The sequence below is a fragment of the Schistocerca piceifrons genome, chromosome 9, assembly GCF_021461385.2.
Source record: "Schistocerca piceifrons isolate TAMUIC-IGC-003096 chromosome 9, iqSchPice1.1, whole genome shotgun sequence".
NCBI lineage: Eukaryota > Metazoa > Arthropoda > Insecta > Orthoptera > Acrididae > Schistocerca > Schistocerca piceifrons.
The window spans coordinates 27,513,472-27,657,650 of NC_060146.1; the positions used below are offsets into that span (position 1 = coordinate 27,513,472).

Sequence of the window (144,179 nt, forward strand, 5' to 3'; positions counted from 1 at the left end):
GCATGTGGAATATTTAAGTGTAGATAAACTAATAATTTCTCTTTTCAGAAACTTTTGCTGGGAGGCTCATGTAAATTGTTCGGAAAAAGATGGGCAGATAAAAAAAATTCATGGGGGACATAGAATTCTTCGGAAGTGACCAAGAAACCACGTGTTGTAATTATAAGACGAAATGCTAGCGTGTGGTAGTATTAAGATGAAATACTTGCGTGTGTAAATCTAAGTTGAAAATAATTAAGATTTCCGTGTGCAGAACTTGAATTAGAGACAAGCACTTCCACGTGGTGAGTACAGTGCGAGTCTCAACCTGTCTACGAGACAACGAAGAAAATCACAAGTGCTTGTCCTAGCATTCAGTTCAGGATCCGTATGTGAGGTAAATAGGACACCAAAACTTCCATTATGAGATACATTAGTGTGACGCCACCTTGATATTCAGATAGCAGCCGAGCGGTTCTAGGCGCTTCAGTCTGGAACCGCGCGACCGCTGCGGTCGCAGGTTCGAGTCCTGCCTCGGGCATGGATGTGTGTGATGTCCTTAGGTTAGTTAGGTTTACGTAGTTCTAAGTTCTAGGGGACTGATGACCTTAGAAGTTAAGTCTCATAGTGCTCAGAGCCATTTGAACCATTTGATACTCACATACTCTGAGAGTGAATTAATGTGAGTCAGCCATGAACCCGGCAACACCATGTGGGCTGCATTGCACTGGCAGATATGCATAAATCGTCCAGAGTTTGTGGTGGGAAAATTATCGCGTGCGTCAGTGACGTGTGAATCTGGGATGACTATTGTTTGACGGGGGAAAGCAGAACGAGTACGTAACCAAACATTTTGTTTTTGTGATGTGTTTTATACTGCCAGTGTGGTTTATTTTGTGTATTTAACCTGTGTGATTTGCATCAGACAGTAGCGAATTAGTTTCATATACGGTAGGTCAAGCAAGATTTTTCCTAGTACAGCACGAAAGTCAGTAAATTCGTTGTGTTGTTAATGAATGAGGTTAAGAGAGTGTGGGAGAGAATGAAGTAGCGAAAGGTTAATTACCAATCCAGAAAGTGTACAGCAGCAATAGACAGAAAGATTACGAGACCACAGAATAGTAAAACGCTTATGTCATGTCATGTCCACTGGGTGGAGAATCCCTTGTTTAACTGTTTTGTTTAAGTGTAATGCAAGAAATTTTGCAACATTAACGTGAAATAATTTATTGTAATAAAAGGGAGAAATATGAGACAAATAATGGCCTTGATTGTTGAGTTGTGGATAGCCATTTTGTTGAGGTATTTTACCATAACCTCCATTTTCTTGCTGGGATGTCCAAGCTTTGATTAAAATATATGCCAGAGTAAGGAAATGTGGTGTTGCCAGGGTGGAGTGGGTCCATCAGAAATGTGCACAAACTATTAGTCAGATGCGTTGTCCATTCCGTTGCGTTAAGAAATAAGGGCGAGAGTAAATTATAGCTTAACTGGCAGGCACTAGGGCTCATATTTCAAGCATAGTTGCAGTAGGTATGATAAATCGTGAAAATATTTCTGATGAACGAATAATAATTTCACTCGCTTGGCAGAGCACTCACCTGGTAGGCCTGACACCAGATGCCACAGAACGGGGTGGGAACCTCCCGACGTGATGAGAGGAAAGTGCGTGCCGGCTGTTGCTCGTCTCGAGATGAGTGCCCCCGGAGTTGTGACCCTGTAACTGCCTGATGGAGTGTTGTCGTGTTGTCTGTGTGATTGCCAACAGTAATTGTAGTAGTATTCAAAGGAACTACCGAATATGAGACACCTTCACGAAAGGTTGTAAAATGATCTGAAAGTCAGTTTTCTATTACTCATTGTACTACAACTGCCTTAATCTAATTGCATATTCCTTGCTAGAAATAAGTACCACATTTGAAGATGACCGTCTCTGCAGTGATCATTCGCGAGTCCACATTACCTCTGGGTCCGGATTTGTAACACAGCAGCTGATCAGTCCAAGTCGCACGCGTCTGTAAGTTGGCAGTACTGGGAGACAAAGACTGAACGAAACACTGCTCCTCTCACATCCTGCAATCCCACAGTGGCCCGCCCCTGAGGTAAGCAGTCAATTTTACTTAGATAACCGACGTCAGTTTAAATTAAACGTACCTTAAGGGGCAGTCATTTGGAGACAAGACAGATAGAGAAAAGTAAGCAAATTGTTTATTATTTCAGGACTAAGAGACGTAAGTGCTGAAACAGGTATCGCACAGTGAGACAGGTCGGTGAGTGCTTTCGTGGAGAAACGTTGTCGGGCGCCCCCTGAACAGTTGTCGTACCCGGGCACGCACCTCTTCGTCCGACGGCGTCGAACTGCACGTGCCTGTGGCGCCGCGTTCCAGCAAGACACTGACCGGCGGTCTCTCGCCGTCATCACTCTCCGGCAGCTGGCACGCCTGTTGTTTCGACTACACTGAGGAAGTTTCGCTGGAAAGCGCCGACAGATCCTCCGTGTAGCGCCGACCTCTTATTTCTGGCGCCGTGAAGGGACACATTTGTGGCCGTCGATTACATCTACATCTACATACACACTCCGCAATCCACCACACGGTGCGTGGCGGAGGGTTCCTCGTACCACAGCTAGCATCTTCTCTCCCTGTTCCACTCCCAAACAGAATGAGGGAAAAATGACTGCCTATATGTCTCTGTACGAGCCCTAATCTCTCTTATCTTATCTTTGTGGTCTTTCCGCGAAATGAAAGATGGCGGCAGTAAAATTGTACTGCAGTCAGCCTCAAATGCTGGTTCTCTAAATTTCCTCAGTAGCGATTCACGAAAAGAACGCCTCCTTTCCTCCAGAGACTCCCATCCGAGTTCCTGAAGCATTCCTGTAACACTCGCGTGATGGTCAAACCTACCAGTAACAAATGTAGCAGCCCGCCGCTGAATTGCTTCTATGTCCTCCCTCAATCCGACCTGATAGGGATCCCAAACGCTCGATCAGTACTCAAGAATAGGTCGCACCAGCGTTCTATAAGCGGTCTCCTTTGCAGATGAACCACATCTTCCCAAAATTCTACCAATGAACCGAAGACGACCATCCGCCTTCCCCACAACTGCCATTACATGCTTGTCCCACTTCATATCGCTCTGCAATGTTACGCCCAAATATTTAATCGACATGACTGTGACAAGCGCTACACTACTAATGGAGTATTCAAGCGTTACAGGATTCTTTTTCCTATTCATCTGTATTAATTTTCATTTTCTATATTTAGAGTTAGCTGCCATTCTTTATACCAATCACAAATCCTGTCCAAGTCATCTTGTATCCTCCTACAATCACTCAACGACGACACCTTCCCTTACACCACAGCATCATCAGCAAACAGCCGAACATTTCTATCCACCCTATCCAAAAGATCATTTATGTAGATAGAAGAGAATAGCGGACCTACCACACTTCCCTGGGGCACTCCAGATGATACCCTCACCTCCGATGAACACTCACCATCGAGGACAACGTACTGGGTTCTATTACCTAAGAAGTCTTCGAGCCACTCACATACTTGGGAACCAATCCCATATGCTCGTACCTTAGTTAGGAGTCTGCAGTGGGGCACCGAGTCAAACGCTTTCCGGAAGTCAAGGAATATGGCATCGTCTGATACCCTTCACCCACGGTTCGCAAGATATCATGTGACGGAGGGGCGCATGTTCGGCACAGCCGTGATCGCGTAGGGAACCGCGAACATTTTGAGTTGTCTCACAGTGGGATTAATGTTTAAACATTTATAGCGTTCACTATTGAAATAATAAACAATTTAACTACTTTTTTCATCCGTCTCGTTTGCATTATGTAACTCTTTCTGCAAGTATTTTTCGTTTTTTGCTGAGCAGGAAAACTACACTCTTAAAAAATTCTGAACGTTAGTTGACGTATTTTCATTCTGGTGTTAGTTACTGTATGCTTATTATTAGAACAGCGGTTCGCACAAGTAACTGACCCGGCCGTAGTTGGGCGACGACCGACATAAAGTGTTGTGAGGCGCACGTGGGAACACGGGCTAAGCGCCTGCCTCAGGGCTCTGCCGGCGCACGTGCTCGTTCACAGGGCGGCAGCTGAGAGGCGGCTGGACGTTCTCTCTTTCTCCGTGCGACGTCGTGCGTTCACGTGCGGCTTCACCCCTCTGCGAAACGGAGCGTCGACGTGTGTTTGGTAATGAGCCAACTGAGATACGAAACAGTCTGAATCGAATGTACTGAAGTATTTTACTGATCTGGCTAACAGTGAAGAATCCACAAATAATACAAATTTAGTGCAAGTTCCTGAAATGACAACAAAACCGACGTCGCCTGAATCTCTAGATATGAACATGTTTTTTGATTCTCCAAGAAAGGAATATAAATGAAAACGGAAATTTACGGAATGCCACAATTTTGACAAAAAGTTAGTGCACGGAACAGTACTTAGACGTCACGACCGACGGGACTGTCAGACGACTAGAAAAACACAGGGTGATCTCCGCGAAGCAGATTATTTTGCCTCAGAGACCTACGTTCCTTGTATTCTCCGCTCATTTGGTTTTTGATTCATAAAAATATAACGGAGGACGAAATGTTTTAATGGCGTGCAGAGACACTGCAGCTGCAAGAACCAAGTTTTGTGAACAATGCACTTATTGTAACCTGTGCACAATAACCTTGTAGTATACTTCGAATAAAACTTGGCTTTCACAGAACCATACCCGCAAATAAAATTATGCAGTTTCAACGGAATTAGTGGCCTGAAAGTACATACAGTCAATTTTCTATAGCGTATATCGCCGATTCGGGTGATCATTGAATGGCGAAGAGTCAATAAGAACAGCAAATTAAAAAAAAAGATTTGGGAGATAGGGAATATTCTCGGTAGTAAAACGTGAGTGGCGGCGGCGTCGGCGGCAAACAAACACACACGCGCTGTCGCGCACGGAGCCTGCGGTAAATACGAGTAAAATACTTTCGTACGTCACGCGATACAGTAGTGATGTCTCAGATGTTAGCAAAATTAATTTCATAGTTATATTAGAACAAATAAGCCCTCCATAACAAATATTAAGTCAAAATTGACCTGGTTTCGACGCTACTATGAGCGTCGTCTTCAGAATTAGACTGACTGTTCTAAAACATATTAGGTATATAATACATTAATAAAATTAAAGTTTGTACTGACTGGAAAAAGAAGCAGTACTTACAAGTCACATATTAAGCCGGAGAGGCGACGTCATGAATAGTTGCAAGTGAGATGGCGAGCCACTAAGGGCTGCTCGTACTGTGAACAAGAGTTGTATTTCCGGCTTAGATCTTTTTTTAATATGTGCTTCTTTTTCCAGTCAGTACAAACTTTAATTTTATTAATGTATTATATACCTAATATGTTTTAGAACAGTTAGTCTAATTCTGAAGACGACGCTCATAGTGGCGTCGAAACCAGGTCAATTTTGACTTAATATTTGTTATGGAGGGCTTATTTGTTCTAATATAATTCTGACACGGTCACTGAACCTTAGCAGCTATGTTCAAAGTTTTCATTTCATAGTTTTCCTAACAACTTTCTCGTTGGAAGTTTCTAGAATGTCCGACAGAACGAAAATTGGTTACACAGGCGGAACAGTTTCACACGTCTTACGGTATTTCATTTTTCTTTTGTTCTTTTTTTGTCTCGGGCTACTTTTATATATACAAATTTAAACCTTCAGAATGTTCATGTATTTTTTTTACAGTCCAAATAGGTCAGTTGTTCCGTTTCAGCAACAGTTTGAAGTAAAATAAAAAATACTTTTTTTTCCAAAATTTCTTGTTACGGTCATTTTCTTCTTTTTCTCGTAGCAGCTGGCAGTAATTGTCTTTTAGAAACTACTGCATCACATTCTAGACTAAAAACAGAGATGACCATTTTTTTTTATTTTTACTAACATTGGAAACTGTTACTAACTGGAAATGGTGAAGAAAGGTAAGACACCTCGATATGCCTTGCCTACTTCCGTGGTCAAAGTATTTCATACACACCCGAGGTGAACAACTGCAGTGCTTCACTTGTTTTGTGTTTCGCAGTATCGTAGATAATGTCCCGCGAGACGTTAGATTTTATTAATGTTTAATATTTTAAATTTAATATTTTTTTTGTGTATCTAAAATTTAAAAACCTCTCTCACACCGGCCTGATTTAGCTTCACTGATCAGGATAGTAAAAACATGCGTATGTTAAGGGAATTTTCATTCACAAAGCAGGCTTATCACATTCACACAGTTCAATACTGTTCTATCCTGATTAAATTGAGCTTAACTTAAATTCCATAAGGCAGTGAAGCAATTTCGAAGTCTCGGTGCGACGAAAATTGTCAGTCGATCTCTTGGAAACATTTGTAATGATTATTAACTTTCGGTGATCACATGGGGAAGACCGGAGATCTGCTGGTAAGACCGTGTTAGCCTATTTATTTGAAGTAACTGGATATCTTGAGTGTTGTGTCTAGACAAGACAGCCTAGACACAATGAGAGGAAGCCGAGAGGCACGCGCTTAAACTCACGCAGGCTGGCGTGAGGTCTGAAACAGGATACGTAATGAATGCTATAAAGAAAAGTACGTAGTTTCTGGAATACTTAACTTTAATCCACATTTGTAGAACATCGCTCTTGATGATACATTAATAGAATCTCAATATCAATTGAATACGGCGCCTTGCTAGGTCGTAGCAAATGTAGCTGAAGGCTATGCTAACTATCGTCTCGGCAAATGAGAGCGTAGTTGTCAGTGAACCCCTTCTGGCAAAGTCGGCTGTACAACTGGGGCGAGTGCTAGTACGTCTCTCTAGACCTGCCGTGTGGTGGCGCTCGGTCTGCGATCACTGACAGTGGCGACGCGCGGGTCCGGCGTATACTAATGGACCGCGGCCGATTTAAAGGCTACCACCTAGCAAGTGTGGTGTCTGGCGGTGACACCACATTGAGCATACAAAACGGCAGGTTCGTCCAGTGTAAATCAGACGTTCCCCACTGATCCCGTGCAACACAGCGTAGTAAGCAGACGCTGTCAATAATAATCAGTTAAATAATACGCGAACACACTTTAGTTTAGTTCATGTATTAAATTCCTTCTCATACAGAATCTCATCAAGATGGCGACTAGCTCAATAATACATACATATACATCCTCCGTCTTTCACGACTAATCGGCAAGTATTCCTTCATTCTTTTCATAAGAGAAAACATAGATAGCAGAGAAGCTATTCCATGGAGTAAATGGACGCTCCAAGGAATAATTGGGCTTGAAACTACTTTGCATTGATAATCGGTAAGATAAGAAGAGATATTTCGAGATATGTACTGAGTTATACAATTTATAAAATTTCTGAAAATATCGCGGAGAGACCGCTGCAAGAGACATTACAAATGGTTTATACTTCAACTTATTCTCGCACTTCTTTATTAATGCAAAACCGTCACTGTGTTGTGTAATTGATCCTTTCCAAACCAGATTACAATTTAAGATTTCCCCGCACCGAGAAACCTGTCGCCCTTGGCAGTGGTTCGCGTCTGCCTCCCTGGAGCCGACCTTGCTGAAGGCAAGACCTGAGGACGGGGACAGCGCTCTGCCGTGGCGTGGAGCCAGCTGGCGTGACGTCGTAGCGGGTGTGGCGTGTTGCGCTAGAGGAAGCGGGCTCGGCGCATGCGCGGAGCGCTGCGGTGACGCGGCCTCGGCCGGGGTCTTACTGCGCACGTGATCCCGCCGCCGCGCCGACGCTGCTGAAACCGGATTCTCCGCAAACGTAAGTTCGCTGCGCTGAGCGACGTGTTCACGTCCTTCCTACCTGCTTCTCTATTGTGTGTACATCGTGGAATCTACATCCACAGTCTGCAAATTACTGTCGAGCGCATGGCGAAGCGTACTTCCCGTTGTAACAGCTATTAGGGCTTCTTCCTGTTCAATACGCGAATGCAGCACAGGAAGATTAAACGCTCGAAAGCCTATGTGCGCCCCGTAATTAGTCGACTCTCGTCGTCGTGACCCCACGACAGCGATGTGTGGAAAATGTAGCGCACTGAGGTGACAGACGTCATCGGATAGCGATGTACACAAACAGAGACGGCGGTGGTCTCGCGTACACAACGTTTATAAGGGCAGTGCATTGGCGGAGCTGTCTTTTGTGCTCAGGTGATCCGCGTGGAAAGGTTTCCGACGTTATCGCCAGGGATTAACAGACCTTGAACGTAGCTGCAGCCAGACACATTCGACATTCCGTGTCGGAAATCGACGGGGAGCTCTGTATTCTGTCAAGAGTGTGCCAAGAACAGCATATTTGAGAATTTCAGGCACCACCTGTCACCACGGCAACTCAGTGGGCGACGGCCTTCACCTAATTCCCGATAGCAGCGGCTTTTGAGTAGAATTGTCAATGCTAACAGACAAGCAACACTGCGTCAAGTAATCGCAAAAATCGATGTGCAACTTACGAAGAATGTACCCGTTAGGGCAGTGTGGCGAAATCTGGCGACAATGGGCTACGGTAGCAGACGAACGACACGGGTGCCTTTGCTAGCGGCACAGCCTCTGGTGGGCTCGTGTCCATGTCGGGTGGATCCTAGACAACTGGAAAACCGCGGCCAGGTCGATTTCAGTCGATAAGAGCTGATGGCAGCGTTCGAGAGCGGCGCAGACCCCACAAAGCTGTGCACCCAAGTAGTCCAACGAGGCACACTCGTGTGGGACGAGCTTACATGGGATGGGCCACTGAAACTGTCACTCGCTGCAAATGGTTATGTTCGGCTACTTGGAGGCCATTTGCAGCCATTCGTTAAGCTCTCAAACAGCGATGCTATTTTTATGGATGAAAAAGTGCCATGTCACCAGGCTACAATAGTTCCTGATTGGTTTGAAGGGCATTCTGTGCAACTGGAGCGAATGATTTGGCTGTCCAGATCGCCCGAGATGAATATCATCGAATGTTTTTGCGAAGTAATCGACGGGTCAGTTCCTCTTGGACAAAGTCCTGCACCGAGGACGCTCGCATTATGGGAGGCAACGCGGCTCAGTGTTTCTCCCCACGTGAACTGCTGCGTTACACCCAGAAACTGAGGCCTCAGACGATAGTAGCAGGTATCCCACGACTTTGCAATAAACACGTTCAAGTGAGGAATACGGAAAATATGTAAGTAGGCTGCCACGGGGTATTTTGCGTCGTTTCAAGCGTCTGAAAGTTTACCTTATTTCAGCATTCCAGTTCACGTTGTCCTTCTTTTAGGCTGTGAAAAATCCATTAATGGTCTTATTCGGTTTGGATTCCATCCTCTTGATTAATACTCTCGGCTGGGTTGCGCAAGTAGTCTGTAATCGGTCTCATATTTAGGCTGATTCCATTTTCCTAGTAGTCTACCAATGAACTGCGGTACGTCACCTGCTTTAATTATACAACTCAGGGAATATAATATCCCCAGAAATTTTTGCACCCAGGCACTTGTAGGAGTTGATCGTTTCCAGCTGTGACCCATTTATGTTGTAATCATAGTTCGCTATGTTTTCTTCTCATTTCGTGAAGTGCAAAGTTTTACGTTTCTGAAAATCTAAAGCAACTTGCCAATTGTTTTACCACTTTGAAATGTTATCCAGATCTCACTGAACATTTACGCAACTTTTTTCTAGTCAAGAATTTATTATACATTACTGCATCATCTGCTAGCTATTAATGTTGCCAACGGCCTTGCTGCAGTAGTCATACCGTCTCCCATCACATCATCGAAGTTAAGCCTTGTCGGGCTGGGCTATCACTCGGATTGGTGACCATACAGTTTGCCAAGCGCCGTGGATAAGCGGTATGCACTCAGCCCTTGTGAGGCAAACTGAGAAGCTACTTCATTGTGAAGCAGCAGCTCCGGTCTCTTAAACTGACATACGGCCGGGAAAGCGGTGTGCTCACCACATATCCAGTGATACCTGTGCCTGAGGAGGACACGGCGGCCGGTCGGTCCCGTTGGGCCTTCATGGCCTGTTCGGACGTAGTTTAGTTATTTTTTTAGTTTCTACTGTTAATATTGACTGTAACATTGTTAGTATACGGCGTGAACAGGAAGGGACCAACCTCCGACCACAAAAAAGGTTCAAATGGCTCTCAGCACTATGGGACTTAACTTCTGAGGTCATCAGTCTCCTAGAGCTTAGAACTACTTAAACCTAACTAACCTAAGGACATCACACACATCCATGCCCGAGGCAGGATTCGAACCTGCGACCGTAGTGGTCGCGCGGTTCCAGACTGAAGCGCCTAGAACCGCTCGGCCACAACGGCCGGCTTCTCTCACCACTGATGTAAGTTGGGCAACCTTGGCATGGCGCCAATGTATGTCATTGGCATTCGAAATGAATACTTCTGTATTAGCAATTATCAGAAGCGTGCTCCATTAAGGATACGCGCTGCGCACGCTATACTGCCTACGTGCAAAGCCTTGGTCTGGGAATATGTTTCTTATAAATCTGTAACCAGTACTTAGATCTCATGGCCCCATTAATTGGAGTAAACGAAGAAAGCCCTAGTGTAAACACACCTGTTCTACATCTACATGGATACTCTGCAAATCACATTTAAGTGCCTGGCGGATGGTTCATCGAACCACCTTCATAATTCTCTATTATTCTAATCTCGTATAGCGCGCGGAAACAATGAACACCTATATCTGATTTCCATTATTATATCGTGGTGATCGTTCTTCCATATGTAGGTCAGTGTCAACAAAATATTTTTGCATTCGGAGAAGAAAGTTGGTGACTGGAATTTCGTGAGGAGATTCCTTCGCAACGGAAAACGCCTTTCTTTTAATGATGTCCAGCCCAAATCCTGTATCATTTCTGTGACACTCTCTCCCATATGTCGCGATAATACAAAACGCGCTGCCTTTCATTGAACTTTTTCGATGTACTCCGTCAGTCCTATCTGGTAAGGATCCCACACCGTGCAACAGTATTCTAAAAGAGGACGGACAAGTGTAGTGTGGGCAGTCTCCTTAGTAGATCTGTTACATTTTCTAAGTGTCCTGCCAATAACATCACTTTGGTTAGTCTTCCCTACAACATTTTCTGTGTGTTCCTTCCAACGTAAGTTTTCGTAATTGTAATACCTAGGTATTTAGTTGAATTTACGGCTTTTACATTATACTGATTTATCGTGTAACCGAAGTTTAACGAGTTCCTTTTAGCACTCATGTGGATGACCTCACACTTTTTGTTATTTAGGGCCAACTGCCACATTTCACACCATTCAGACATCTTTTCTAAATCGTTTTGCAGTTTTTTTTTGATCTTCTGATGACTTTATTAGTCGATAAACGACAGCGTCATCTGCAAACAACTGAAGACGGCTTCGCAGATTGTCTCCCAGATCGTTTGCGTGGATAAAGAACAGCAAAGGGCCTATAATGCTACCTTGGGGAACGCCAGAAATCACTTTTGCTCGATGACTTTCCATCAATTACTACGAACTGTGACCTCTCTGACAGGAAATCACAAATCCAGTCACATAACTGAGACGATTTCCATAAGCACGCAATTTCACTACGAGCCGCTTGTGTGGTACAGCGTCAAAAGCCTTCCGGAAATCCAAAAATAAGGAATCGATCTGAAATCCCTTGTCAATAGCACTCAACACTTCGTGTGAATAAAGAGCTAGTTGTGTTTCACAGGAACGATGTTTTCTAAACCCATGTTGACTGTGTGTCAATAGACCATTTCCTTCGAGGTAATTCATAATGTTTGAACACAATATATGTTCTAAAATCCTGCTGCATATCGAACATTAACGATATGGGCCTGTAATTTAGTGGATTACTCCTACTACCTTTCTTGAATATTGGTGTGACCTGTACAACTTTCCAGTCTTTGGGTACGGACCTTTCGTCCAGCGAACGATTGTATATGATTGTTAAGTATGGGGCTAATGAATCAGCATCCTCCTAAAGGAACCTAATTGGTGCACAGTCTGGACCAGAAGACTTGCTTTTATTAAGGGATTTAAGTTGCTTCACTACTCCGAGGATATTTTCTTGTAAGTTACTCATGTTGGCAGCAGTTCTCGATTCGAATTCTGGAACATTTACTTCGTCTTCTTTTGTGGAGGAGTTTCAGAAGGCTGTGTTTAATAACTCTGCTTTGGCAGCACTGTCTTCGATCGTATCTCCATTGCTATCGCGCAGAGAAGGCATTGATTGTTTCTTGCCGCTAACTTGCTTCACATACGACCAGAATCTCTTTGGATTTTCTGCCGAGTTTCGAGACAAAGTTTCGTTGTGAAAACTGTTATAAGCATCTCGCATTGAAGTCCTGGCTAAATTTCGAGCTTCTGTAAAAGATCGCCAATCTTGGGGATTTTGCGTCTGTTTAAATTTGGCATATTTGTTTCGTTGTTTCTGCAACAGTGTTCTGACCCATTGTCTGTACCAAGGAGGATCAGATCCGCTGTTTGTTAGTTTATTTGGTATCAATCTTTCAGTTGCTGCCGATACTAAAATTATTAATTTGGAATGAGTGGAGATTGTCTCCCAGGAAGGCGTCAAGTGAATTTTTATCTGTTTTTTTGAATAGGTATATTTTTCGCTTATTTTTCGAGGATTTTGGGATTACAGTATTCAATCTCGCAACGACAACCCTGTATCGGTTTTGATGCTCGTTATTAACTCAGGATTATTTGTTGCTAAGAGCTCAAGTGTGTTTTCACAACCGTTTACTATTCGCGTGGGCTCATGAACTAGCTGCTCGAACTAATTTTCAGATAATGCGTTTAGCACAATTTCGGATATTTTACGCGTACCTTTGGAATTAAACATGTATTTTCGCCAGCATATCGAGGGTAAATTAAAGTCCCTACGAGCTATTATCGTATGAGTCGGGTACGTGTTTGAAATCAATCTCATGTTTTCTTTGAACCTTTCAGCAACTGTATCATCTGAATTGGGTGGTCGGTAAAATGATCCAATTATTATTTTATTCCGGTTGCCTACAATGACCTCTGCTCACAGGAAGTATCTAGTTCAACTTCGCGACAAGTTGAACTATTTCTAACAGCAACAAACACGCCACCGCCAACCGTGTTTAGCCTATCCTTTCGGAACACCGTTAGGTTCTTCGCAAAAATTTCGGCTGAGCTTGTATCCGGCTTTAGCCAGCTTTCAGTGCCTGTAACGATTTGAGCATCAGTGCTTTCTATTAGTTCTTGGAGTTCCGGTACTTTCTCAACACAGCTACGACAATTTACAACTGTTATACCGATGGTTCCTGTATCTACGTTCTTCCCGTGTTCAGCCTGCACCCTTTGTGACTGAAGCCCTTCTTGTGTTTTCCCGAGACCCTCTAACCTAAAAAACCCTCCAGTCCACGCCACACAACCCCTGCTACCCGTGTAGCCGTCTCTTGCGTATAGTGGACACCTGATCTATTCAGCGAAACCCGAAACCCAACCACTCTTTGGCACAAGTCGATGAATCTGCAGCCCACATGGTCGCAGAACCGTCTGAGCCTATGATTCAGACCCTCCACTTGGCTCTGTACCAGAGGTCCGCAATCGGTCCTGTCGACTATATTCCAAATGGTCAGCTCTGCTTTCATCTTCCAAGCAAGACTGGCAGCCTTTACCACTTCTGTTAGCCGCTCGAAACCAGAGAGAATCTCTTCTGATCCAAAGTGACACACGTCATTGGTACCGACGTGAGCAACCACCTGCAATTGGCAGCACCCTGTGCTCTTGATGGCATCTGGGAGGACCCTTTCCACATCTGGAATGACTCCACCTGGTATGCACAAGGAGTGCACATTGGTTTTCTTATCCATCTTATCAGCCAAGTCCCTAAGGGGCCCCATAGCGCGCCTAACGTTGGAGCTCCCAACTACCAATAATCCCACCCTCTGCGATTGCCAGGATCTTGCAGGCTGAGTGGTTTCCTCTGAAACAGGACAGGCGACAGCATGTGGCTCAGCAACAGTGCCAGCCACAGACTGCGCCTGGAACCTGTTTGTCAGGCAAACCGGGGAGGCCTTACGTGCAGCCACCTGGAAAGTCTTTCGCCGCCTGCTTCGCCCCGGGGCGACCTCCCACTCGACCACAGGTGAGGGGTCAGCCTCAGTGCGAGCAGTGACTGGGTTGGCCACCGGTGAGGACCGATCGGAGGACTCTGACGTGCTGGACGTCCGTCGTATCCCCACGGCCGGCCCACAACAGTGGTGCCCATCCACTGCAGCCTCAAGCTGTGTAACCGAAGCCATCACAGCCTGGAGCTGAGAGCGAAGTGTCACCAAGTCGTCTCGCATCCGCATACAACAATCGCAGTCCCTAAAGACGGCGGAAAACTTAAATATGCATATAAACGGACTATCGACTCACGCTGCGGAAATCTGCTGTAGACCCTGACGAAAACGCACAAACTGTGTCTAGTAATACGCAGATATTCAAAAACCTAACTACCGAAGCACTCAGGTGAACCTAAATAATTCGCCCCTGATTAGGAACGTGTAATATGTCACGAAATCGGTTTACTTTCCGACGCAAACGAAAACGCGAGAACAGTGGCTATTAGATATTAAATTTACACGCAGAAACTCAACAAACTAAACTAAGGAAGCACACAGATGGTACAATAAAATTCGCTCCTGGTTAGGAACTCATAAATGTCACAAATGCGGTTATTTTCCTGCTGCTGCGTCTGTCTCGGTCGGCTAGTGCTGTTACATGCAAGGAATTCAACTAGTTCTTTCGCCCAATAATTTCTATCTGTGAATAATTTGTACTAAATGGTGTGAATTATGACTCGACAAAATTATTATAAAATCCCAGCTGTAACTATTCCTGAAATCCGTTTAATTGGAGCAGCCCAGAAAAAGGGCAAAGTGCTAAATATTTCACTCCTTCCTTCTCTTGCAAAATAATTGCCTAACGCAATATCTAAGCATATTAGGAATATTACATCTTGGATGGAAAATGCACGTACATAATATGTATGCATATAAAGTTTCATGAAAAACTGCATCTGGCAACACAATGTGGTATTTAAATTAAACTGATAAACTGAGTGAGCAATGCACAAGTATTTTATTAGTACATAATAAAAATTAAGCACAGCCCATTTTATGTCCCTTAAATAATACTGTTTTTATAAGCAATCTTCGTTTCTGCGATGATTACGTCATAGTCTTTACCGAATGACAATTTCTGACTTCCAAATACTGAAGTAAAATAGATTTCGTAAACGTTGTGTTTGACTTTTTAATGAAGAATTTACACATTCGGTACGGTATACGAGGCGGCTACACAGGTAGCGGGGGTCTGAGGTTTGGACTGTGAGAGTTTTTCCACTACTGGCCGTTAAAATTGCTACACCACGAAGATGACGTGCTACAGACGCGAAATACAACCGATAGGTGGTGGTGGTGGTTGGTGTTTAACGTCCCGTCGACATCGAGGTCATTAGAGACGGAGCGCAAGCTCGGGTTAGGGAAGGATGGGGAAGGAAATCGGCCGTGCCCTTTCAAAGGATCCATCCCGGCATTTGCCTGAAACGATTTAGGGAAATCACGGAAAACCTAAATCAGGATCGCCGGAGACGGGATTGAACCGTCGTCCTCCCGAATGCGAGTCCAGTGTGCTAACCACTGCGCCACCTCGCTCGGTACAACCGATAGGAAGAAGATGGTTCCACAATGAGATTTTCACTCTGCAGCGAAGTCTGCGCTGATATGAAACTTACTGGCAGATTAAAACTGTGTGCTGGACCGAGACTCGAACTCGGGACCTTTGCCTTTCGCGGTAGAGGTAGAGCAAGCCATCCAAGCTCTGTTTGACTCAATGCCCAGGAGTATCACGGCCGTTATTACGGCCAGAGGTGGTTGTTCTGGGTACTGATTTCTCAGGATCTGTGCACCCAAATTGCGTGAAAATGTAATCACATGTCAGTTCTAGTATAATATATTTGTCCAATGAATACCCGTTTATCATCTGCATTTCTTCTTGGTGAAGCAATTTTAATGGCCAGTAGTGTAGAGAGTCACAAAATGCGTTTCTGTCACAAAGAGTGCAGGTCGAACACAGGACAAGGACTGACAAAGGAAACACAGGTATTGTAACAGTAAATTGTTCCAGCAGTATTGGGACAGACCAGAGCTGCAGGCACTGATAGAAAACACTGAAGCACAAAGTTACAGGTACTGAAAGCGGTGTAAAGCCAGAGATAACTTCAATCGATTTTTTTTTTTCGGAAAGGATAGACTAAACGTAGTTGGTTGCCTCGTGTTTGTTGCCGTTAAGAAAGGTTTTCCCCAACATGAACCATGGACCTTGCCGTTGGTTGGCAGGCTTGCGTGCCTCAACGATACAGATAGCCGTACCGTAGGTGCAACCACAAAGGAGGGCTATCTGTTGAGAGGCCAGACAAACTTGTGGTTCCTGAAGAGGGGCAGCAGCCTTTTCAGTAGTTGCAGGGGCAACAGTCTGGATGATTGACTGATCTGGCCTTGTAACACTAACCAAAACGGCCTTGGTTTGCTGGTACTGCAAACGGCTGAAAGCAAGGGGAAACTACAGCCGTAATTTTTCCTGAGGGCATGCAGCTTTACTGTATGGATAAATGACGATGACGTCCTCTTGCGTAAAATATTCCGGAGGTATAATAGTCCCCCATTCGGATCTCCGGGCGGCGACTACTCAAGAGGACGTCGTTATCAGGAGAAAGAAAACTGGCGTTCTACGGATCGGAGCGTGGAATGTCAGATCCCTTATCGGGCAGGTAGGTTAGAAAATTTAAAAAGGGAAAGGGATAGGTTAAAGCTAGATATAGTGGGAATTAGTGAAGTTCGGTGGCGGGAGGAACAAGACTTTTGGTCAGGTGAATACAGGGTTATAAATACAAAATCAAATAGGGGTAATGCAGGAGTAGGTTTAATAATGAATAAAAAAATTGGAGTGCGGGTAAGCTACTACAATCAGCATAGTGAACGCATTATTACGGCCAGGACAGATACGAAGCCCATGCCTACTACAGTAGTACAAGTTTATATGCCAACTAGCTCTGCAGATGACGAAGAAATTGAAGAAATGTATGAGAAGATACAAGAAATTATTCAAATAGTAAAGGGAGACGAAAATTTAATAGTTATGGGTGACTGATAATTCAATAGTAGGAAAAGGAAGAGAAGAAAACGTAGAAGGTGAATATGGATTGGGGGTAAGAATGATAGAGGAAGATGCGTGGCAGAATTTTGCACAGAGCATAACTTAATCATAGCTAACACTTGGTTCAAGAATCATAAAAGAAGGTTGTATACATGGAAGAAGCCTGGAGATACTAGAAGGTATCAGGTAGGTTATATAATGGTAAGACAGAGATTTAGGAACCAGGTTTTAAATTGTAAGATATTTCCAGGGGCAGATGTGGACTCTGACCACAATCTATTGGTTATGAACTATAGATTAAAACTGAAGAAATTGCAAAAAGCTGGGAATTTAAGGACATGGGACCTCGATAAACTGACTAAAACAGAGGTTGTACAGAGTTTCAGGGAGAGCATAAGGGAACAATTGACAGGAATGGGGGAAAGAAATACAGTAGAAGAAGAATGGGTAGCTTTGAGGGCAGCAGTGCATCAAGTAGGTAAAAAGACAAGGGCTGGTAGAAATCCTTGGGTAACAGAAGAAATGTTGATGAAAGGAGAAAATATAAAAATGCAATAAATGAAGCAGGCAAAAAGGAATACAAACGTTTCAAAAATGAGATCGACAGGAAGTGCAAAATGGCTAAGCAGGGATGGCTAGAGGCTAATCTCACTAGGGGTAAGATAAATACTGCCTACAGGAAAATTAAAGAGACCTTTGGAGAAAAGAGAACCACATGTATGACTATCAAGAGCTCAGATGGAAACCCAGTTCTAAGCAAGGAATGGAAAGTAGAAAGATGGTAGGAGTATATAGAGGTTCTATACAACGGCGATGTACTTGAGCACAATATTATTGAAATGGAAGAGGATGTACATGAAGATGAAAGGGGGGATATGATACTGCGTGAAGAGTTTGACAGAGCACTGAAAGACCTGAGTCGAAACAAGGCCCCAGGAGTACACAACATTCCATTAGAACTAATGACTGCCTTGGGAGAGCCAGTCCTGACAAAACACTACCATCTGGTGAGCAAGATGTATGAGACAGGCGCAATACCCTCAGACTTCAAGAAGAATATAATAATTCCAATCCCAAAGAAAGCAGGTGTTGACAGATGTGAAAATTACTGAACAACTAGTTTAATAAGCCACAGCTGCAAAAAACTAACAAGAATTCTTTACAGACGAATAGAAAAACTAGTAGAAGCCGACCTCGGGGAAGATCAGTTTGGATTCCGTAGAAACACTGGAACACGTGAGGCAATACTGACCTTACGACTTATATTAGAAGAAAGATTAAGGAAAGGCAAACCTACGTTTCTAGCATTTGTAGACTTAGAGAAAGCTTTTGACAGTGTTGACTGGAATACTCTCTTTCAAATTCTAATGGTGGCAGGGGTAAAATACAGGGAGCGAAAGGCTATTTACAATTTGTACAGAAACCAGATGGCAGTTATAAGAGTCGTGGGACATGAAAGGGAAGCAGTGGTTGGGAAGGGAGCAAGACAGGGTTGTAGCCTCTCCCCGATGTTATTCAATCTGTATATTGAGCAAGCAGTAAAGGAAACAAAAGAAAAGTTCGGAGTAGGTATTAAAACCCATGGAGAAGAAATAAAAACTTTGAGGTTCGCCGATGACATTGTAATTCTGTCAGAGACAGCAAAGGACTTGGAAGAGCAGTTGAATGGAATGGACAGTGTCTTGAAAGGAGGATATAAGATGAACATCAACAAAAGCAAAACGAGGATAGTGGAATGTAGACGAATTAAGTCGGGTGATGCTGAGGGAATTAGATTAGGAAATGAGACACTTAAAGTAGTAAAGGAGTTTTGCTATTTGGGGAGGAAAATAACTGACGATGATCGAAGTAGAGAGGATATAAAATGTAGACTGGCAATGGCAAGGAAAGCGTTTCTGAAGAAGAGAAATTTGTTAACATCGAGTATGGATTTAAGTGTCACGAAGTCATTTCTGAAAGTATTTGTATGGAGTGTAGCCATGTATGGAAGTGAAACATGGACGATAAATAGTTTGGACAAGAAGAGAATAGAAGCTTTCGAAATGTGGTGCTACAGAAGAATGCTGAAGATTAGATGGGTAGATCACATAACTAATGAGGAAGTACTGAATAGGATTGGGGAGAAGAGCAGTTTGTGGCACAACTTGACCAGACGAAGGGATCGGTTGGCAGGACATGTTCTGAGGCATCAAGGGATCACCAATTTAGTATTGGAGGGCAGCGTGGAGGGTAAAAATCGTAGAGGGAGACCAAGAGATGAATACACTAAGCAGATTCAGAAGGATGTAGGTTGCAGTAGGTACTGGGAGATGAAGAAGCTTGCACAGGATAGAGTAGCATGGAGAGCTGCATCAAACCAGTCTCAGGACTGAAGACCACAACAACAACAACATTCAACAACAAGCTTAGATATAATAATAAACAAGTGTTTATGATTGCTAAGCAGAAATGCTAACCATTACACCACCACAGTACGATGGTCAACATTGCTTCTCGAACTATCTAAGCTGTGCGCCGTCCCCAACACAAATTTGAATTCATTTTTCCCTTACGTATTGTCACTACTGCCAGCGCTCTCCGATATAGGCAAGCACCCCAGCATTGGGCGTGATGGGACGTCCGCGCCTAGCAAGCAAGAAAACCCGGGTTCGAGTCCCAGCCACAGCACAGATTTTGATTCATTTCGTCTGCCTCGATCATTATCGTAGATAATAAAAAGAGAATTAAATGTCTCAGGGAAACATTTAAATATAAGATCTATAAGATCACCAATGGTACATGGACGTTCCATTACGTCCAGTGCATGCCTATAACGGAGAGCACTGGCAGTAGTGACATTACGTAAGGGTAAAGTAGATTGAAGTTTGTGTTGGGGAAGGCGCTCAGCGTAGGTAGTTCATGCAGCAATGTTGACCATTGTACTGAGGTGGTGTAATGGTTAGCACTTCCGCCTTGCTAGCAAGAAGTCCCGGGTTCGAGTCCCGACCGCAGTACAAATTTTAATTCATTTCGTCTGCTTCGATCATTATCTTATTTTGAGTGTTGTAAACGAGAATTACATGTAATTTACGTTTCATCAGTTCAAATGGCTCTGAGTACTATGGGACTTAACATCTGAGGTCATCAGTCCCCTGGAACTTAGAACTACTTAAACCTAACTAACCTAAGGACATCACACACATCCATGCCCGAGGCACGATTCGAACCTGCGACCGTAGCGGTCACGCGGTTCCAAACTGAAGCGCCTAGAACCGCTCGGCCACACCGGCCGGCTCTTCAAATAAAATAACGAAAATGTAAAGAAAATAATTTATTTACATCCAAAATAAATTAATGAAAACAGCATTTATATAATGTACTTTGTCACTCGAATACAAACTATATAGACAAACTGCGCTCGAAAACATTTGTTCCCGGAGTGCTCCAGGCTGGGAGTGGGCTGCTTCACATCTGCTGTGCAGCGAGCTACGTTAATTTAAGTATTAAGTGTATTTTTCTTACTTTTCACTTCTTCCGTGTGTTTTTGCTTTTAGGAATTTTCGAGTACTAGTAATGGTGTTTGTTTTGAATAGAGTCAGAGAGAGTCCCTTCAGTCAGCTACAGTGCCAGTAGTGCTAGTGTTTGTTTTCAATACAGTCCAGAGACAGGTAGCGCTTATTTTCATTGTTTTCAACAAGAAGTGTCTAGTAATCACAGTTTAGTCGGCTATCAGCCGTCTTTAGTGAATTAGCAGTCTAGTTAAAAGTTGATTAACTCTCTACAGTAAATTGTTGATTTCTCAGGATGGATAGGATGTGTGACTGCTGTGTACGGACGCAGGAGGAGCTGGCCACTGTTCGCGAACAGCTGAGCGTGTTGATGGCCGCGGTCAGCCGTCTTCAGGCTGCTGCCTCGGAGTGTAGCGGCAGTGGGGAGTCTGGTGCGTCGCATGGTACACCCCAGGTGTTACATGCTTCACCCACTGTCCCTGCTGTCGAGACATCTTCACGGGTACCGGGCGCGGTTGGGCCACCCTCTCCCCAAGGAGAGTGGCGGGTTCAGCGGCTTTCGCGGCGCACGACGCGGAGGGTCAATGTGGAGGCTGGCCGTGTGGCATCGCCCGCTCTGCCTGTGAGTGGACATGTGGCCGCTCCTTCAGCAAGGTCCGAACAGCCACGCGGGGGGAGGGGTTTACTAGTGAATGGGAGTTCCAACGTTCACTCTGTCTGCTTGCCAGGGGTCTCATCCGAGAAGTGGAGGAGGAAATGGTTCAAATGGCTCTGAGCACTATGGGACTTAACATCTGTTGTCATCAGTCCCCTAGAACTTAGAACTACTTAAACCTAACTAACCTAAGGACATCACACAGATCCATGCCCGAGGCAGGATTCGAACCTGCGACCGTAGCAGTCGCGCGAAGTGGAGGAGGCCCTCCCGGTGGCGATAGAGAGCACTGGGTTCACCCGACTGCAAATTGTTGCTCATGTCGGCACCAATGACTCCTGCCGTCTGGGTTCAGAGGTCATCCTCAGTTCGTACCGGCGGTTGGCGGAATTGGTGAAGGCGGAAAGCCTCGCTCGCGGGGTGGAATCAGAGCTAACTATTTGTAGTATCGTTCCCAGAACTGATCGCGGTCCTCTGGTTTGGAGCCGAGTGGAAGGCATAAACCAGAGGCTCAGACTATCCTGCGGAGATCTGGGGTGCAAATTTCTCGACTTCCGCTATCGGATGGAGAAATGTAGGGTCCCCCTGAATAGGTCAGGCTTGCACTACACGCCGGAACCGGCTACGAGGGTAGCGGAGTACGTGTGGAGTGCACATGTGGGTTTTTTAGGTTAGAGAATTTCCTCCCTAGGCCCGACAAGACGCCTCCTGAGACGCGGCAAGGTAGGAGTAGGCAAAATGCAACAGGGAATAACAATATTAATGTGCTAATAGTAAACTGCAGGAGCGTCTATAGAAAGGTCCCAGAACTGTTTTCATTAACAAACGGTCACAATGCCCACCTAGTACTAGGGACAGAAAGTTGGCTGAAACCAGATCTAAACAGTAATGAAATTCTAAACTCAGATTGGAATGTATACTGCAGAGACAGGCTGGGCAGTGACGGGGGAGACGTGTTTATAGCGATAAAAAGTGCAATAGTATCGAAGGAAATTGACGGAGATCCGAAATGTAAAATAATTTGGGTGAAGGTCACGGTTAAAGCAGGCTCAGACATGGTAATTGGATGTCTCTACAGGCCCCCTGGCTCAGCAGCTGTTGTGGCTGAGCACCTGAAGGATAATTTGGAAAATATTTCGAGTAGATTTCCCCACCATGTTATAGTTCTGGGTGGAGATTTTAATTTGCCGGATATAGACTGGGAGACTCAGACGTTTATAACGGGTGGGAGGGCCAAAGAATCCAGTGAATTTTTTTAAATGCATTATCTGAAAACTACCTTGAGCAGTTAAACAGAGAACCGACTCGTGGCGATAACATATTAGACCTTCTGGTGACAAACAGACCCGAACTATTTGAAATAGTTAACGCAGAACAGGGAATCAGCGATCATAAAGTGGTTACGGCATCGATGATTTCAGCCGTAAATAGGAATATTAAAAAGGGTAGGAAGATTTTTCTGTTTAGCAAAAGTGACAGAAAGCAGTTTTCAGGGTACTTGACGGCTGAACACAAAAGTTTTGTCTCAAGTACAGATAGTGTTGAGGATCAGTGGACAAACTTCAAAACCATCGTACAATATGCGTTAGATGAGTATGTGCCAAGCAAGATCGTAAGAGATGGAAAAGAGCCACCATGGTACAACCGAGCACTATGGGACTTAACATCTATGGTCATCAGTCCCCTAGAACTTAGAACTACTTAAACCTAACTAACCTAAGGACATCACACAACACCCAGTCATCACGAGGCAGAGAAAATCCCTGACCCCGCCGGGAATCGAACCCGGGAACCCGGGCGCGGGAAGCGAGAACGCTACCTCACGACCACGAGCTGCGGACGGAAGCAAAGGGAACTGCACAGGAAACATAAACATAGCCAAAGCCTTGCAGACAAACAAAAATTGCGCGAAGCGAAATGTAGTGTGAGGAGGGCTATGCGAGAGGCGTTCAATAAATTCGAAAGTAAAGTTCTATGTACTGACTTGGCAGAAAATCCTAAGAAATTTTGGTCTTTTGTCAAAGCGGTAGGTGGATCAAAACAAAATGTCCAGACACTCTGTGACCAAAATGGTACCGAAACAGAGGATGACAGACTAAAGGCCGAAATACTAAATGTCTTTTTCCAGAGCTGTTTCACAGAGGAAGACTGCACTGTAGTTCCTTCTCTAGATGACAAAATGGTAGATATCGAAATAGATGACAGAGGGACAGATAAACAATTAAAATCGTTCAAAAGAGGAAAGGCCGCTGGACCTGATGGGGTACCAGTTCGATTTTACACAGAGTACGCGAACGAACTTGACCCCCTTCTTGCAGCGGTGTACCGTAGGTCTCTAGAAGAGCGTAGCGTTCCAAAGGATTGGAAAAGGGCACAGGTCATCCCCGTTTTAAAGAAGGGACGTCGAACAGATGTGCAGAAGTATAGACCTATATCTCTAACGTCTATCACTTGTAGAATTTTGGAACACGTATTATGTTCGAGTATAATGGCTTTTCTGGAGACTAGAAACCTACTCTGTAGGAATCAGTGTGGGTTTCGAAAAAGACGGTCGTGTGAAGCCCAGCTCGCGCTATTCGCCCAAGAGACTCAGAGGGCCATAGACACGGGTTCCCAGGTAGATGCCGTGTTTCTTGACTTCCGCAAGGCGTTCGATACAGTTCCCCACAGTCGTTTAATGAACACAGTAAGAGCATATGGACTATCAGACCAATTGTGTGATTGGATTGAAGAGTTCCTAGATAACAGAACGCAGAATGTCATTCTCAATGAAGAGAAGTCTTCCGAAGTAAGAGTGATTTCAGGTGTGCCGCATGGGAGTGTCGTAGGACCGTTGCTGTTCACAATATACCTAAATGACCTTGTGGATGACATCGGAAGTTCACTGAGGCTTTTTGCGGATGATACTGTGGTATATCGAGAGGCTGTAACAATGGAAAATTGTACTGAAATGCAGGAGGATCTGCAGCGAATTGACGCGTGGTCCAGGCAATGGCAATTGAATCTCAATGTAGACAAGTGTAATGTGCTGCGAATACATAGAAAGAAAGCTCCCTTATCATATAGCTACAATGTAGCAGGTCAGCAACTGGAAGCAGTTAATTCCATAAATTATCTGGGAGTAGTGTTTAGGAGTGATTTAAAATGGAATGATCATATAAAGTTGATCCTCGGTAAAGCATATGCCAGACTGAGATTCAATGGAAGAATCCTAATGAAATGCAAATGGAAAACAAAGGAAGTAGGTTACAGTACACTTGTTCGCCCACTGCTTGAATATTGCTCACCAGTGTGGGTCCGTACCAGGTGGGGTTGATAGAGGAAATAGAGAAGATCCAACGGAGAGCAGCGCGCTTCGTTACAGTATCATTTAGTAATCGCGAAAGCGTTACGGAGATGATAGATAAACTCCAGTGGAAGACTCTGCAGGAGAGACGGTCAGTAGGTCGGTACGGTGTTTTGTTGAAGTTTCGAGAACATACCTTTACCGAGGAGTCAAGCAGTATATTGCTCCCTCTTACGTATATCTCGCGAAGAGACCATGAGGATAAAATCCTAGAGATTAGAGCCCATACAGAGGCATACCTACAATCTTTCTTTCCACGAACAATACGAGACTGGAATAGAAGGGAGAACCTGTCAGGCGTCGTGACGAGATCTCGGGACATCATTTGCGGCTGCTGCGAGGTGCTGTGGGCCCACACGTCGTGCTGATGGGCGATAATGCTCGACTTCATGTAGGGGCTGACATTTTCTTGGAAACGGAAGATACTGCACGCATGGCGTGGGCTGCTCGTTCTCCCAATTTAAACCCGGTAAAAGACGTGTGGGATGCACTGTGGAGGTGACTTGGATCGGGTGAGCATCCGCCAGCCACTCTCCAAGGCTGTGAACAGCAGTGGGTGTTGCTGCCTGAACACGAGACTGCTGACATCATTGACAGCATACCCCGCTGTTGGCAGGCCTGTATTTGCTGCCAGAGGTGGTCACATCCCGTACTCAGCACATTAACCTGTTGTCGGAATGTGTGTGCAAATCCATTAGATTGAAAAAAAAAACGAACATTTTTGTCTATCATTATGCACGATGCAGTTGTTTACGTTCTGTATTCTTTAATTTTTTCTACTTTACTATCGCGTGTTTATTCTGTTCTGCGGAAAAATAAACGTAACCTTGCAAAATGTCCGTTTGCTGCTTTAATGTTGGACCCCAGTGTACATAAATGGTCTAGCTGACAGGGTGAGCAGCCATCTTCGGTTCTTTGCTGCTGATGATGATGATGTGGTTTACGGGAATATGTCGCCGTTGAGTGATTGTATTTGGATACAAGGTAGCTTAGACAAAATTTCTAATCGGTGTACTGTACGGCAGCTGATGCAAATGTGGAAAGATGCAGGTTAGTGCAGGTGAGAAGGAGAAACAGTCCTTCCGTCTTCCAGCTGAGTGCTGCTTGACACAGGGACGTCGATCAAATGTCTGGGCGTAGCGTTGCGAAGTGACGTGCGATGGAACGAACACGTAAGGACTGCAGGAGGGAAGGCAAGTGCTCCACTTCGGCTTATTGGGACAATTTCAGGAGAGTGTACTTCGACCACTCATAGAACAGCAGTGCGACCTATTCTTGAGCACTGCTCGAGTGTTTAGAATCCGTACCAGGGTGAGTTAAAGGCAGACGTCGAAGTAATGCAGCGCCGTGCTGCTAGATTTGTTGCTGGAAGCTTCGATCAACACGTCATTATTATGGGAATGCTTCGTGAACTCAGACGGGAATCCTAGGAGGGAAGAGAAAGTTCTTTTCGGGGTGCACTATTGAGAAAGTTTAGAGAACCGGAATTTGCAGCTGACTGCAGAACGATATTACTGCCCCAAACGTATGAAGGTAATAGAATTTAGGGCTCATATGGAGGCATACATTTAGTCGATTTAGCCTCGCTCTATCTGCGAGTGAGACAGGAAAGGAAATGACTAGTAGCGGTACAGTGTACCCTCCGCCACGCACCGTACGGTAGCTTGCGGAGCATGTATGTAGGTGTATAAGTAGCAAATATCACTATTTTCATAAACATCTCTCAACTTACTTTGAATGCTATTTTTATCTGCAAAATATTAACTCTAATGAAAAAGTCTTTTGCTTTTGTGTTAAAAGCATCAGTTTCCAAGTAGTGAATAAAATTGTCTGCATTTAAATAATCTATTGCATTTTGTTTCATTTTGGTTTTAGCCAGACCAATACGAGAAGCTGTACATGGATAAACATAAAATAATTTTCTTCATTGTTACAGTATGGTTGATAGGCCTACTGTTGTAGGACAAATTGTATTTTACAATGTGATATGTTAAGTCTAGTTCAACTGCGATAACATTTTGTTGATCACTGGCAAAATGAACTTTAGATGTGTAAGCAGAAGTAGAGTTCATAAATTTCTCTAGATGTTTTTTTCATTTCTGATCAAGATTTATGATGTTTTGTTTCTAAGTGTTGCTTAACCTGATATAAGCACGAATACACTGTTCCACTCAACCTCTAACCGAAAGTCAAGCCAACCGTCATAATCGTAACAAAACATACACACACGTATAGGCATGCACAACGCATTCGTGTACAGAAGATGGTTCCACTCAGCTGTTCGCTCCATCCCAAGCAACTGTAGGTGCAATTCGACATAATACGCATTTTCGATTATACCGGTTTCGTGAATAATTAGTTGAAACTGCATGTTAGATTTCCCGTTGACTCATACTTCTGCAATCATTTTGTCTTCTGCACAGTCGGATTAACCACTTGACGCATTTTTCCGATATCTGTTTTATCCTTTTCACGATTACGTTTTGTAGGCCTAGAGGGAGTATTCGGTTTACTAAAGTTGCCTTTGTAAACCCTATAGTCAGTCTTTATTGCACTCAGCGTGCCTTTCGTGAAACAAAATGGTGGCACAACTGCCGGATCGCCGAGGCTGGTAGCAGTCATCTGTTGAGGTCACGGGAGGTGGCGCGACTCGTGGCGTGTCGCAGTGAACATTACTTTGGAGGCCGTCTACTGGTGTTTCTTCCTTTTCTTGTAATAAATAACCCACAGAGAGAGGTTTGCGTCACACGGTTTAGCACGCTCGTGTACGGCATTTAGTGCTGTAGTTGCAAAAAATATGAAATCAAAGAATTCTCACTTTTTTTCAATTGAAACTTTGACATTGACGTTCGTCTTGACGTTCGAGGTGAGGCTGCATTCACAAACGAGTACTCGTTTCATGGCTCAGTTACCCAACATACGTTATAAGCAAAATCACTATCAGCTTTTGTCGTTTTTAATGATTTGATAAAAATAGAGTCTACAAAGAATCAAACTGCGTGAAATAAAGTACTTTCAAGTACCTCATTCTTCTCATAAAATAGAGAGAACAGTTGCCGCAATAACATACAATACTCTGTTCCGTGGCAACCAACATGGATTCTGAAAACATCTGTCGTGTGAAACACAACACCAACTCTTCTCACATTATATACTGAAAGCTTTGGATCGAGGTAATCAGGTAGAGGCAGTATTTCTTGATTTACGGAAAGCATTTGACTCAGTAACATTCAGAGTGACGATTATTGAACTACATGAAATAAAATCGTCATAACTTTTGAACAGTTTGCGTTAGGACACTGAAACTACACGGTTGACTACGGGTATGATGAGAATTAGTATGCGCATGCATGGTTTGGCTTAGCAACGAAGCCCACTTTCATTTAAATCGGTTCGTCAATAAGCAAAACCGGCGCATTTAGGGGACTGAGAATCCACATTTCGTGATCGAGAAGTCTCTTCACCCTCAAAGGGTGACTGTGCGCTGTGCAATAGTCACTGAATATTCGGTGCGATATTCCCCGGTGACTAAAGAACGGTACGTGAAGGTAGTCCCCATTATCGAAAGTGACCCTGATTTCGACAAGACGTGGTTCATTCAGGACGGAGCTGGATTCTGCCGAAGCAGAAGAGTGTTTCATGTCCTGGAGGAGCACTCTGGGGACCGCATTCTGGCACGGTCCTCGATTGGCCGCCATATTCTCCGCGTCTCAGTACATGCGACTGCTCATTGTGGGGCTATGTTAAAGACAATGTGTTCAGCAGTAACCCCAAAACCACTGCTGCGCTGAAAACAGCCGTTCAGGAGGCCATCGACAGCGTCTATGTTCAGACACCTCAGCGGGTCCTGCAGAATTTCGCTATTAGTCTGCACCACATCATTACCAATGATCGCAGGCATATCGAACATATCATAACGTAAATACGAATACCTATAGTGACGTTCACATGTTGAATAAAGTGTGTGCACACCGTAGTTTGTAACTAATTTACTTTTTTCATATAGATTAATAATTATCACCCTGTACCTACACTTATTGTCAAATGTTCAGCCACATGGGGTGTCGAAATATTAGTAGGGAGGACACAGCATGTTATCTTGGACGGTGAGTCATCATCAGATGTAGAATTACCATCAGGTGTGCCCCAGGGAAGAGTGCTTGAACCGTTGCTGTTCGTGTTGTGGAATGCGGACGGTAGTAGTAGTAACACCAGGCTTTTTGCAGACGATGCAGTTAATGGTAACGAAGTACTATCTGAGAAATCTGCGTAAATATCCAGTCAGGTCTTCAGAAGATTTTTAAGTGGAGCAAAGATTGCCAGTTTGCTTTAAATGTTCAGAAATGTAAAACTGTGCACTTCACAAAGCGAAGAAACGTAGTATCCTATGACAACAATATCAGCGAGTCACTTTTGGAATGGGCCAACTCATACAATTATCTGGGTCTGACACTTTGTTGGGCTATGAAATGGAATGATCACATACGCTCAGTCGTGGATAAAGCAGATTGTAGAGTTCGGTTGACTGGTAGAATACTGAGAAAGTGCGGGTCAGCCTGCAAAGGAGATTGCTTGCAAATCACTCATGCGGTCGGTTCTATAATGTTGCACAGTTTTGTGAGACGCTTATCAGATAGGTCTAACAGGGCATATTGAACAAATACAGAGAAGGGCAGCTCGAATTTGTTTGATCCGTGGGAGAGTGTGACTTAGATACCGAAGGAAATGAACCGGGAGACTCTTGAAGATAGACGTAAACTATCCCGAGGAAGTCTATTAACAAAGTTTCAGCCGCGCGGGATTAGCAGAGCGGTCTTAGGCGCTGCAGTCATGGACTGTGCGGCTGGTCCCGGCGGAGGTTCGAGTCCTGCCTCGGGCATGGGTGTGTGTCTTTGTCCTTAGGATAATTTAGGTTAAGCAGTGTGTAAGCTTAGGGACTGATGACCTAAGCAGTTAAGTCCCATAAGATTTCACACACATTTGAACATTTGATTTGAACAAAGTTTCAAGAACTGGCTTTAAATGATAACTCTAGGAATATACTACGATCCCCTACTACCGCTCACATAGGGATCGTGAAGATAGGATCAGAATAATTACTGCACGTACGGAGACATTCAAACAATCATTCTTCCTGCGCTCCATACGTGAATGGAACGTGATCAAACGCTAATAACTGTTACAGTGGGACGTATCTCTGCCATGCACTTCACACTTCTTTGCACAGTATCGATATAGACAGATAGATACAGTTACAGTGCCTCATCTGGTACGTTAAATAATGCAGGTACTGTAGCCGATAGCAGTTTCCTATTTTGTGTGTTCATAAAACGGTTTATTACGATGTAGTGAACAAAACTTCACCTTATTTTAGATATACCCGAAGTATTTCTGGAGGTTACCAAGTCTTCTTCAGTTTGCTATGTATTTGATTTTCTTAAAAAGGTATGTTATTGTTTCGGAAATATCTATGAGTGACAAGAAAATCGTAAGTAAACAGCCACGTTTAGCAGGCCCACTCTGTCCTTGTCGGATATGTAGTTATTCGTGGTGTTCCGCTGCGCCCGCTGAGACAAAACAAACGGAGTATTGCACTAGATTAATTTCGGACCGCTCTATCGATTTGACATATAAAATTCCAGGTCAAGAAACATTTTGTTTGCAACGAGACAGAATCGAAATTTTGCAGTTGACACAGGGGGTTGTATGAAACCAGCATTTACAGCGAGGTGACAAAAGTCGTGGGGTAGCGATGCGCACATGTACAGATGGAGGTAGTATAGCGTTCAAAAGGTATAAAAGGGAAACGCACTGACGGAACTACCATTTGTACTCCAGTGATTCATTTTAAAAGGTTTCCGACGTGATACTGGCCACTCGACGGGAGTTAACAGACCTTGTACACGGTACGGTAATTGGAGCTGGAAGTATGGGAGACTCCATTTCGGAAATCATTAGGGAATTCAGTATTCCGAGGTCCACAGTGTCCAGAGTGGTTTTTTTTGTGTTTAGGGCGCTCAACTACTAAAGTCGTTAGCGCCCAGTCACAAACGTTAGTGCACTAATGGCGTAGATAAACGCAAGGGGGCAACATCAGAAAGTATTTACAAAGACACAGAGAAACAAAAGAGATAGATCTTTTTGGACAAGTCAATCAGTGTAATAAAAACGAAGAACACGAGCAGCTGCACGAGCGTCATCATTTAAAATTTCCTTTGATGTATACGGCAGACATAGGACAACACGAGAGTGAATAAAACGGCGACATGACAATAAAACGTGGCGCACCGTCAATGGATGACCACAGGCGCACTGTGGGGCGGGGTCGCCGGACAACAGGTAGCGGTGGCTAAATCGGCAATGCCCAATCCGCAACCTGGCCAAAGTGTGCCGAGAGTAGCAGAGTTCAGGCGCTACCTCCCACCACTGAGAAGGCAGAGGACGACTGCCTTCACGTAACGACCGAGAGCAGCAACACCGAACCTGTCGAACATTTATGGGACATAATGGAGAGGTCAGTTCGTACACAAATTACTGCACCGGCAACACTTTCGCGATTATGGACAGCTATAGAGGGAGCACGGCTCAGTATTTCTGCACTACGCCGGGAAAAAGGAGCTCCGACAAATTATTAGGAGGTGCTCCATGAGTTCTGTCCTCTCATAGTATTTAGGCTTACTCCATACACATTTGGGCTTTCCCTTTCGAGAGAAGGTAACAGTCGTATGAGTGACAATGATTTCGTCGTCAGTTTGTTTTCTCGGTTATTACTCCCACGAAATAACTGCAAGCAAAGTTTCATGTGTTAAAGCTTCCTTCTACAATTGGGTGGTCTGTAAACTAATTGTACTTCAAACTGACACACTGGTGGTGCTGGATATTATGTTTCATTGGGAAATAGCGCGAGTTACGACCCAGGACTTAAGAAACTGTGTTTCATGTTCAAAATATTGTCAACAGTTTTGACATAACGCATACTACTGCTTTAACACTAGAACCACCGTCAGGACATTTTTGTCCCATAGCAAAATTTGAACATCCCTCCATCCCTCTTATTGTTTCGTAACTTAATTTTTCCTAGTCCATTTTGAATTAAAAGTCAACGCTTTCAGATGCATAGCTTTCGAGGGAAAAAAAAACTAAAATGCTGAGTGACGTTTTAGGCTCACTGAAGAAACTAATCGCTGCACATTGTTAGTATTTCTTACTTGTGTCTGCTGCTGCAACGCAGGCACGAAACTGTACGTGCGGCATCTTTGACAGCTGTAAACATGCTAAAAGCGGTAAGTCCCGCGGAATTCAGGTAATAGATTCTTTCGCCTTCGCTCGGCTGTCAGTACAAGGGCAGAAGCTCCTGATGCAAAACAGTGGGAAGCAATGCTTACTAATACACTACAATTTCAGAAAAATTACATGATTTTTTGAAGGGAAACAACTTGCCAAATCGAGCTAGTCACTAACGCACTGGAGCACTTCTGATCCAAACACATATTTTACTTGGCATAGATTGATAGCGTCGTTCCTAACGGATCTCGTCTCAATTTCCGTCCAACTGGACAGCTCTCCCGAGCTGACTGCAGGACCCTGCCCATTACGTTCAAAACATTCACGATTGGGGAGAGATCAGGCGACCTTGGTGGACGAGGTAGGGCTTGGCGGGGACGAAGACAAGCAGCTGATGGGCATTATCTTGCTGAACATTTACATCTACATTTATACTCCGCAAGCCACCCAACGGTGTGTGGCAGAGGGCACTTTACGTGCCACTGTCATTACCTCCCTTTCCAGTTCCAGCTGTTCCAGTCGCGTATTGGTTCGCGGGAAGAACGACTGCCGGAAAGCCACCGTGCGCGCTCGAATCTCTCTAATTTTACATTCGTGATCTTCTCGGGAGGTATAAGTAGGGGAAGCAATATATTCGATACCTCATCCAGAAACGCACCCTCTCGAAACCTGGACAGCCATCTACACCGCGTTGCAGAGCGCCTCTCTTGCAGAGTCTGCCACTTGAGTTTGCTGAACATCTCCGTAGCACTATCACGCTTACCAAATAACCCTGTGACTAAACGCGCCGCTCTTCTTTGGATCTTCTCTATCTCCTTCCGTCAACCCGACCTGGTACGGATCCCACACTGATGAGCAATAAGTATAGGTCGAACGAGTATTTTGTAAGTCACCTCCTTTGTTGCTGGACTACATTTTCTAAGGACTCTCCCAATGAATCTCAACCTGGTGCCCGCCTCACCAACAATTAATTTTATATGATCATTCCACTTCAAATCGTTCCGGACGCACACTCCCAGATATTTTACAGTAGTAACTGCTACCAGTGTTTGTTCCGCTATCATATAATCATACAATAAAGTATCCTTCTTTCTATGTATTCGCAATACATTACATTTGTCTATGTTAAGGGTCAGTTGCCACTCCCTGCACCAAGTGCCTATCCGCTGCAGATCTTCCTGCATTTCGCTGCAATTTTCTAATGCTGCAACTTCTCTGTATACTACAGCATCATCCGCGAAATGTAAGTCCAGGAAGTTTTGGCATACAGGGCAACAAAACAGGGCATAGACGTACCTTTATGCCGTAAGGGCGCAGCGGATAACCAATGGGGTCGTGCTGCGGCACCCCAGACCGCCTCTGCTCGCCGTCGGCGGCAGTCGGGGTGGAACCCCACGGCTGTCCGTTGCGCCTCCAGAGAACTCTTCGCCCCTTATCGGGACTCAGTTTCAAAGCGAGACTGAAGACACTTCTTGTCCAGTCCATTCCATTCCAACTCCTGATGATTGGCAAAGACATTGCCTGCAGACGCCCCACAAATAGCCCACCCAGTGGTGATGGGCTGCAGTCCCGTTCCATTTCATAGCAGCATCCCCTTGGCTGTGATCCGCGGCACTCCAACGGCACGGCGGTACGTCGACGATATTCACGACGTTCTGCCCTTCATGGCAAGGCGTCCTGCGATTACATTTCAGCAAGATAATGCCCGCTCACACACAGTGAGAGTTTCTACTATTTCTCTTTGTGCTTCCCAAACCCTACCTTGGCCAGCATGGTCGCCAAATCTCTCCCAAGTTGGGAATGTTTGGAAAACTCCTTTGTGGTGTAGAAGGGGAGAGAAAAAGACAGAGAGAGAGAGAGAGAGAGAGAGAGAGAGAGAAAGGGAGGGAGGGAGGGAGGGAGAGGGAGAGGGAGTGACTATTAGGACTCCTGGATGAAGTGGACAACAGATTGTTCTTCGGTAGTATTCTGACCGTAATCCACACATGAAAAGGTGTGTTATCAAACACATTGAAAAGTTCACTGAAACAGCGGCCCATAGAGTATTGTAAGCTGAACGCTATTGCTGGACTACCTTCATGCTGGGACCGATGACCATAGTAGTCTGGTCCCTTTAATCCCCCAACCAACCAACCAACCTACCTTCATGCTTTTTTGTTTACTGTTCTCTCTGTTAGGGGTGATACTGAAACCAAAAGAGTAGAAGTGGAGATTCCTTGGTCAGAGAAACGGAGAATGCATTCTTACAAATCTGTGTTGCCACGTCATCGTTTCATGAAAACCATGAGGTTCCTCAGGTTTGATTTGAGGTCGACATCGTCGGACTGGCAAGTTTGCTCCCACGTCAGATATGTGGGAGGGGTACACAGCAAACTGTGAAAGCATGTATGTTCTTTGTCCATATATTTGTGTCGATGAGCACTCTAGTCCAAGTGTATATATCGATTCATTCAGTTCATGGCTCGAAAACCTGACAAGTATTACGCAGAAATAGTGGATTGGTATCGATAAAAATTCCAAATAAACGCCAAATGATTCGACATATATTAGTAAAGATGATATTTATTGAGCAATCCGTGGAATTCTAGTCTCCTTTGTACCTGGCTTTTGTTAACTTTGAAAAAGCCTTTGATAAGGGTGTAGCGTGAAGCCATCTGGAATACAATGCAGATGTACGGAGGACCTCCAAATGTCATCAGTATCGTGAAGATGATGTACCAGGCGAAACATGATGGAAATCTCTCACATCCATTCATTTTAAATTCTGAAGTAAGGCAGCGCTGTTTGCTTTCACCACTGCTGTTTTTGCTGACATCAGATGGTGTCATGAAGAACGCAACCCGAGAGAAAAGGAGAGGTACGGAGAGGAGCCTATAAGGTCGCCTGGAGGACCTACACTTTGCGGACGACATCTGCCTTCTGTCCCACACTTTCAAGGATTTGAGCGAGAAGCTTAAGAAATTGGAAACAGAAGCTCAGAGAGTTGCATTAAAAATAAACACAGCTAAGACTAAAGAACTTACGATGAACAGTAAGAACAAGAATGCTCTAGCCGTGAAGGAAGAGGAGATTGACCAGGTGGAGAGCTTTTTTTATCTGGGAAGTATTGTTTCCAAAAACGGAGGGGCCACAGAAGACGTCGGAAGTCGGATCAAAAAGGCAAAAGGGGGCTTTGCCCAGCTGCGACCAGTTTAGACATCTCGTGAAATATTGTTGAAAGTAGCGTAAAGCTTAAAATCTTTGACTCAAATGTAAAATCTGTTCTCTTTTACGGTTGTGAGACGTGGAAGGTGAGAGCACAAATGAAAACAAGAGTACAAAACTCGATCAATAAATGTTTTGCCGGCCGGAGTGGGCAAGCGGTTCTAGGCGCTTCAGTCTGGAACCGCACGACCGCTACGGTCACAGGTTCGAATCCTGCTTCGGGCATGGATGTTTTTGATGTCCTTAGGTTAGTTAGGTTTAAGTAGTTCTAAGCTCTGGGGGACTAATGACCTCAGATGTTAAGTCCCATAGTGCTCAGAGCCATTTGAACCAATAGATGTTTGCGGACTATACTGGGAGTACGCTTGCCAAAGTTATCTCAAGTCAAGAACTATGGCAACGCACCCAACAATGGAAAGCCGAGATAACCGTAAAGGAAAGGAAATGGAGATGGATTGGACACACCCAGAGAAGAGGCCCGCAGCATATTCCAAAGAATGGAATCCACAAGGAGCAAGGAGGAGAGGCAGACCGAGGTGGACCTGGCACAGGAGTGTTGGAGCTGAGGTGGCAGCCGTTGGCCACCCCTGGAATAACGTCAAGAAGGTGGCAAGAACAGGGTCAGACGGAACGCTCTAATGTGTGCCCCATGCTCCACATCGGAGTGAAAGAAAGTAAGTCAAGTAACTAAAGATGAACCTCTTAGTAATGGTTAACGTTTTAGTGAATTTGTAGAAAAAGCTTTCAGGTTGGAAGAAATGTTAGGTGTGAGAACCTCTTCACCCCACTTTCAAATCGAGCAACCATGCGTGGTACCATAAACAAAGTTATGAGGAAAGTGAGTGAGTGCATGAGGAGCGTTCACAAACACCTATACAAGAATGTAACATTCAGAGACGACGATATCATCTGCGCAATGTATGAAAGAAAGCCAGGAAAGAAGATGTTAATTCCGTTCCTTGATGCCTGATGTACAAATGGCTCAGCACTATGGGACTTAACAGCTGTGGTCATCAGTCCCCCAGAACTTAGAACTACTTAAACCTAACCAACCTAAGGACATCACACACATCCATGCCCGAGGCAGGATTCGAACCTGCGACCGTATCAGTCGCGCGGTTCCGGACTGCGCGCCTAGAACCGCGAGACCACCGCGGCCCCTGATGTACAATTGGCAATGACATTAAGTCAAAGCCTCACGCAGTGACAGGTTACAGTCCAATTAATTAGGGCCGCTAGATGTTGTTGACCAGATGGTCCGCAAGTACTCAGTGAAAGCTGATGCAAGAAGGTGGCCTGTTGATGCTTTCTATAATACTCTAGATTTATCGGCCATCAATGCTTGGCTTATCTACAGAGAAGTAGCAAATATCGAAATAAGAAATGAGATTTCCTTCTCGAGATCGCAGATGAACTTACCAGAGATTATACAGAAACGTTTGTCAGAACTCTAGCTATTCACAATCAGTGCTCTTAATTTTATTCACATTTAGATCGTTTTAATGCTACCACACTCGTCACTTTTTCTTGGACCAACTTCCTGAACTGGTAACGTCAAGTTTCAGCAGCGCTGAATCAGAGTAACTTGATTTCGGGTATCTCCAGGAACAGTAACTGATAACACGGTCTCAAAATTTTCATCGCCAGATGTAAAAAGGGCGAAGGTCACGCAGTAATGACTTTCAAATGTATTTCCCTGTTTCAGGGGCTGTGCGTCATTCGAGGTGGATAACGAAACCCGTTTATCGATTGAAAGTATTCACGTTCCGTGATGAATTTCAATTACACCACAAGAAAGGATGGAATTTGTAATATCTACATTTTTCTTGTTAGGGTGTATGTGCAGGCACCGTCCATGGATTTCAGCACTGGCAGAGAGTGACACGGCGGTCAGTCGCTACCGATGGGTCTGCGGACGGAGTTGACGTGTTCCCATTGTGACACGTATTTACACAAACTGAAAAATCATTTAGGTACCCCCTTTGGATTCTTTGATCCTAATTTTTCTTATTAAAAATTCAAAATATTCACTGCACTGGATCAAGGGCTAGAACCGTCTGACAAGTATATTAAAAGGGACCAAGAAGAAATTCACAAAATCTTAGGAATTCACAATAAGAGGATCGTAAAGTTTGTTTTGAATAGAATAAGACTATTTTCTACCACGCTGAACTTGAGTACGCCGAGTTCGTCAAGACAGGTTCTTCGTAGTGGCATGGATTCCATGGACGCTTTAGAAATAATGAGTAAACTGAAAGTTGCAAATGAAAAGAGGCGTCAAGCTCATGCTGGACTGCAGTAAATTATTACAAGAAACGAGAAACAAAAGTAGTATGCGCTTGAGGTTGTTTACAGAGCATGGAGAAGAAACTTGAGCAAAGAATTCAGCTTTACAAAAGAAAATTTGATGTTCTCATCTTATTTGCCTCACAAACATTGCACTTACCAATTGTATAAGTTAAATTAGTACAACAAATTTAGTAATTTAGTTGAAAGTAATTGGTTAATGAACTATTGCAGTGTAATATTTTTTGAGATAAGAAGTACATGAGATGCTTACGTGTTCATTTATTTATTTTCTTCAAATGTACGGGCTGGTGGGAACAGATTTCCCTTTTCCTGTGTACCGCAAATTACACACAACTAATCTTTTTATTTGACAGAACCAAACAAAGCGATAGCACAACGAAAAGTATCAAAGTGGAGAAATAAGAGCTACCCTAACATATATAGTGCCAAAAGCCTTCCGTGGTGCTTGAAGTCAAGCACCGCCGGACGTGGCTGTCACGTGGATGAGTGAGCATCCGGGTGTGCAGTGGGCTGTGGGGTCCACTCAGCTCTTGCGTGGTCTGTTGAGAAGCTGTCTGATAAACAAGTAGCGGCTCCGGTCACGAAAACAGAGAACGGCTAGAGAGCGATGTGGCCACGTCACGCCCTCCATACCCGCATCCGATGACTCCTTTTGGCCAAGGATGACGCGGCTATCGGTCGGGAAGTTCACGAAATCCGAGGCTGGTTCGGACGGAGTTCGGGGTATTATAGATATTGCGAAAACAAAATTGAAAATCACCGATGAAACACCAGAGGGAATACGCCTGGCAGCTGTGTGCCAACGCTGATGAGCCAAAACACTGGGAACACAGCCCGTCGCGAGAGTGAATGCCGCCTGATGTGGTCACGGCCACGCGGCGCGTAACAACAAGCGGGGAGCGACAGAGGCGAATGGAGACTCAGGCTGGTGGGGAAGTGCAGTGACGTAACTGAGTCTGGTACAGGGCAGGCGACGCTCTTCTAGAAGAACATAACTGAGAAAATTTAGGGGATCGGCATTTGAAGGTGACTGCAGGGCGATTCTGCTGCCGCCAGCATACACATCGCTTAAAGACAACTTACGTTAAGAGAAATTGGGGCTCATACGGAGACACATAGACAATCCCTCTACTAGCGAATGCAACTGTAAACGAAATGACTTCTACGAGTCATGACTCTTGACGCTGGATCAAAAACGCAAGAGAATGGACATATCGGAAAAATGTTTGACCCGTTTTGGGAGAAACGAAGAAGATTTTTTGCGCTGCTTTGTGGCCACAGATGAAACTTGGCTGCACTACCGTACCCCAGAGACAAAACAACAGTCAAAGCAGTGGAAACATGCTGATTCTCCGCCATCAAAGAAAGCAAAGACAAATCATTCGGCGGGAAAGGTCGTGGGATCACTGTGGGATGCAAAGAGAATTTTGTTCTTAGATTATCTTCCCGCTGGGCAAACAATTACTGAAGAATACTATGTTAACCTCCTGGACAAATTGCAACAAAAGATACGTGAAAAAAGGCCAAATTTAGCAAGGAAGAAATTCATCTTTCATCAAGACAATGCGCGCCCGCACACATGTGCCGTCGCCATGGCAAAATTAGATGAACTAAGGTATCAATTGACGCCACACCCACCTTATTAACCTGATATGGTTCCGTCGGACTTCCATACATTCCAGAACTGAAAGGTTTTCTTCGTGAACGAAAATTCCATTCAAACGAAGAACTGATAGCCAGAGCTGACAACTATTTTGCGGGCCTGGAGGAGACTTATTTTCAAAATAGGATCAAGGCACAAGAACATCGTTGGACCAAGTTCATTAATCTACAAGGAGACTACACTAATAAATGATAAATGATTCAGTGATGTAAGTACTTTTTTTCTATTCCGTTCCGAGAACTTCTCGAACAACCCTCGTAGTGACGAAGTGTACCCTCCGCCATCCACCGTACAGAGGCTTGTCTAGTGTGTATAGAGACTAGGAGTAGGCCAAAAGGTGTCGGACGCCCATGTATCACCAGAGAACGTGGAGCTCGGGGCCTCACCAACTCTGAAAAGCAGGACATCCAGTGATGACAGAGCAAACACGGTTGAAGATTGTGACCAGCAGCAGGTGATTCCCAACTGCTTCGATCAGAATCCACCGCTTGGCACACACTGTTGAAGATTGTGACAAGCAGCAGGTGATCCTCACCTGTTCCAATCACAGCCCCCTGCTCGCCACACACGATTGACCATTGTGAACAGCAGCAGGTGATCCCCAACTACTCTGATCAGAGCCCACCCCTCGGCACACACAGTTGAACATTGTGACCAGCAGAAGGTGATCCCCACCTACTCCGATCAGAGCCCACCGCTCCGCACACACGGTTGAACATTATGACAAGCAGCAGACGATCCCCACCTGTTCTGATCAGATCCCACTGCTCGGCACACACGGTTGAACATTATGACAAGCAGCAGACGATCCCCACCTACTCCGATCACAGCCCACCACTTGGCACACACGGTTGAGGATTGTGACCAGCAGAGGGGACTCCCAACTGCTCCGATCAGAGCCCACCGCTTGGCACACACAGTTGAAGATTGTGACCAGCAGCAGGTGATTCCCACCTACATAGACCAGAGTACAACGCTCCGCACACACGGTTGAACATTGTGACCAGCAGGTGACTCCCACCTGCGCTGATCAGAGTCCACAGCTCAGCACACATGGTTGACAATTATGACATGCACAAGGTTATCCCCACCTGTTCTAATCAGAGCCCACCGCTCGGCCCACAGGGTTGACCATTGTGACCAGCAGGAGGTGACCCACACCTGTTCCGATCTGAGAAGACTCTTCGGCACACATGGTTAACTGTTGTGTCGAGCACTAGGTAATCCCCACCTGTTACGATCAGAGGACGCCGCTTGGCACACACGGTTCACCATTGTGACCAGCAGCCGGTGATCCCCACCTACTCAGATCAGAGCCCACCACTCGGCACACAGCAGGTGATTCCCACCTGCTCCTATCAGTGTTGTCCGCTCAGCACACACGGTTGTAGATTGTGACCAGCAGCAGGTGATTCCCACCTGCTCTGACCAGAGTCCACAGCTCTGCACACACGGTTGAACGTTGTGGCCAGTAGGAGCTGATTCCCAGCTGCTCTGATCATAGCCCACTGCTCGGCACACACCGTTGAATTTTGTGACCAGCAGCAAGTGATTCCCACCTGCTCCGATAGAGCCCACCACTTGGCACACACTGTTGAACATTGTGACTAGCAGGAGGTGATCCCCTCCTGTTCCGATCGGAGAAAACCGCTTGGCACACATGGTTGAACATTTTGTCCAGCACTAGGTGATCCCCAAATGTTCCGATCAGAGCCCACCTCTCAACACACACGATTGACTATTCTGATAAGCAGCTGATCCCCAACTACGCCGATCAGAGCCCACCACTCGGCACACACGGTTGACTATTGTGGCCAGCTGCAGGTGATCCCCACCTACTCAGATCAGAGCCCACCACTCAGCACACACGGTTGAAGATTGTGACCAGCAGCAGGTGATTGATACCTGCTCTGATCAGAGTCCACTGCTCGGCACACACGGTTGAACATTGTGACCAGCAGCAGGTGATTCCCACCTGCTCCGATCAGAGTCTGCTGCTCAGCCCACATGTTTGACCATTGTGACTAGCAACAGGTGATCCCCACTGTTACAATCACAACCCAACGCTCGGCACCAAGGATTGACCATTGTGAACATCAACAGGTGACCCAAACTACTCTGATTAGAGCACACCTCTTGGCACTCACAGTTGTTCATTGATACCAGCAGCAGGTAATCCCCACCTGTTCTGATCAGCGCCCACCACTCGGCACACATGGTTGAACATTGTGACCTGAAGCAGGGGATCCCACCTACTCCGATCAGAGCCCACCGCTCGGCACACACGGTTGAATATTTTGACGAGCAGCAGGTGATTCCCACCTGCTACAATCAGAATCCACTGCTCGGCACACACAGTTGAACATTGTGACCAGAAGCAGGTGATCCCCACCTGTTCCGATTAGATCCCACCACTCGGCACCAACAATTGACCGTTCTGACCAGCAGCAGGTGATCCCAACCTACTCCAATCAGAGCCCATTGCTCGGCACACACGGTTGAAGATTGTGACCAGGTGATTCTACCTGCTCCGACCAGAGTCCACTGCTCTGCATACACGGTTAAACATTGTGGCCAGCAGGAGGTGATTCCCACCTGCTCCGATCATAGCCCACCGCTCGGCACACACGGTTTAATATTGTGACCAGCAGCAGTTGATTCCCACATGTACCTATCACAGGAGACCACTCGGCGCACATGGTTGACCATTGTGTCCAGCACTTGGTGATCGCAAAATGTTCCGATCAGAGTCCATATCTCGGCACATACGATTGACCATTCTGACATGCAGCAGGTGATCCCCCCTACCCCGACCAGAGGTCACCGCTTGGCACAACCGGTTGAACATTGTGTCCAGCAGCTGGTGATTCCCATCTTGTCTGATCAGAGCCCACCACTCGGCACGCACGGTTCACCATTTTGACAAGCAGCAGTTTATCACCACCTACTCCGATCTGCCCCCACACCTCAGCACACATTGTTCAGCATTGTAACCAGCAGCAGTTTATTCCCACATGTTCTGATCAGACTCCACTGCTCGGCACACACGGTTGTCCATTCTGACCAGCAGCAGGTGTTCCCCACCTACTCCGATCAGAGCCCACTTCTTGGCACACACGGTTGGTCATTGTGACCAGAAGCAGGTGATCCCCACCTACTCCGATCAGATACCACACCTCGGCACACACTGTTCAACATTGTAACCAGCAACAGGTGATTCCCAGCTGCTCCGATCAGAGAAGACCGCTCGGCACACATGGTTGACCATTGTGTCCAGCACTAGGTGACCCCCAAATGTTCCAATCAGAGCCCACCTCTCGGCACTTACAATTGACCATTCTGACCAGTCACAGGTGATCTCCATCTACCCTAATCAGATCCCACCACTCGGCACACACGGTTGAATATTGTGACCAGCAGCTGGTGATTCCCACCTGGTCTGATCAGAGTCCACAGCTCGGTACACACCGTTGAGCATTATGACATGCCGCTGGTGATCCCCACCTGTTCTGATCAGAGCCCACCGCTCGGCACGCATGGTTGACCATTTTGACCAGCAGCAGGTGATCCCCACCTACTCCGGTCCAATACCACACCTCAGCACACACTGTCCAATATAGTAACCAGCAGCAGGTGATTCCCACCTTCTCTGATCAGACTCCACCACTCAGCACACACGGTTGACCATTGTGACCAGCAGCAGGTGATTGCCATCTGCTGCGATCAGAGCCCACCGCTCTTCACACACAGTTGTAAATTGTGACTAGCAGCAGGTGATTCCCTCCTGCTCTGATCAGAGTCCACTGATCGGCACACACGGTTCAACATTCTGATCAGCAGTAGGTGATCTCTACCTGCTCTGATCAGAGCCCACCGCTCAGCACACACGGTTGACCACAGTGACCTGCGGCTGGTGATCACAACCTACTCTGAACAGAGCCCATCCCTCGGCTCACACAGTTCAAGATTGCGACTAGCAGTTGGTGATTCCCACCTGCTCCGATCTGAGTCCATGCTTCGGCACACACAGTTGACCATTGTGACCAGCAGCTGGTGATCTCCAGCTACTCCAATCAGAGTCCACCACTCGGCACACACGATTGACCATTCTAACCAGCAGCAGGTGATTCCCTCCTGCTCCAATCTGAGCCCATCCTTCGGCTTACACAGTTGAACATTGTGACCTGCAACAGGTGATCCCCAACTACTCTGAACAGAGTCCACAGCTTGGCACACATGGTTGGACACTGTGACCAGCAGAAGGTGATTCCCATCTGCTCCGATCAGAGTCCACCACAAGGAACAAATGGTTGAACATTGTGTCTAGCAGCAGGTGATCCCCACCCCCTCTGATCAGAACCCACTGCTCGGCACACACAGTTGAACATTGTGACAAGCAGCAGGTGATCCCCACCTACTAGGATCAGAGTTTACAGCTCGGCACACACGATTGACCATTGTGACAAGCAGCAGGTGATCGCCACCTGTTCCGATCAGAGCCCTCGGATTGGCAGACACAGTTGCCCATTGTGACCAGCAGCAGGTGGTCACTACATGTTCTGATCAGAGCCCACCGTTCGGCACACATGGATGATCATTTTGACCTGCGGCAGGTGATCCCAACCTACTCCGATCAGAGCCCACCCTCGGCACACACAGTTCAAGATTGTGACTAGCAGCTGGTGATTCCCACCTGCTCCGATCTGAGGTCATCCTTCGGCACACACAGTTGAACATTGTAACCAGCAGCAGGTGATCCCCAAATACTCCGAACAGAGTCCACAGTTTGGCACTCATTGTTGACCACTGTGACCAGCAGCAAGTGATCCCCACCTGTTCTGATCAGAGCCCACCACTCAGCATACACGATTGACCATTGTGGCCAGCAGCAGGTGATTCCAGCTACTCCGATCGGAGTCCACCTCTGGCCACACAGGGTTTAAGATTGTGACCAGCTGCAGGTGATCTCCACCTGCACTGATTAGAGTCCACCACTCAGCACACACGGTTGAACATTGTGACCAGCAGCATGTGATTCCCTCCTGCTCCGATCAGTGCCCACTGCTTGGGACATACTCTTGACCTTTGTGACCAGCAGCTGGTGATCCCAAACTACTCAGATCAGAGCCCAGTCCCCGGCACTCACGGTTGTAGATTGTGACCAGCAGCAGGAGATTGACACCTGCTCCAATCTGAGTACACTGCTCAGTATACATGGTTGAACATTGTGACCAGCAGCAGGTGATTCACACCTGCTCCAATCTGAGTCCACCAATTGGCACACACTGTTGACCATTGTGACTAGCAGCATGTGATCCCCACCTACTCCGATCAGAGCCCATCCTTTAGCACCCACGGTTTAAGACTGTGACCAGCAGCAGGTGATCCCCACCTGTTCTGATCAGAGCATAGAAGTTTGGTACACACGGTTGAACATTATGACCAGTAGCAGGTGATACCCACCTACTCCGATCAGAGCCCACTGTTCGGCAACACGGTTGAAGATTTTGACCAGCAGCAGGTGATTCCCACATGCTCCAATCAGAGTTTACCACCTGGCACACACAGTTGAAGATTGTGACCAGCAGCAGGTGATTCACACCTGCTCCAATCAGAGTCCTCCGCTCGGCACACTCGGTAGAACATTGTGACCAGCAGCAGGTGATCTCCACCTACTACGATCAGAGTCCATAGCTCGGCACACATGGTTGACCATTGTGACCAGCAGCAGGTGATCCCCACCCACTCTGATCATAGCCCACCGCTCGGGACACACGGTTGAGGATTGTGACCAGCAGCAGGTGATTCCCATCGGCTCCGATCAGAGGCCATCGCTCGGCACACATGGTTGTCTATTGTGACAAGTGGCAGGTCATCCCCACCTGTTCCGATCAGAGTGTAAAAGTTTGGTACACACGGTTGAACATCGTGACCAGTGGCAGGTGATTCCCACCTGCTCTGATCAGAGCCAACCACTCGGCACACATGGTTAAAGATTGTGACCAGCACCAGGTGATTCCCACCTTCTCCAATCAGTGTCCTCAGCTCGGCTTACCCGGTAGAACATTGTGACCAGCAGCAGATGATCTCCACCTACTACAATCAGAGTCCATAGCTCAGCACACATGGTTAACCATTGTGACCAGCAGCACATGATCCCCACCTCTTCCAATCAGAGCCCACCGCTCAGCACACTTGGTTGGCCATTGTGACAAGCAGCAGGTGATCCCCACCTACTACAATCAGAGCCTACCGCTCGGCATTCATGGTTGAAGATTGTGGCGAGCATCAGGTGATTCCCACCTGCTCTGTTCAGCATACACCGCTCGGCATACACGGTTGACCATTGTGACCAGAAGCAGGTGATTCCCAACTGCTCAGATCAGAGCCCAGCGCTCGGCACACACGGTGCAAGATTGCGACCAGCAGCAGGAGATTGACACTTGCTCTGATTAGAGTCGACTGCTCGGCATACACGGTTGAACATTGTGACCAGCAGCAGGTGATGCCCACCTGTTCTGATCAGAGAATACTGCTCGGCACACATGGTTGACCATTATGTCCAGCTTTAGGTGATTCCCACCTGTTCCGATCAGAGCCCACCGCTCGGCATACACAATTGACCATTGTGGCCAGCAGCAGCTGATCTCCAGCTAGTCTGATCAGAGTCCACCTCTGGCCACACAGGGTTTAAGATTGTGACCAGCTGCAGGTGATCCGCACCTGCACTGGTTAGAGTCCACCACTCGGCACACCTGGTTGAACATTGTGTCCAGCAGCTGGTGATTCCTACCTGCTCCTATCAGAGCCCAACACTCGACCCAACTACTCCGATCAGTGTCCACAGTTTGGCACACACAGTTGACCATTGTGACCAGCTGCAGGTGATCCCCACCTACTCTGATCAGAGCCCAACGCTCGGCCCAACTACTCCGATCAGAGTCCACAGTTTGGCACACACAGTTGACCATTGTGTTCAGCTGTAGGTGATCCCCACCTACTCTGATCAGAGCCCTCCGCTCGGCACACACGGTGCAAGATTGTGACCAGCAGCAAGTCATTCCCATCTGCTCCGATCAGAGTCTACCGCTTGGCACACACATTTGATCATTGTGACCAACAGCATGTGATACCTACCTGCTCGGATGTCAGCCCAGTGACACAATCATTTACGATTGCGCTGGACACAGCATTATCAATATTAGACAGTGGATCAACGTGACCTCTTCGACAGGTTGGATGAATCATGTTTCCCAGTGGTCGTGTCTGGGTAAGGCATCAACCAGACGAAGAGCTGCTAGGAACGTCCACTGCATGTGGGCCTGTGGAGAAAGTATTATGCTAAAGGGGCCTTCGCTTGGACCTCATGGGGCCTACGATAGACTGGAAAGCTCCTTAGCACTTTTGAGCCTCCTGAATATTATTACAGACCACACGCGTCCCTTCATGCTTCATGTTTTTCCCAGTGCGAAGGCTTCTTCCAGTAGGATAACTAACCGTGACTCGAGGCCAGGATCATGTTACAGTGGTCGGGCGAGCGAAGTGGTTCGACGAGCGTGAAATTTGGCTGATTCGAACCCCACAGGACACATCTGGGACGCTACCGGTTGTCAGTTCCGGGATCCCAAACCACCAGCCGCTAACTTACGGGAGTCGAGTGACCTGCGCGTGCACATCTGTTTACCTCGCTTCTCCAGAAACCAACCAAAGACTTGCCGAATAGCTGCTATATTGTACGCTATTAACGTTCGGCTCATTAATGTCCGTGTGCATGTGTGTGCGTTTGTGTGTGTGTGTGTGTGTGTGTGTGTGTGTGTGTATGTGTGGATATTTCCGTGCATGAGCTTGTGATGAAACTGGAAGTGGTATCCAGAGTTGAAATCATAAAAAATTGTAATTCAGTAATGTAACTGGGCATTCATGTGTTGACATATCCTATTTTTTGTTTTCTTTTCCAGCATGTCCGCTCTTCAGGATATTCTAACTGCAGTGACGTCTGCTGATGATTGGTGAGTTTTTCTTTGTTTCTGAAACGTTTACAAAGCTCCGTTGTTGTGCACGTGCTAGTAGGAATTGAATGACACACAACTACCTAGTTGCATGTCCGTTGACCGTTTGACATTCTCTAAGTAGGTTACCCCTCAGACTGGCCTACTACATGGGCTGCGTCTACGTCTATGCAAAACATACAGCAAGAAAAACATATTCTAAACATATCCTTTTATCGTTTCTCAGAGTACTTGCCTTTACACCTAAACTTTCTAATGCGTTCAAACCAATTATGGAATCGGAACCTGGAAAATAATCGTTTTATATGACCTGTGGCAACTAAATTGTAGCATGCTATTCAGCGTTAATTGTTCTCAGATCCCCTAAAGCAGTGGTCTCGCCAACGACTGTTTTATAAAGAGGTCTCATCGTTCGGAATTACTTTAGTTTCGCAATAAATCTGAAATGCGAGTGACTCTGCCGACCGATCCAAGTAAACGGCTTACGGTGTATGCACGGCGCGCGACCAAACTAATAACTGCTTCGAATCTCACTAAGTTTCAGAGTTTTTTTGTTTGACGCGTTGAGTTCACAAGGCTTAACAGCATGTTCGCAACACAATAACACTTCCGTTACTGCAGCCTTTACTCCGGATTATAAGCTTAGTAACTATCATACATCGCTTAAAATTTTTCTTAAAAGTCACTGGAAGAAAATAGAATGCTTAAAAATGCATGTATATATTTATACTTATTTATTAATTGTGAATGAAAACCAAGTGCTTAATAAATCAAAACACTATTGCTGTTCATACGAATATGACCTGGAACGACAGGACGACAGCGATCATAAAGTGAAGTTTGAATGTCTTGTGGGTGATTGGTGAAAAAATAAAATTAACGCACTACAGTCTCCTTTAAAAAGCTAACAGAATGTTTTTAAGCTTAAAGTTCAAAGTAACGAGTGAGTGTAAGTGCGACTTTAAATGCAACCGAAATACTTGCCAAGTATGGCCGATCGTTGCTGACAGCGAAGTAGTGAAACAGCGTGCTTAACGGCAAAAAAGATAGAAAAAACTGGAAATATCTGTCTGTCAGCCAGAGCGTGCTGCCAGAGTACGGAACATCTGGGCACTAATTTGTTTCAACAACTTCAGCAAAAGGCGCGATTATTTGAACGGTTCTCTCAATCTATCTATGGAAATTATGATATTTCAGATACTGCGGAGCTACTAATATTTGTTTCCGGTACTGATTACAACTTAAATTATTTCAGGAATTTTTTCACATACACAGTTTGGAAAGAATGACTGCAGGGGAAAATTTATTTTGCCACTCAGAACAAGTGTTAGTGTCAATGCAGGTATTACGTTTAAAACTGATTTGCGTTACAGCTGATGGAAGCAGAAATAAAACTAAAGTGACAGACACAGGTTGAGGTATCCCCTTATTTTTCAATTGTACTCTCCACGGAGAAACATTATTCAGTAAAATTTTTGCATCCAAAGAAATAACGAACATCGTTATACCAACTGCAAACTTCCTCAGAAAAAACTGGGTTGATACACCGCCAGTTGACCTCAGAAAAGAAATCAGGACATTTATGACAAAAAAAGGCAAATGTGTTCCAGAACTTACACGCCTCTAGTGTTTGATTGTCTTTGGATTTTTGACAGATTTAACTGATGAGTTAAATATGCTGAATATGGGGCTTCAACTAAAACACAAATTAATATCTGATATGCATACAAGTGCAGAGGCATTCCGAATAAAAAAACAAGCTCTGCATAAAACATTTTGACGACGGAAAGTTGGGACAATTCCCAAATCTTAAAAATAATGTTTAGCGACTTGGAATAAATTCCCTATGGAAAAACAGTAAAATGAAATGCATTTTAATGCAGCTACAAAACCAGTTCAACGAGAGATTTTGTGAGTTCGAGAACATTTCTGGCAACCTCAAGAATTTTGCACGCCCTTTTTCATGTGTACTGAGAACTTACCGAGTAATCTACAAATGGATGTGACTGATCTTCAGTCTAGTGACACTCTGAAAAACTCCGTCTGTGAAGTCGGTGATCCTGTTCAATTTCGTGACAGTCTGCCATCTAACTTTGAAGAGTTGAAACGGTTTTCTGAGCAAATAATTTCTATTAATGGCAGCACTTAGTGAATAAAATTTAAAAGTAAGTTATGTTTTTGCATTTTTAATATCATAGAGATAGTTACAGCCAAACAAAGTTATTAACGAATACCGCCCGTCTTTATTTCATTTTCGAGCTATATGGTCCTTACCAGTTAAAATGTTGCTGACCATTCCTTTAGAGCAAGTCCAGTGTAACCTAAGGAACAAGCCATCACGTTCACTAAAGCGCATTGCAGTCACACCACTTTCATTGGTTTGGGTTAATCTTCGAACCCTAAACACTTGACTGTTGCATACGTTCTGGCTCTTACATATGAAGGCAACTTTCGTCGTCTGTTATACGAATTTTGCTTTTCCTTAGGCAAATTTCTGAACCCCTGTTTGTGCATCACAGTACGTCCGGCTCACGCCACGTTGTGTTGACGATGGTGTCGGGAGGAGATTTAAAAGTTTAACCTGTTCCCGGGTGGAGAACTGTAGCATCTACCTTAGTACGTCAGGCGTGCACTACATGCAGGAGACAGCTACTAGAGTAGTGGAATACACGCGACATGCACGTGGGCTTTCTTTTAGGATAGAGAAAGCCCTCTACAGGCTCGACAAGATGCGTTCTGATTTCAGTCAGGGAAGAATGCCACTCATACTAAATAAACAGAGCAGCATTCATCACGGCAGATCATAGAAGTAATTAATACAGTAATACACTCCTGGAAATGGAAAAAAGAACACATTGACACCGGTGTGTCAGACCCACCATACTTGCTCCGGACACTGCGAGAGGGCTGTACAAGCAATGATCACACGCACGGCACAGCGGACACACCAGGAACCGCGGTGTTGGCCGTCGAATGGCGCTAGCCGCCGTCAGTGTCAGCCAGTTTGCCGTGGCATACGGAGCTCCATCGCAGTCTTTAACACTGGTAGCATGCCGCGACAGCGTGGACGTGAACCGTATGTGCAGTTGACGGACTTTGAGCGAGGGCGTATAGTGGGCATGCGGGAGGCCGGGTGGACGTACCGCCGAATTGCTCAACACGTGGGGCGTGAGTTCTCCACAGTACATCGATGTTGTCGCCAGTGGTCGGCGGAAGGTGCACGTGCCCGTCGACCTGGGACCGGACCGCAGCGACGCACGCCAAGACCGTAGGATCCTACGCAGTGCCGTAGGGGACCGCACCGCCACTTCCCAGCAAATTAGGGACACTGTTGCTCCTGGGGTATCGGCGAGGACCATTCGCAACCGTCTCCATGAAGCTGGGCTACGGTCCCGCACACCGTTAGGCCGTCTTCCGCTCACGCCCCAACATCGTGCAGCCCGCCTCCAGTGGTGTCGCGACAGGCGTGAATGGAGGGACGAATGGAGACGTGTCGTCTTCAGCGATGAGAGTCGCTTCTGCCTTGGTGCCAATGATGGTCGTATGCGTGTTTGGCGCCGTGCAGGTGAGCGCCACAATCAGGACTGCATACGACCGAGGCACACAGGGCCAACACCCGGCATCATGGTGTGGGGAGCGATCTCCTACACTGGCCGTACACCACTGGTGATCGTCGAGGGGACACTGAATAGTGCACGGTACATCCAAACCGTCATCGAACCCATCGTTCTACCATTCCTAGACTGGCAAGGGAACTTGCTGTTCCAACAGGACAATGCACATCCGCATGTATCCCGTGCCACCCAACGTGCTCTAGAAGGTGTAAGTCAACTACCCTGACCAGCAAGATCTCCGGATCTGTCCCCCATTGAGCATGTTTGGGACTGGATGAAGCGTCGTCTCATGCGGTCTGCACGTCCAGCACGAACGCTGGTCCAACTGAGGCGCCAGGTGGAAATGGCATGGCAAGCCGTTCCACAGGACTACATCCAGCATCTCTACGATCGTCTCCATGGGAGAATAGCAGCCTGCATTGCTGCGAAAGGTGGATATACACTGTACTAGTGCCGACATTGTGCATGCTCTGTTGCCTGTGTCTATGTGCCTGTGGTTCTGTCAGTGTGATCATGTGATGTATCTGACCCCAGGAATGTGTCAATAAAGTTTCCCCTTCCTGAGACAATGAATTCACGGTGTTCTTATTTCAATTTCCAGGAGTGTAGTTAAGCACAGTAGGGTTGATCCCTGTGTGGCTCGTGTTCCCGCCATCACGTATTTACACCCTGTTTTTCCACCTCACTACGTTAATTTAAATTACTACTGTCACTGAGTTGCTGATTTGCCTGACCGTGAGGGGCGCTAGCAGCGCGTATCGATGTCTTCCCTCTCGTAGTATCTTTGCTCGACTGCTATTACTTACCGGTTGTCGGCCGTCGTCCAGTCAGCTGGAAGGTGCCAGCAGGGCAGTTCGGGTTGCGAGTTGGGGTCGGGAGCCAGGGTCTGCCAGTCAGTTGCGACGCGTATGGAGCGCAGTCCGGTCCTGCCAGTCGGGGAGCTGTAATGGGGCACTGGTGCAGTCGGGTTGGAGCAGCCGATAACTTGTTTGAAATGTTGTCGGCATACTGGCAGTGAGTCGGTCAGTTGCTGTGGACCAGGGAGGATATCTCCACGCGGTGCAGTCAGCTGGGTCCGCTGGCGGTCCCTGAGCAGTGTCGGAGCGTGTGTGGAGCTGTCCGATCGCTACGAGCTTCGTGGCTCACCGACCCAGGACGTCAACGTTGAGTAGGGGTTTCAACTACCCAAGCCACGTCTATTTGTGTTGTGTGGCTCGTTTCGGTGGTTCGCTGTTGGGAAGGTTTTCCTGTGAGCAACAACGAGTGAAGTGTTTGAGATAGCGGCCGTCAGGTGGAACTGATGAAATTAATTTATCCATAGTCAAATGCACCAGCGGAATTTTCTGCTTTGTGGCCGTTAGTGTTCTGGTTACCTGCCCTGGCCGCTAACGTAGTTTTTAGGCAGTGTCATTTCCTCGCCTATTGTTGCTGCCCAACATGGTGTGTAGTTTTGGCATTTCAGTTCACATACGCGTTGGTTTGGGGAGAGTAATACTTGTAAATTTTTTGGGGGGGCCTTGAATTCTCGTGTACTCCGTCGTGGCAAACAAGCGGTTGGTCGGTCGGTCCATGACTGTCCCTTGGTTGGGTTCGCACGAATTAAGTGTAGATGGACTCACCACCTGTCCTGCCTAAGTGGACGAGGCCAGACCGACCCACTGGACACTCCTGAGTGCCGTTCCCTTAATCGTCCTTTTGGCAGTCTTAATGTTGTTCTAATTTTACTGTATTCTATATTTTTAATATGGCAAGGTTAGTTGTGGGCCTTCAGCCCTGGAAACATGTTCTCGGAGTTTCCTTCAAGTCCAAACATTATCGCCTTCTGCTCTTGAAAGGTTATTGTAATTTTCTCTGAAAGATTTTACAAGTTTTTCTGGGCCTTCCGCCGTCGGTGTCGCAAAAGGAAATTTTTCAACTTAATGCATTGTTCTAAAGATTGTTGCAATACATATTTCCTTAATTTGCAGAATTTAACTTTGCGGCCTTCAGCCACCTTATTGCGATTGTTTGTCTCTTTCTGTGCACCTTGTGGGCCATCAGCCCTGTTAGCATCTTAAAACATTGTGGCCTTCTGCCTTCAGTAATCATCATAGCATATTTGGAATTTTGAAGATTAAATCCGGCAGCGTTCAACCACTCCGCATTCTCATCTCATATATGTATACGATTTATCTTATTCATAAATTTAACTGTGTGTCATGTCTTTTCGAAATTGAACTTATTCTAAAGCATCTGTTTGGAGCCCTTCTTTAAAATGTGTATTTGTGAACTAAATGATGATAAATTACAATTGTGAAATGAATCCGACCGCAACTCCCTTGGCCCTTTCCACAATCCTGATTACATGTTAGCCCTGCGTGATTTATCAGGCGTTTCAAGGGTCTACGGAAGGGTTCAGAACTAGTCTAGCTCATAAATGGTTACAATGGCCACATAGAACTATGGACAGAAATCTTGTTGAGCCAGATGATAACAGCAATAAAATTCTAAATTGGTATGTATACTGCAAAGATAGGTTAACGACTAATGAGGTTGCAACAGATTTGTAATGTAAATCGATTTGGGAGAAGATTAGTGTTAAAGGCGTATCAAACATGGTCATGTTATGCTTTTATAGACCCGTGCCTGAGCAGCTGTGCTGGTGGGAGATTTGAAAGGGAACCGGCAAAAAATTTCGCGTAAATGTCCTGGTCTGTGCAGTAGTCAACTTACCAACTACATACTGAGAGAGACACAAGAGGTTAGGGCGGGTAGAAAGAACGGTGAAATTGTTCTAAATGTCTTGTAGAAACATTACTTTTAGCAGCTAATCAGAGAACGTAAAAATTACATATTATCTGCAGGTCATCAATACGTCAGATACAGAGTGAATGACCCAAATGTTGGTAATCAGGGCCTGACATTGTTAGCCAACCATCAGTTTGTGTTAATATGAGGGTCGTTCAGTACGTAATGCCCCACATTTTTTAAAAAGCCATTAATATGCATAGACAAACGTCCTTGTTGGTGCTTCACGTATGATATTTGATCTGTGCGCCGGTGAAGTTTCGAACCGTTCTGGCAGATGGCAGAGCCGTAGTTCAGTGTCAAAATGGTGTCTAATACGACTCACGTTACAAGCAGCATGCTGTTACTGAATTCTTGCGTGCAAAAAAACAAACCGTAGTGAACATCCATAAACGTTTGTGCGCACTGTATGGCAGTGTTGCAGTGGACAGGTGTACAGTTGGGCGATGGGTAAAGAAAGTTTCAGCCTCAGGGAGTGCAGAAACAGAGCTCCACGGTCATCCGCCCTACAGTCCAGGCCTGGCACCTTCGGACTTCCGTTTCTTTGGGCCGCTTAAGGTTTCTCTATGGGGAACACACTTTGTAGGTGACGAGAGTGTCAGTCATTCAGTGAAAACAGGACAAGACCTGCAGCCAGCAGGGAACAGATGCCCTTCCACAAAACTGGCGTACGGCCATAGAACGTGATGGAGACTACGTAGAAAACTAGGACTTAGACCAGACATGGTGAAGTATATTGTCGTCAAATTCTAACATCAAATATGTCCCGAGAAAAAAAATGTGGTGCAATACTTATTGAACGACCCTCGTTGTTAGAAAGTGTGATAACAGTTTTTTTGCGTAAACATACACTTTTAAATGGAACATTGCCTATTGACATTAATAAACTGAAAGTAGGATAAATCAGAAGGTGGGCGGCGTTTGTTGCAGGGCTCTACTGCGAGTCGCTTACGAGGTATCGTATTTTGAGAAATTCCCTCACTGACGCTTGGAAAATACCAGTGGTAGGTCACACTAAAGAAGTGCATACACTAGTTACGTGGATACTGACTAATAACGAGACAACTGACCATCACAGGTTGTAGTTTCCCCTTGCTTTCAGCCGTTCGCAGTACCAGCACAGCAAGGCCGTTTTGGTTAGTGTTACAAGGCCAGATCAGTCAATCATCCAGACTGTTGCCCCTGCAACCACTCAAAAGGCTGCTGCCCCTCTTCAGGAACCACACGTTTGTCTGGCCTCTCAACAGATACCCCTCCGTTGCGTTTGCACCTATGCTATGGCTATCTGTATCGCTGAGGCACGCAAGCCTCCCCACCAACGGCAGTGTCCATGGTTCACGGGGGGAGGCATGAACAGTTAACATTCTTTAAAAGAAACATGAGATCGGACTGTTAGTGATGACGTTAGCCCAACAATCTCTAATGTTCAACCACGTGGTCTGCTCCCCACGGACGAAAGATATATAAAGGAAGGAAAATTTACGAGAAGGCAAAGCTATTAATATTTAGAAAAATAAAAGCTTATACAGGCACAGCTGAAGGCGAGTGCTCACGTCTTATCGACACCTTTGTGTGGCGTTCTTCTGGCGGATCCAAGCCTACTATAGAAATTTACTAAAAGAAAAATCTGCCAAAGTTTTGCATTCCTTGCTGCGACAAGGCAAAGAAATCTTTCAGAGTTGAAAATCGAGAGCAAAAGCTAACAACTCTCCTCTCGCCAAGTAACAACGCGCCACGCGGTCAGTCTAACTCACCCTTCTTCGACTGGAGCACAGCTGTGGACGCTTCCCGTACCGGCGGCAGACTGCCTCCCTTTTTCTTCTCCACCTCCTCCACGCTCCGCGTGGCCCGGAAAATCCAACAAAGATGCTATTTCCGCGACCAACCTAACGCAGGTGGATTTCTCACAAGTAGCGCAAACCTCTTTGCCTATTTGACCACTACGAGAGTTGGCTATTCTGTACAGCTGAATCTGTATGACTATAGCACACTTTCTGCAGCAGACTACGCCACCCTCTAGCAAAATGGCACACAACATTCATTCAATCACACCACTATGAGAGTTTTGAGAAAAGAGAAACAAGGAAAAGAAAGTGAAATGCTAGTGAAAATGGGCTACCGGACTAATGAATGGTGGCTACAGGACCCTTTCAACTGGTCCCGACAATCTGGTATTGTCAGTATAAGGTGTAAAACAGGACATATTGTACTTGTTTTGGCATACCATTGGAGACCTCATTATTGTAATTATCTAGCGCATACACTATAAATTGGAATAACAAAATTTACGATAGTTTAGTAACAATGGAACACTTTTCCCCAGTTAGTGTTCTTTGGTTAAAGAAAATAAATACAGGATGTCCCAGTGGGAACGACAAGTACTCAGCGATATGACAGGAACGATGATTCTAAGCAAAAACAAACCTAGTAAACAAGGGCTCTAGGCTTACTTTAACAGCTAAGAGCACTTGTTCATCTTCGCTACTGTGTAACATTTCTCTCCTATTGCGCAGGAGCTCATACACTATGTGATCAAAAGTATCTGGACTCCCCCGAAAACATACGTTTTTCATATTAGCTGCATTGTGCTGCCATCTACTGCCAGGTACTCCATATCAGCGACCTCAGTAGTCCTTAGACATCGTAAGAGAGCAGAATGGGGCGCTCCGCGGAACTCACGGACTTCGAACGTGGTCAGGTGATTGGATGTCACTTGGGTCATACGTCTGTACGCGAAATTTCCACACTCCTGAACATCCCTAGGTCCACTGTTTCCGATGTGACAGTGAAGTGGAAACGTGAAGGGACACGTACAGCACAAAAGCGTACAGGCCGACCTCGCCTGTTGACTGACAGAGACCGCCGACAGTTGAAAAGGGTCCTAAAGTGTAATAGGCAGACATCTATCTAGCCCGTCGCACAGAAATCCCAAACTGCATCGGGATCCACTGCAAATACTATGACAGTTAGATGGGAGGTGAGAAAACTTGGGTTTCATAGTCGATCGGCTGCTCATAAGCCACACATCACGGCGGTAGATACCAAACGACGCCTCGCTTGGTGTAAGGAGCGTAAACATTGTGGAAAAACGTTCTGTGGAGTGACGAATCACGGTACACAATGTGGCGAGTGCCCGGTGAACGTCATCTGCCAGCGTGTGTAGAGACAACGGTAAAATTCGGAGGTGGTGGTGTTATGGTGTTGTCGTGTTTTTGATGGAGGGGGCTTGCACCCCTTGTTGTTTTGCGCGCCACTATCACAACACAGGCCTACATTGATGTTTTAAGCACCTTCCTGCTTCCCGCTATTGAAGAGCAATTCGGGGATGATGATTGCATCTTTCAGCACGATCGAGCATCTGTTCATAATACACGGCCTGTGGCGGAGTGGTTACACGACAATAACATCCCTGTAATGGACTGGCCTGCACAGTCCTGATCGCTACAGAACACCTTTGGGATGTTTTGGAAAGCTGACTTCGTGCCAGGCCTCGCCGACCGACATCGATACCTCTCCTCAGTGCAGCACTCCGTGAAGAATGGGCTGCCATTCCCCAAGAAACCTTCCAGCACCTGACTGAACGTATGCCTGCGAGATCGGAAGTTGTCATCAAGGCTTAGGGTGGACCAACACGATATTGAATTCCAGTATTACCGATGGAGTGTGCCACGAACTTGTAAGTCATTTTCAGTCATGTGTCCGCATACTTTTGATCACATAGTGTAGCTCTTAAGGTGTGCATTTCAGAGCCCAGGTTTATCGAGCTTTTTTGCTTCGAATGATCGTTCCGGCATAGCCCTGAGTATTTGTCGTTCATCCTGGGACACCCTCTATTCAGAGAACAATTCACAATTTGCACCACCTTCCGCTCGTACCTTCCGTTGCCGAGCCAGAGGCATCGTTTGCGAATGGGCAGGGTTATCCCAGAATATGATGCCGTGTGTCATAAGGGTTCAAAGTGGTTCGAATGGATCTGAGCACATGTGAGGTCATCAGTACCATAGACTTAGAACTACTTAAATGTAACTAATCTAATGACGTCACAGACGTCCATGCGCGAGGCAGGATTCGAACCTGCGACCGTAGCAGCAGCGCAGTTCCGGACTAATGCGCCTAGAACCGCTCGGCCACAACGGCCGGCTGGCATAAGGGAATTATAATAAAACAAACTAGACCTCTTTTCATGTTGCATTATCACTTAGTGCAGATATTACTGTAGTGGTACATACAGCAGTTCCTGAGTGCGACTCTCCATGAGAGCTTACCGCCTGTCTGAACACCTAATTATTTCTAATGTTTAGTCTCATTAATCGTATGCCCGATCTGCCTCATGAAAATGACAGTTTTAGCTAAATAATGTGCTAAAATTCTTAAAACGGTGTCTTACTGTGATTTAGCATCCATTTATTTTGGTGCAAATGGCTCTGAGCCCTATGCGACTCAACTTCTGAGTCGCCTAGGACGTAGAACTAATTAAACCTAACTGCCCCTCGTCGGTGGACATGAAACCGAGGAGCGCAGACCCGCCTTCCGTCTGCCACAGTTTAAATGAGAAACCGCGGCGCCATCTCCCTCAGTGACGCGCTCTGTTTCAGCGCCGCAGTGTGTCTCGATAGAAGGCTGTAATGTCCACTGATCTCTCGAACTTTCTCCATTGATGCTCAACATCGTCAGTGCTGGAGATGAAATTTTCTGGATGACAGCTCAGTTAATATGAAGCGTATATGAAATAGAGGAATGGGAAGCAAAGTGAAAGGGTGGGTGAGAAACTGCTGACTTCCAGCCGCCCAGGGCATTGTGGTAATGCAACGGCGAAAGTTGGAAATTTGTGCCGGACGGGACTCGACCCAGGATTTACCGCTTCTCGTGGACGGCTGCCATAGCTGCTTCGCCCATCCGGACACGGCCCCTAACTTCCGAGATTTCCAACACACCGCAGGCTGCAACGCGGCGTCCCTCGTCCATTAACCCTTTGCTCGCAAATCATTGATTCCCGTAGGAGTCTGGACGATATTAGTGCATCCGCATTGAACCAGACGTCATGGAGCCATCACGCGGTCACAAGAAAATATATATACAGATTGAATCACCTAAACCTTGCATCGCATATATTGCGGAAATGGAAAATGCTGTTTATGTGCGGTTTTCACTGAATGGTACTCAGTGGCTCGTATTGTTGGCCAATAAACAGATTGTAATAATACTTAGAAAGTGTAGTTTTGTGCAAAAATGCACTTTTTTAAATGAAACAATGCCTATTCACATTAACAGACTGAAAGTAGGGTAAATTAAAATGTCGATGATGTCTGTTGCAGGGTTCTAGTGTGAGTCGTTTGCGAGATATCGTATTTTGAAAAGTTTCCAAATCGACACTTGTTTGTGCCATTCTACATAGGTAGTTGCTAGGTATTGTGTTGTTATGTTTGTTTACAGTGCAGCTGCGCGTCCCTCGAGTGCATTGCGGCTTGCTAGCCAGTTAGAGTGTGACAATCCGAGGAATACGTCGTGAGTGGGCAATGCGATTTACGAATGCAGAAGAAGCCAACGTGCTCAAGGTGTACAGAGGGTGTAGGAAGAACGCATTTCGTTCTTGTACGGTGCAAGCTGCAAGATATCTCAATAGGGGTCAACAATAACGGCAGTTATTTTTCAACCTCTTCAACCAGTTATGTGGCAGCAGTAGTGGAACACCTAGATAGCGTAACAGAGGGAAACAAGTGACGACAGAAGAGATACAAATTAATGTTCTCGCTGCTGTTGCAGCTGATCGACACGTTATCTCCCTCACAGTCGCGTCAGGAAGTGGCATGAGTGAGGCAGTCCGTCTGCACAGGCTCCATCACCACTCCATCACCACTCCATCGAGAGCTGCATGGAAACGATTTTGAGAATTGTGTTAGCTGCTGCGCACGGGCATTAAGACGGATACTCCAGATGTATCATGTAACTTGTTTAGTGATGAAGCCACACGATGGCCAAGTAAACCACCGAAACGTCCACCACTGGTCAGTTGATAGACCCCGTTGACTTCGTCAGGTGGATCGTCCGCGTCCATGAAGTATAAATTTGTAGTGTGGGTTAGTGAGCCATCGGCTCATAGGCTATTTTTTTTCATAGACGGAACACTGAACGCACGAGGTATCGCAGCGTCCTAACAGACCATCTTCCACGGATGCTAGCAGACTAGTAGGAATCTCTGATCATGGCTGTCCTGCCCATAGTGCACGAATTACTGCATGACGTCTTTACGAATTGTTTTCAAATCATTGGATTCAATGCAGAGGAGTTGTACCTTGGCCGGCCCATTCCTCGGATTTGAAGCCCGTAGACTGTTTTCTGCGGGGAAAGCCGAAAGTCGCTCCTATAAGGACATGCCAACTACACCCGATGATATGCAACGATGTACTCGTATTACTGCAACCTGCTCGAACGTCTCCGCTAAAATGCTGGGACGCGTGCAGCGGTCGTTCCATACCAGACTGGAAGCAATTATCGCCGATGCAGGTGGTAATTTTTCCCGAGGACATGCAGCTTTACTGTATGGTTAAATGATGATGGCGTCCTCTCGGGTAAAATATTCCGGAGGTAAAATAGTCCCCCATTCGGATCTCCGGGCGGGGACTACTCAGGAGGACGTCGTTATCAGGAGAAAGAAAACTGGCGTTCTACGGATCGGAGCGTGGAATGTCAGATCCCTTAATCGGGCAGGTAGGTTAGAAAATTTAAAAACGGAAATGGATAGTTTAAAGTTAGATATAGTGGGAATTAGTGAAGTTCGGAGGCAGGAGGAACAAGACTTTTGGTCAGGCGAATACATGATTATAAATACGAAATCAGATAGGGGCAATGCAGAAGTAGGTTTAATAATGAATAAAAAAATAGGAGTGTGGGTAAGCTACTACAAACAGCATAGTGAACGCATTATTGTGGCCAATACAGACTCGAAGCCCACGCCTACTACAGTAGTACAAGTTTATATGCCAACTAGCTCTGCAGATGACGAAGAAATTGAAGAAATGTATGATGAAATCAAAGAAATTATTCAGATAGTGAAGGGACACGAAAATTTAATAGCCATGGGTGACAGGAATTAGGTAATAGGAAAGGGGAGAGAAGAAAACGTAATAGGTAAATATGGATTGGGGCTAAGAAATGAAAGAGGAAGCCGCCTGGTAGAATTTTGCACAGAGCACAACTTAATCATAGCTAACACTTGGTTCAAGAATCATAAAAGAAGGTTGTATACATGGAAGAAGCCTGGAGATACTGACAGGTTTCAGGTAGATTATACACTCCTGGAAATGGAAAAAAGAACACATTGACACCGGTGTGTCAGACCCACCATACTTGCTCCGGACACTGCGAGAGGGCTGTACAAGCAATGATCACACGCACGGCACAGCGGACACACCAGGAACCGCGGTGTTGGCCGTCGAATGGCGCTAGCTGCGCAGCATTTGTGCACCGCCGCCGTCAGTGTCAGCCAGTTTGCCGTGGCATACGGAGCTCCATCGCAGTCTTTAACACTGGTAGCATGCCGCGACAGCGTGGACGTGAACCGTATGTGCAGTTGACGGACTTTGAGCGAGGGCGTATAGTGGGCATGCGGGAGGCCGGGTGGACGTACCGCCGAATTGCTCAACACGTGGGGCGTGAGGTCTCCACATCGATGTTGTCGCCAGTGGTCGGCGGAAGGTGCACGTGCCCGTCGACCTGGGACCGGACCGCAGCGACGCACGGATGCACGCCAAGACCGTAGGATCCTACGCAGTGCTGTAGGGGACCGCACCGCCACTTCCCAGCAAATTAGGGACACTGTTGCTCCTGGGGTATCGGCGAGGACCATTCGCAACCGTCTCCATGAAGCTGGCTACGGTCCCGCACACCGTTAGGCCGTCTTCCGCTCACGCCCCAACATCGTGCAGCCCGCCTCCAGTGGCGTCGCGACAGCCGTGAATGGAGGGACGAATGGAGACGTGTCGTCTTCAGCGATGAGAGTCGCTTCTGCCTTGGTGCCAATGATGGTCGTATGCGTGTTTGGCGCCGTGCAGGTGAGCGCCACAATCAGGACTGCATACGACCGAGGCACACAGGGCCAACACCCGGCATCATGGTGTGGGGAGCGATCTCCTACACTGGCCGTACACCACTGGTGATCGTCGAGGGGACACTGAATAGTGCACGGTACATCCAAACCGTCATCGAACCCATCGTTCTACCATTCCTAGACCGGCAAGGGAACTTGCTGTTCCAACAGGACAATGCACGTCCGCATGTATCCCGTGCCACCCAACGTGCTCTAGAAGGTGTAAGTCAACTACCCTGGCCACCAAGATCTCCGGATCTGTCCCCCATTGAGCATGTTTGGGACTGGATGAAGCGTCGTCTCACGCGGTCTGCACGTCCAGCACGAACGCTGGTCCAACTGAGGCGCCAGGTGGAAATGGCATGGCAAGCCGTTCCACAGGACTACATTCAGCATCTCTACGATCGTCTCCATGGGAGAATAGCAGCCTGCATTGCTGCGAAAGGTGGATATACACTGTACTAGTGCCGACATTGTGCATGCTCTGTTGCCTGTGTCTATGTGCCTGTGGTTCTGTCAGTGTGATCATGTGATGTATCTGACCCCAGGAATGGGTCAATAAAGTTTCCCCTTCCTGGGACAATGAATTCACGGTGTTCTTATTTCAATTTCCAGGACTGTATAATGGTAAGACAGAGATTTAGGAACCAGGTTTTTAATTGTAAGACATTTCCAGAGGCAGATGTGGACTCTGACCACAATCTATTGGTTATGAACTGTAGATTAAAACTGAAGATACTGCAAAAAGGTGGAAATTTAAGGAGATGGGACCTGGATAAACTAACTAAGCCTGAGGGTGTACAGAGTTTCAGGGGAAGCATAACGGAACAATTGACAGGAATGGGGGAAAGAAATACAGTAGAAGAAGAATGGGTAGCTTTGAGGGATGAAGTAGTGAAGGCAGCAGAGGACCAAGTAGGTAAAAAGATGAGGGCTAGTAGAACTCCATGGGTAACAGAAGAAATATTGAATTTAATTGTTGAAAGGAGAAAATATAAAAATGCAGTAAATGAAGCAGGCAAAAAGGAATACAACCGTCTCAAAAATGAGGTCGACAGGAAGTGCAAAATGGCTAAGCAGGAATGGCTAGAGGAGAAATGTAAGGATGTAGAGGCTTATCTCACTAGGGGTAAGATAGATACAGCCTACAGGAAAATTAAAGAGACCTTTGGAGGAAAGAGAACCACTTGTATGAATATCAAGAGCGCAGATGGAAACCCAGTTCTAAGCAAAGAAGGGAAAGCAGAAGGGTGGAAGGAGTATATAGAGGGTCTATACAAGGGCGATGTACTTGAGGACAATATTATGGAAATGGAAGAGGGTGTAGATGAAGATGAAATGGGAGATATGATACTGCGTGAAGAGTTTGACAGAGCACTGGAAGACCTGACTTGAAACAAGGCCCCGGGAGTAGACAACATTCCATTAGAACTACTGACAGCCTTGGGAGAGCCAGTCCTGACAAAACTCTAACATGTGGTGAGCACGATGTATGAGACAGGCGAAATACCCTCAGACTTCAAGAAGAATATAATAATTCCAATCCCAAAGAAAGCAGGTGTTGACAGATGTAAAAATTACCGAACAATCAGTTTAATAAGCCACAGCTGCAAAATACTAACGCGAACACGTGAGGCAATACTGACCCTACGACTTATCTTAGAAGCTAGATTATGGAAAGGCAAACCTACGTTTCTAGCATTTGTAGACTTAGAGAAAGCTTTTGACAATGTTGAGTGGAATACACTCCTTCGAATTCTGAAGGTGACGGGGGTAAAATACAGGGAGCGAAAGGCTATTTACAATTTGTACAGGAACCAGATGGCAGTTAAAAAGGGTCGAGGGACATGAAAGGGAAACAGTGGTTGGGAAAGGAGAGAGACAGGGTTGTAGCCTCTCCCCGATGTTATTCAATCTGTATATTGAGCAAAGAGTGAAGGAAACAAAAGAAAAATTTAGAGTAGGTATTAAAATCCATGGAGAAGAAATAAAAACTTTGAGGTTTGCCGATGACATTGTAATTCTGTCAGAGACAGCAAAGGACTTGGAAGAGCAGTTGAACGGAATGGACAGTGTCTTGAAAGGAGGATATAAGATGAACATCAACAAAAGCAAAACGAGGATAATGGAGTATATTCGAATTAAGTCAGCTGATGCTGAGGGAATTAGATTAGGAAATGAGACACTTAAAGTAGTAAAGGAGTTTTGCCATTTGGGGAGCAAAATAACTGATGATGGTCGAAGTAGGGAGGATATAAAATGTAGACTGGCAATGGCAAGGAAAGCGTTTCTGAAGAAGAGAAATTTGTTAACATCGAGTATAGATTTAAGTGTCAGGAAGTCGTTTCTGAAGGTATTTGTATGGAGTGTAGCCATGTATGGAAGTGAAACGTGGACAATAAATAGTTTAGACAAGAAGGGAATAGAAGTTTTCGAAATGTGGTGCTACAGAAGAATGTTAAAGTTTAGATGGGTAGATCACATAACTAATGAGGAGGTATTGAATAGGGTTGGGGAGAAGAGAAATTTGTGGCACAACTTGACTAGAAGAAGGGATCGGTTGACAGGACATGTTGGAAGGCATCAAGGAATCACCAATTTACTATTGGAGGGCAGTGTGGAGGGTAGAAATCGTAGAGGGAGACCAAGAGATGAATACACTAAGCAGATTCAAAAGGATGTAGGTTGCAATAGGTACTGGGAGATGAAGAAGCTTGCACAGGATTGAGTAGCATGGAGAACTGCATCAAACCAGTCTCAGGACCGAAGACCACAACAACAACAACTGTTATGATTGTGAGATGTGATATTGTTGCAACTTGGCCACGATACCTAGAAATTGCGTCGCCACAAACCACGTGGGCACGCGGGTTTACTGCGAAACGTGTACCTTTTCAGGAGTTATTGCGATCAGTTATCAGGCAACAGCAGTTGTATGAATGATTCACACCAATGATTTTAGGTGTAGATTATAACGGTGAATGTATCGATGCTTTTCTTTAATGTTTTAGGAATTAATGTTATGAGGAATTGTGTACATGTCTCTCATCCATAGCTTAGGAACAAATGATTTTATCCACAATTTTCTCTTGTATTCCGAGGTTACGTTTTTGCACCTAAGCCACTCACCTCATAGCTTTCCCGTTAGCACATACAACGCGGTTCCTTACGCACAGGTCCAGTGATTAGTTTCCCCTTTTATTTTAAAACAAATGCTTTAGATTAAGTCTTATTTTCAGATGCGTTGCTGGGAGCTGATCTTATGCACAGTGTTCATGCATTTTCTATTTTATTTTAAATGTTTGATTCTCGTCAACAGTGCACGGGCAATACTATTAATTACATCGCATCCCCTATGAGTGACATCACAACGTATGCATTTTTATGAGTTTTTGGTCTGTGAACAAATTAATTTATTTTCCGACTCGGCCAAACCTTTGATTAGTTGTATGGTTAAATCCTTTGGCGATCCTAATCTCAACGTAATAACCCGTAGAAACAGCTTAGTTACACAGTGAACTAGTATCAACTGAAATCGTGTATTTTCCGAGAGTTTAGTAATCTAGGATTAATAACGTTTGTTATTAACAATGTGAACTTATTTCCAAGAATTTGCAGTTTTCGCTCTATTAAGACTGGGCAGAATCGCGACCTGCCTTTGGACCGCACTTCCTCCAGTCCTGTGCAGAAAGTCGTGCAGTATTCCGCTGCATCTGTTTTCAGTAACCCGCCGGAAGAATAAACAATTTTTTCTAGTCTAAATTGAAGAATTCCTTCATGTCTCACTCATTCTGTTCTGTCATGAAGTCCATTGCTGATAATGGTAATACATATTCAGCAGTTAGTCGTCTGCATACGATTGATGTAAATTTTATTTAATATATATTTATTTATCGTATAACGAATATATATATATATATATATATATATATATATATATATATATATATATATAAATGTGCACATCCATAACCTTGTTCAATGTTGCATCTCCAGATCTAATTCACTGACCCACTACATCGGTTCATCCAATTCGTAGTGAATGTGCATTATCGTTCCTCTATATGGTTCAAGAGGACACTCAATAACAATATAGTGGACTGACTGTAAGGAGGCACCGCGCTCACAATTTGCAGAACTAGTCATCTCCCACTTGTACAATACGTAACCTCACGTGTCTGGTGCAGTTTGAATTCTGCTCATTATCCCCCACTGACGCCTGGTGAGATCGAATTCTCGTATCCAGAGGGAAGGATTCTCAACAAGACGTTTGGTCACTATTGATGACTGCTCCCACTGTATTGTGGTTGAATGTTGTGCGTGACCTTCAGGAGAGTTTCTGATCCCCTTGGAGCTGGAGATGGAATATTGGTGAGTACAGGATGCCATGGAGTATTCCGAATACATGCTATAATTATTCACATTGCCTGACTGAGTAACACATCTATCTTCTTAGCATGAGCTCTATTGATCCAGGTCGAACAGGATTAATCAGAAACACAGTATGACAGGAGCAAGGCGTAAAACTTGAGCAGTAACTTCCCACGGGGCCTCAGAAAGTTTTTGAAGGATGTTGTTTCTCGGTTTAACTGTGGAGCTAGATCTGCAACATGCCACTTGTAAGTTAGAGCTCTGTCAAATGTTATTCCTAGGTTTATTGGTGTAATGCAGTATGGCAGGACTGTCTTCTGAATCTGACTTCTGGTCTGTAATTTGCCTGTCCGCTGCACCACTTCTTGAAGCCGACCAGAGTGGACGAGCGGTTCTAGGCGCTACAGTCTGCAACCGCGCGACCGCTACGGTCGCAGGTTCGAATTCTGCCTCGGGCATGGATGTGTGTGCTGTCCTTAGGTTAGTTAGGTTTAAGTAGTTCTAAGTTCTAGGGGACTGATGATCTTAGAAGTTAAGTCCCATAGTGCTCAGAGCCATTTGAACCATTTCTTGAAGTGTACTTCCAGTACTTTTGTACCAGCAGATAACATTGGACTACCAGATGAACTTCATCAGCACAAATGAATTGTCTTGTAGATGTTTTTGATAAGTCGCGCGCGCGCGCGCGCGCGCGCGCGCGCGTGTGTGTGTGTGTGTGTGTGTGTGTGTGTGTGTGTGTGTGTGTGTGTGTATGTGTGTGTGTGTGTGCGTGCGTGCGTGCGCACGCGTAGACTAAAAAGAAATTGAGCCAAAACATCCTTGAGGTAAACCCCCTATTAATTTTCCAATGTAATCTCATGTACTGACTCGTCCCATGACCACGGAGTTTTTTGGTTTCTCGATCTGATCCTGTGGAACTAGGAGAGTAAGAAACATGAAATCGTCTGTTGCAGGTCCGGTGGCCTGGAGTACTGCAAGGGCGCCCACTCCACGGGAGAGGGGGACCGGTACGAGGAGCGCGTGCTGGCCCTGGTGTTCCTCCGCTGCCTGAAGCACCGACTGCACTTCCAGTTGTCCTCCAACAACGACGATGCGGGGAAGTTCGACGACCTGGTCCTGGTGTGGCGTCCCCAGGGGCACCCCGAGGCGCGAGGTCTGCTCGTCCAGCTCAAGCACAAGACTTCCGAGCGGGCCAAGGTCGTCCACCGGAACACGTGGCTGTCCGAGGCCCCCAACTGCGACTTTGGGCTCGCCAAGTACCACGCCTCCTACAGGAAGATAAGCGGCTCGCTGAAGATGGAGGGGCTCGCACTCGTGTTGCTGACGAACGCGCGTCTGGCCGACAGCTGCGACGGCATGTTCGTGAGGCAGGCCGAGGCCGGCGTCCCGGGGGCGGAGCTGCTGCGGACTGGCGGCTGTCTCTACAGGCTCGACCCGGCCGACGAGCAGGTGTGGAGGGCGGTGCGCGGGGACGCCGGCTTCGCGGAGCGCTTCTACGTGCTGTGCGGGCAGAGGAACAGCGAGGAGATCGCCGGCGACATTTACGGGGAACTGGAGGAGCTGCTGGGAGCCGGAGACCTGTGCGGCCGCATCTGCGACAGTCTGTGCAGGAGCGTCAGGGAGTGGATGAACGGGCAGAGCGTGTGCCTGACGAGCGACTGGAGCGAGTGGCGGGCACTCGTCGACGACTACGTCAGGGACGAAGTGACTGGCTGCGGGGCGGTGACCACCGGGCTCAAGTTCGACAGCGTGGAAGATGTTCGGAATTACGTGACCGCCTGTAACCCGGCGTGGGTGAGACCACCAGACAAGAAAACGGTAGCCCTGACTGCTACCAAGATCCACCAGGCACTGGCTCACGAAACACACATCGTGGTCGGTATGGAACATTTCAGAGCGCGCCGACAGAGGATCCTGTGCTGTTGGGGGCCGTTCTGCCGATGGCTGGTACGTGTTAGTGTGATGGAAACATCAAAAAGATTTTAACTGTGCACCTTATTTTTAAGGACTATTGTGAATAGGGTAATTCACTTTCGCTGTTTACTTCCTGAGTGTTTAAGATATCCTAATTCTGCTTTCACCCAAATAAACTGTGAGAAATTAATTACAGAAATATTAATAGCAACGTGTAATTTCTTTGAAAATACTAATCGGATTTTGAACAATGAAACACCATTCAATTTGCCTCTTTTAGAAATATCGACAGTAGAAAAAAATGAAAGAAATAACTATAGAGGGAGATTCAGCTGCAATACCACTGTCGTTTTATGCAACCTGCGATGTTATAGCTGGCCTTCATAAACCACGCCCAAGATTTTTATGTTCTCTCGCTCTCTATGCACCCTGCAGAAAAAAATAACTGGGATCTTTTTTTAGGCAATTTAATGCAGTAACGTTTTGTACTGGGGTACGTTTTCGCTACGCCGTTTTCGAGTGACTCGAGTGGCCTTCCAACACAGCCGGACTCCCCCATTGGGCCCTACCAGTCAGGATTTCTAAAGTGCGCGTCATTTACGACGGCGGACGAGTTTAGGTTCGTTCTGCGCATCGGACGTCACAAAACACAGTCAGCCAATGAACAGAGAACGACGTTGCCAGAGCTCGGCTGCAGTGGAGAGCACGGACGAGTGTCTTTAGTTTTAGAAACGTTCAATCATAAATAAAGTAACTGAACAAAAGCAATCTCTTGATAGCAGAATTTCTTTTATAGAAAGTTTGGAAAAAGCATTCTTTATACCAATTGCTTCATATTTTATTAATTAATTAAACCAAACAAGCAATAAGCATCCTAATTCATGTGATAGCAAGCAAAGGTGTTTGTATCATTCTCACTAACCGCTTTTTCACATATAAAGAACAGCAATAATAGTTTATTTCCTATTGTACGTCGACGAAACGTAATTCATAGTCATACCAACAGTGTTTGTCGGTATTTTGCGTGCTATTTTAATTCCTCCGGTAGGTCAATTGAATGACGAGCTGCGTTAGCATAATGGTTAAAGTGTTTGGATGCTAAGTGAAAAGTTTTGAGTTCAAACCTTATATGGTGCTTAATATTTTCTTTGTTTGAAAACAATATCGAAGTGTCTTACTTCATGAATTTTATTCGTTTGAATGTAATTTTTTGAAATTTCTAGTGGCAACTAAAATCGACCATACGGAAAGTTTACGCTATGGACTTTTACCTCTGCAAACTCTTCAAAATTTCGTACAATGGTTTACTACATTTAATGCTGCAGAATGACTGCGTTGTAAATCGAAACAAAATTAAGTCATTTAAGGGGGGAAGGTATCAGTCAAGAAGATGTGTAAAAATCAAATTTTTGGGCCAAATAGTTTTTGTGAAATCGAATGATACGTGTGTCAAAGCAGTCGGAACACCATGTGTCTGCACAGGCGAGCAGTGCAGTGACGACAAAATCGCGCACAGCGCGGAATGCGGGGAGCACGTCTCTGTAGCAGCGAATGGGTTAATGCGGCTGTAGTGGCTTTATTTCACAAACTGCGCGCAGCCCCCTAAACGTAAGTTTGCGAACTATGCTATACTATGGCGCTGCTTCTCTTGGCGCGTGCAACTGGCAACGTAGCAATATCCCGCGTCTGGGCGGGCATGCGCGAGCCGCCAAGATAAAAGAATTGAACTATAGTACGTTGTTCATGGTACTCTCTCCTACCATTGTACAAATATTGACGTGTTGTGAATTTTAACAGCATAAAACACACAATTATGCCGTTGTATTCGTCAAGGCTTCTGACTACGAAAGTACTGTGCTTACAGGGTTAAGGTTGGATCGAACTGCCACCGTAATTAGTTTTAACGTAATGTTTACAAAAGTCGTTTTCCGTTCTTTACCCTCTCGGGCATGTTTAAATTAATAATGTGAACGAAGTAGCCCACTATGCTGGAGGCGTAGTAGCCTAACCAGTAGAGACCAAAAAACGTCGAATATTGGGAATAATTCGGAGATTTTTGTTCAGTGGTAGGAGGGAGTGCCACGAACAACATACTCGAAATCATGACTCGTGAGGAATGCGTGTGAGAGCAGAAATGCGTTTGAGGGTCACTTTTCTACGTTTTTCTTGAATAACTAGCGAAAACGTAACCTGGTATAAAATTTAACTAAATTAAATTCGCTAGAAAAATATCCTGCTCATTTTTTTTCTGTAAGACTAATAGTTTGTGCGTGCCGAGTGACAGAATATGAAAATCTCGCGCATGGTCTATGAAGGCCAGCTACAGCACTGCGAGTTGCATAAAACGACATCAGTAGGGGCAGCTGACGCACCCTGAATATCTGTAATTAAAATAGTGATCAATAGTGGCTGTAAGTCACTTACTGAGGACTTTTTCACAAACAGTTTGGGTGAAAACAGAAATACGATATCTGAAACGGTTAAGGAAAAACTGATATTAGCAACTTACCTGAATCACCCTCCACGTATATATCTTTGCCTTGTGGCTTATTTCCTGTTGCTTTTATGCCGAGCTCTTCAACTCTGTAAACGTTTTGCTCTGCTTTGGCTTCTTCCTGCACTGTCTTCCTTCGTGATGTCCTTGGTCTTCCTAGTTTCCTTTCACACTGTGGGTTCGAGCAGAGAGTCTGTCTGTCTACAGTATCCTACCTTTTTCGGAGCGTGCGTCCGATCCAGCTACACTTGCTTCCCTTGATTTGGATGGCGACAGGTTCTTCTATCGTTCGATTCCAAAGGTCTTCATTGGATAAAAAATTTGACCAAAAGATTTAAAGAAGTTTCCAGAAACATCTATCCGGGAAGACTTCCAAAGACTTGCGCTGGTCGAGGTAGCGTTCCGTCTTTCACATCTGTGTAGCAGCACAGCTTTCACGTCCGTGGCAAATATTCCAAGTCTGGTTGTTATGGAAATCTCTCTTGTTCTCCGTAATGGATACAACTGCATGATGGCCCCATTCGCCTTTCGGATTCTTGCTCTAACATCAGCAGCTGCTCCTCGTCTTCAATAGCTACACTTCCAACGTACTTTACTTTTTTTAATGTGGTCTCAGCTTACTCGTATCTCTTGTATTGATTTTCATAACCTCCGTCTTGACGGCATTCACTTCTGCGAGAAGAGGCAGATATCGTCAGAAAGTCAAGATCTTCCAATCGCTTAGTCAGTTCCCTTTATATCCTACTCTTCTTCACCACCACTTCATCTGGCACCAATAAAGGAAAGGTCCGAGCTAAAACTCATCCTTGGCGAACTCCAGGCTTAACTTAGAAAGATTTTATAACTTTAACCTCTTGGATGAGTCAGCAATGTAGTTACTGTAGACCTCTACGATAACCTTTACTATCTTCTCTGGTATCGCGTACTTTTCAAAGATTTCCGCATATGAGTTCTTTCAATGGAGTCGAGGGTCGTTTCAAAGTCTACAAAAAGCATATAAAGCCTAGTAATAAATTCATGTGTTTATTCGAGAATGATTCTAAGCGTTTTCATTTGATCTGCAAAAGAACGGTTACATCTAAAATAAAACTGGCACCATCCTTTCTTGCCTGCATTTCAACTTGCACATTGAGTCTATAAAGGATCATCTGTTGCAACACTTCGCTTCGAATCGTAAGCAAGTTGATCCCCTCCGATTACGGCAGCTGGTGATGTCCCCATCTTCTTTTTTGGCAATTTGATGAGAAGTAATTCTCTACACTGCTGTGGCACGCTCTGCAAGTACGAGTCCTTATCAAAAGATAGTGAGCAATATCACTGGCTGTGCCTGGGTCAGTGGTCAGAAGCTCCGGTGCAATGTTATAGGCCTTTGGGGACCTTCTATTTTTTAGCTACTTGGTTGTTCTCTTCCTCTAAAGGTGACTCTGAGTTAATCATATTTTCTACAATTTTGAGATCGTGTTCATCTTCAGAGTCTCTTCCTTGTTCGGACTGTCTCTCTTCATCTCTGTTCAGCACCTGCATAAAGGGCTCACGCCAGACTACATATATACACCGATCAGTCAGAACATTATGACTACCTAGCTAATAGCTGGTATGTCCACCTTTGGCTTGGATGACAGCATTGACACGTCATGGTATGGAAACAATGAGGCCTTCGCAGGTCCCTGGAGGGAGTTGGCACCTCATCTGCACAGACAGCTCACCTAATTTCCTTAAATTCCGGGGATGGGGCTATGAACTCTGACGCCATGTTCAGTCACACACCCAATTGTGTACGATTGGGTTTAAGTCTGGCTAGCTGGGAAGTCAGCACAACTGGAACTCTCACCACTGGGTTCCTCGAACCACTCCCTCACACTCCCGGCCTTGTGAGATGGCCATTCTCTTCTTTGAAAATGATGCTACCGTCGGGAAACATGGACGTCGAGCGAAGAGTACATGATCTGGAACCAGTGTAGGATACGACTTGGCCACCACGGTGCCTTGCAAGAGCCCCACTGGACCCACGGGTGCCACATGAATGTTCCTCAGAGGGTAATGGAACTGTCGCCAGCTTCCCTCCGTCCTCGGCACCGATGTCGAGGAGCTGTTTCCCTGGAAGGCTACAGATTCGCGTCCTCCCTTCGGCGTGATGAAGAAGCTATCAGGATTCATCAGATCATGCAACGCTTTGCCACTGCAACGTCCAGTGCCGATGGTCAGGTGGCTATTTCAGTCGTAGTTGCCGATGTCACGCACTAACATTGGCACATGCACAGGCCGTCAGCTATGGAGACCCATAGTTAGGAGTGTTCAGTGCACTGTGTGTTTAGACACACTTGTGCTCTGCCCAGTATAATTTTAGTTCGTCACCCGTGCTTTTTTACCGGTGTGCCCAGCCTACAATATCTGACATCTGTGATGAGCGCTTGCCACCCAATCCCACTGAGCTGAGCGTGGCTGTTGTTCCCACCATCGTGTATTTTACCCCCCTGTTTCTAACCTACTTCCACCTCACTGCGTTAACTTAAATGACTGGTGCCACTGAGTTGCTGCTTTGCCTGACTGCGAGCGGCGCTAGCAGCGCGTACCAATATAACCCCTCTCGAAGTATCTTTGCTCGACTGCTATTACTTCTCGGTTGTTGTCTGTCGTAAACCAGTTCGGGTCGCGAGTTCGGGTCTGCCAGTCAGTTGGAACGTGTCTGCAGCGCAGTCCGGACCTGCCTGTCGGGGAGTTGCAATGCGGCACTGGTGCAGTCGGGGAGTTGGAGCAGCAGTGAGGTCTGCGTCCACATGGCTCGCCAGACCATTGCCGCCACGCATCACTTGAGCCGGGCCACGGTCTTGGTGGATCGTCGGTCGGTCGTCCCACTGGAAGACGAGTCTTGGTTCGCCGATCGTTCATGAGTCGGGTGTGTGTGTGAGTGTGTGTGTGTGTGTGTGTGTGTGCGTGCGCGTCGACTCCCGATTTGTCTTCGTGTGTGCTTAGTTATTGTCGGGTATCGTTCAGGTCTTCGTGCAAGTTTTTGTCAGGGTGTGTCCGTAGTTGGCGTTACTTCCACTATTTTAGATGTTGTCCGCATTCTGAGGGTAGTCGGTCGGTTGGTGGGGACCAGGGAGGATCTCCATGCGGTGCAGTCTGCTGGGTCCGCTGGCTGTCCCTGCGCAGTGTCGGAGCGTGTGTGGAGCTGTCCGATCGCTACGAGCTTCTTGGCTCACCGACCCAGGACGTCAACGTTGAGTGGTGTGTTAAGTACCCGAGCCACGTCCGTTAATGTTGTGTCGTTCGTTTCGGTGGTTCGCTGTCGGGGAGCTTCTCCTGTGAGCAACACCGAGCGTTTGTAGTGGTGAAATCGAGCCGCCGTGCTGTGTAGTCAACGACTCGAACACCCGGCAAGTCGCACAGTTCTCGAAATACTCACGGCCATCGTGTGGGCCATCACAACCTGCGCTCAGTCAAACACACAGGCTGCGCGCCTCCCCCATTCTACATAGAGACGACATGCTCACTGGCACTACGTGTGTGCCGTGTGTCTGCCTGACCAGCATTCATTCCTCGCCAGGAGACGGCGCCATGAGCCTGCACGGGATTATATCGACGGTAGGTCGGGGGTCATAATGCTCTGGCTGACCTGCGTACAGCACTTGAGCACCCCAAATAATTGTCCGGAAACTAAATAAAAAAAGTGTCAAAAGAAAAAGTGGTTTAGCTACCTGGGAGACATTAACCGCATGATTGTCTTTCTTTAACTTCGTTTCGAAGATATGAACAGCTGTACATCTTTTTAAATAGCGCCCCATATATTTTGTGTTCCGTAATCCACTTCCTTTCCTCAAGCCCTGTTCACAAACGTATTATATTATTCATTCAAGTAAACACGACGTTACTAAAAGATGTTAAAAACGTAGCGTAAAACTGATTTGACTCTCCTGGACTAGCGCATAGTTCGCAATATAACTCGTCCACTTGCTGGAGCTGACAGTAAACAAACGAAAACACCGGGGTCATTCACTCAGCCGTCTTTAGTTGAAGATTTGTGGGTGCAGTGTACACCGACGTGGAGCAGCAGGTTTGTGCAGAACCGAAGCCAGTAGAGCAGTAGTGACGGGTGTGCGTTCTCCTCGTGTTTACATTTGTTTGCTGTCAACTCCAGCAGGTTCATGACTTACTTTACCCTGCACTTTGCGCTACTACAGGAGAGTCATAGTCAGTTTTGTGTCACGTTTGCAACACTTTGCCGTCCGCACGTCTCGTACCAGTTTATTCGCTTAGCGGCGGCAGCGCTAATTCGGATTACTTGGCTTGTCGCCGGCTTCCCGTTGATGGCAAGCGTCAAACAAATTCTCTTTTGCGCGCTTTAATTTCTCCGGAAATCCTCTATTGTGCCATACCGTTCCACAAACTCGAATTTTCTTTTGAACTAACGTCTGTGCAGGTTCTACACCGTTATAATAATTATTCATGTAGAGGCGATGCCACTTTCCATAAGAAGGAGTCAGTAGTTCCATCACTGTTTGTGCTAAAGGTTGTCCAGCGCCGGAATATATATATTTAATGAGGAAATGTGTCCCGTACTCCAATCGCACAGCATCCGAATGCGTATCCCATATTTCGTAATTTTCGACGGATTGTAAACTTTAAAATTTAACTGTCCACGCCACGGTATCATTCCTTCATCGACTGAGATGTTTTGACGTAGATTAAACGTTTCTTCAAACTTTTTGGGAAAATAATGAATTACAAATTGCACTTTGAAAAGCCGATTTATTGTTGGTGTCGGAAAAATGTAAAAATGATAATATTGTCTGAATCAGTTGCGGGACATCGTTTTGCGAAATATTGGTATCAACGGATTCGTTGACCAGTCATCATCGATCCTTGCTTTTTTTTACATTTCCCATAAGGATAGCAACCTCAAACCATATTCTAAGTTCGGGTCCCGTAACGTTGACAAATTTGGCATTTTTTTAATCCAGTTTTCTTCTATTGCAATTTTGACTCTAATACTTCTTGGTTTCGTTGCTAATACACTCCTGGAAATTGAAATAAGAACACCGTGAATTCATTGTCCCAGGAAGGGGAAACTTTGTTGACACATTCCTGGGGTCAGATACATCACATGATCACACTGACAGAACCACAGGCACATAGACACAGGCAACAGAGCATGCACAATGTCGGCACTAGTACAGTGTATATCCACCTTTCGCAGCAATGCAGGCTGCTATTCTCCCATGGAGACGATCGTAGAGATGCTGAATGTAGTCCTGTGGAACGGCTTGCCATGCCATTTCCACCTGGCGCCTCAGTTGGACCAGCGTTCGTGCTGGACGTGCAGACCGCGTGAGACGACGCTTCATCCAGTCCCAAACATGCTCAATGGGGGACAGATCCGGAGATCTTGCTGGCCAGGGTAGTTGACTTACACCTTCTAGAGCACGTTGGGTGGCACGGGATACATGCGGACGTGCATTGTCCTGTTGGAACAGCAAGTTCCCTTGCCGGTCTAGGAATGGTAGAACGATGGGTTCGATGACGGTTTGGATGTACCGTGCACTATTCAGTGTCCCCTCGACGATCACCAGTGGTGTACGGCCAGTGTAGGAGATCGCTCCCCACACCATGATGCCGGGTGTTGGCCCTGTGTGCCTCGGTCGTATGCAGTCCTGATTGTGGCGCTCACCTGCACGGCGCCAAACACGCATACGACCATCATTGGCACCAAGGCAGAAGCGACTCTCATCGCTGAAGACGACACGTCTCCATTCGTCCCTCCATTCACGCCTGTCGCGACACCACTGGAGGCGGGCTGCACGATGTTGGGGCGTGAGCAGAAGACGGCCTAACGGTGTGCGGGACCGTAGCCCAGCTTCATGGAGACGGTTGCGAATGGTCCTCGCCGATACCCCAGGAGCAACAGTGTCCCTAATTTGCTGGGAAGTGGCGGTGCGGTCCCCTACGGCACTGCGTAGGATCCTACGGTCTTGGCGTGCATCCGTGCGTCGCTGCGGTCCGGTCCCAGGTCGACGGGCACGTGCACCTTCCGCCGACCACTGGCGACAACATCGATGTACTGTGGAGACCTCACGCCCCACGTGTTGAGCAATTCGGCGGTACGTCCATCCGGCCTCCCGCATGCCCACTATACGCCCCCGCTCAAAGTCCGTCAACTGCACATACGGTTCACGTCCACGCTGTCGCGGCATGCTACCAGTGTTAAAGACTGCGATGGAGCTCCGTATGCCACGGCAAACTGGCTGACACTGACGGCGGCGGTGCACAAATGCTGCGCAGCTAGCGCCATTCGACGGCCAACACCGCGGTTCCTGGCGTGTCCGCTGTGCCGTGCGTGTGATCATTGCTTGTACAGCCCTCTCGCAGTGTCCGGAGCAAGTATGGTGGGTCTGACACACCGGTGTCAATGTGTTCTTTTTTCCATTTCCAGGAGTGTATATTCAAATAGATCGTTCCCAATATATAATTCTACGGTACCCAAGACGCTCTGTGTATCTTTGGGAAATATGTGTGGACCCGGAGATCCTTCAAATTTATTATTGGTCCTCAGTAAATCATAGTCTGCGTTCTTCGTTTGATTCATCAGAATCAGTTAGCAACCGTAGCGTTCGCCGAATTCTTCTTGGACGTATTTCACTATCATCCGACGATTCTGCTTCACTTTCATTTTTTTGATATCCAATGTCTTCTTCCCAATCGGCCAATTCGTCCGGAACGTCAGACAAGACGTCCACGCATTCATCGTAAATAATAGTATCGTCTCTTTCGTCTGTTGTAAACATCAAAGTTGCAAGAAAAGAGACCATGCTGCTTAATGTTCCTTTGGTAGCTAAACAACATTTGCTAGACATTTTGTTATTTTGATTCCGGCCAAAACGTTACTTGTGGTGCTCAAGACAAAGTGGGCACCGATATATATAAGGAACATTGAAAAATTGTCCGTTTGATGGCGTTGGCGTAGCGCTTATGCAACGTAGCACGACTCCGATGGGGCATACAAGCACCGACGTGTAGGCAAAGGACTAGTACAGCCCTCGTGTCTTTCTGACGTGTGTGCGGTAAATGTGGAAACGTAAACTACTGTAACGTTATTACCAAACGCTACCAAACAGGAACAACGTGCTGTTTTCTTTTCTTGGCTGACGATGGATAAACGCCGGTAGACATCAACCGGAGAAAGAAGAATGCGTTTCGTGCATAACTTACGCCAGATCCGTTGTCAGACACTTGAGCTCCCATCCTCTAGTCCTGATCTCTTCCCGTGCTATTATCACACCTTCGGTCCCTTAAGAGAGGCTTTGGAGGGTCGACGATTCCTGTCGAACGAGGGTGTGGGACAGGAGGTGGTCACGGACTTCTTCATGCAGCAGGACATGGTTGGTGTTTTAACAAACAGGTATCTTCAGCTTGGTGGGACGATGGGCTGATTGCTTCAGTTTCACAGTGATTTTGCGCGATTGGCGTACTGATTTTGGACTCTAAGCCCTTCGAATGGAACCTTTTTGATCACTTGTTGTACATATGTGGGGTCATTTGTGAAACGCCCTTTTTATTTTGTGAAAGTTGCACTGATTCTGGACTGTAAGCCCTTCGAATAGAAACTTTTTGATCACTCGTTGTACATATATGGGGTCATTTGTGAAACACCCTTTTTATTTTGTGAAAGTTTCACTAATTCTGGCCTGTAAGCGCTTCGAATGGAAACTTTTTGATCACTCGTTATACATATATGGGGTCCTTTGTGAAACACAGTTTTCATTTTGTGAAAGTTTCACTGATTCTGGACTGTAAGCCCTTCGAATGGAAACTTTTTGATCACTCGTTATACATATATGGGGTCATTTGTGAAACAGCCTTTTTATTTTGTGCAAGTTTCATGATCATGAAAAAGGTTTCTACAGTATCATTCAACACGTTAAAGCAAGTATGATTTTTTCGAGAGGTTTCTAAACTCATTGTGAAGTATATAGTTCCATTAAAAAAATGTGCAGTGATCTTACACTAATTAACATTGGTATTCAAATACTTTGCAGTGGTACCTGAGAAATGAGCTACAATTTAAAAATAAAGAATCAGCTATTTGGTTGTAAACACTGCTAAATGGGACTGTTAGTGCATTAAATTGGAGGCCAATTAATTGGTATCTTAATCGATAAGTTTATATCAAACACTTTTTTACTAACTAGGACCATACTTCACACTGAAGTCGGTGATAGGTGGTAAACACCCATTTGCAATTAATTCCCAAATGGCTACTTTGTGGACCCCCATTTACAGGAAAATTTCTGCTTCTATTATTGGATACTTTCACTTGTACCAGTTTTTATAGTTAATTATGATATCAACCAAATTTTATACACACACTACTTGCTATCTGAGAAGCAGCACTGCAGAAGCTAGAACCTCGTAGCTCCCAGAGGAGCAGACATACAGGTGTAAAGAGTTTTTGAATCCCTGAGATGTAGGCTGTCAAGCATAACAAGAATGTTCTGCAGTTAGTATCGTCATACATTGCAGGAGCTACACTTACAGATGGACAAGGCTTAGGAAAGAGATGGGGATGAGATGGACAGAGAAACTGGGGGTTGGGAGCGGGGGGGGGGGGGGGGGATTCACAGAGAGACGGTAGTAGCTGATGGACATAAGGAGAGGGGTACGAGGGTATGGAGAAGCAAGGAGAGTAGGGAGTAGGAGATGGACAGGTTAAGGTGAGAGGATGAGGAGGACAGAGAGTGGGTAGGGAGAAGGAGATGGACAGATTAAAGTGGGAGGAAGACGTGGATAGAGAGAGGGGAAGGACGAAATGTGTGGAATACATGTGCACAACACATACTTGGGTGACGTTATGGATAAAAAGCTAGAATACATTTACAGTGTCCTACCCTAGCCAAAGCTTCACTCAGGAGCTCTAAGTATGTATGGTGAATGACTTGTCTCACTAGTGATAATAATTTATATATGCAAACTTTTCTCGTGAATCAGTCTACCTATTAGTGGAAACCACGTTAAAATCCCTGTCATAGTATTGGCAGTACTAGCAGTGGAGAGTATATAAAGTATGCTGGGGGGGGGGGGCGGGGGGGCAATGCAGTCGTTGTCGTAGTGCAGAACTCGAAAAGGGCGCAATCACTGTTTTCAGGCCAAGGGTGGAAGCATTTCCGAAACGGCTAAATTAGTGAACTGTTCACATGCTGCTGTGGATAAGTACATGGTGCATGGAAAAATGGTGCTATCCATATTGGGTACTCTGACAACTGTGGTGCACCAAGGGCCACAGATGATGGAGCTGAATGATGACTGTGGAGACATGTATGGGGGAACAGGCGTTCAACTGTTGAGCAGCTGACCACCAGATCAACCAAGGATTTGCCAAAAGTGCCTGCTCAAGGGCTGTTCAGTGAACTTTGCTGTGTATGGACCTCAGCAGCGTGCACCTGGCTCACGCACCAATGCTGACTGCTGTTCACTGGAGATGGAGGCTGGAATTTGCACGCCAGTGCCGCAAATGAACGGCCGCTGAGTGGCGACAGGCGGCTTTTCCAGATAAATTACGTTTAATTTTCCATTGGATATATGGCCATTGTATGTAAGACGTGAAATCTGAAAGAAAACAAGGAGGGAGCATTATGATCTGGAAAATTTTTTCGTTACATTCTTTGAGTGACATCGTCATTCTGAAAGACACAATGAGTCAACAGAAGAATGCCTCCATCATTGGGGACCATATCCACCGATACATACTATTTGTTTTTTTTCGACACGATGGCACTACCGGCAGGACAATGCTAAGTGTCACACAGCTCGCAGTGTACATGTGTGATTCGAAGAGTTCCAGGATGAATTTGTCGTACTTACGTGTTCACCATACTTCCCAAGCACAGTTGAGAATCTTTGGGACCACCTCAGTGGGGCTGTTCGCGCTACGGATCGCAACTGAGAAACCTACCGCAAATAACCACGGCACTTGAGTCTGCATGGCTCCGCATCCCTGTCGGTGCGTCCCACAACCACACTGGCTCTCCTCCTACCGTGTCTCACGACAGTCCATTCTGAAAAATGCTGCTTTTCGGACTTTCGATGGGTGGTCATATTAACGTGGTGGACAGTGTTTAATAGGTTGTGGAAACAATAATTTTGTGTTGCACATTGACTTGGTGCATGTATTTTAATAGGATGCCATTTTGGCGACCTGTGTGTCCTCGAACGTCCACAGTTATCTAATCAGGAAAAGGGGACTTGCATGTTAAGTGGAATCTTAACCATATATTGATCCTGGCAAATCTTCACATTATTGAGAGGTGAATGCTAGGTTAAAGGCAGACTGAAGAGTCGATGCTTCTGACAGGTCTAAATGCCCCAACCTTTTGGAAAGTGCTATACTACAAAACTACCCCGCCCAAAACAGATTCTGGTTAAGATTTGGTGCTCTCCCAGAGTTGTGGTGGCTGTTTACTTTGCTACTTTTCCTGACAGATGCCGCCCCCTCTTTCGCTGACCATCTGTAGCTCCCATCATTGAATTGAGAAGTCATTCCAAACGCCAAATAAATATGGAACAGATAAAAATACATATACACACACTTATCATTTAACATACGTAAATCACATCAGCAAAGCCTTCTCATAATTGTATCTATTAGTGAAAATCGATTCCTGAGATTAGCCCAAAAATAAAGACAGAAAAACACAGCACAGCACTTTAATATATCATAATAGAAACGTACTGTTTCTGCATTTATCGCTAAAGCGCTAAAGTAATTGTTGTGTTTGGTCGAGGGGACAATGAGTTTATGTAGTGGCTATTTCAAAGTAGTTTTCAAATCTATCGTTGTTAAATATGTTGGAAGGGTCAGAGCTATCAGCACGTACACAATGTAACAATTTCTTTCACCAAATGCCACTTCTCTATGCACGCAATTCATGTTTATATTTATTCAACTTGGCTGACTTGAGTACAATAGTGCTAGAAGTGAAAACACTGCTTTAATATTAACGGAATAATTGAATTCTGTCTTATAGATAAACAAAGCAAATGGTGAAGTTTGATCAAGGGAATGTGAATATTTAGGATTTTGCCTAATACTCGTCTGTGAAAAGTAATTTATGTTGTAATTTATGCATATTAATTAAAATATGGTGTTGTAAGGGAAATTAGATATCTCAGTCGAGTTATTTCGACCTTCTACTTTGACTGAGGTAAACTATTTCAATAAACTCTTTCTGAAAGCGTCTGATCCAAATAGTGCAGTACTATCGAATCATAGGTTTGGTGCAGTCATGCCAACTAACTTGTTGTGCATAGAATTATTACTGCTATCACTTTGTGGATAAGTTGTATTTCTATTAATAGATGATAGCAACTTTGTCTACTTTCTAGAAGACAATTAAAATCGAAATTCTGGATCACATGTTGATAACCTCATGTGCATGTATAGTGTAGGCAAACTTAAACTGGCCCAGAAAATATTTCATGCACTTTATATAGATGACACAACGTACATTGTCTGCCCCAGATACGAATGATGGGAGCTGAGTTGTGTATCTCAAGGTGCACGAAATATTTTATGTCCCACTTTTAGTTTTCCCATACGTTATATATAAAAATATTTGTACATAAGGAACAGGAAATTGGAAGCAATTTTGTTTTGATGTCAGAAGTTTATGTTATATTACGTCAGAACCAGATTGTAATATTTACAAAGTTCAGTATCTTGATTTTATAGTTTCTTGAATAATCGAAATGCCGCATTAAAAAGAATTTAAACTTTTGAAAATGTCTGAAATTAACTTATTAATTTTAATCATCTACAGGTACTTGTAGACGACGATAACCGTGATAACTCCGACATTTTCTTTGAGCTGATGGAACAGATGCACACTGACCGCCGCCTGGTGATTGCCTCAATGACAGAAAATAGCTGCTTCATTGACACTTGCCAATCTTCGAACATCAGTGACGACAGCTGGAATGAAAGCTTGAATATGAAGGTCAGACTGAATGGGGACCACTACGAATGCCACCTGAGGGACCTTATGGGAGATGCTGACACCCTCAAAGCAGTGGTGGATGGGAATCCGGCACTGTTGTTGGCCCTGGCACAGTTGACTCAGCCTCTGCGGATGGGCCAGGAGTTGGAGCCACTGCTGTCAGACTATTCTCCAACGAAACTGGTGGAGCGGCGTCTTGTGGCGACCGAGTTCTTCTCGTCTGTGGGGCAACAGGATGTGTGCATCACCGACAGTGCATCCTACAGACTGCTATCGCACGAAATTGGTGGACATACAGTGTCGAGTGTGGCACATGTGGGCAGTGTGTTCACTTCATCAGAAATAGAGTGGCCCCTGTTTGCGTTAACTGACAACCTGGAGATGTCTGTTATTCGAGAAATCTGTAGAAAACATACCAACTGGAGTATTTATGTGTTACAATTTGCTGATGATGGGTGGGAGATTCTTTACTTTCAAGGGAACCCTCGTAAGATTCGAGACTATGTAAGAGAGAAGGAGAGAGATCAGCTTGAAGTATTAGATGCCGCTAGTAATACAGTAATTGTGGAGGGGAGGCCTGGTGTGGGAAAGTCGACGATGCTGTCCCATGTGGGGAAGCAGTTAAAAGATAGGGATTCTGCCTGCTGGTTATTGAGAGTTAATTTGTTGGACTTTTACACAGTTTTTGATCACTGTGACAGTGGTACAATAGCCCTAGAAGACATCTTACAGCAATCTGTCTTTAATAAGGGCGATGAGGGCAGGCTGGAGTACGCACTGCTTCACCACAGCCTGCTGGAGTCACCGCGAGTCGTCTGTCTCGTGGACGGCTTCGACGAGGTGTGCCCAGATTACGCCGACAAATGCCTCGAGGTGTTGTCTCTGCTGACGCCACATCGGGGGAAGCTCCTGGTGACGACGAGACCAGCGCCAGTGACACAATTGGAGACACAGATGGGTGTGCTGGCCCACACACTGCGGCCTTTCAGTGATCCAGAGCTACAGGAGTTCTTCACTCTTCACAGTTGGAGGCGAAACGTCCCATCCATTAACGGTCTCAAAAAGAGTGTGAGGGATCTCCTGAGAATTCCACTCTTCGCCAAAATGTATGTGAATCTGTCAGGGGAAAGAGCAGCAATATACGATATTGTGACGCTGTACGAGGATTTCTTCCGAAATAAATTCAGGAGGCTTTACGAGGAAAAGTGGGGTGACAACATGTCTGCTCCCGGCAAGAGGAAAGAGATCGAGGCGGCGAGGAAGAGGCACGAAGATCAGCTGATGCTCCTCGCAGTGTCGGCTCTGGTGCACAGTGCGGACGAACCACTGGGTCCGTCACTCGACAGTGACATCTTCGTAAAAGCTGGAATCGTGTACGAGTTCACTGACAGTAAACCCGTGTTCCTGCACAGGACGTTCGCCGAACACTTCCTCGCTAAGTGGTGCTTCGTCGGGTTTCGAGAGCCGAGCTGTGCGACGGTGTACCGAGAAGCGTACGTGGACGGGAGCCTCGAGTTCTTCCTGGAATCCTTCGACCGCAGGGCAGCGAGAGGGCGGCCGCTGCTGCTGGCCGTGCTGGACGGTGACGAAGGGGAGGTCGGGGCGCTGCTGGCGGCGGGCGCCGACACACCCGGGGAGGCGGACGCGTGCGGGCGCGGCGCGCTGCACCTGGCGGCGGCCCACGGGGCGGGCTCCTCGCTGCTGCTGCTGCGGCTGTGCAGGCGTCCGCAGGAGGGGGCCATGTCTGCCGAGGACGCCCTGCTGCGGTGGACGCCGCTGCGGTACGCCGCGGAGGGCCGCCGCTGGGCTGCGGTGAAGGCGCTGCTGGAGGCCGGCGACGACGTCAGCCACCTCGGCGACTTCCGAGGGGGCTCGCAGGACCCCGCGCTGCTGCGGTCAGTGTTCGACCGGGGCGGCTACCGAGCGCTGTTCAGGCACGTCCTCCGGGAGTGTCAGGGAGCTCGGGTAACTCAGTGGTTCACTGCTGGAGAAGGCCGCATTTCTGCACAAATACAGGTAAATTAAAACAGCGTTATAGTTACATTATAGTTGCAACATTAACATACACTACTGGCCATTAAAATTGCTACACCAAGAAGAAATGCAGATGATAAACGGGTATTCATTGGACAAATATATTATACTAGAACTGACATGTGATTACATTTTCACGCAATCTGGGTACATAGATCCTGAGAAATCAGTACCCAGAACAACCACCTCTGGCCGTAATAACGACCTTGATATGCCTGGGCATTGAGTCAAACGGAACTTGGATGGCGTGTTCAGGTACAGCTACCCATGCAGCTTCAACACGATACCACAGTTCATCAAGAGCAGTGACTGGCGTATTGTGACGAGCCAGTTGCTCGGCCACCAGACGTTTTCAGTTGGTGAGAGATCTGGGTGATGTACCTGTGGTCTAGGGGTAGCGTCTTTGATTCATAATCAAAACGTCTTCGGTCCCGGGTTCGATCCCTGACACTGCCTAAATTTTGATAAATAATCAGCATTGGCAGCCAAAGACTTCCGGCATAAGAAGTCAGCCTCATTCTGCCAACGGCCTTGTCAAAGAGGGTGGAGGAGCGGATAGAGGTTCAGGGCACTCTCTTGTCCTAGGGGTGGGAAATTGCCCCTAAAGGCGGAAGAATCAGCAGAAGGCAATGGAAACCACTGCATTAAAGACACGTAACGTGTATCCACAGGACATGTGGCCTGTAATTGAAGAAGTGTCATGATGATCTCTCCATTGGCAAAAGATTCCGGAATATTCACCCATTCGGATCTCCGGGAGGGGACTGCCAAGGGGGAGGTTACCATGAGAAAAAGATTGAATAATCAACGGAAGGATAACGTTCTACGAGTCGGGGCGTGGAATGTCAGAAGCTTGAATGTGGTAGGGAAACTAGTAAATCTGAAAAGGGAAATGCAAAGGCTCAATTTAGATATAGTAGGGGTCAGTGAAGTGAAGTGGAAGGAAGACTAGGATTTCTGGTCAGATGAGTATCGGGTAATATCAACAGCAGCAGAAAATGATATAGCAGGTGTAGGATTCGTTAGGAATAGGAAGGTAGGGCAGAGGGTGTGTTACTGTGAACAGTTCAGTGATCGGGTTGTTGTAATCAGAATCGACAGCAGACCAACACCGACAACGATAGTTCAGGTATACATGCCGACGTCGCAAGCTGAAGTGAAAATCTCATTCTGGAAACATCCCCCAGGCTGTGGCTAAGCCATGTCTCCGCAATATCCTTTCTTTCAGGAATGCTAGTTCTGCAAGGTTCGCAGGAGAGCTTATGTAAAGTTCGGAAGGTAGGAGACGAGGTACTGGCAGAAGTAAAGCTGTGAGTACCGGACGTGAGTCGTGCTTCGATAGCTCAGTTGCAGAGCACTTGCCTGCAAAAGGCAAAGGTCCCGAGTTCGAGTCTCGGTCGGGCACACAGTTTTAATCTGCCAGGAAGTTTCATATCAGCGCACACTCCGCTGCAGAGTGAAAATCTCATTCTGGAAACATCCCCCAGGCTGTGGCTAAACCCTGTCTCCGCAATATCCTTTCTTTCAGGAGTGCTAGTTCTGCAAGGTTCGCGGGAGAGCTTCTGTAAAGTTTGGAAGGTAGGTGACGAGGTACTGGCAGAAGTAAAGCTGTGAGTACTGGGCGTGAGTCGTGCTTCGGTAGCTCAGTTGGTAGAGCACTTGCCCGCGTAAGGCAAAGGTCCCGAGTTTGAGTCTCGGTCGGGCACACAGTTTCAATCTGCCAGGAAGTTTCATATCAGCGCACACTCCGCTGCAGAGTGAAAATCTCCTTCTGGAAACATCCCCCAGGCTGTGACTAAGCCATGTCTCCGCAATATCCTTTCTTTCAGGAGTGCTAGTTCTGCAAAGTTCGCAGGAGAGTTTCTGTAAAGTTTTGAATGTAGGAGACGAGGTACTGGCAGAAGTAAAGCTGTGAGTACTGGGCGTGAGTCGTGCTTCGGTAGCTCAGTTGGTAGAGCACTTGCCCTCGTAAGGCAAAGGTCCCGAGTTTGAGTCTCGGTCGGGCACACAGCTTTAATCTGCCGGGAAGTTTCATATCAGCGCACACTCCGCTGCAGAGTGAAAATCTCATTCTGAAGATGAACAGATAGAGAAAGTGTATGAGGATATTGAAAGGGTAATGCAGTATGTAAAGGGGGACGAAAATCTAATAGTCATGGGCGACTGGAATGCAGTTGTAGAGGAAGGAGTAGAAGAAAAGGTTACAGGAGAATATGGGCTTGGGACAAGGAATGAAAGAGGAGAAAGACTAATTGAGTTCTGTAACAAATTTCAGCTAGTAATAGCGAATACCCTGTTCAAGAATCACAAGAGGAGTAGGTATAATTGGAAAAGGCCGGGAGATACGGGAAGATTTCAATTAGATTACATCATGGTCAGACAGAGATTCCGAAATCAGATAGTGGACTGTAAGGCATACCCAGGAGCAGATATAGACTCAGATCACAATATAGTAGTGATGAAGAGTAGGCTGAAGTTCAAGACATTAGTCAGGAAGAATCAATACGCAAAGAAGTGGGATACGGAAGTACTAAGGAATGACGAGATACGTTTGAAGTTCTCTAACGCTATAGATACAGCAATAAGGAATAGCGCAGTAGGCAGTACAGTTGAAGAGGAATGGACATCTCTTAAAAGGGCCATCACAGCAGTTGGGAAGGAAAACATAGGTACAAAGAAGGTAGCTGCGAAGAAACCATGGGTAACAGAAGAAATACTTCAGTTGATTGATGAATGGAGGAAGTACAAACATGTTCCGGGAAAATCAGGAATACAGAAATACAAGTCGCTGAGGAATGAAATAAATAGGAAGTGCAGGGAAGCTAAGACGAAATGGCTGCAGGAAAAATGTGAAGACATAGAAAAAGATATGATTGTCGGAAGGACAGACTCAGCATACAGGAAAGTCAAAACAACCTTTGGTGACATTATAAGAAACGGTGGTAACATTAAGAGCGCAACGGGAATTCCACTCTTAAATGCAGAGGAGAGAGCAGATAGGTGGAAAGAATACATTGAAAGCCTCTATGAGGGTGAAGATTTGTCTGATGTGATAGAAGAAGAAACAGAATTTTCGCACAATCAGCTTAACAGCTCATGCATCGAAGCTGGTTACAAGAATAATATACAGAAGAATGGAAAAGAAAATTGAGAATGCGCTAGGTGTCGATCAGTTTGGCTTTAGTAAAAGTAAAGGGACGAGAGAGGCAATTCTGACGTTACGGCTAATAATGGAAGCAAGGCTAAAGAAAAATCAAGACACTTTCATAGGATTTGTCGACCTGGAAAAAGCGTTCGACAATATAAAATGGTGCAAGCTGTTCGAGATTCTGAAAAAAGTAGGGGTAAGCTGTAGGGAGAGACGGGTCATATACAATATGTACAACAACCAAGAGGGAATAATAAGAGTGGACGATCAAGAACGAAGTGCTCGTATTAAGAAGGGTGTAAGACAAGGCTGTAGCCTTTCGCCCCTACTCTTCAATCTGTACATCAAGGAAGCAATGATGGAAATAAAAGAAAGGTTCAGGAGTGGAATTAAAATACAAGGTGAAAGGATATCAATGATACGATTCGCTGATGACATTGCTATCATGAGTGAAAGTGAAAAAGAATTAAATGATCTGCTGAACGGAATGAACAGTCTAATGAGTACACAGTATGGTTTGAGAGTAAATCGGAGAAAGACGAAGGTAATGAGAAGTAGTAGAAATGAGAACAGCGAGAAACTTAACATCAGGATTGATGGTCACGAAGTCAATGAAGTTAAGGAATTCTGCTACCTAGGCAGTAAAATAACCAATGACGGACGGAGCAAGGACATCAAAAGCAGACTCGCTATGGCAAAAAAGGCATTTCTGGCCATGAGAAGTCTACTAATATCAAATACCGGCCTTAATTTAAGGAAGAAACTTCTGAGGATGTACGTCTGGAGTACAGCATTGTATGGTAGTGAAACATGGACTGTGGGAAAACCGGAACAGAAGAGAATCTAAGCATTTGAGATGTGGTGCTATAGACGAATGTTGAAAATTAGGTGGACTGATAAGGTAAGGAATGAGGAGGTTCTACGCAGAATCGGAGAGGAAAGGAATATGTGGAAAACACTGATAAGGAGAAGGGACAGGATGATAGGACATCTGCTAAGACATGAGGGAATGACTTTCATGGTACTAGAGGGAGCTTTAGAGGCCAAAAACTGTAGAGGAAGACAGAGATTGGAATACGTCAAGCAAATAATTGAGGACGTAGGTTGCAAGTGCGACTCTGAGATGAAGAGGTTAGCATTAGCACAGGAAAGGAATTCGTGGCGGGCCGCATCAAACCAGTCAGTAGACTGATGACCAAAAAAAAAAAAAAGAGAGATCTGGAGAATGTGCTGGCCAGGGCAGCAGTCGAATATTTTCTGTACCCAGAGAGGTCCGTACAGGACCTGCAACATGCGGTCGTGCATTATCCTGCTGAAATGTAGGGTTTCGCAGGGATCGAATGAAGGGTAGAGCCACGGGTCGTAACACATCTGAAATGTAACGTCCACTGTTCAAAGTGCCGTCAATGCCAACAAGAGGTGACCGAGACGTGTAACCAATGGCACCCGACACCATCACGCCGGGTGATACGCCAGTATGGCGATGACGAATACACGCTTCCAATGTGCGTTCACCGCGATGTCGCCAAACACGGATGCGACCATCATGATTCTGGAAACAGAACCTGGATTCATCCGAAAAAATGACGTGTTGTCATTCATGCACTCAAGTTCGTTGTTGAGTACACCATTACACGCGCTCCTGTCTGTTATGCAGCGTCAAGGGTAACCGCAGCCACGGTCTCCGAGCTGATAGTCCATGCTGCTGCAAACGTCGTCGAATTGATCGTGCAGATGGTTGTTGTCTTGCAAACGTCCCCATCTGTTGACTCAGGGATCGAGACGTGGCTGCACGATCCGTTACAGCCATGCGGATAAGATGCCTGTCATCTCGACTGCTAGTGATAAGAGGCCGTTGCGATCTAGCAGTACTTTCCATATTACCCTCCTGAACCCACCGATTCCATATTCTGCTAACAGTCATCGGATCTCGACCGACGCGAGCAGCAATGTCGCGATACGATAACCCGCAATCGCGATAGGCTTCAATCCGACCTTTATCAAAGTCGGAAACCTGATGGTACCCGTTTCTCCTCCTTACACGAGGCATCACAACAACGTTTCACCAGGCAACGCCGGTCAATCGCTGTTTGTGTATGAGAAATCGGTTGGAAACGTTGCTCATGTCAGCACGTTGTTGGTGTCAGCACTGGTGCCAAGCTTGTGTGAATGCTCTGAAAAGCTAATCATTTGCATATCACAGTATCTTTTTCCTCACGGTTAAATTTCGCGTCTGTAGCACGTCATCTTCGTGGTGTAGCAATTTTAATGGCCAGTAGTGTATTTTTAGGTGATATACGATTATTTTCTTTCCCTTAGGGAGTGGATAACCATTGTTTAAGCTTATCTTGATGGTACTGGGCCCTGCAGAAACTATTACAATTTTGTTATAGGCCCAACAGTAACACTACAGAGAGAATGTGAAAGATGAGAGTAGTAATTGATGAGTAACAGAATGTCATTTTATGACACAATAACTGAAGTCAGTTTTTTTTATCTATTTATTTTAAAATTACATACGTTAGACGGCCACCATATCCTGTGACGCAGTGACAGACGCGATGAGTGGAGCTATGCACTACTTTCAGCAGGTTTTCCTGTAGAACTGCCTGAACCTCTTCAAGGTGGATTCCCCTCAGAATCTCTAATTTGGAGGCTTGTGATGCTTACATTTGGCACTCGATGTGCCCCGACAGAAAGAAATTGCAAGCGCCCAGATCGGGAGACCTGGCTGGCCACGGTATATCCCCGAAACGCGAGACGGCCCTGCCTGCGAACGCCGTGTACACCGGTCCCATCACATCTGCCGCCGTCGTCGCAGTTTCCACGTCTTGCTAGAAATAAACTGATACCAAATCAACGCCTGCCTCTGCATTTCAGCAGTCAAAAAAGTCGTCAGGACGCATCTGCAACGTTCCGAATTGATTGTCATTAAAAAAAGACTTTTTCGTGGAGTTCCTGTGGACGGACATTACTCCATTACCGCTCGGTGTGGTTGTTGATATGGCCTGTCATTTCAAAGTGTGCCTCATCCGACATAATCAGGTTGGGGAGAAAGTCCCTATTCTCGTCCAAGATCCGTACTGTGTGACGCGCAAGCACCTTGCACCTTATGTTGCAATTCGGCAACGGTGGATGCTGCCTCAGGAGATCGAGCAAGTTCTCAGTTGTCCATGTCCCAATTTGCTGGCAAGCGCTGCTGTTCCACACTATGAAGGCCACACTGCGTCGCATTAGCCGTGTCTCGATGTGCGTCGTCGTGCTGACGAAGCTCGTCAGCTGCCTGTGGGAAGGCATGACGGTAAGGCTGACATAACAGCCTGCGCACTGCGGCGCGGACGGGTTGCTTCGTCCTGCAGGAACGCCAAATGTGACTACGATTTCTGTCTGATGACACGAAGTCTGTAATGCGACATTTGTGTAGTGGGCGAATGCACTCCGCAATGGGCCGCTCAACATGTCAGAGGTCTATATGGTGTCACACCAGAACAAACTTTTAATATGTGAAGATGCAAGTTTGCGAGACAAAACGCTGTGAGCCAGATGTGTTTTCTATGAATCTATGGATGTGGGGACATCAGCATTTTGCCACACGTTCTCTCTGCCAATGCGTCACATATTAGTTAAAGGTTCCATTCGGTTGCTGCATAAGTTCGTACCGTTTTTCCATAAGTTCTATAAACATCACAAGCATTAAAAATACACATAACTGACACTTTATTCATCAATGATATATTCTCCCTCATTATTTACAGCAGTCTACCAGTGCTGGAGTAACTTTTCGATTCCGCGACCGTAGAAACCACGTAGTTTTGAGCCGAAGAACTCGTCCAGCCATGTTCTTAGTGTATTTTCATCCGGAAAAGAAGTTCCTTAAAGGTTGTTCTATAGAGAGCGGAGAAACTGAAAATCTGAGAGGGTAAGATGTGGTGAATAGCGCGGCTGCAACCCGACTCCTCTACAGTGTTTTTCGTCAGTCTAGCAAAATGTGGACGGGCGTTATCGCGGAACAGCATCACTTGAGGCAGTCTTCCTGATCGTTGTTCTCGGAGTGCGTCTGCAAGGCGTCTCAGCTGTTGACAAGTAAACGTCAGCAGTGGTGGTTACAGCTGCGGGAAGCAATTCACAGTGTGTACCACTGAGTCACTGTTCCACCAGATCCATAGCATCATCTCTTGTACGGGGAGTTGCCGCTTTGTTTCCACTCAGCCAGTTAATCTCTCCCCTACGTTAGCATAGAGACATCACGTATCGTCACCACTAACGATTCGGGATAGGAACAGTCGGTGTTGTTCACGAGCCAATAGGTGATCAGCAAGTAGAGATGCGCATATCGCCATCCGCTGAGTTTTGTGATTCTGCCTTAGATCATGCGGTACCCATATACCCAGTTTTTGAACACTTCTCATTGCATTCAAACGTCGCACGATCGCGGGATGATCTCAGTTCGTCTCATTTGCCTATTCTCGAGTACGCTGACGCGGATCATTGTGGATTTTAACGACCATCATCAAACTCCAGAGATCTTCCTGAAAGTGGAGAACAAGTAATACTAAGAGAATCCTTGTTGAAACGAGAAAACCATTTTCTTGCCGTGATCTGCCCAATGGCGTTATCCTCATACACGGCGCAAATGTTTCTGTCTGCCTCCGCTGCTGTCGCCCCTCCATTGAACTCAAACAGTAAAATACGTCGCAATGTTCCCATTTCTACAACTTGCACTGGAGTTCTTAGCGTCCACAGCTCCACTCGAATGACCAAATGACAATATGCAAACTTAAATAGCAATAGCCATCTACAAATAAAAAATGCCAATCAATAAATAAATCCATAGCAACCGGAATACCAATATGCAAAACAAAAACGCCACGATCTTATGCATCAACCTAATACATCTACATCTACATACATAATACACACACAACCAGGTGGCGAGTAGCGGAGGGTGCCTTGTACCACTACATGTCAGCTTCTTTCCTGTTACACTCGCAAATAAAGCGAGGGAAAAACGAGTGTCTACATGCCTCCTTACAAGCCCTAATCTCTTTTATCTCCTCTTCGTGGTCCTTACGCCATGCGGAACATAGGTTGGTGGCAGTAGTACTGCTCTGCAGTCAGCCTTAGATGCCGATTCTCTGAATTTTCGCAGCAGCGCTCCTCGAACAGAACGTCGCCCACCATTCCCATTTGAGTTTCCGACGCATCTTTGCAATACTTTCGCGTTGTTAGAACCTTCCGGTAAGAAATCCAGCAGCCCCCCTGTGAATTGCTCCGATGACTTCCTTATGTGCGCGTTCCAAACACTGGAACAGTAGTCTACCCAAACGTGGGTCGCACCAGCGTCTTATACGTGCTCTTCTTTACTGATGAACCACACTTTCCTAAAATTCTCCCAATAAACCGAAGTCGACCATCCGCCTTCCCTACTACAATCCTTGCGTTCTCATTTCATTTCATGTTCTTTTGCAGCGTTATACGTGTGTCAAGTACCGCACTGCTGTTGCTGTGCTGGAACGCTGTTGATTTCTTTTCCTTCTCACGTGGCTCAGCTTACATTTTTCTACACTCAGAGCTAGCTGTCGTTCATCACACTACCTACAGATTTTCTCCAATTCACGTTGTATGCTCCTACAGTCACTCAGCGACGACGTGTTACAGCGTCTTCAGCAAACAGCCGCAGATTCCTGCTTATTCTGTCTACCGGATCATTTACATTATGTGATGACAGCTGAAGAGGATCGTAATGTGCAATAGGCAGACATCTATCCAGACCATCACACAGGAATTCCAAAATGCATCTGGGTCCACTGCAAGTACTATGAGAGTTAGGCGGGAGGTGAGAAAACTTGGATTTCACGGCCACCGGCTGCTCATAAGCCACTTACGTGTCAAACGCGGCCTCACTTGGTGTAAGGAGCGTAAGAATTGGACGATTGAACAGTGGAAAAACATTGTGTGCAGTGACGAATCACGGTACACCACGTGGCGATCCTATGGCAGGGTGTGGCTATGGCGAATGCTCGGTGAACGTCATCTGCCAGCGTATGTAGTGCCAAAAGTCAAATTCGGAGACGGTGGTGTTATGGTGTAGTCGTGTTTTTCATGGAGGGGGCTTGCACCCCTTGTTGTTTTGCGTGACACTATCGCATCACAGGCCTACATTGATGTTTTAAGCACCTTCTTGCTTCTCACTGTTGAAGAGCCATTCGGGGGTGGCGATTGCATCTTTCAACACGATCGAGCACCTGTTCATAATGCACGGCCTGTGGCGGTGTGGTTATACGATAATAACATCCCTGTAATGGACTGGCCTGCACGGAGTCCTGACCTGAATCAAATAGAACACATTTGGGATGTTTTGGTACGCCGACTTCGTGCCAGGACTCACCGGCCGACATCGATACTTGTCCTTAGTGCAGCACTCCGTGAAGAATAGGCTGTCATTTCCCAAGAAACCTTGCAGGATCTGATTGATCGCATTACTGCGAGATTGGAAACTGTCATCAAGGCTAAGGGGTGGACCAACACCATACTGAATTCCAGCATTACCGATGGAGTACGCCGAAAATACCAACGGTCCCGTTACACTTCCCTGGGCACTCCTGGCAACCCCCTTGTCTCGGATGAACATTCGCCGTCGAGGACAATACGCTGGGCTCTATTACTTACGACGTCTCCGAGCTACTCATAAATCTGGGAACCTCTTCCGCATGCCCGTAACTTCGTTAACAGGCGGCAGCGCGCCACCATGTCAAATACTTGTCGGAAATCTGTTGCCCTACATCCATGGTTCACAGGACATGTGACAATAGGGCAAGCTGAGTTTCGGACGAGCGATACTTTCTAAAACCGTGCTAGTTTGTGGACAGAAGGATTTTCCTCTCGAGAAAATTTATTATATTCGAACTCAGAATATGTTCAAGGATTCTGCAGCAAGCCGATGTTAAAGATATTGATCTGTAATTTAGCAGGTCTGTTCTAACGTTTTATGTACAGGAGTCACGTGCGCTTTTTTCCAATCGCTTGGGACTTGGAGCTGGGTGAGAGGCTCGTAATAAATGCAGGGCTCTGTCAGGACCTGGCGACCCATTTGCTTTCAACTCTTTCAGTTATTTCTCTACACCAGGGATGCTGGTTTCTATGTTGTACACACGGGATCTGTGCGATCATCAAACGACGGTACGTTTGCGTGATTTTCCTACACGAACGATTTCTTAAATGCGAAATTTAAAACTTAAGCTTTACTTTTGGTATCTTCTACTGCCGCACCAAACTGGTCAACCAGTGACTGGCTAGAAGCCTTAGACCCACTTAAGGATTTTGTGTAAGACCAGAATTTTGCTGGCCGGAGTGGCCGTGCGGTTCTAGGTACTACAGTCTGGAGCCGAGCGACCGCTACGGTCGCAGGTTTGAATCCTGCCTCGGGCATGGATGTGTGTGATGTCCTTAGGTTAGTTAGATTTAATTAGTTGTAAGTTCTAGGCGAGTAATGACCTCAGAAGTTAAGTCGCATAGTGCTCAGAGCCATTTGAACCATTTTGAACCAGAATTTTCTCCAGATCTCGGGGTGATCTTTTGCTAAGGCATGTCGGTGGTAGTTGTAAATTTCGCGCATCGATCTTTCTATAGACGAAGTAACTTTTGCCTGTCGTCATCTTGGCGCTCTCTTTTGAACGGAGAGTGCAACAGTCTTTGCTTCCTCATCATTTTTCGAATTTCGTTATTAAACTACGGTGGGTATTTTCCGTCCTTAATCCACTTTCTCGGCACATAGTGCTCCAGAGCACGTCCATCGCACTGGAACTGAATGACGTTAATGCATTGTCTAAGTGGTATGCTAAGAACTGTGTACCTACCCTTCCTAGCAAAAATATTCTCCTAGCCTTGTTGATTAATTTACAAACTTTAGTAACCGAAATCGCTATGATGACATCATGGTCAACTATCCGTGTATCTGTAGTGATGCTGTCGATTAGATCAAGCCGCTTCTTTGCAGATGCAACGTCTGAAATGTTTCCACTGGATGTGAGGTGTTGAAAGAGTTGCTCAAGACAGTATTCCGAAAACGTGTTCAAAAGGATATCGGTAGTCTGTCTGTATCCGTGGAATGAATCCGTAGACATTCCGGTCTACACTCGGTAGCTGAAAGTCGCCCTGGGCGATCTGGTTATCTCCGTGTTACTGCTCGTGCGCTTTCTGTCAATGGCTTTAAAAGCGTCACAGCGGAATCAGATGGCCGGTAAAAACGTACAACAAGGAGCCTGATTTCACCTAGACCTGTTGTACGCGAGCTGATAGCTCCACTGTCACAAATTCGACCTCAGTAGAGACAGTATTTTTGTCAACTGCAGTGAACACACCCCCTCCTACGGTGTATAATCCGTATAAAGATTGCGTGTAGAGCAAACAACCAAGGAAAATTATGTGAAAAAGCATGTAGTCGCAAATTGTTGTACAGGGGAAGGAGGAAGTGTCACGAACAACGGCGTTTAAAGGTAACTTTTTTACATCCTTATTGAATATCTCGAAAACCGCGGATTATAGAGAAAAAATTTCCTTGTTCAAAATTAAACTATATTAAATTTTCTGCAAAAAAGTCTTCTTTATTTTTTCTGTATACCTTTATTGTTTGCAGGGGATGGCAAAATCGCATATTAATAAGAATTGTGTTTCAGTGGTGTAAAATTATTGTTATCTGTTAAATGAAGTAGGTTAACAACAAATGTTAAATGTGTGTAACGCGTCTGACCGCAGTAGATCAGTGTTAAGTAATAAATTGCTTTCCGGGGGTGTAGAAGTGGGAGAGAAGGCAGGTGGAGATCTGGAGGGACGATGGTCCAGAGTGAGCAGGGGGCGGGTGACGGCCACAGCGTCGCGAGGAGCGGCTGCAGGCCGTCTGTCGCGCCGGCCCTGACCAGGTGTCTGTTTCCCACAGGGTGCATTAACACCTTATGAGGTACGAACAATACCAACACGAGAGGCGCATATGGACGGTACGTACGTAAATGTGTGCGCACTGCTCGGGCTCTGAGCCGTCCCGCGCGGCGGCAGCTTCTCCACCGCGAGAGCTGCCCTCTCTTCATTTCGTAGACGGACCCTGCCTCCGCAGCGTTTCCCGCCCACATCTCGTGCGTGAGCAGACAAAATAACTTCAATGATCTCGTGTCTGTATATTGGGTTTAATTTCACTTTACTACACCAGTAATTATTTGCATGGGACGGAAATCGGTAGATGTGATGTACATGTGCAGTCGAGGAAAATGTAGCGGCGCTACCGCGTAAGGTAGTTTTACAGGCGTGTTCCAATTATTAGATTTTTCTGGTGTAAATATAGGAGAGAGAAAGTGTAATAATTCATTTGTTTTAATGGTTTGATTGATGCCACGAAATTTCCCTTCCGAGCAACTCACAGATCACTGAATTTTTCACAGTTGGTAACATTTGTCATTTTCCCACCAAATCGTGTTGGTGTTAGTTGTCTGTGTTCATACTTTGAAACTGTGTTTACAGTAATGTTTTATGTTTCTGTGGTGTACTTCGTCTTGTTATTTATTCTATCAACTTCTTGCTACATTAACAAGACATTATATATCGTACCTTGTGAACTTGCATGTTTTTTAGCTCTAGGAATAAATCGTGGAGTTTCCAAAGAAAGTGAGGTTATGCGGACGACAAAAGATGTTTCACCTCAGATAGTTTCGGCTCTGGTACCTCTTCTTGCTGAAATCGTTATACACATCAAGAGATTGCTGACAAAACTAGAATATCACAGAAAACTGTCAGCACAACCAAACTTTCAGTGCAGAAAGGTGGTGAATACAAGCTATACAGGTAAGGAAAATATCGACGTAAAATAAAAATCACTCCTACTTCAATACTTACAAACATGGCAACAGTGAACGGTAACCTTACCTCTACAGACATGAGCAGTCAGCTGACAGGTTTGGGTGTTGAACTTTCACGTGTGGCAGTGAGGATGACGCTCTTTGACTGTCGTTTAAAGGCATGCCGACCGAGGAAAAAACAGAAAACCAAAAGATTGACGTGGGCTAAACTATTTTAGGAGTGCACAAGTGACAACTGGGCTAAGGTACGTGCAATGATGTTGTAAATTAAGTGGGTCTGATATCTAAAGTTAGGAGTTTTGACTTGAAATTGTGATGTTTCATTGATACTGAAAAAATGCACATTTGAATTCTGGGACTGTTCAGGTCTCCTATGCTACTATTCCCAACTTTCCCAACTAGCAATTTCGTACACGTACTTCAGGTATACTTCAGTGATGAATCTGTATTCACTGTGATGGAAGAAAGCAGCCAGTATGTTCCTCCCAGACCTGGAGAACAGTTCAAAGCTGAGTGTGTGCAGCAATGTGAGAGGCATCCAACTTCCGTTATAGTCTGGAGTGTGATGTTCGTGAAAGGTCATGGCAGATTACACATTGTTAACAATGAGGCAAGAACAATATAAAGAAATCCTTGAAAACAAACTTTTCCCCAAATAAAGGAGTGATTTCCTAATAAAGACGCCATTTTTATGCTTGATGGGGCACCTTGCCACATAGCCAAAAGTGTTTCCAAGTACTTGGAAGAAAAGCAACTCGAAGTGTTGCCCTGGCAAGGGAATAGCCCTGATATGAACCCAACTGAAAATTTTTGGGGCTATTGTGAAACGGAGGATAAGGAAACTTGCAATAATCACCAAACAGATTTCATGGAGAAACTAGAGGAAATCTGGTACCGTGACAATGATATTAGAATGTCATGTGAAAAGTTAATAAAAACTGTGCCAGACAGGATAAAAATGTTGATGGCATGCATACAAAGTATTGAATCTACGAATATAATATGTAGATGTAAATCTGTAATAAATGTAAAGCTTTGGAAGAAATTTCTGTATTCTCATAATTTGAACACGTCTGTAGTGTGAATTTGCGTCAGTGGATTCAAGCTGTACAGTAACTCAGGCGCGGGCTTGTCGATAGTAACTTTGTGCAACGTGAAGTAGCAGAGTTTGTCAGGACGATGTGAGCGCAAGAGTTGCTCAGCGCGACGGCGAGTAATCCTTGCCGCAAAACGCTATCGATACCAGCGCAATGACGCTAATCTAATGTGTGTCAGTACGTGACTCGAAATTCGTGACTCGAAACGTACTGACACTGCCGAGTATAAAGAGGGGGCAGTGACGTGATACCAGTGCCCTTAGTGCCACAGCTCTCACAGACGGGGGTGCTGCGCTACACGGGCGCGGCCTCTGCTACAATGGGATGTGTAGTAAGAGCAGTAGTGGCTTACTAGCTGCGATAGTTCGTGCAAGGTTGGGTCTGTCAGTGTGGGTATCATGCATCAATACCGTGGCAGGCGATGGCCGTGTATCCCGGTCTGCCGCTGCATTCCTGGAACAGTCGAGATCGTTATATATTAGTGAGAGATCGGCCATAGATGTGTGTGGGGTGGGTATAGCTTGTCTGCATGTAGTGTACGGTACGGGTCCCCTGCTTGGTGCCGGTTTTTCGGCAGGTTTATTCCAACTGGGTGTCCAGTGTGTGTGTGAAATCTTATGGGACTCAACTGCTAAGGTCATCAGTCCCTAAGCTAGCCTAAATTATCCTAAGGACAAACACACACACCCATGCCCGAGGGAGGACTCGACATATTCTATAGAATACGTTGCATTGCGCCAGGCCTCTCCTCAGTGCAGCACTCCGTGAAGAATGGCCCGTCATTCCCCAAGAATCCTTCCAGCACCTGATTGATCGTACGCCTGGGAGAGTGAAGCTGTTATCGAGGCTAAGGCTGGAGCAACACCATATTGAATTCAAGCATTGCCGATGGGGGGCGCCAAGAACTTGTAAATTATTTTTAGGCAGCTGTCCGGGTACTTTTCATCAGATATTGTAAGTCTCGTTTAGAACGAGCACGTGTCTGGAGGTACCCCAGCCGACGGTGGGACACCAGCCTGACTGCCCCACGGCATGCGGCCCCACAGCCAGGAGTGGTGGTGCCGAGTGCCCAGAGTCGAGCCAATACGCTACTGACTTACTCAATTTGTGAAGCGCTTTCTCTTGAACAGATCACCCAATTTTTGTTGAATTTGTAATCATTTTGAAGTCACCAGAGGTACGTGGGTGCTGCAGTGGAGGGCGTGGGGCGGGCCACAGGGCAGCTCACGGCTGCAGAGTGGCTGAGCCTCGGTTAGAGAAATGGCGCGCTAGAGTGAACGTCGACAAGTGCGAAGCACCTGCACAAACACCGAGACTGCAGACCAATAACACTACATCCACGCCCAATACGTTTCCGTGAGAAAGTCAAATACCTCGGTGTGTGGCTGGACCGGAAATTACTCTGGGGGGGGGGGGGGGGACCACATACAACACGTGACCAACAGAGCAAGCGCGAGGCTGAAACATCTCTACCCTATACTCGACAGGCATAGCACACTGAACAGAAGGGTGTCGAGGTCCATGTACATGACACTTATCCGACCCCTGATGACGTACGCAGCTCCTGTCTGGGGATACGCTGCGCCCACACGCCTGCGCCGTCTGCAGATCGTACAAAACAAAGTACTCAAAATCATAAGCAGCGCTCCACGATACACACGTATCGCGGATCTTCACCGGGAATACCGACTTGAGACTCTCACGGAGGAAATCCACAAACTCACCACAAGACTATACTGAAACTCCAGACATTCGCAGAACCCGTTCATTCTGAATCTGGGGAACTACGATCACAGCCATAGATGGAAACATAATAGACCAAAAAACATACTTGTAAGGACCTAACATCTATGGCCAAGTACACGCAAACACAACGGTACAGGTGAGCCCCTGTTTATCAGCCACCATTACTGGACACCCCCGAGCGGTCTAGGGCGCTGCAGTTATGGACTGTGCGGCTGGTCCCGGCGGAGGTTCGAGTCCTCCCTCGGGCATCGGTGTGTGTGTTTGTCCTTAGGATAATTTAGGTTAGCTTAGGGACTGATGACCTTAGCAGTTAAGTCCCACAAGATTTCACACACACACTGGACACCCAGTTGGAATAAATCTGCCGAAAAACCGGCACCAAGCAGGGGACCCGTACCGTACACTACATGCAGACAAGCTATACCCACCCCACACACATCTATGGCCGATCTCTCACTAATATATAACGATCTCGACTGTTCCAGGAATGCAGCGGCAGACCGGGATACACGGCCATCGCCTGCCACGGTATTGATGCATGATACCCACACTGACAGACCCAACCTTGCACGAACTATCGCAGCTAGTAAGCCACTACTGCTCTTACTACACATCCCATTGTAGCAGAGGCCGCGCCCGTGTAGCACAGCACCCCCGTCTGTGAGAGCTGTGGCACTAAGGGCACTGGTATCACGTCACTGCCCCCTCTTTATACTCGGCAGTGTCAGTACGTTTCGAGTCACGAATTTCGAGTCACGTACTGACACACATTAGATTAGCGTCATTGCGCTGGTATCGATAGCGTTTTGCGGCAAGGATTACTCGCCGTCGCGCTGAGCAACTCTTGCGCTCACATCGTCCTGACAAACTCTGCTACTTCACGTTGCACAAAGTTACTATCGACAAGCCCGCGCCTGAGTTACTGTAGAGCTTGAATCCACTGACGCAAATTCACACTACAGACGTGTTCAAATTATGAGAATACAGAAATTTCTTCCAAAGCTTTACATTTATTACAGATTTACATCTACATACTATCCGGATTCAGGTCAGGACTCCATGCAGGCCAGTCCATTACAAGGATGTTACTGTCGTGTAACCACTCCGCCACAGGCCGTGAATCATGAACAGGTGCTCGATCGTGTTGGAAGATGCAATCGCCATCCCCGAATGGCTCTTCAACAGCGGGAAGCAAGAAGGTGCTTAAAACATCAGTGTAGGCCTGTGCTATTATAGTGGCACGCAAAACAAGAAGGGTTGCAAGCCCCCTCCATGAAAAACACGGCCACACCGTAACACCACCGTCTCCGAATTCTACTATTGGCTCTACATACGCTGGCAGATGACGTTCACCAGGAATTCGCCGTACCCACTCCCTGCCATCGGATCGCCACACTGTGTACCGTCATTCGTCACTGCACACAAGGTTTCTCCACTGTTCAATTGACCACCACACGAGGCGTCGTTTGGCGTTTACCGGCGTGATGTGTGGCATATGAGCAGCCACTCGACCGTGAAATCCAAGTTCTCTCACCTCCTGCCTTACTGTCATAGTAGTTGCAGTTGATTCAAATGCAGTTTGGAATTCCTGTGTGATGGTCCGAATATATGTCTGCCTACTGCACATCACGACCCTCTTCAACTGCCGGCAGTCTCCGTCAGTCAACAGACGAGCTCAAGCTGTACGGTTTTATGCTGCACGTGTCCCTTCACGTTCCCATTTCACTTCACAGCGGAAATAGTGGGCCTACGCATGTTTAGGAGTGTGGAAATCTGGCATACAGACGTATGACACCCAGTCACCTGACCACGCTCAAAGTCCGTGAGTTCTCCAGAGCGGCCCGTTCTCGTCTATCTCAATGTCTGATGGCTACTGAGGTCGCAGATCTGGAGTACCTGGCAGTAGGTGGCAACACAATGCACCCAATATGAAAAACGTATTTTGGGGGGGGGGGGGTGTCCGGATACTTTTGATCACATAGGACGTCACTGGCGGTGGTATACCGACCTGACGTTCGCACACCGTACAGCCGGGCGACCAGTCGTGATGGCCGCCCGCGGCGCCCTCACAGCGCAGCCGCACGTCGACGGTGTGCCACGCCCCGTTTTGTTGTCCTCCTTGGGAAGCCACCCTGGGCTCACACTTCAGCTGGACAGCGCGCCCGCCCGCACACAGCGCGTGTGCCTGCTGCTTGTCTTCGTGTTTGCCAAACCCCACCTTCCTCCCCCCCCCCCACCCCCCACCCCCCACCCCCCAGTAAGGTCGCCGGATCTCTCGCCAGTCGAGAAAGTTTGGAGCATTATGGGCCCTCCAAACAGCTAGAGACTTTGTGAGCGTGTGGGTTTTGCTATTCTGTTATTCTGCGCAACGGATTAATCTGAGATGTTCCCTTTACCCTGCGGCTCCTGCAAGATGTAATTTCCATCCCCTCACTACTACAGGACAGACGCTCCTAACGTTCTAAAGAGAAATGCCTGAAAAACTTTCAGCAATAAATATCTTCTGGAGTCGTCTGCTGTAAGGAAATGACACAAAAATTCACAAAATTTCTTACGTAACTAGCGGGATACTTGGGTACTGCAGTAGAGCTAGTTAGTGTAAGAAATACATGAAACTAACGAAAATTATTATTTATTTATTTTTTTTTTGCAAAAATTCTGAGGAATCACAATGGCACTTTTGGTTATGAACTCAACACGTTATTTCCTGGTTGTTTTCGGAATGTGAAGTTACCTCTCAAGGATAGGATTCGCTAATGAAATTTCTGTACAAAGTTTAAGATTGTTATTGACTTGGCAGAATGGCTGAGAGCCGCGCCTACTCAACTTGAATAATTATCCGTTTGAATGTTGCTACGTACGGTCGTTTACATGAATTCATACAATATTGACTTTATCTTATCGAGTTTGGGTTCGAATGAAGCGTCTTGATGTGCGGAATATGATTGTGAGGGCGGAATATGTAAGCAATGAAGGTCAGGAGACCACGACGTCTTACAACTTTGACAATCTAATGGAGAGAAACTGGCGCGATATTCCCCAGGAGGACATCCCATAACTCTGCCTGTCAACACCAGTGCGGAAAAAATCGTTGCATAACGACCAGAGATCGGCCAGCACGTTAGTGACATGCTGAATATCTGAAGTTCTATCTGTCGAATAAATGATGCAATGTTTCTGAAACTGTAATCCGTATGTTTGCGAGTACTTGTACATCAGATCATTACATCTATCGATTTACATCTCATTCGGATGATTCTTTCGTTGCTCGTCGTTTTTTTTTTAATTTTTTGTAGAGTTACGTTCCTATAAATGTCATGTTGTTCTCAGTGATCCATTTTCAGTGTTGATGGGAAGGAAAGGGACTGGATTGATAAATGCGGCGACTTCCTGTTGTCTATCTTTTACAGCACATTGTGAAGCCACGAACAGCGTCATAGTCACTCAGTGGAAAGATACTGCAATGATCTCACCATTAATTTTGTTCTTGGTAGGCCGCAGAAACCTCTTCCATTCAGGAATCACTGCCACTTACAGAGTGGGCTGCACTGAGTGCAACCACTCGTCACACATCTGCTATATGTCCACCAACCAACGAGGGCGTGCATACGTGTCGTGGAATGAGTCTGATCGTGTTCCAGTCCATAACAGTAATCTGCTGCATCCATTGCTTAACTGATGTTGAGATAGCCCCCACCTAGGTGACCTTCTTCTGTTACAGACGGAGAAATTTTCATCCAGTGGGGCTCTCCATATGGCGCGGGAGACAACGCTGCGGTCATGCTCCTGATACTCTTCGTGCTGTAAAAAGTATTGCAGCCAATGACAGTGACGGTAATAAAATCGACGTTGTGGAGAACATACTGGCAGCGAGTTGCACCAGGGGCACGCTCCGGCTGTCCTACATTTTTCCATAAAAGCTCATTCAACAACTGCGAATAATCGTTCATTTCATAGGCTAAAAATAACTCCAAAACATAAACATAAGCTCCGTGAAGTTATTTTGTCTACTCATATAAGAGGACTCGACAGGAAATACTAGGGAGGTGAATCTAATGCAAAAGTAAACGTGATGGTGCGGAAAATTCCTTTTCCGCAAGAATGCTATAGCTGCCGTACGAAGTGACTAAGAATCGGTTCCCCTTTAGGAGAGTAGAAGACTGTGCAGATATTTATGCAGAATCTGTCCATGTGTCTCTCTTAATTACTCATATCTGTATTTCATCCAGTGTTAACGCACTTGGTGGAAAATAAACAGCCCCGGGTGTTTCTGTGCACTGCGTCATCACAGATACCTGATGCGCGCTCTAGGCGGTCGGTATAACTCTCTGAAACGTCATGGAGTTGCTTCTTGTGACGTAGTGGGGTAGAGAGAGCGGGAACCACCTGCCTGCTCTTCCGTTTGCACACCTATCAAAGAGGGCAGTGCATGACCCCAATCTCACGACGTAACTTCCTTTGAGCTTCTACCAGCTGCGTATTACCTTCCACCCTGTTACACGCCTGGATCACTATTTATCCCTTAATACGAGTGACTGCACTTAGATGTAGTACATACATTTAATATTTGTCCTAAACCCACTTCAATTAACAGTAAACATTAATTTAATACCATTAAAACACTATTTTTAATAATAGGCGAGTTTTCCGTGCCCTGCAACGCCAAGGCTGTATTACTTCTGGAGAGAAAATCAATAGGACCGTTTTTGTAGGAAATTTTGTGCAAGGAAATATTTTCGTTAGAAGCCGCTGTTTTCGAAATACTTTTAAACGCCGTCCCCAACATCACTGCTCGCACCTCATTGGTCAGGACTGTCCCTCCCACCACTGTACAAAAATTTACGACTACACGATTTTTCCCCTATTCGACCTTTTCGGTTTTCGTTGACTGGACTGTATGCAAGCAGTTCGGACTCTGTAAACTGTATTTACATCGAGAAAGAGTTTTAAAAACTGCAACACTATTTACATAGTGTATATTTTTCAGTTTGCCGTGTCCTTGGTCTGTGCAAATATGGCGGAAGATTGGCTGGATCTTATCACTGAAAAGGCTATGGAAGAAGGTCATGTGGAGGTAAATATGATTGTTTTACAATAACTCTTCTTATATGAGACAATTGTGTGGCAATGTACATGGAGCTACAGTATTATGGTGAGCCGGCCGGTGTGGCCGAGCGGTTCTAAGCGCTTCAGTCTGGAACCGCGCGACCACTATGGTCGCAGGTTCGAATCCTGCCTCGGGCATGGATGTGTGTGATATCCTTAGGTTAGTTAGGTTTAAGTAGTTCTAAGTTCTAGGGGACTGCTGACCTCAGCTGGTAAGTCGCATAGTGCTCAGAGCCGTTTATTATGGTGAACATTTCTACCAGCATTTCTGTCACTGTTATACCCTGGTTCTGTTTACACACTGATGATACTTCGACGTGAGAGTTCGCTGGCCCATGCCCACTGACGCCTGCAGTGTTTTCTCTGAATACTTTTGTACGGGAGGTTTCACTTGGAAGTTACAATTACCTGACATTGTCAGTGCTGTTGGAGGCGATCTTTAAATGTATTGTTTAGTTTTCGGTGGGAGAGCTTCTTTATTTGCCAGGATCGCAAGGATAAGTTCTTCGGTTCCTCATTTCGACCAATTAAATGGCTATCTTCAGATCTGAAGGCATATACAACCAACAGCGCGATTTTCATAATATAAAGAATTCACGAAATTAATGATTTTTCATAATACATACCACATAATACAAAGCATCGACTAAAGCATCGATTACTGAAGTAAGACGCTTTGTCACAATCGTGTTCACCATTGCGACCTGTAAGATAGAGTTCAATACCATTCGTGGAACCAATTCACAGACATAGGTAAAAAATTATGTTAGACAAGATTTTTTGAATAACAAGTAAATAAGAAAGTTTGGTTGCAATAGATACCTATTAGCTGCACTATGCAGCACGTCATTGTGTAGTAGAACAGATACGTAACAGTGGTACGGTGAGACAGTTTAAGGAGCTGTCTGGTTCCCGGGTTCGATTCCCGGCGTGGTCAGGGATTTTCTCTGTCTCGTGATGACTGGGTGTTGTGTGATGTCCTTAGGTTAGTTAGGTTTAAGTAGTTCTAAGTTCTAGGGGACTGATGACCATAGCTGTTAAGTCCCATAGTGCTCAGAGCCATTTGAACCATTTTTTGAAGGAGCTGTCTTGTCTGTCGACAGTACTGGGCGAAGCTACCCAGCTGACAGCGGTAGGTAGACTTGCAGGTACTGCCAGCTGCCGCCAGATGGCAGTTCAGTAAACATACGATATTTTTACAGAATAATACAAAATAATGAAAAATAGGTGCAGTAGTTTAAAAACCAGATGAAGGGGCATTACAATTTTAATTATGTAAAAATATGAAAGTTGTACAGATAGAGCCAATGGAATATAATAGGTGGTGAAGACTGATGTATTGCTCTATTGTTATATCAGACTGTATGAAAGTACGTTAACTTAAAATGCTAGATGCTACATGAGACAATAGTACGTTTGAAATTATAAAACTGAAATACAATGCTCGTTTACAAATTTCAAATGTAGTTTACCGTGGACGGACACTATGTAAGTAGCAGATCGTTGACATAGTAAATGGTTCAAATTGTATAAGAGAAAAATATTTTGACTGAAGTTCACAGTACCTGAAAGCATATTCAGTTGCTGGCTACACTTAAATTCTTGTCAATGTTTCATTCTGAATAAGAGTACAGAATACAATACTGAAGGTTCTGATCATAACCTGATAAATGTCTATGGCAGTTAAAATGTTTTGTAATAAAATATAGAAACAAGTACATATAAAGACGCAAATACCATAAGAACATACAGTGATGTACAAAAAGCAGGTCAACAGAAATATAAATACGGATCTACATGTAACGCAAATAAGTGAACAGTTTGTAGAAAGTGTTCCATGTAGTATATGTATACCCACTAATGTAACGAATATGGCATTAGAAGCAGTACAGCAAAGCATTTTCAGTTTATGAAAACTGTACCTCCTTTTACAAGGCCAACTGTTACAGTTAAGTAATATATTGTGCATAGGTCAATGCCTACGTTAGTACGAGCATTATGTTGGCCGTTGAACACAGTACTATACAGCCCCTTTGTGTTCTTTAGACAACACATATATATGCCCTTCTCTTAAAATTTTTTGACAGTCTGTTAGAACTACGCAGCAATTATATAGACTTTTGTAGTATGCACATTCTGAGCATTTGTCTGTCATGCACGGAATCGTATTGCTGCATTCATACCTGCCTCCATACCGTACATTTCTAGCATATTTCTATTTGATTGATATTCTGCGCTGTAGGCAAAATGTTCTCGGCGTTGCGTTGCAGAGCGAAAATAACAATGTAGACATCGATCTAGGAACAATGAATTAATTAACTGTAACTGTTTGTTGTGTAAAAGTAGGTTATAATCTTGTCGTTTCTATAAACTGAAAATGCTATAATTATTACATTTATGTAACACTATATTTGTACTGTTTTGACTGCCATATTTGATACATTAGCGCTAAGTACCATAGAGAGTGTGACAACGCTGCATTCTCTATACGCTGTTCACTTCTTTCTGTTGTATGTCAGCTACTACTATATTTCTCTTCATATACTTCTTGTACATCACTGTATGTACTTAGGATACTAATGTCTTTATGTGTGCTTCTTTTTTTATTTTTTATATAACATTTCCAACTGCTGTAGACATATTTATCAGGTTATGGTCGGAACCTTCAATACCGTATTTTTCGCTGTTATTCAGAATGAATCATTGACATGCATTTAAATGTAGCCAATAGCTGAATAAGCTGTCAGGTACCACGACGACAGTCAAAAACAATTTCCTCTTATATGATTTGTACCATTTTCTATGCTGACAGTCCGGGTGAAGAGGTGCCTGGTCCGGTGGCCGTGGCAGCAGTGCAGTTGGTGCACCTTGGCCAATTCATTTACCTGGGAAGCGGACATTCAGGAAATCCTAGACGTCAGGGAGGTAGCGTGGCGGTGCGCAGTCTTGCATAACTCTGCGTGGCGCTCCTGGGCACCAACGTCAATCTGGGGGATTAAAAAGTTTTCCAGTGTATCTAAGTACACTAACCCATTCACAGTTTTCTTTTGGAAAAAAGTCCCACTAGCTTTGCTCTTGCTTAGTGCACAAAACACATTCAATTTTGCACATTACATTCATGTTCCAGGAATTTTAGTGGATTTTTACTGCCCCAAATTCTACAGTTGTGTTATTAACTTTGCCACTTAAGTGAAAGGTCACCACTCAAGATAATCTTTCCAATGAAACCTTCATCTTCATTCAACCAACGTAACATTTCAAAACAAAGTCCTTACGAGAAATCCTATTAGTATCTTCTCATTCTTGCACCATTATCGACTTGCACAGTTTGAGATGCAACCGTTTTCTTGAGACCCACCAAATAGTTATGTGTGAGCTGCCCATCTCTTGAGAAGGACGCCATTTCGATTTTGTAGGACTGTTCGTGAAGCTTTGTCTGACTTACTCTACAACATCTTCAGATGAACATGGACAACTTGAGGATTTTTTGTCTTACTCAGTATTCAGATTCAGTAAAACAATTATGTCACTTGTAAACAGTAGGCTGCTGGAAGGATCTTTACCGTACTACGTATGAAAATTACGTTACACAGTTCTCTCAGATATCGACTCTTCAAACCACAACATGCAGCGAGTATGCTGGGGATCAGTAAAGACTGTCATCTTTACTTCAATTGCCACTAGCGCTTGCAGTGACGCGATACTGTACTAGCGTACGATGAGAGTCAAAATATGAGCTGTTTCCCTTCCAGATGATATCAAGATTAAGTCTGTAAGTCGCATTAATAAGTATGTACGAGTTTTCTAAGTTATAAAATTCTTTTTGATAACACATTTATTGTGTCCACTGGACACTAAGAACGATCAGTATTTCTGTGGGCTGTTTCATCAACTAATAACTTTCAACTGTAAGAATAAAAACCTATTTTAAAATTATCTTTTTTACATAACAGGACTCTGACGTTGCCACACCTTCAGCACTAATTAAACCAATAATCTCACACGATTGGGTTCTAAACACTCATGCTCTTTTACAGGTTCACAATTTACTCTTACGCGCAAATGTCAACACAGCGGAAGAAGAAACTGGTGACGCAGTAACAAATCTGAAAGCCAAAGATCATCGTGCAGACCAGTTGAGAAACATTCAGGACACTGGCCAGCAACAAAAAGTGTCCACAGAGGCGGTAGGACATGGTGTAGATGGTGATTCTAGCCCCAGCTGTGCTGTAGGGGTTCCAGATGGGGGTGCTCTATCCACAGCAAACGCCAGTGGATGTGAATGGACAGAGCTGCACAACATGTACCTGGTAGGTAACGATAGGGGCGCCATGTTGCTTGTGGATGGGGGCACAATAGTGCAACGTGCGACAGTGGTTCCAGGTGAGAAATGTCAGAGACTGCTTGCAGAATCTGGTGGTCGACTATTGTGCCTGTCTGCAAAAGGGGACACTCAAGGAATAAAGCTTAAAGTAGTTCCCACAGAGGGTGAACTTCAGCAGCATCCAGCAATCTCATCACTACACTATGACGCAGCCGTCGGCAATGCCGACATTCTTCGCACACTTATAAATATCGGTACAGATGTGAACGAAACAGATGAGTACGGCAATGCAGCACTACACTACGCCGCCACCTCTGGGAGTGCAGAGTGTATCTCGCTCCTCTTAGAAGCAGGTGCAGACGTACAGGCGGAAACTGAAGACGGCTCTACAGCCCTGCACTTGGCGTCGAGGAACGGCTATGCAGACAGTGTGAGACTGCTTATAAGAAGTGGTTCAGACGTCAATGGGCAGAACTCAAATGGGGATACACCTCTGATCTGTGCGGCAGGCAGTGGCAGTGTAGAGTGTATGAGGGTGCTGTTAGATGCTGGCGCAGACGTGTGCGTGACAGATAACCGCGGTGATACTGCTCTCTGCATTGCAGCGGGTGGTGGCAATGCAGAATGTGTTGCGGTCTTGGTAGGGACAGGTGCAGAAGTCAACGTACGGGACTCGGGGGGTTATACACCGGTCCACGCTGCAGCCGTGTTGGGGAGTGTGGAGTGTGTCAAGTTGCTGACAGACGCCGGTGCAAGTGTGCGAGTACAGGATAACGCATGTAACACGCCTCTGCACTTTGCCGTTGCTATGGGCAACACAGACTGCGTCAGGCTGTTGATCGAGTTGGGTGCTAGTGTGCACGACCAGAATTGTGACAGGGCCACCCCACTGCACCGTGCGGCAGAAGAGGGTCACGCCGATTGCGTAAGACTTCTCCTAGATGGTGGGTCTGACGTGAAGGCAAAGAATAATGACGGCTACATTCCATTGCACTTTGCAGCACAAGGTGGTCACACCGAGTGCACGAAACTTCTCGTACACGGCGGCTCTGACGTGCTGGCTCAGAGTGCCGACGGATCGACTCCTCTGCACTACACAGCTCTGAACGCTGGCAACGTCGACTGCATCCGCCTCCTGTTGAACGCCGGCGCCAGTCTGGCAACGCTGGATGGCGAGGGCGGCACGCCGCTGCACTGTGCAGCAGCCAACGGGGACGTGGAGTGCACCGCCCTGCTGCTGGCTGCCGGGTCGGACATCCGTGCACGCGACTCAGACGGCTACACGGCGCTGCACTTTGCTGCACTCAACGGCCATGCCGAGTGTGCCGCCTTCCTGCTGGGCAACGGCGCGGACGTGCGGGCTCAGACCGTAAACGGTGACACCCCTCTGCACCGGGCAGCTGGTAAAGGTCACGCTGATGTCGTCACTGTGCTCCTCCGAGCAGGTGCGCCTGTGGGGGTGCAGAACAGAGCAGGAAAGACGGCCCAGCAAGTGGCGCAGGAGGAGGGCAACGTGGACTGCGTGGCACGACTTCTGCTGCAGGCTGCTGAAGCGGTCGAGGTGGGCGATGATCTCCACTCCAGAGGTACAAATTGTCATACTCGTCAAAATCACAGGTGGTTGTGTTCACTTTTATAATTTCTACAGCTGAACTGCAACTACTTTCACTACAGGAAGTTGTCGGTAAAAACTGATATTACTATTGTTTCAAACATTTTGGGCTGAAACTATCCAGAAGGTGGAAGACTGCAAAATGAGTGTTTTTAGATGAAGTTTTGTTGGGCTGTGAAATATAGAATAAACACTGTCCGTGACATACGTCTTGGTAAACTGTTACTTCTCATAACACAACAAGCCTGCATATTGGCGTTGCTGTCTTCCTAAATAATGCATAATCGTGACTGTGAAGTTTGACCAGTACCGTTTGAAGAAAAGCTTTTAATGAATGGTCCTGCACGATGAGGTATAAATGTGCATGCATAACAGCCATCGTGTGATTCCATATACGTGTGTTTGGAAAATTTTCCTCTTAATCAATGTTCTGTTGTAACATTATTTATTTTTCTGTGTCTGATATAATTATGTATCTGTGTTCATTCTGGGCAGTGTACCACTCAATATAAAATGTCAATTATGCTATATATGCTCTATGTAGCAAAAAAGACGAAGACTGTTTCTTCACCTCACTGCTTTCTTTTGCTCTCTATGCTAAAGCTTTCTAGGTAGACTGCTCACTGGCCTTCATATGAACTTCTGATCAAACAATGGGCAGAACATGGAAGTCTCAAGGACACAAAAAATGTACAACTGTCACAGCTAAATCATCCATCAGATGTGCTTCAGTTACGACAAGTGATTTGCTCACACGGCATGTGTATACACAGTTGTAGTATGAGAAAATTGTGGTGATACACGGAAATGGACACAAATTCATTTTGATTGTACAAAACTGGTAACAATTTGGTCATTTGATATGTTCGTACCTTATTTTATATATTTTGTACAGGCACTAGGAGGCAGCTTTCATGAAGGATAGTAACAGCATCATACAATACAGCACTATTTTTTGTGGTCGGTATCAGTCATACTCAATTCCTTTGTACTAGAGGAGAATAATTGTATAAGGAGCAGTCAGATTAAAACGAGACAGATGGAAAAAAGGAAGTAAGCTGTTCATTATTTCAAAATTAATCGCCATAACTGTTAATGGACGCGCCCACATGTTGTCACAATTGTTTAGAGTACGCTGCAGCAGTACTCTTGGGAAGCCCATACACGTTCTCCATGTAGACCCGACCTCTCCTCGTGTAATTTCCATTTTTTTGGATCCCAGGAGAGAGACGTTTGTGGACGTCGATTTGTTTTGAACGACGAAGTGCACGCCTGGGTGCAATCATGATTCCATAGACAACTGGAAATATTTTTCAGTGAAGGCACTGACCATTCTGTCTCACAGTGGGATAAATGTTTCACAGTTACAGCGATTACTTTTGGAATAATAAGCAACTGGCTTACATTTTGTGCCCCTGACAAATAAATTGTGTACACTGACTGTACATAATGTCTCATAAGACGTTTTTCATGTAGTATAAATGCGTTATACACAGATTGACAGTTATACAAAAGATGGAAAAATGTTTTATAAAGCACTATGTACAGTCAATGTATGCACTTTGCATACACTTGTTCTCCTTTGGTACAAATAACTGGATGATGCTCGGTGTATGAGAGAAATCGATTATAAAGAAAAAGTAATGATACAGTTCCAAAGCCATATAATCTATGTTTTTGGACTTACCACTTTTATGGGAAAAACCGTAATTTTTTATTCTTGCCAGTGATTTGCATGGTGTAATACTTAACTAATCAAACACAGAAACATAATCTATGTTTTTGGACTAACCACTTTTATGGGAAAAAGCGTAATTTTTTATTCTTGCCAGTGATTTGCATGGTGTAATACTTAACTAATCAAACACAGAAACATAATCTATCTTTTTGGACTAACCACTTTTATGGGAAAAAGCGTAATTTTTTATTCTTGCCAGTGATTTGCATGGTGTAATACTTAACTAATCAAACACAGAAACAAAGTTCCTACTATTTGTGTGATAAAAATGTAATTTGTATGATCACATTATGTATATATGTGTTCGTGTGCGTAATGTTAATAAACTTTTGTACTTTCATAATAACAGAATTTTCCTTATAAAACTGCCTTTCTTTTCAAAGACGACCAGTGTGACGGAGCGGTTCTAGGGGCTACAGTCTGGAACCGCGCGACTGCTACGGTCGCAGGTTCGAATCCTGCCTTGGGCATGGATGTGTGTGATGTCGTTAGGTTAGTTAAGTTTAACTAGTTCTTCGTTCTAGGTGACTGATGACCTCAGAAGTTGAGTTCCATAGTGCTCAGAGCCATTTGACCATTTTTTCTTTTCCAATAATAACACACCTACACAAACGTTTATAACCAAAAAAGATGTGTTTCAACCCAGTTATCATTCCATTTCTCTGACTCACACTTCCTGATACCTGATTGATGGGTAGTCAGACAGCGCACAGGATAAGGTTAAGGTTGTGGATGGGGCCATAAACAGTTATTGTGGGTTGCACAATCAAACACACAACTTTATTTTTCTACAAACCACTTATTTACATAATGGCTTAAAAGATCACAATCAAACAATAAGTCTGAAGGCCACACATAACACATGGAACAACTTAACGGCTTTGGGCATGGATTACAAACAATATCAGATAGAACAATTTCTAAGAAATAATTTTTTTAAATAATCAATGCTCAAAATTTTAATTTAACATGTCTGAAGGTCTTTATGTAAAATTTTAAAAAACTGAATTAATACACGGTCAATGGCCTTGTACAGTACTTCAAATAAAATCACAATTTAAAACAAACAGAACAAGTGGTGCTCAGAAGTGTTCCAAGGGTCGGCCTGGGGAGGTAGCTCAAACGTAAGAGGAGGTGAGACAGGCAGCCAAGAGTTAAAGGGTGGTAATCGGATAGCAACCCAAACTAGGGATGGACCAAGGACTGACCAACAATTTAACCAATTCCCTTCCGTCCGACCAACGGCACAACGATGGAGAATATCGGCCGAGGACGAGAATACGAACAGCACTACACCTCCAGAAATTGGCGTCTAAAAACAGCCAGGGGAACAATAACCGATCTAAGCAAATATGAACCAAACAACTTAGAAGGCTGTAGAACCACAATCCATGCTGGACAGCAACAACACGACGAGGAAAAGGCATGCTGCCTGCAAACTACGCTAACGACCAGGGCAGGTAACTGGAGCGTTAATGGCCAGAGGGCAGAAAATACCGCTGTTGCACTTCACTGATAAGTAACAGTCAATTTAATAATTAATCACAACATAGAAAGACGGCTGCAAGATTTCGCAACTCCAGCACATCATATGATGCTGCTAGCCTGAATGGCCAAGGGGGGCAACAACCCACACATGAACGAGGAGATGTCACAATAGTTGAGGTTTCATAACAGATTAACTGATCACTCAACTTCAGCGTCCAGGTTCAGTGGGCAACAAACTTGTCACTCTCACAGCTAGTGCCTCACGATCCGACAGCGTGTGCACGCCGCCAGCGGCCCCGGCCTGGCCTGGCGCAGCAGAGACTTGCTTGCTGCTCCGTCGCAACAGACTCACTCCATCCAACATGCAGACAGCGTTACAATAACTAGTCAGTCAAAACCACAAGCTACACACGGTTCTGCAGGAACACTTCCACAAACAACTCACTGTGGAACAACTAGGAGGAATCACAAGTCGACATACACAGGGAACCTGCAAGCGGTCGGTGACCAAATAGATGTTGTCCAATGAGACGAGCGACCGAACGACCAACCAAGGTCGCCCCCACTAAAGTTATGTGTGTAGGCAACGGTCGGGCGAGTCATGGCTGCCTGAACCTCACTGCTGCTCCGTTTCGACTGCCTTCAGATGCATGACAACCCGGAGACACTGGCTTGGACCCAAACATGCACAGGGAAGACTTGCCCATTGGAAATCCGCCATCTCTGCACAAGGAAGGATCCGACCCAAGTCCCACAAGCTGATCAATTGAAGGGCCCCAGAAGCGATCAGAAGACCAAATACACGTCGCCCGATGAGACAACCGACCGAACGACCAACCGACGGTCGTCGCCACTCAAGTCTCCTTTCTGTCAGACAGTGCATGTGTGTGTCCCCAGCAGTCGGGCGAGTACTGGCTGTCCAGACCTCAATGGAGCTCCATCCCGACTCCCTTGATGTCCGTTCACAGGACACATGACGATCCAGAGACACTGGCTCAGACCCAACCATGGAGAGGGAACACTTGCCCATTGGCCACCCAACATATCTGCACAAGGAAGGATCTGACCCACGTCCCACAAGATTACCAATTGAAGGGGCCCAGAAAACAGTTGTCCTTGGTCAAGTCTCCTTCCATTGCACAGTGCATGTTTGTTGCCAGCAGTCAGACGAGTACTGGCTGTGCAGACCTTACTGGAGCTCCATCCCAACTGAACTCACCACACACCACGACCCAGAAATACTTGTGGTCGCTCCAAAGATAGTATGACAGTGCTCTTATAGATAGCGCTCCTGCTGCCACTCACAGGCAGGTAGGCCAGCAACTTAGTGGCTCGTAAATCGGATAAGAAACGGTGTGACAGTAGCAGAAAGACAAGATGTCAAATAATGAATGGCATGAACACAAGTCATTCACGGCTCACTTCCCTTTGTGTGACTCAACCAACTTGTTTGTCTAAACATATTCTATAAAAGTGAACACTAAAATGTAACAGTGATTCCTTACATGCATAGATCATGATGCAGACTGGAGATCTAATGTCGTTCATGTGCCTTACAGGCGCAAGTGTAAAGGAGAGGAATAGCTTCTCACAGTTGTAGTACTTATACATAGTGTTAAAAATTATTCCATAGTGTGAAACATATCTCTTGTAGAGCAAGCTGTATGCTTCTACAAACGACCTACAGACTGCAGTAAACAAATGAGAACACATTATTCTGTCACTGTGAAAATGCAAAGATCCTAATCTAATCTGCTCGCTGTTACACTGATCTTGTACTTTTGGGCCCTGGCTAAAGGTTGGTACTCAGTATGGTGTCCATTAAAACTAAGTCATGTTACTGTCTGATGCCTTAGGGGCTCACGCACTATCTGAAAAAGCATTTCGCAAACTTATCAAAATGTAAACTGGTTCCATTGGAAACAATGGATGCTCTGCACTTACCCAGAACTGTGAATACAATCTACAGTAGCAGCGCTAATAGATGTTTATCGCATGTCGTATCCATGGAGAGTAACAGAAAAATCAGTCCTCATTTATTTACTGCATTCTGTAGATTGTTCATAATAGCAGAGGTTTTTCACAGGAAGAAAAATGTTTCACAGTAGCAAAGATCAGCAAATACTCATAGTTTAAGAGCCCATATTTACTGGACATGTTTCTCTTGTTACGACCCATACTATCACCTCTCAAAATATGGAATACTTTCTGCGATGCCCTGAATAGCAGTAGCTGGCTGCTTTTCCATTGGTTATTACTTGCTTTACATACATATCCTCTTCACTCACCCTCCAATCCTAAGGACATTATGGCAATCGTACACCAACAGCCTTTATTTCAGTCATATATGTTCTGTGTATGCTTGAAATAGCTCCTAGCATTCCAGATATATGCTTCTGTTGCACCTCTTGTCCGCACCCATCCCTATAACTGCTAGTGGCATCTTACTACCGGTTCAATGTGGTGTTCCTTGGGTTGAGGACAGCTTTAGATATCTACATTGACAGATATTTACCACCCAACCATTGAGTGCTTTTATGTCCCAAACTATGAGTGAGTGTCATCTGATAAGGTTTCAAACCTGACAAGCCCTTGAAAGTTTAACAAAGGACAATCAAGAAAATGGAAAAGCAGCTGACTGAACTGATATTGTCTTGCAAAGAGATCAGGAAATGAACAACAACTGAAGTAAAGCAAAGATAATGGAATGTACTCGAATTAAATAAAGTGATACTGAGGGGATTAGATTAGAAAAGTAGACACTAAAAGAACTAGACAGGTTTTGCTGTTTTGGCTCCGATGTAGCCGATGGTAATCAAAGTAAAGACTGGCATACGCACACTGGCATTAGTATGAAAAAGTTTTCTGAATATAGGTAGTTTGTTAACAATAATTTTAAATTTGCATGTTAGGCAGTCTCTTCTGACCATATTTGTATAAAAGCAAAACAAGGACAATAAACAGTTCATTCAAGAACAGACTAGAAGCTTTTAAAACGTATTACCACAGAATAATGCTGAAAGTTATGTGGGTAGATTTAATAAGTAATGAGGAGATACTTAAACGAATATGGAGAAAAGGAAATTTATGACACAACCTCACCAAAAGCAGGGATCAGTTGTTATAACACATCTTGAGGCGTTAAAGGATTGTAATTGAGGGAAGTATCAATGGTAAAAATTGTAGAGGGTAGTTACAGATAGAACACAGTAAGCTGTAGTAGGTATGGAGAGATGAAGAGGCTTGATTTCGACAGAAGAGCCTAGAGAGTTGTATGTCACCGTTCTTGCAATTGAAAGCCTCACCAAGAATAACAGGACAAAGCCCAGTATTGCTTCTTCATCACCATACATCACACTGGGCACTCCAGAAAGAACCAACCAAAAAATGCATGGTATATGCACAAGTTATTCTCAACAAAAGCATTAAAATAAATGTTTTTATACCATTGGTGTAGCCTCCTACTAAATTTCCTGTGCCTGTAACATACTTAAATTAATATCAAAATATATGTGCACAGAATACCATATTGCACCTCTGGTCTAGGGGTAGCGTCTTTGATTCATAATTAAAACATCTTTGGTCCCAGCTTTGAATCCCACCCCTGCTTAAATTTTCATTAATAATCAGAAGTGGCAACGGAGAACTTCTGGCATAACAAGTCACCCTCATTCTGCCAACGGCCTTGTCAAAGAGGGCAGAGGAGCGGACAGAGGTTCAGTGCATTCTCTTGTCTGAAGGGTGGGAAACTGCCCCTAAAGGTGGAAGTATCAGCAATGATCAACGGCATGAGGATGCAGAAGGCAATGGAAACCACTGCATTAAAGACACGTAATGTGTATCCACAGGACATGTGGCCCATAATTGAAGATGTGTCATGATTATCTCTCCATTGGCAAAAGATTCCAGAATAGTCCCCCATTCGGATCGCCGGGAGGTGACTTCCAAGGGAGAGGTTACCATGAAAAAAGATTGAATAATCAACGAAAGAATAACATTTTACAAGTCGGGGCATGGAATATCAGAACGTGGAAACTAGAAAATCTGAAAAGGGAAATGCAAAGGGTCAACCTAGATATAGTAGGGGTCAGTGAAGTGAAGTGGAAAGAAGACAACCATTTCTGGTCAAATGAGTGAAGGGTAATATCAACAGCAGCAGAAAATGGTGTAACAGGAGTAGGATACGTTATGATTAGGAAGATAGGGCAGAGAGTGTGTTACTGTGAACAGTTCAGTGAGAGTGTTGTTCTTGTCAGAATCGACAGCAAACCAACAACGATAGTTCAGGTATACGTGCCGACGTTGCAAGCTGAAGATGAAGAGATAGAGAAAGTGTATGAGGATATTGAAAGGGTAGTGTAGTATGTAAAGGGGGACGAAAATCTAATAGTCATGGGCGACTGGAATGCAGTTGTAGGGAAAGGAGTAGAAGAAAAGGTTACAGGAGAATATGGGCCTGGGACAAGGAATGAGAGCGAAGAGAGACTTATTGAGTTCTGTAACATGTTTTAGTCAGTGATAGAGAATATTGTGTTCAAGAATCACAAGAGGTATACTTGGAAAGGCTGTGTGATACGAAAAGATTTCAGTTACATTACATCATGGTCAGAGATTCCGAAATCAGATACTGGATTGTAAGGTGTACCCAGGAGTAGATATAGACTCAGATCACAATATAGTAGTGATGAAGAGTAGGCTGAAGTTTAAGACATTAGTCAGGAAGAGTCAGTACACAAAGAAGTGGGATAAGGAAGTACTAAGGTATCACGAGACATGCTTGAAGTTCTCTGAGGCTATAGATACCGCAATAAGGAATAGCTCATTGGGCAGTACAGTTGAAGAGGAATGGACATCTCTAAAAAGAAGCTTGGAAGGAAAACATAGGTACAAAGAAGGTAACTTCGAAGAAACTATGGGTAACAGAAGAATACTTCAATTGTTCGATGAAAGGAGAAAGCACAAAAATGTTCCAGGAATCTCAGGAATAGAGGAATACAAGTCGCTGAGGAATGAAATAAATAGGAAGTGCAGGGAAGCTAAGACGAAATGACTGCAGGAAAAATGTGAAGACATCGAAAAAGATATGATTGTCGGAAGGACAGACTCAGCATGCAGGAATGTCAAAACAACCTTCAGCGACATTAATAGCAAGGGGAATTCCACTGTTATGTACAGAGGAGAGAGCGGATAGGTGGAAAGAATACATTGAAAGCCTCTATGAGGGGGAAGATTTGTCTGATGTGATAGAAGAAGAAACAGGAGTCGATTTAGATATGGGATCCAGTATAAGAATCAGAATTCAAACGAGCTTTGGAGGACTTATGATCAATTAAGGCGGAAGGGATAGATAACATTCCAGCAGAATTTCTTTAATCATTGGGGGAAGTGTCAACAAAACCTCTATTAATATTGGTTTGTAGAATTTATGAGTCTGGCTTTCGGAAAAACATTAGCCACACAATTCTGAAGACAGCAAGAGCTGACACATGCGAGAATTATCGCACAATCAGCTTAACCGCTCATGCATCAAAGTTGTTTACAAGAATAATATGCGATAGAATGGAAAAGAAAATTGAGGATGCACTAGATGACGATCAGTTTGGCTTCAGCGAAGGTAAAGGCATGAGAGAGGCAATTCTGACATTGCAGTAGATAATGGAAGCAAGACTGAAGAAAAATCAAGACAAGTTCATCGGATTTGTCGACCTGGAAAAAGCGTTAGACAATGTAAAATGGTGCAAGATGTTCGAAATTCTGAGAAACGTAGGGGTAAGCTATAGGAAGAGACGGGTCATGTGTAATATGAACAACAGACAAGAGGGAATAATAAGATTGGACTGCCAAGAACGAAGTGCTTATATTAAAAATGGTGTAAGACAAGGCTGTAGCCTTTCGCCCCTGCTGTTCAACCTGCACATTGAGGAAGCAATGATGGAAATAAAAGAAATGTTCAGGAGTGGAATTATTATTCAAGTTGAAAGGGTATCAGTGATATTCGCTGATGACATTGCTATCTTGAGTAAAAGTGAAGAAGAATTATATGATCTGCTGAACGGAATGAACAGTGTAATGAGTACACAGTATGTACTGATAGTAAATCGAAGGAAGATGAATGTAATGAGAAGCAGCAGAAACGAGAACAGCGAGAAACTAAACATCAGGTTTGGTAGTCATGAAGTAGATGAAATTCAGGACAGTAAAATAATTAATGACAGACAGAACACTGAGGATATTCAAATCAGACTAGCGATGGCAAAAAGGGCGTTCCTGGCCAAAAGACGTTTACTAATATCAAATATCGGCCATAATTTGGGGAAGAAATTTTTGAGAATGTATGTCTGGGGCACAGAATTGTATGATAGTGAAATATGGACTGTGGGAAAACCGAAACAGAAGAGAATCGAAGCATTTGAGATGCGGTGCTACAGAAGAATGTTGAAAATTAGGTGGACTGATAAGGTAAGGAATGGGGAGGTTTTGTGCAGAATCGGAGAGGAAATGAACATGTGGAAAACACTGATAAGAAGAAGGGAGAGGATGACAGGACAACTGTTAAGACATGAGGGAATGACTTCCATGGTACAAGAGGGAGCTGTAGAGTGCAAAAACTATACAGGAAGACAAAGATTGGAATACATCCAGCAAATAATTGTGTACATAGGTTGCAAGTGCTACTGTGAGATGAAGAGGTTAGCACAGGAGAGAAATTCGTGGCGGGCCGCATCAAACGAGTCAGAAGACTGATGATCTAAAGAAAAAAAAAACAGGATACCAGATAATCTTTATGATTCGTTTGAAGAATTCCTCAGAAATAGAATACTCATGTCATTCTTTAAGAGGAGAAATTTTCAGATTACAGTTGATAGGCAACTGGACTACCAGCATACATTTTGTGTGTGGCCCCATTTTCTATCTACAATAACTGAATTGCAATTGAGTTTTAAGGACACCATTTTTATTTTGCCAGATATAAAATAAAAACAGAATTTCTTAACAAAAGTAAATAAACTATCACAGAACTATATATTTTAACTGAATAGAAAAATAAATTTTAACTGAATACGAAAATTACTGAAAATCGATTAATTAAAAGATTTTAACTGAACAAAAAAATATCTACATGAATAAATTAATTTTCTAGAAGTTAAATGTTAAAAATATAAATGTTTTTGTTTCCTTATTTTTTTTTGCATTTCAATTTTTTGTCATTTTTATTTTCCGATTTAATTTTTCTTCATTTTTTCAATTTTTTTTATTATTTTGATTTGTTATTTTTAATTTTTTGCAGCCCCATTGTCTCTTATTTGTCCAGAAGTAAAATAGAAAAAGAATTTCATGAACAAAAACGAACAAAACGCCATAAAATTATAAATTTTAAGCAAATATAAAAATAATTAAATGTTAGAAAAATTGTAATTTTTAACTGAACAAAAATTATTTAACTGAACTGAAAACTGCACATGTGAAGAAATTAACTTTTTTGAAATCAAATCTCAACACATCATTTCTTCCAATAAATTTTTCTTAATAATTGTAAGTTTTTCAATTTAAGAACTCGTAAAAATTATATGGTTGAGAAATAAACTGATAATTTCACTTCCAAAAATAATATAAAATATAGAGAAAAATTGTGGCCCTTGTTTATGTGACTATCATAAAAATATATAATAAAAATCAAATTCTTTGTGTAGGTGGAAAACATATTTCTAAATATTATATTAAAGAGCATTTAAAAGGAATTCCAATTGGAGAATATTCAAGAAACTTATTACCACTGGAAAACATAAAAAATGAAGTCTTCTTAAGCTGATGTAAATTCAAAAAATGTAAAAATTGTAAAAAAATTAAAGATTTAAATCGGTTTTAGAAGAATCAAACAACTAAGGAAAAATATTCAGATAAATGAAAGTAATGAATTTTAGAATATAACAAAAAGGAAAAATATAATTCTATGTAAATGGGACTTCTTAATTGTTTTGGAAGGTTTTGGAAAATTTAAAATAAAATATATACTAAGAATGCATACTAAGAACACATACTAAGAATAATGAAAAGAAAAAGCATCAAATTTTATTGGTCTTACAAGTTTAAAAGAAGATAATGATGCTAAAGAATATAGATTTGGATGAAAGAAAAATAACTTTTATTTTTTACTGGAAAACATAAATACATTAGCTGTGAATTTTATGAAAAATTAAAACAGAATAACCAAAATTGTTAAATAATATAGTTCAAGAGTGCTCATATGATAATGTACCTGTATTAATTTTTGTTTCCATTCATTTTTAATTTTTCCTAATACATTCTTACTAACTTCAGGCAAATTATAAGTACCATATTGTGGGTAGTTACTAGCATTAAAATAGTCAATCATTCGTTTCATATCCTTATAAAAATCTTCAGTTTTTTATTATAGCTATACCTATCAGTAACCTGATAGCAAAGTTAAATTTTTTGTAATATTTTGGTTTCATCACATTATAGTGAAAATCAACCATATTATTTCGATAAATCAGTATATACACTTTTTAAAAATTTGGTATAGCTATTAATTTATATTTTTGCCCCTCTGAGACTAATTTTATATCTAAATTGTATCGTTTTCCCAAATGCACAATTATTCATCAGTTTATAGAAATCATTTTCAAAATCATTTTTCTGCTTTTGTTATCATTTCTGTGTTTAACTCTATACACTTTTTGTAACAATCAGATAGTTTAAATTTTGAAACTTTATGATTTGTTTAATATTCATTTCTAGAGACAGATATTATTCAGAATTACTACATTGGACAATATAATGATATTGATTATCTATAGTAGTTTCTTTTTTTGTGTTAGTTCCTGACACAATTTTATTCTTGGTGGCGAAAAATAAAGCATCTTGGAAAGCATGTATATGTTTTTGATATTCTAAATCTGCTTCAAAAATATAACCACTTTTAGTAGTGTTTGACATTTTCCTTCTTTTTTGTAATGAAAAGCTCTGTTTCATCCCATTTAAATCCACAATATATTAAATACAGACTCATAGCATAACCATATAAATTATTTGCATCTGAACATGATAAATAATTCGTTATCATATTTTAATTAATTTTTTTCATATATCAATTTCTTGCATTAACATATATTTGCAACATAGGGATATAATACCTCTCATTTCTTTTTCAGTCATTAAAATCATTTCATAATCATGCAATAATTGAACTGGTTGTTAGGTTATTTTTAACAAAGTGTCAAAAGAAGAAGTATATGCTTTATAATACTGAGATGCATCCAAATCGTAACTATTTATAGAAGGGTTGCTAAATTTTTCAGAAATAAAATATCGTTTTTAAATTATAAATCATAACATTCACCAAGGTTCTTGACACAAACGTTTTCCCAAACTAAGTGGGCATGTTTATAATCTTCTTCACTAATATCCTATTCATTTAACTTAGTATAAAATCATCTTTTGGTGGAAGTTTTGTTTCTTTAAATTTTTCCCAGTTATCCATTTAATTATTAAGACAAATTTCTTTTTTAGTTCTTCTGGAAAAAAATATAATAGTCATCAGGTAATTTTTTTGGATTTGAAGAATGTATATGAAAGCTAAGAGTCAATTAATCTCATATTCAGACTTTTTGTTCATTTATTAAACTAATATATTTAGTTTCATTATTTAGTACAAATTTATTTCTTTTTCATCACAATGAAGGTCTTTTAAAAATTTATCCTGATAAATATTAGGATTTTTTAGTCCTAGATTACAGTTATTACAATCACTAAAAACGTTTTGCATCACCTCGGTTCCAAGACTTCTAGAACCTATACAGAAAATTGGAATAGAGCTCAACATAAACATCACTTACACCCTTTTTACTGCTCATGAAAACAATACATTGTATGTTGTAAAACCATACAGCAAGACCTTCAGAGGTGATGGTCCAGATTGCTGTACACACTGGTACCTCCAACACCCCTTACAATGATGTATGCCTGTATTTATCTTGGCATACTACCTACAATTTCATCAAGGCACTGTTGGTCCAAATTGTCCCACTCCTTAATGGAGATTTGGCACAGATCCCTCACAGTGGTTGGTGGGCCATGTCGTCCATAAACAGCCTTTTTCGATCTATCTCAGGCATTGTCGGTAGGTTTCATGTCTGGAGAACATGATGGCCACTCTAGTCGAACGATGTCTTTATCCTGTAGGAACTCATTCACAAGATGTGCACGAGGGGGGCGCAAAATGCCTCGCCAGTATGCTGCGGAGGATGGCATTCACGTTACTGCGCCTTCCATGAGCACCAGCGGAGTATGTTGGCCCCACATAATCCAAGTCCAAAACAGCAGGGAACATTGCTGCACTTGCAGGGAACCTCCACCTTGCCGCACTCGCTGGACAGTATGCTTAAGGTGTTCAGCCTGACCGAGTTGCCTCAAAACACATCTCCAACGATTATCTGGTTGAAGGCACATGCAACACTCATGAGTGAAGGGAATGTGATGCCAATCCTGAAGGGTCCATTCGGCATGTTGTTGGCCCATCTGTACTGCACATCAGGAGTGAAGTTGCAGCCTTTTCCACACAGTTTGAGTCACAACACGACATCCTGTGTCTGCACGAAAAGCGTTATTCAACATGGTAGCGTTGCTGTCAGGGTTCCTCCAAGCCATAATCCGTAGGTAGCGGTTATCCACCACAGTAGTAGCCCTTGGGTGGCCTGAGCGAGGCATGTCATCAGCAGTTCCTGTCTCTCTGTATCTCCTCCATGTCTGAACAACATCGCTTTGGTTCACTACTAAATGCCTGGATGTTTGCCTTGGTGAGAGCCCTTCCTGGCACAAAGTAACAATGCAGACGCGATCTAATCACGTTAATGACTGTCTAGGCATGGCTGAACTAGAGACAACACGAGCCATGTACCTTCTTCCTGGTAGAATGACTGGAACTGATTGGCTGTTGGACCCCCTCCATGCACTGCTCATGCATGGTTGTTTACATCTTTGGGCGGGTTTAGCGACATCTCTGAACAGTCAAAGGGACTGTATCTGTGATACAATATCCACAGTCAACGTCTATCCTCAGGAGTTCTGGGAACTGGGATGATGTAAGACTTTTTCTAATGTGTGTATATAAATTATTTGTGTGTTTCACATCAAATGATCATGACATCGAGCTGTTTTATTTTTTGTGTAATGTTTTTCAAATAAAGAACAAATTTTAGATTTATTGTGTCTAGATTCTTCTTCACTTGTTAGTGGTTCCATTTCTTCAATTTTTGAATAACTTTCACCAATTTTTCCCCATCTTTTTCCATACATTCAACGAAATTTTTATTTGTGTTTGGCTCTGTATAAATAACTGGTTCTTTGTAGGGACCATTTATATATTTAATACAATAACAGAAACCACTCCATTCAAGTTTTTAATACTTCAAACAATAACTATCCTCATTTAATTATAATTCATTAGTATTTGTTTTTTGTTCCTAAGTTTGAATCAATATTTTATTATTTCTTTCTAAAAACTATTATTAACATTATTCTCTGTTAATAATAGATATTTCTGAATTTATTCAAATATTTTTACCATTTTAAATTTGGTTGACAGTCATCCAACCTTAATAACAAACATTCTAAATCAGCATATACAGCAACAGGAACTGTTTGAGTGTACTTACAATTTTCAAATTCTATGTGTTCATCTTTTACTGGTTGTTCTGCTTTTATGGGATTATTAATTAAACAACAATTTATAAGTTCATCTAATTTTTCTTTATTATTAGAATGTGATAAACGCATTTCACAAACAAACTTTGTTTTTTATGTTTCAAGACTTCAGGTGAAACAAGTCTACACAAATATTTTATGTAGCACTAGTGTGAAATATTTCCTTCCATAAAATACAATAAATTAAATTTGTCTTCTTTTGAAATTGTTATTGGTTGAAATGGATGTATCTGATATTTTTTATCAGACGAAAGAAACATTAATAGATTTATTAATTTTAGTATAAGTTTTTGAAATACCATAATCCTTAATTTGTAATTCCAAACCTGTAAGATTTTGATCAATATTGAGACCTACGTTTTTATATTTCATGCCTCTCTATGGATTTTTATGTATAGGATATAATTGAGATTTTCAAGTCCATAGAACACATTTTAATCATTATTTTTAGCATTAATGCAAATTTTTTCTCTTTTCTTTTAATTCAGTGTAAGATGTGTTTTGTAATTGAACATACTTATTAATTGTTATTTGTATTCCATTAATTGTGTTTAATGTTGAGCCAGAATCCTGAGTTTGAAAACTAGGTATTTTTGTTAAAATTTCTTGGTTCACATTGTTAAACTTTTTCATTATATCTTTCTCTGTAGCAATCCAAGTACTTTCGATTCGAACTCCATATTCCTTGATATCATTATTTGTTTGCGTTTTATATTCACAAGATGAATTAAAATTTATTATGCAACTTTTAAATAATTCTAAAATTACTTTAACTACTTTCATAATTTTTGATTTTGCCACATTTAACATATGGTTTTGCTCAAATGAGTGCATATTATTTCTGGAAAATACAGTTTGTCATCTTTTTAAAATGCTTTTCCAGATAAATAGTTATCAACTGTTGTTCTAAATGTTTATTTAAAAATTATGTAATTGTATTCAATATTAGAAAAAGGTAATAGATTTTCGATTATTCTGTAACGTATTTAGGGTTTAATTAAAAACGTGATTCCCTTATATTTATTTACTGTATGGCAGTCTTTTAAAATTTCTAATTTTCAGATATCATGAAGTTCATCTACAGTGAAGTTGGTTTTAAGAAACTCCCAAGCTTCAATCACAATCTGTATAAATGTGAATTCTAGATCGAAAAAATTATTACTTTCAGCTCCTTTATATTTAGCTTAGGAATCTCTTCTTCAATAAATTGAAAAATATATTCATCAATTACAGTTTTAAGTGTGTCTGTTGCTCAGTATCTGTATATAAGTTTTAGTATAGGAATCACACAACCAACTAGTTGCAAATAACTGTTTTGTACATTCACTTATGTTTCAGCACCTGTAAGGATGTTTTCACCGGAATGAAATTTTAAGAAATCATATAAAATAATAAATTGAAAATTATGTTTGACAAAATTATTAATGAAGAAGACAATTATCATGGGTTACAAAGGTTACTTACATATTATTACAGTGTAAGAAAGTTCTAATGATAGTTTTGAATGGATATGTTCAAGTCAAAAATTAAAATTAAACACATTCAAGCCTCTGGCATGTATGCCATGCTAGGAACAGCATCAGACGATTGGCAAAATTTTTGACATTGCTGCCACAAAAAATACTGGTTGCACCACCTATTGGGTGCAGGCAGTGACGTAAGTATTTGAGACATAGTTGGAAAAAGGGCTTAATTACAGTGTCAGACCTAAATGTTGTAGAAAATACATAGGCCTTGATCACATCAAATTACATGCTTCTCAGCAAACGAGGGTACCTCAAAATACATGTAGTATTTTTGAGAAACAAGCAGCTAAAAACTCCTGTCAGGGTAAATGTGATAAAAACTTGACTAAAGGTATTAATTTCAAGCTTAAGGAAAACAGTTCCTTTATAACGAAGTGTGGCAAAGGGAATGGTGTAACCTTTGCTAGGCAGAACGAACGTGAGTCTAAAACTTTACAGTTTTTTCAACAAAATAATGTTTTCTAGCTGGATGACGATCCAACCTCCATGATACAAAATGAAATTAGACATGCCTTAATTAGCGCTGTGCATTTGGTTAAACCATTCCATAAAATATAGTTTATTAATAGGAATCCACAGGTCTCAAAGTTGTACTCCCAGTTTAAGGTATAGGAAATTCACCATACAATATATTCAGTTGTAAACAGTATGAATAGTGCATATGATGAGTTAGCAAGGCTACCTCATGAAAAAATTAAGAAATCATTTGTTTTTTAAGTAATTATTCTGTCATCAATAGTTACAATTTAGTCAGCAATATCAATGATTTCCAGTGTGATCAATACACTAAATTATTTTCACTAGACATTATGAACCTACATACTAACATACCTGTTAAAACAACTATTGGCATCGGCATTCCAAACTATACCATCAGACTAACAGCCTGCAAAGGAGTGATAAATGTCTCAAATGGGCAGAGTTCACTGTCAGCAGTCGATAGGTGGCACAAGCTGTATTGTTTATGTTGTAGCAATGTAGGGCACTAGGCTGATCAGCCAGATATTGTTCCTTGCAAGGCATTCATGCCCAAGATTTGAATCGGTTTTATTTTAACTTTTGACTTGAGCATAGCTGTTCAAAACTTCAACAACTGCTTTTTCACAATGTAATTTCGCTTAAGTAACCATTGTATGCCATGATGATTGTCATCTTGGTTAATAATTTATCTCCAACCTATTTCCTATGTATTGTTTTATAGGGTTTCTTAAAATTTTCATTCTGATGAGGACATATGTAGAGGTGTCAAAACCTCAATCAATGTACCAGACAGTTATTTGCAACCGGTCAGCTGCAGTATTATTATTATGCTAAAAAATTTATCAGTTTATAATAACATTTTGACAAAATAATTTTAATTTTTTTATTATTGAGTTTCAAACAAATTCTTTTGCCATAATTAGTATTTATATTCAAAGTCAGCAATATTTTAAAAAAATCCATTTTTAGATAACAATTTTCCCTGAACAAAATAAAATCGCTTATTATTTGCATGCTCATTTATAAGGAATAAAAATTATCATTTTTTTAAATAAAAATTATTGATAAATGTAAAAACGAAGTTCGGTCAAGCTAATTTGCAAGATAATAATTTATTACATTTTTAAAAAATAATAGGTGATTAGATTTCTTACAAAATTAAAAATGATTAGATTTTTATAAAGGAGTTTTTTTAGTTTGTGAATTTAAGAGCATGTATCATACCCATCATTATTATACTTTATCTTTTCTTTATATTTTATGTTAATATTTATATCTTCTAAATTAGAGCCCTATCAATTAATTACTTTGTTATGTATATCTACATGAGATAATGATTTTAAATCTATATTGAGTGATAAAAAAATTATTTCACCAAAACCAGAATTTAAATACTCATAGCAAATAATATTACATAAAAAATTTAACTGAAGCTCACTAGTTTTTTAAACGAATTGAAATTGCTTAGATTGTTGATCTTCTCAGTAAATGCTTCCATTTCTACATAAAAAATTATCTCAGAACTTGAAATTTGTATATCATCTCAATTATTTTAATATAATTAGTTCATTTCTAAATTAATTGTTAAAGTAGCCCAATTAAATCCTATGCAATTATTATTATCATCAGTAATATCTATTTCTAAATCGTTAATTAAATTATCATAAATTGGAACGTATAAAAAATATTATGGTTCATAAATTACAGAAAAATCAAATTCTAAATTAGGTAAAGCAAATTCTAATATTAGTTTCTTCATGAAAATATTTATTATTTCTACATACATTGCAACAGCTAAATTAAAATTTACATTTATCCATTCAAAAGGTATAATTTTTGATAAATTATGCACAAAAAGTTATTGATCAGCTTCAATAATTTGATGATTAAAGACTAACATTTTTCAAATATTACATTTTGTGTCCACATACAGTTTAACATAGCTCTCAGTGATAACTCGATTTAAAACTTTAATATGTGAATATTTGTTTCTGTATGAATAAAGTTTTCCAATGGTTTTAACTTTTATTAACCAATAGGAACTATCATAGTTTCTCCAGGACAACATAATAATAATTTTTGGAAGTTCTATGTGGAGTTAAGAAAGTTGTATGAAAACCAACTACTTATAGGAATGCACACTCTTTTTCTAAGAACTCTTAAATTACCTTTTATTGAAATAGAGCACTAATTTAATATTGACATAATTTTAATTAATTAAATTATGAGAAACCACAAACAAGAATGCCAGAAAAGAGATTCAAAAATAAACATGATAAACTATTACTGAATTTTATTAGATGTGCAATAAGAGGACCAAGTGGATATGGCAAACAGCATTAATGACCCACAATTTTATTTTAGTTACTTGATGGTTAAACTGGGAGAATACTAATCTTTTATACATTTATTCTAAAAGTTTTGATCAACAAAGATGCTCAGAATTAATAAATATATGTGAAAATATAAAAGTAAATATATCAAAAAATTGCAACTTTAATAGAAAATAATGATGAAATTATACCATTAGATGAATGTGAAGTTAATTCAATTGTTTTATTTGATGATTTTATTCATGAAAATCAAAACAAAGAATGTTTTACTGCAAGAAGACATAAAGGAATAGATAATTTTTATTTAGCACAGTCATATTCAAAATACCAAAACAGTTAGCTACAGACAATTTTAATTCTTTTATATTTTTAGGGAAAAATATATGAATTAAATGTACATGTCATGAATTTGCTGTTAGCTATTTAAAATTTATCGCCTCTAGAGGAATGCGTGCCAGATGTTGGAATAATGAAATACATTAGGATTTACTACCATAGATACAGATTTTGAACAAAAGCTTTTTAACAGTATAAACGACACAGTTTTAAGATTTTCTAGCAGCATACCCATTTAACATAAACATTAAACAGCTTTCTTAGAATATAAACTACTCAAAAAAAGATCTTTTAAACAATGTAATTGTTAACATAAAGATCAAACAATAATTTTGACAACATAAACAAAATCAAACAAAACAAGTTAAAGATTTTTAACAACATAACCATTAAACAACATTTTTAACAATGTAAAGAAAACATAAATGCTGTAGTTTGTTAACAATACAATTGTTAAACTAAGTAAAACAAAGTCAAGATTTTTAATAACATAATCATCATCAAAGGACATTACAAAGTAAAACTAATTGATTAATTATTATTCTTAATAAACGTTTAAAAATTTGATATAGAAAGCTACAGAAAATAGAAAGATAAAAAACAGTTAAGAGAGGAATTTAAAAAATGGAAAAAAAACCTGGAAAACTTTGAAAAATATAATACAAAAGATGAAAAACAAATTGTTAATTATCATTAACAACACCAACATTATTTAAAACTGTTTAATGATATACAAATAAGGCAGCTCAAGCAATCAGAAATACAAGTTTTATTGAATAAATATGAAGAAGACTTAAATATAAAAAAAGGCCAAGAGATGATGGACAAGTATCAAATATAAAAAAATAGATGAACGAGTAACTGAAAGAATGATTGAATGTACGAACTATAGCAAAGTTACAGTATTTGGATTACAACCTGTCAGTGCATTTAAATTGGTTGTACATTACCAGAAAAATTTAAAGTTGATAAATTAATAGTTGGTGATAAAAATATCAAGGAACAAATGAATTAATAAATCTTTTATTAAAAAACAGCGTACCATGTATGACATTAATAAAATATGGGCTGTTATTGATCTATCATATTATGCGGATATTTTATACAATTAAGGCGCATTATATTTTGATAATATCGAAAATAAAACAAAATGAAGTTAAGGTAACAAATACAAATATTTTGTAAAAGAAATTTTCATGTTTATTTTTCAAAGAAAAAGCAGATTTCGATTCTGCTTGAGGTTTAGAGGAAAAAATTGTCCAAGATTTTATAAAAAAAATACAAAACTAATCGGATATATTTGGAAAACGAATATTAGGAATGGGCCTCAATGACATTGGTTGGTGATTATAAATTACTAGTTATATCAAGTCAATTCTGTTATAAATTTTTGATCAAAATTGAAAAATTATAATTATACTAAATAAAACACTTTCATTAGTTTTTAACCACATTTGTAAATTTTATTTATATTCAATAATATGTTTATAAATTTTTAAACAAAATTTAACAAAATTGTAATCTAAATAAACGAATAATTTTGCAACTGGTTATACTTTGCTGCCAAGTGGTAAAACTAATCCTAAAGCAATTAAAGTAAAGGTAAAAATAAAAATTTAAGTAGTAATAACAATTTTTAACTGACACACAAAAGAAAAAAGATATAAAGAAGTGGTGGACATTTACTTATAAAAGTAGGTATTTCAATAGTGAAACAATTATTGAACATATTACAAAAAGAAAAACAGATTCTGGAATAACAAGATATGAGGGTAGATTTTTACCAGTATTTAGCTGCTGCTGGTACACTAGCTGGTACAGTAGGAAACACAACCATAAGCAAATAAAAGCAAGAAGATAGTAAATCTGAAGAACAAAAAGAGATAACTTAACTATGGAAAAGAAAGGAACTAAATTTGAAGAAATAAGAAAAGTAAAAAATAACAAATCTTTACCAAATTATGATACAGGAAATCTTTCTAAGGAATTGAAAATTTAACATTATAGAATCATATTACGATTGACTGCTTACCTGATATATCGAAAAAAATTTAAATGTGGTATATGTAATTTTTTACATTTTTGCTAATGGATTTCTTACTATAAAACAAAAATTGTTTTTGATAAATTTTTTGGAAATATACCAAAAGAATTCGTTAATTAAATGGGAAAATGATTGATATTATAATGTTGTAAGGACATAAAATCTTCATGAATTCATTTGTGAACATTTATTTGTTGTAATTGTTATCAGATGATTATAAACTGCAAGATATTTTAAATTTAATAAATGGACATATCTGAAAATAAAACAGAAGTAATAGATGAATAATTAAAATAAATCATAGAATCAAAAATTAGTAAACACAAATTTATGGGAATTAGAATAAAAAATATTACAAATATTATATGGTGGTTAGGGAGAGAGATAATGTGAATTTCTCAGAGCTGATAGTTATTCTAATGAACATCTGCTCACACCAGGAATTGTGTGTTCAGAAACGCAAACAGGCATAGATGCATGCAGGTTAAGCCACATTTTGGAATTTTTGGATCATTGATTGAAGATTAATTACTTTGAGTTTTGGTACCCAACTAGATATTTACCTCATCTACCCTGTGATGTATGACAATACCAGTGTGGCTGCATCAGCTATTCTCTCTTTGTGTTGACTTCTACTCCAAAACGATCCTTTAAACATGTTCTTGGTGGTGTAGGTGAAACAACACACCTTGATAATTATAAAATATTTTGTTAACCCATCATCCTTGTTCTGCAGCAGCTTTAGTCTTACCATTTGCTATCTGTGATGGTTCTGTAGTTGCCTCATGCCTTTACGAATGCTAATGTAGTATGGCTGTTGTGTTTTATCTTCTGAATTGTTTTCCACGATTTCCAAGAATTCGTCTAGACCTTGCGTCGATAAGGCAGCAGCAGTTACGTTTTATTACCTTTGATATACACAATTTCAAAATTAAATTCCTGTAAATAAAAACACTACCTAGCGAACCTCCTGTGTTAGACTTGCAAGTGAGAAGGAAGGACAAAGACTGATAGTAGCAATACTCCTTGGTATCCTTTCCCCATATTACTGTGTTAGCTTCCAATTTGATAGCAGAATATGCTAGTTCAGCCTGAATAGGGTGCTACCAGCAAAACTAATTATTTTTTGGGTAAACTCCCCATTCGTGACAGTGATTTAGGAGGAAGTGTCTGAACAGAGACAAAAATTGTGGGTCATGTCAAGATAATGTAAGATGTTGGTATTCAAAAGAGATTCTTTAATGACATCAAAATCAGTTTGCATTGTTTCATCCATAGCCAGTGGTGTTTCTTCTGTAGAATATTCTGTAGTGTATTGCTATTCAAAAGCTGCTGTAGTATAAATTTTCTGAAGAAATATACTAATCCATGATATGCCTTCAACCATTTCTTATTTTGAGGTACAGAGCAATGTCTCATTGCATCGAACTTCTTAGGGCCTGGAAGTATGGCTTGAGGTGATATTAGGAATACAAGGAATTTAACCCTTTCCTTACCAAAATTTGACCAGTAGGTTAGCTGTGACTGTATTCTGAAAACCTATACAAGATTTGTGCCAAGAGGTTTATGTGTTTGGAGCACATGGGGATAGCAGTCAGTAAATGATCAACCTGTGAAGTCGCTCTGCTGAAGAATTTAGGTCCTAAGACTCGATCTAAAGCAGAAATAAATACACCTGCACTGACATTTAAACCAAAAGAGATAATACAAAACTTATAGCTTCTGCCCCCACATACAAAAGAACTGTACTTACGGTCATCTTCATCTAGTGCAGTTTACCAGTACAAGGCTTCGAAATCTGTAATGGTGTGGTAATTAACGTTATGGAATTTTAGATGTTGTTCTTCTAGGCTGCCAGACCATGTCCTGACAGCCACGGATTGTCTCCAAAATTGGTTATATAAATAAGGAACATCAGAGGGCCTATAACGCTACCTTGTGGAAAGCCAGAAGCCACTTTTGTTTTTCTTGATGACTTTCCATGAGTTACCATGAACTATGGCCTCTCTGGCAAGGAATCACGAATCCAGTCAGATAACTGAGATGGTATTCTATATGCACACAATTTGATTACAAGCTGCTGCTTGTGAAGTACTGTGTCAAAAGCCATCTGGAAATATAGAAATATGGAATCAATTTGAAATCCCTTGTCAACAACACTCAACACTTCATGTGTAAAGAACTATTTGTGTTTCATAAGAACAATGTTTTCTAAGTCCGTGTTGATTGTGTGTCGGTATACTGTTCTACTAGAGGTAAATCACAATTTTTGTACGCAATATGTATTCCAAAATCCTGCTGCATATGGATGTTAATGATATGAGTCTGTAATTTAGTGGATTACTCCTACTGACTTTCTTGAATATTGATGTGACCTGTGCATATTTCCTGTCTTTGAGTATGGATCTTTTGTAGAACAAGCATTTGTATATGATTGTTAAGTATGGAACTATTGCATCAGCTTTCTCTGAAAGGAACCTAAGTGGTATACAGTGTGGCCCAGAAGAAATAGATTGCAACATCAATGCAAAAATTAATAAACATGAATTAGAAAAAAATTAAAAAATATATACAAAGCAGAAAATTTAATTAAACATGAATTAGAAACAGAATCTAAAGTTAATAAAAAAATTAAAAAGGAGAAACAATCAGTAAAATGTTGTATAAATTTTCTAATTCTAAAAGTAATACATAAAGCTAAAACCATTTCGGTAGATGCGAAAACAATTTTATTTGGTGAAATTTAATCTGATATAAATGAATAACCTCAGTCACCCTCTAGATAGTCATATTGAGTGTCTAAAATGTTTAAAGTTTACTGAAACACATAACCCAAATAGAACAACAACAAAATGTGGAAGGCAAAGAATTGAAGGACTTTGTTCAGTTTGTAAATCTAAAAAAGTATTTTTGTTAAAAATTGGTAGGTAATGGTTTACAACATAATAATATTCGTCAGGAAATGTGTTATGAATTAAATAAACCAATTCAAACACATTTTTAAAGAATACATTTTATTTCTTATGGTACAGATGATTCATGGCAAGCGGATTTTGTAGAAATTGATTCAGGCATTTAAAAAGAATTTCAGAAATAAATAAAGGACATAAATATTTATTATCAACAACTGACGTTTTTTCAACATATCGTTGGGATTTTCCAATTAAAGATAAAATAGTAAAATATTTGAGAAATGTTCGAAATAATTTTAAAGCAAAGATGTCAAAGAAATTTACAAACAGATAATGGTAAAGAAATTTATAATGAAGATTTCAAGAAGTTATGAATAAATGCAATATTAATCATTATGCAGATTTTGCTGAGTTAAAAGCATCTGTTGTTGAAAGATGTAATAGAATATTAAAAGTGTTCCAGATATCGAAACGGGTATTGCATCAAACTACATTACATTATTTTAAATTGCGGGCAACAGCAACCAAATTTCCACATTTTGAAAGAAATAATACGCAATGGCTTGAGGTTTACAATTTGACGTGAATGACGGGGAGAGGCCGTAAGGCAGATACCTTTCGGCGATGACCCTTTCAAAAGTATGGAAGAAATATTCTAAAACTGAAACGCAAGTCTGCCGGAATCGGCTGTTCCGTTGTAAACTCGTGCATAATAGGCTACGCCGTTGCATCAAGGCTTTCGACTGTTTGCTTCCCCGCACTCCAGAACTAGCAGGAACTGAGCTCATTCCTTGTGTGCAGACATGTACACTAGTGAGGAGACATTAGATACGACACTTTTATATGGTGACTGGTGGCACGAGACGTATTGCCAAAAAATGTGGGATCAGCCACAGCAATGCCATTCACCCTGTAACCAGTAGTCCGTGCACAAGGTCTCTGTAATTTTCGGCTCTCCTGTTTCCCAAGAACACTGTTGCCACGCGTGCAGATGATCAGGAGAGTGGACTGCTCGCGTTACGAGCATGATTAACACGCTCGTAACGCAAGCAGGACGACTATGTGAGCCGCAGCAACTCAGAAGCGAAATGTAACACCTGAAAGTGTTGTGAGGAGCAATGGGTACTCCACAAATTATGTTAGAAGTGTAGCAGAGCCAAACAATCGACGAAGTAAGGAATCGGAAAAAGAAATATCGGGTACGGCCTTTCTGCCATACATTCCCAGAGTGACGGACAGAATCGGCCGTATATTGCACAAACATGGCGTAAAAACGATTTTCAAACCGACAAGGAGGATCAAAGAGTGTCTTAGATCGGCAAAGGAGAAAAGGGACCCACTTTCAATGTCGGGAATATACCGTATACCATGCGCATGCGGTAAAGTTTATGTCGGAATGACTGGACGATCAATCAACACCACGATCAAAGAACATGGGCGACATTGCAGGCTGGGACAGGTGGAGAAATCGGCCGTGGCAGAGCACGCACTGAGTGAGACCGACCACGTAATAAAATTCGCCGACACGGAAGTTCTGGCTGTAGAGAAGCACTATCACACGCGCTTGTTCAGAGAAGCTGTAGAAATACAAAAACACGCGAACAGCTTCAACAAGAAAGAGGAAAGCCTTAAGGTAAACGGATCCTGGCTTCCCGTACTGCAGCGAACGACCGTCGCAGGTAGCAAGAGGAGAACCGCACCGGAAATGACCGCGGAGTAGCCCTCGGACGTTGGCGCGCCAGGTACATATAGTCTGCGCCCGCGAGCTCGGCTCCAGTTCACCACCGGCAATGGAGGGTGAAGCTTTGACAATGCCAGCCACTGGTGCTGGCGAAACGTCAGTAAAATAATTAGATGATCGTCGGCCGAAGAACCCGAGACAGAAGCCAATAGGCGGTCTCCGGGTTGCTGAACATAACCTTTTGCGTTCAATGAGTGGCTCATTTGGACTGGAGGGAATACAGCCGAGGCCATTATGGAGACGCGACCAGCTTGCATAGTGCGTTCTTGACAACCTGGGTCCACGGCTTCGTGGGGTCTGCTCCGCACTCGAACCATCGGCTCTCACCTAATGCAATCGGGACGCATCGCACCAGTCCACGGTTTTGCAGTCGCATATGGTCCAACATACATTGCCACAAATTCAGGAGAGATGCTGCAGGTGATGTCGTGCTGTTAGCGAAGGGAGTGGTGTCGGTCGTCCGCTGCCACAGCGCATTACCGTCAAATTCCGCCGCGCTATCCTGACGGACGCGTTCGTCGTACGCCCCACACCGATTTCTGTTATTATTTCACGCAGTGTTGTTCCTCTGTTAGCAGTCACTAATCCACGGAAACGCCACTGCTCTCGATTGTTAAGCGAACGTCGTCGTCCACTGCTATGTTCGTGGTGAGAGGCAAAGCCGAAAATCTGGTATTGTCGGCATGCTCTTGACACTGTGGATATCGGAGTATTGAATTCCCTAACCATTCCTGAAATGGATTGCCGCATGCGTCTAGCTCCAACTACCATTCCGTATTCCAAGTCAGTGCTAACACACATTCAACACTGTGTGGAATAAGCCCAGAAATCAGCGTGTGACGCGCGACGAACGTATCCGTTAGCACAGTGCGACGAAATTTGGCGTTTAATGGGCTGCTGGCAGCAGACGACCGACGCGAGTGCCATTGCTAACAGCGCGACATCGCCTGCAGCGCCTCTCCTGGACTCGTGACCACATCGGTTGGACGCTAGACGACTGGGAAACCGTGGCCTGGTCAGATGTCTGCCGATTTCATTTGGGAGGAGCTTATGTTAGGGTTCAAGTGTGGCGCAGACCCCACCAAGCCGTGGACCCAAGATGTCAGCAATGCTAGTGGTAGCTCCATAACGGTGTGGCCTGTCTTTACATGGAATGTACTGGGTCCTCTGGTCTTGCTGAACCGATCATTGACTGGAAATGTTTATTTTCTGCTACTCGCAGGTCTTTTGCAACCATTCGTGGACTTCATGTTCCCAAACAACAATGGAATTTTTATGAACGTCAGTCCACCATATCAGCTTGTCGCAGTTCCTCGCGACTGGTTTGGAGAACATTTCGGACAATTGGAGGGAATGATTTGGCCACCCAGATTGCGCGACATGAATCCCGTCGGCCATTTATGGAACATAACTGAGAGGTCCTTTTGCTTTCAAAATTGTGCACACTTTCGTAATTATGGGCGGCTGCAACGGCAGCAAAGCTGAATATTTCCAGAGGGGACGTCCAACGACTTGTTGAGTCCACGCCGCGTCGAGCTGTTGCACTAAGCCTGGTGAAAGGGGGTCCGGCACCATATTAGGTGGTGTCCCACGGTTTTCGTTTCCTCGTTTCCACAGTATGTGCTCATTGCATTTTCCAGTTACCTCGCCATTTTTACTTAGGTCACACAACTGCGACTGTAGCACTACGTCGGACAGCATCATAACAATGGAAGTGGGGACTGCCGCCGTGCGCTCCACGTTAGGCAGCTGAGTGAGAGGTACGCGTCACGTGGTGTGTCTGCACATTGCCGACGGTGCACACACGCTGCCAACCTCTCGACCTGTGTGCCCGGAAACTGCGGCAGGAGGTTCCTCTTCGGTGTGGTATTTGTTTAAATAAAGGCGCAGTTGTTCCCATCCTATCCCACGTGACATGAGCCTAAGTGGACTAAGTAACAATTGTTTAAACAAGTAAGCCGCGTATTCAGATTATTTTTGAATTTCCCGCCAGTTTAATCTCGGCATAAGCGATCTGCCAACCGTGCAGGTTCAACCTGTAGTCCCAGATCAGCCATTTTGGATTATGATTTCATAGGACTGGGGAAATCTGACAACTGTACAAGCTGCACCCGTATCCTCAGGTTCACCATCACGAATTTTGACTTCGTAGGGCAGAGGGAAAAGCCGGCAAATCTAAAAAATATGCTAGCAGCACCGAGATCCTCAGGTCCATCATCTTGGATCGCCATCTCGGATTTTTTGGATTCCACACCAACAGGACAATGGCCGCTTTGATTTTTTAGTTTACCGCTAGTTTACACGTAGGATAACTACCCTACTTCCTCAATGATGTCAGTGGAATGGAGATAAACTTGCAGCACAACTTGACTATTATCTGTTTCCCACCAAATTTAGAATTTCCCATGATTTTATACGTGGGGCAATTGGGCTCTGTCAATTTGGTATTGTTGGCACACTCTTGACACTGTGGACTTCGGAATATTGAATTCTCTAATGATTTCCGAAATGGAATGTTCCCTGCGTCCAGCTCCAACCATCATTCCGCAGTCAAAGTCTGTCAAAATTCCCGTCGTGCGGCCATAGTCACCTCGGAAATCTTTTAACGTGAACCACCTGAGTACAAACGACAGCTCCCTCAATGCATTACCTTTTAATGTGAACCACCTGAGTACAAACGACGGCTCCCTCAATGCATTACCTTTTTATGCCTCGTGTACCAACGCCATAGAGACAAACGTTTTTCAAAATAAAATAAGAGAAATCCCAACTCGCACAGAAAGATATAGGTGTTCGTTTTTTCCGCGCGCTGTACGGGATTGAAATAACAGATAATTATTGCGAATGTGGTTCGATGAACCCTCTGCCAGGCACTTAAGTGTGATTTGCAGAGTGTAGATGTAGATGTAGCTGCTGAAGTATAATACAGGATAAAATTCCACGAACCTCCTATGCTGTCATAGTAGGAGGAGAGGTGATACTCCCACGTGGCGCGTCACACTGGTTTGCCGACGGACTTGAGTGAAATAAAATAGCTCTCGCGCACCAAACACACCCTCTGCGGTTAACAACCGTAGTTGTAAAACGGAGCTTGCTCCAACTAAGCTTGACAACCTTCGAAAGTCAAAAATGGAAAGGTCTTTTAGGAAAAAATTCCACCGTCCTGCTCAAAAAGGCAGGAAAAGGCTACCTTGGATTCGGTGGGTAGTCAACTAAAAGACAGCAACGAATCGGAGCGTTTGCAACCATCAAAATGCACACTAAAACACAAAAGAAGATTAAACATGAGCAGATAAATTATATAGCAACACACAACATAAACTCACTACTTCACACAGGAAAACTCAAGGAGCTCACAGATGAACTAAATAAACAAAAAATTTTAATAACAGGGATCCAAGAAACGAGAAACACCACAGAGGACCCAGTCGAATCACAAGCATACAGAATTTATAATGGGAAACTAGGACCGAGGGCAATGAAACAATGTCCCCAGTTTGGAACAGGGTTTTTAGTAAACATAAAAATAATAGATTCAGTAACGGATTTCCAAGCAGTATCACCAAGAATTACGACTCTAAGCTTTAAAACAATAAATAAAACCTATACAATAATAAATGCTCATGCCCCAACAAATGAAAAAAATTGTCTAACAAAAACAAAGGAAGAGGTAGATAAATTTTTGGACCTTCTAGAACAAACTGTGAACAGAGTAAATAAAAAGAATGTAAAAACCTTATTGGGAGATTTCAATGCTCAGTTGGGAAAAGAAAGGAAATATAAAGATATAATTGGAAAATGGAGTCCACATAAATTTACGAACAAAAACGGTCAAAGACTTTTAGAACTCTGCAGAGAACATAATCTTATATCTAAATCAACATACTTTAAGAGGAAGCCAAGTAAACTTAATAGATGGAAACATCCAGACTGGAGGAAGGGGAAGTGGCAGCTAGACCATTTCTGTATGGACAAAAATTTTCATAAGGAGATCCACAATGTTAAAGTATGAGAGGAGTAGACACAGGCTCAGACCATTATATAGTTAAAATTAAAATTAAATTCACTCCGTTAAAGAAGAGGGTCGGAAAAACTAATAAAATAAAAAGGAGGTTTGACCCACATCAGCTAATTACAAGTAATAAATACCAACAAATAACACAAACCATCAAATTAACAGATGATCTAGAACAACTAGTGCCTAATCTTAAAAAGAGAAGCAGAGAATCTAGCTCCCTTGAACCCACGAAGGAAACATGTATGGTGGACCTCCATAAAGATATTATAAACTGTATAGAAGGTAATTATCATAAAACCAACTTCAGGAACTATTACAAAATCTTTGGGCAACAACTACAACAATATGAGGCCCCTACACTAACACGGAAAGATGAAGATGGAAGAATGGCACACAGTACCAAGGAAAATGCAGAAATGATGGCAAAAGCATTTAACAAACTTCTGAATTGCGAGGAACCCAAAGAACCCTTACAAATCAACATAAATACCCCAGTAAAAACAAAACCTAACAAACTAGACCCTTCAACTTTCCAAGAAGTAGAAAAATTCTTAAAAGACAAAAAAATTATAAGGCATGTGGAGAAGACCAGATTTTTGTTGAAATGTGGAAATATGTTAGTGACACAGTCAATACTTCCTTACACATGGCTCTAACAAAAATTTGGGTAACAGAACGATTCCCCAAACAGTGGACCACAGCTATCATCCACCCACTACACAAAAAGGGAGATAAGAGCAACCCAGACAACTACAGTGGAATCTCTCTCCTAGATTGCACATACAAAATTCTATCCAAGATCCTATATGAAAGAATCAAGGAGCAATTAGAACAGGAGTTAGGGGGATATCAGGGAGGTTTCAGACAATGGAGAAGCTGTGCAGAGCAGATAATTACTTTAAAATTGATTACGGCATACTACAAGAAACGGAACAAACCTCTGGCAATGACATATGACTGTCTCCACAGACCTTCAGTATTAAAAATTTTGAGACATCTAGGACTCCATCCAAAACTAATTAAAATAATACAACTCACTCTAACCAACACCAAATCAACAGTGAAGTTTAGAGGAGAAATTTCGGAACCATTCCTCATAAAAACAGGCATAAGACAAGGTGACTGCCTATCACCATTACTGTTCAACTGTGCACTGGAATACATAATGAGAGAATGGTACAAGAACAATCCAAAGATGATAAGAACTGGAAGTGCAAAAGATGATATTAGATTAAACAGCTTGGGATTCGCTGATGATCTTGCTCTCCTAGCCAACACTGTTCAAGAAGCCAGGCAACAAGTGAAATCACTACAAGAAATAGCAGGGAAAGTAGGCCTTAGAATATCATTTGAAAAAACGGAGATTATCCTAACTGATACACCACTTGCAAACAAAATTACAATAGGTAAACAGGAAATCAAAATTGTTGATAAATTTAAATATTTAGGCAAATCAATAACATACAATCTAAATGAGAAGCCATCATGGCAGAACAGAATAATAAAACTGAACTACGCAAATTACATTACGAAAACTACATACAACAAAAAAAGCCTCCCTATAGATGCAAAATTAAAACACTGTAAAACAGTTACACAACCAGAAATAACGTATGCAGCCGAAACTATCTTCAAAACAAATAATAAAGCAGAAATTGACAGAATACTAAAAATAGAAAGAAGAATAATTAGGACATGTATAAATAAACAGTATAAAATAAATGGACATTGGAGAATAGCATCAAATGAAACAGCATATAAGAAAATAGAAGCAGCCATGTGCATGATCAGGAAGAAACGCATCTCATTCTTTGGACATCTGATGAGAACTCCAGAAAACAGAATTAGTAAAAAAATAATACAAAAATTGTGGAATAGCAACAGCGACATTAAATAGATCACAGAAATTAAGGAAGATATAAAAGAACTCCAAATTACAGTAGATTACCTAAAAAACAAGACAGAGAAAACCAGAATACTGCAAGACCCGCAAACCAGACTACAAATGAAAATCAATAAAAGGAGTACAGGAAGAGTGGTCTCAGATGAAGAAAGAAAGAAAATATCTGAAAGAAGGAAGAAATATTGGGCAGACAGAAGAGCAAAACACCTTTCATATAAGAATAGACTCTAATAATTATATTACCTAAATACCACATTAAGTTATTGTTCAGCCAAATTGTATCCCTGTGTATAAACTTGTTTACAACTTTGTATTTTTGACTAGAGTGGTCCAACGAAGGCCATAAAATAAAAAAAATATGAAAAACAGGATAAAATTTCGTACTGCTATTACATTGACACTGGAACTATTTAAAAAATTTTAGCAGCCAAAAAAAAAAGGAGAAAAGAAAAAATGATATTCCATGGTTATTATTCTGTAGAAAGTAAACACGTGGCCCATGTTAACAACACATTACATAAATGAAACTACGTCCAAAGATGTCTGATAGACATCACGCTATCTAGATGTAAGCATAATATAAGATAAAATCTCATAGTACTATTGCAGAGACGTAAAGTGATATATAAATGTAATGTCAACAGGAACACTTTAAAATCGCACA

The 144,179-nt window shown here is 43.6% G+C and overlaps 1 protein-coding gene and 1 non-coding gene across 2 annotated transcripts; both read left to right on the forward strand.

Moving 5' to 3' along the window:
* The first annotated feature begins 7,732 nt into the window (after positions 1-7,732).
* On the forward strand, positions 7,733-113,235 carry LOC124717248. The gene is made up of 6 exons (XM_047244049.1): positions 7,733-7,776; positions 47,057-47,107; positions 66,919-67,912; positions 82,184-84,376; positions 105,218-105,304; positions 109,374-113,235. Exons 2-6 carry the CDS (start codon positions 47,058-47,060, stop codon positions 111,297-111,299), a joined length of 5,250 nt encoding a protein of 1,749 aa, XP_047100005.1. The 5' UTR covers positions 7,733-7,776; position 47,057; the 3' UTR covers positions 111,300-113,235.
* On the forward strand, positions 86,327-86,401 carry Trnat-cgu. The gene has a single exon. It is a non-coding gene; the product is annotated as a tRNA-Thr (tRNA).
* Positions 113,236-144,179: the final 30,944 nt, after the last annotated feature.

What these genes read in the sequence shown, in the direction of transcription:
- LOC124717248 (XM_047244049.1), top strand. Translation starts at nt 47,058, where the DNA reads ATGTCCGCTCTTCAGGATATTCTAACTGCAGTGACGTCTGCTGATGAT. An exon ending in GTGACGTCTGCTGATGATTG is followed by an intron (nt 47,108 to 66,918) that starts GTGAGTTTTTCT and finishes CGTCTGTTGCAG; the next exon opens with GTCCGGTGGCCTGGAGTACT. An exon ending in GGCCGTTCTGCCGATGGCTG is followed by an intron (nt 67,913 to 82,183) that starts GTACGTGTTAGT and finishes AATCATCTACAG; the next exon opens with GTACTTGTAGACGACGATAA.